This window comes from Numida meleagris, chromosome 5 (assembly GCF_002078875.1).
Source record: "Numida meleagris isolate 19003 breed g44 Domestic line chromosome 5, NumMel1.0, whole genome shotgun sequence".
NCBI lineage: Eukaryota > Metazoa > Chordata > Aves > Galliformes > Numididae > Numida > Numida meleagris.
The window spans coordinates 34,261,220-34,401,277 of NC_034413.1; the positions used below are offsets into that span (position 1 = coordinate 34,261,220).

The 140,058-nt window shown below is 52.6% G+C and overlaps 5 protein-coding genes across 34 annotated transcripts in view; 1 reads left to right on the forward strand and 4 right to left on the reverse strand.

The window, feature by feature from the left end:
- On the reverse strand, positions 9,298-30,546 carry COL6A1 (collagen type VI alpha 1 chain). Its single transcript, XM_021400300.1, has 34 exons — positions 30,339-30,546; positions 29,511-29,640; positions 28,190-28,390; positions 27,791-27,950; positions 27,428-27,550; positions 27,315-27,335; positions 27,140-27,160; positions 27,004-27,048; positions 26,710-26,763; positions 25,628-25,672; positions 25,504-25,530; positions 25,333-25,359; positions 25,186-25,230; positions 24,919-24,972; positions 24,453-24,515; positions 23,854-23,916; positions 23,621-23,710; positions 23,447-23,509; positions 22,085-22,147; positions 18,892-18,954; positions 18,334-18,396; positions 17,608-17,658; positions 17,488-17,523; positions 16,978-17,040; positions 16,541-16,606; positions 16,361-16,396; positions 15,676-15,712; positions 15,237-15,245; positions 14,559-14,692; positions 13,466-13,575; positions 12,972-13,155; positions 12,595-12,769; positions 12,071-12,100; positions 9,298-11,339 (listed from the first exon to the last, which is right to left on the reverse strand). Exons 1-34 carry the CDS (start codon positions 30,433-30,435, stop codon positions 10,729-10,731), a joined length of 3,060 nt encoding a protein of 1,019 aa, XP_021255975.1. The 5' UTR covers positions 30,436-30,546; the 3' UTR covers positions 9,298-10,728.
- PCBP3 (poly(rC) binding protein 3) lies at positions 35,076-84,254 on the reverse strand. 24 transcript variants are annotated; one of them, XM_021400313.1, is made up of 17 exons: positions 82,977-83,128; positions 75,184-75,361; positions 74,075-74,173; positions 70,215-70,304; positions 58,364-58,509; positions 58,233-58,256; positions 57,283-57,315; positions 56,500-56,616; positions 56,046-56,177; positions 55,640-55,768; positions 53,125-53,199; positions 50,994-51,035; positions 48,527-48,605; positions 47,835-47,894; positions 45,377-45,429; positions 42,593-42,762; positions 35,139-35,268 (listed from the first exon to the last, which is right to left on the reverse strand). In XM_021400313.1, exons 5-17 carry the CDS (start codon positions 58,430-58,432, stop codon positions 35,226-35,228), a joined length of 1,026 nt encoding a protein of 341 aa, XP_021255988.1. In that variant the 5' UTR covers positions 58,433-58,509; positions 70,215-70,304; positions 74,075-74,173; positions 75,184-75,361; positions 82,977-83,128; the 3' UTR covers positions 35,139-35,225. The 24 variants fall into 24 exon arrangements, with proteins under 24 accessions (XP_021255996.1, XP_021255988.1, XP_021256004.1 ...); XM_021400316.1 differs by lacking the exon at positions 35,139-35,268 and adding an exon at positions 39,831-41,235 and having other exon boundaries at positions 48,527-48,602; XM_021400314.1 differs by lacking the exon at positions 35,139-35,268 and adding an exon at positions 39,831-41,235.
- On the forward strand, positions 84,437-89,683 carry SLC19A1 (solute carrier family 19 member 1). Of its 2 annotated transcripts, XM_021400301.1 has the most exons (6): positions 84,437-84,585; positions 86,831-87,123; positions 87,542-88,307; positions 88,470-88,662; positions 88,757-88,898; positions 88,978-89,683. In XM_021400301.1, exons 2-6 carry the CDS (start codon positions 86,902-86,904, stop codon positions 89,140-89,142), a joined length of 1,488 nt encoding a protein of 495 aa, XP_021255976.1. In that variant the 5' UTR covers positions 84,437-84,585; positions 86,831-86,901; the 3' UTR covers positions 89,143-89,683. The 2 variants fall into 2 exon arrangements, with proteins under 2 accessions (XP_021255976.1, XP_021255977.1); XM_021400302.1 differs by lacking the exon at positions 84,437-84,585 and having other exon boundaries at positions 85,823-87,123.
- COL18A1 (collagen type XVIII alpha 1 chain) lies at positions 89,483-120,860 on the reverse strand. 6 transcript variants are annotated; one of them, XM_021400298.1, is made up of 42 exons: positions 120,775-120,860; positions 120,622-120,692; positions 101,158-101,702; positions 98,959-99,042; positions 98,817-98,876; positions 98,601-98,739; positions 98,388-98,491; positions 98,269-98,295; positions 97,963-98,142; positions 97,861-97,887; positions 97,709-97,771; positions 97,511-97,597; positions 97,341-97,394; positions 97,120-97,269; positions 96,948-97,010; positions 96,749-96,793; positions 95,801-95,932; positions 95,642-95,713; positions 95,470-95,541; positions 95,319-95,381; positions 95,103-95,138; positions 94,934-95,023; positions 94,694-94,723; positions 94,581-94,607; positions 94,438-94,500; positions 94,279-94,353; positions 94,157-94,192; positions 94,011-94,064; positions 93,705-93,779; positions 93,503-93,574; positions 93,353-93,386; positions 93,165-93,227; positions 93,047-93,090; positions 92,831-92,944; positions 92,557-92,701; positions 92,407-92,480; positions 92,199-92,327; positions 92,049-92,084; positions 91,708-91,959; positions 91,428-91,625; positions 91,118-91,233; positions 89,483-90,894 (listed from the first exon to the last, which is right to left on the reverse strand). In XM_021400298.1, the coding sequence occupies exons 1-42, from the start codon at positions 120,783-120,785 to the stop codon at positions 90,681-90,683; spliced, it is 4,026 nt and encodes a 1,341-aa protein (XP_021255973.1). In that variant the 5' UTR covers positions 120,786-120,860; the 3' UTR covers positions 89,483-90,680. The 6 variants fall into 6 exon arrangements, with proteins under 6 accessions (XP_021255973.1, XP_021255972.1, XP_021255974.1 ...); XM_021400297.1 differs by lacking the exons at positions 120,622-120,692; positions 120,775-120,860 and adding an exon at positions 105,826-108,159 and having other exon boundaries at positions 91,708-91,812; positions 91,951-91,959; XM_021400299.1 differs by lacking the exons at positions 120,622-120,692; positions 120,775-120,860 and adding an exon at positions 120,135-120,279.
- LOC110399670 (aryl hydrocarbon receptor-like) overlaps positions 132,854-140,058 on the reverse strand; it is a 47,768-nt gene continuing 40,563 nt past the window's right edge. Inside the window, 1 exon segment of the mRNA XM_021398762.1 lies at positions 132,854-133,018. Within this exon segment, the coding sequence (XP_021254437.1) occupies positions 132,854-133,018 (165 nt within the window).

Here is a 140,058-nt window from a genome sequence, read left to right on the forward strand (position 1 = left end):
GTCGTTTTGTTCTGTAAAGTCATATTTAGTGTTCTTGGGCTGTGCAGCATTAATAGGGCAGAGGGAAAGAGGTGGATGTAGGCCACATGCCACGCTGAGCACAAAGCATTTGGTGAAGCACACAGACTCTGCAGAGTGATGTTGTCAGCAGGAGCTGGGGACAATGCTGGGCTGCCCTATCAAGCTGCACTGGGTCTCAGTGCAGCTATCCACCACATGCTCTCATTTCTCTGTGCCAGAGCCCTTTTGACACACTTTTCAAAGGAGCTGCGGAGAGCCAGATGGGAGGCGGCCAGGGTTGCGCCTGGGTAAGTGCGTGCCCAGAAAAGCTGCAGCGTGCTGCTGATGGCCTCATCCATATCCAGGCCTGCATGCCCTGGAGAATCGGTAGAGCAACGTGCTGCTTTTACAAGTTGCCTTTGAAAAATCTCAAGTGCTTCAGATCCCATGGAAAATATCATATGCAATTGTGTTTAGCTCTTACGCATGCTGAACAAGACATGATTCTATGTGCATAATTCTATTACCAGAGGTACTATCACAAACCCCAAATCTTCAGAAACACTCTGGGCTTAATTTCCTATTTATGCAGAAATATGTGTGACTCAGAGGCAGCAGCTAGCACTTGGAGGCTGCTGAGAGCTTGGACTCTTTAGAGAAAGAGAGGGATTTGTGGGGATTTCAGAAGCTATAGACAAGCACTTAAAGTTAATATCCATGTTTATGAAGGTCTGAACTACCAACAAGAACTGAGCCAGGAGACAAACACCAGCCAGGACCTGAAAAAGACACCACTTCTCCAAGCTTTTGGAGCAGTGAGGAACTGGGTTCTAGGTGCTCACATTGCATGCTTTTTTTTTTTTATTTTTATTTTTTGCTTTCTCCTAAGCCATGAAAAATGCCAGTTGGACAGTACTGGATTTGACTGTTGCAGAGGAAACCCTTAGGAGCAAACTTCGGGTCTGTCACAACAGCTCTGTGCCATGAAGAAAGCCCTCCTTGCAGAAAAGGTGTGCTCCATACCCACCCTGTCTTCAGTCTGTCCCTTTGCTATCCCAGCACTGGGGCAGTAGCAGCACAGGCAAAGAGTGGTGAAGTCTCCTCTCTTGCCTGCAACATCTGGTGTAAGGTGGATCTTGAAATTGCTGGCTAACCTCCCCACACAGTGCAGAACAGAGCATCCGAGTTCTGATTTAAGGGAGGTTTGGTTCATTCTGGATGAAACAGATGTGTACGTGCCATTGCAGAAAGCACTTTCTGCTTTATATCAACATCTGGGGTTTGAGGTCCCAGTAGGATTTAATCCCCCGGCCATATCACAGGCAAAGCTTTTTTCTGGAAAGCTGAAAAAACACCAAAGAGCCATTACTCCCATGTATAGGACAAGAGGGATTAACAACAAGATTATCAGCTTCCAGAGGCTGTCAACCTAGCAACCAACAGCGAACAACCTCAGGCAAAGGGAGAACAGTAGCAGCAGCAGGGATGACCCTGAGATCACCCCAAGAAAGAACGCACATCTGTGTCACCGTGCACATTTGTGTGATGCAGGCGCATTCCTGTGCATACAACTGTGTGGTCTGGCAGAACATCCTTCCTCTTCAACTCAGTTCTTTGGAAAGACAATTTATTTGCTCTTGTGAAGGATCTGCTGGCCTTACCCCTGTGAGTGGGAACACTCCCTGTATTTTCCAGGTTGCCAGCTCGATTTTCAGCTTTCAGCTTAGAAAATGATTTGATGCTGGCTGTGAAAAACTTGTTACTGAAGATGGATAACTCTGAACATAGTCTACTGATCCACATGTAAACCAAGGACTGCCTCCCATGGCTTGTTTGGCCCAGTTAATTATTTAAAAGCTGCCTGTATAAAGACATCTTGTGCCTCAGTCCCACTGTAGTGTCTAGGACAATGATGCAAAACAAATGTCTCAAGGCTCTCACTTTTCCTTGCCAGAAGTCTGGTTTGGGTTACTGAGCCACTACAGAGGTGCTTGAAAAGGCTTTGTCTGTCCCCTGACGAGACTGAAGAAGTAGCCAGGACGTGATGGAACTGACTGACAGGAAGTCCTGGGCTAACTTTTCTCAATAGATTTGTCAAAATTAAATAATAGAATCATAGAATCATAGAATCCTAGAATCATTAGAGTTGGAAGGGACATTTAAAGGTAATTTAGTCTGACTCCCCTGCAATGAACAGGGACATGCACAGCTAGATCAGGTTGCCCAGAGCTTGATCAAGCCTGGCTTTGAAAGTCTCCAGGGATGAGGCATACACCACATCTCTGGGCAGCCCATGCTGATGTCCCATCACTCTCACTGTGGAAGACTTTTTCCTAAATCTACTCTCTTTGAGCTCGAAACTTTTTCCCTTTGTTCTATCATCACAGACCCTGCTAAAGAGTCTGTCCCCTTCTTTCCTGTAGCTCTCCTTTAGATACTGGTAGGCTGCTATCAGGTCACTCTGCAGCCTTCTCTTCTCTGTGCTGAACAGCCCCAGCCTGTCCTTGTAGGGGAGGTGCTCCATCCCTTGGAGCATTTTTGTGGCCCTTCTCTGGATGCACGCTAACAGGTCCATATCTCTCCTGTACTGAGGACTCCACATCCGGATGCAGTACTCTAGGTGAGGTCTCGCAGCACAGAGCAGAGGGGCAGATCCCCTCCCTTGCCCTGCTGGCCACACTGCTTTTGATGCAGCCCAGGATACAGTTGGCTTTCTGGGCTGCGAAGGCACACTGCTGGCTCACATCCAGCTGCCATCCACCAGTACCCTCACGTTTTTTTCAGCAGGGCTATGCTCAATCCTTTCATCCCCCAGTTTGTATTGGTAGTGGATGTTGCCTTGACCCAGGTGCAAGATCTTGCATTTGAATTTGTTGAACCTCATGAGGTACACCTGGGCCCACTGCTCAAGCCTATCTAGGTCCCTCTGGATGACATCCCATCCCTCAGGCATGTCATCTGCACCCCACAGCTTGGTGTCATCAGCAGGAGTGCACTTGACCCCACTGTCAGTGTCACTGATGAAGATAATAAAGAGTACCATTTGCAGCACTGACCCTGAGGTACACCACTTATTACCGATCTCCATCTGGACATTGAGCCATTGACCACCACTCTCTGAGTACAAATATGAAACCAGTTCCTCAACCATCAAACACTCCAGATGTCAAATCCACATCTTTCCAATTTGGAGAGAAGGATGTTGTGGGGTTCTGCCACATCACTTCTCTGTCTTTTATGTGCCATAGCATAGCTTCCAAGGGGATCTGTTCCATGATCTTTCCCAGCACAGAGGTGAGACTGGCATATAATTAACCCATGGGACAACTTCAAAAGAGAAATTGGCCATGCAGACTCTCAATAACACATGGAAACAGCCCCAGGCAGCCCCAGCAGCAATGAGGAAGGAAACCCTACCACCACCAGTCTTCTTATCAGCTCAGAGAAATTTTTCATTGAGTCACAAGCAGTTATTTGGCCATTCAGCTGAAAATAATAAAGTTTTCAGGCAAATTCATAAGCCCATGTCTCTTCTAGGGCTGATACAGTGGATGCTCTGAGAGATCAAGTTGTATGATGGTGTAGGAAAGATGGTCTTATAAATTTCCTATTTTTCTTTACTAGAAAACTTCCTTTGTTTTCTTTTGCAAATATTGGGAGGTTTCTTCATTGTGTGCATCCACTGTGTCTGGAAAGATGAAGGACCTCCATTTTCTGCTCTTTCCAAATAGTCAGTTCAAACTGTCATCACCACCTGCACCACCTCATCTTATACTAGCTAAAGTTTGTGTCATTCGCACTCTTAGAGAATCTGTTGCTGGGGAATCTGAAAACACATTGCAGGAGATGCCTCTTAACAATGAAAGGACTTGAAGTAGAATCTTTGATTTTGTTTTTTTTTTGGGCAACTTCATTGTGTAGGACTAATTCAGGACTATGACTCTTTGTGCCAGCCCAAGACAAAAGAATGAATGTCAATATGTCGGAATTTCCTGTGGGTTGGAAAGTCTGTTTCTTTTCTTCCTCATCTCTTCCTGGCATCACCTCACCAGCCTGACTATCACAGCATCCTATCAACAGGACAGACAGAAAATGTTTGGCTGAGCAGGAAGAGGTCTCTAGGGCTGGTGTCTGGCATAAGGAGACACCTTCATGTGAGTGCTTGTGTCACATTTCAGAGGATGGAGAAGCTGTAGGCTTGCAGGAGTCGATTTCAGGTGAATTCCAGAGCAGAGTACACAGAATTGACCCAGAAGTCCTGCTCCATCAGAGAGAGGGGCCATAAAACTGTACAGCAGCTAGACATCTGCACAGGACTTCTGCTGTATCAAAAAAAAAAAAAAGAGACTCAGCTGCATTTCAGTTTTGATGCTAATCCAAAGGAGTGTCCAAAGCAGGTTTCTTGGCTCCAGCACATGGTTGGAGGGCAGAACAGTCTGTGCCTGTATTACAGATGAAGAACTGTAATGTGAAGGACTCCTCTTCCCTGAATATGCATTAACTCATCTTACTTCAAGAAATAGTTTGTCTTCCAAAACTTTTGGACTCACTCAGGAAAAGTGCTGTAATGAAAAATTGTCTTTGTCCAGAAAAGAATAAAAAATCTCTCCAGACGCATAACAGGGGTAGAATGTGTCTGCATTGCCTTCAGCTTCTGCTATTTCCTTCTTTTTCCCTTTTAATATATTACTATCAAGAAGAGATTCCCCAGCTGTGTTTTACATTTGATTCAATGGCTTGCATGTTAAACACCAGCATTTCCAGAGGGATGAAGGACAAAGACGAACAGTGTTTCCTGTGTGTTTCTGATGTGATGGATGGGATGAGCAATGCTCTGATGAGATGATGGGCCAGTGGACATTTCACGTGGATGAGTTGAGCTGTGTATTTCATTCTACACTGGAAAGACCGTGTTGTCGTTCTCAGGGTGCTTTAAAGGAGGTTTGAAGGCTCTTAGGTCTCCGGGAGTCTCTCTCAGCAGCTCCCATGTGGGGGGTAGACTGATGGCACTGGCTGTCCCCTTGACCTGACCTCTGTGTCCAAATTCAGCTGCAAGTCTGAAGGTCAGTGTGCACAGATCTCCTCTGTGAGCAGCTCTCTAGTTTCCATATGGTCCTGGCTGTCCCTGTGATGAGGATGGCCCTCTGGTTGGTTGTGTCATGCTTCATTTCCAGGAGCTGGACTGGCTTGGAGTCAAAATTTTAAAAACTTGTCCCTGTGACACCTCAGATTCATAGCATCTCTTAGCAGAACTGAAGACTTTCGTGGAATCATGGAATCATAGAATCACAGAATGTCTTGAGTTGGAAGGAACCTTAAATACCATCCATTTCCAATGGCCCTACTGTGGGCTGATTGCCCCCTCCCAGATCAGGGTTAACAGGTAGGTGAAAATGTGCAGTTGTATACCAAGTTGCAAGCAAGAACAGCTGTCACTAAGCAAACTGAGAAGTCTACTAACAGTGGCTTGAGTTTCTCCATAATTGTTTTGACTGTCTTAATGACTCCTTCTGCCAGCCTTCAATTTGTGAACTGATTTTCCTCATACCCAAAGAGTCACTTGGGTAAGAAAGTGTTTAAATGAAGAAGAAAGACAATGAAATAGAAAATGAAAAGCAGCAATTACTCTCTTCAGAGGTATATCGACAGTCCTCAGAGTCCTCTCTTAGCTTCTTGAAGAGGCAACTGCTGGGCCACTTGGCTGCAGCTTCCCTCCTGCCATATGCCCTCCAGAGCTTTCCACTGCCACAGGCTCCAAGAGATTTGCCCCAGCCTGCTGGGAGTGACACAGGAATTAGACAACATATTCCTTCTACAGGAAAGTATGGAAAGCATACACTGTGGACCCAGCTCTCCTGGCAGACAGTGATGTCATATTTTGAGAGGAAACACAATGGCAGAGCATGCTAGCTGCCTGTAAGCTTGGCTACAGGATACTGTGTAAGACACTATGAAGTGCGTGACTAAGAATGTACTGTTTATCTTATTGATGCCTTTCAGCCTAACCAGAATGCAACAAGCAACTAATTCTGTCCAGTTACAGATACTTACAATCCAAATGAGTTATTTCTCAATGGCAGTAAGTAGAACTGTGATATGCACATCTCCCAGAGCTGTACCATGAGATATTCCTGTGTCCTATGCATTGTTACGGGGGGCCACCAGCTTCTGAGGTCTTTTACGTGAAGATGTACAGTGATGACAGCATGCGTGTGGCGGGGTTATATTCCTGCACAGTCTTGAATTCACTCAGAAATTGTTTCGTGTGTAACCCGTATTTCATAATGTGTTACAGTCTTTCCACTGCTGTTTGCGTACAAGCTTATAAGGCAAAGAACTGTGCAACTGGACAAAAACAAAGTAAAACTTAAGCTAAAACACATTTAGGAATAATATAGTTAAAACAAACCCCAAACCACAGGATAAGAAAGAGGCATTTGAGCATTAACTTGTTTTGCTAGAGGCTAGCTCCCCTGCTCCCTACACACATAGCAGGCACAGGAAAAAGTAACATTGAATGCACTATTCAAAACTATCCTAGACCAGATATTCATTGTGATACAGCTTGATGTTTTGCACCAACATCATCAACAACAATGTGTCTGAGCTTCAGGGTTTGAAGGTGTGGGATGAGTTACCCTGACAGGCCTGTGATACCAAATCACCAACAGCAAGGAAAGAGTTGAGCCCAGGTAGAAGAGGGATCTTTCAAGCACTTTCAGCAACAGCAATAAAACTCATGTGCAGATAGCTGCACAGACTTCAAGTCCTCTTTGTAAAGCAAGGGGGTCCTTTAGTCATTACCAGAAGTAACACATTTCCAATCTCTCCCTGCTTACTCCTTCCTCACATCACGGCTTGGGCTCTGATCCCACCAGGGCTACATCACTCCTCTGCTCTCTCACCTCCACGTTGTAGCCCCAGCCTTGGAACCCACTCCATCCCCCGGGGCTCCATGTCGGTCAAGGTTTCCTACAGACCAGGGAAGCTGCTGCGTCTGTGTGGTACATCACCACCATGGTCCTATGGCCTCCACAGGGAGGATGGGAACCTGGATGGTTCTCACACCATCCAGAACAGTGCCTCTGAGGAAAGGAGCTGCCTCACTCTGTTGTGCTGCTGTTTTTTTTTTATTTGTTGCTTGCAGGGTATGTATTCTAGGAGTCCCAACAGACAGAAAAAGCAGCTTCAGTGATGTCCCCCTCCCATGATCTTCCCATGAAGGGCTGTGAATCAGCTTTGTTTCAAATGAGGAGCATTTACTCAGTGGAAAACACAGAAATATGGCCCAAATTCTGTCATAGTTACATAAACCCCTTGTTGAACATCTGGAGAACATCAAAGTTTAACAAAGCAGGCCTGGAGGCAGAGGCATTTTTGACCTTCCCTGCAATGGAAGCATAAAAATTGAGACTGAAAGAATGGGAGTAAATAGAACCAGAAATGGAAGACAAAAAGGGGCTAGCACTTGGGGCCCAACTTAGTCTCAAATGCTTGACAAGGACTTCTGTGATCCCATCTGGACAGCACACAAGCTTGGGAAGAGACAAGGCGATGCACATCAATACTGCATGTTGATACTGCTGAGAAGTTGCTGCTGGTCCTCACTTTCTGGGGAAGTCAGCTTCCCATCAGGGCCTTTTTAAAATGGTGCTTCTTCTGGGCAAATGGCAGCTTACAGAGAGTGTTCAGTTTTTCCCATGGGAAAATGGACAAATGCTTCAAAACCGAGGCCTGGAAACGGAAACTGCCAGTGTTTACTGGTTTGGGATTTTCATCCTCTTAATAAAAGGGGAGAAGGCCATGGTCGAGGAGGGAGAAAAAGCTCATGGAAGCAGGAAAAATCCTTCCTGCCACCCTTTATTTTTCAGCTGAAAGCAATCAAATTGTTGTCAACCAGCCCAAGAAAAGAGAGCATTTCTCCCAAGTTTTCCTAGGTGTCTTTTACATTCCTGTCTTTCACATGTCCCAAGGGGCAGAAGGGGCACAAAGTCTCCCTGAGCCCCCAGGAGGAAGTTGAGCATCCCTCAGAACAGCAGTAGCCCTGTCCCTTTCCCCATTGCCTGCAGCCTGCTGCCTGCTGCTCTGGCTGGAGGCATGGGGCATGTGTTTTCCATTAATGCAGGGAGGGAGTCCGGGGGGGTAAGGCCTTTCCCAGCTTCCAGCTCCACTCCTGCTCCTTGTTGCCCAGCAGGAATGGTGGAGCTGGCTCCTGCCCATCCCTCTGCTCTGGCCATCTCACCATGGCAAGCTCAATGCTGGAGGCGGTTGGGTAATCCTGTAGTTTGTGCCCTGCTCCCCTCCTTCACCAATGAATCATGCAGGTCCTTAAGAAATACTTCTTGGCTGTAACAATAGTGGCCTTTATTAGGCACAGACATTAAGGTTTTTTTCCTAGGGTTCTGTGGAGAGGACAGAAGGACATCTGATAGAAACATCCCTGGAAGGAGGACACCATGTGAAATGAAACAACTTCTGGAGCTTCTTCAGAGGCACTCCTCAGAGTTTCCAGCCATGAGTGAGGTATCCCCAGTGCTGCCAGCCTGCCCTCTCGCCTCAGTTGAGATGCTTGTCCAAAACAGAGCACAGCTACAAGGAGAATGTGAGATGAGGGAGGCAGTGAGGCGGTGCCTCTCCTCCATAGAAACATGATATAAATGGGAAACAGCACCTGGGGATTGAATGACGTTGGGTGCATGCAGAGTGAAAGGTCACAGCAAGCCCCCAGGACATGCAGCCACCCCCAAAGACAGGCATCTTTTAGAGCTGTCTTAGGCTGTAAAATAAATGCCTAGGGAGCAGCCAGCCTGGTAAAGCTTGCTGAGTTATTGGCTACCTCCACCACAAGCCCTGCCAGTAGAACGGAATCCCCATCTGCCCACAAAGTGACACACTGAGGGTCGACACTGGATACAAGGAGAAAGCAAACACGACTCACTTCTTTGCCTGATGTTCTCCATCTCTCTGTACCAGTGAGGACTAGTCTTCTGGAAACAACAGCACCTAGCTGTGCAGTTTAGGAGCAAGTTGGGAGACTTTGGAAAACATTGCAACCAGAAGCTTGTTTATACCAGTTTAAAACACACTAATTCATACATTAAAATAATCCATAGGATTTCTCAAATCCATTGCATTCGGTAATAGCCATATATGTGAAGTAAATGCAGTACATCTCTTTTGTTTCAACCTGTATAGCTTTATGTGAGAAGTCCTGCCAAAGTCCTCCCAAGATCCTAATATCCCATATTTCACTGAGTGGATTTTAAGCCACTCAAGAGAGACAAGCTTCCAACGAGATTGTGGAAAACAATTTATTTGACAAATTTCTGAAGTGGACAATTTTAGTAAAACACAGGCATAAAATAAAAGTAACTTGTACAATGGATTTCTGGATACAAAATAGTTTGGGATGACGGTGATACCTGGAAATCACTGTTGCTTTCTCAGAAGCACATGAATTCATAGCAAGAGCACCAACAGAAGCACTGAACAAAATCTCACCCAGCCAAACCACATCTTCAGCATGGTCCTGGAAACAAATGTGTAAACACCAAGGGCCCACATCATCCATGTAATGATAGCACCTTTGATATCTGCAGGGTGTGATTCAAAGCCCCTGGCAGATAATGGCAGCCTTTCTGTTGACATGGTTGGGCTGTGGAATAGGCCCTAATTCAATATATAGTAGAGCTAATAGGCCTAGGTGTCTAACTCCTAGATAGTCTGGTAGAAACAATACTCCCAGAGAGCTCACTGGGAAATAGACAGCTTGACACTTTTGAAAAAACAAAAAACAAAACAAACAAAAAACACTAGCTGGGCTCAGAGGGATTTTCCAGCATGGCATTTGGACCACAAGGCAAGCCATCAGGTTACTTATGAGGTTCCTGGTTTTACTGTAGGACCACAAAATCGGTTAGTGAAGGAGTGCAGTTATGTAGCTTCTTCTCACGTTCCCCCCTCCCTGGTGGCCACTGGCCACCTTTCCTTGGTTGATACCCAGCCCCCTGCTCTGGATGGGAATGTCAGCACTGAGGTGTACTCTACCACCCACCTCCAACCCAGCCCTGGGAAGTCAGAGGCACTGCACAGGTGGTCAGAGATGCTTCCAGCTCTGCCTAATGCACAGGTGGTTCAGATAATAAGTCCATCTGTTCCCACCAGCATAGGAGACACGAACCAAACTTGCCAGCCATGACAATGATCCCCTCTCAAAACTTACTGAAATGCTGAAGCACAGCACTGGGTTAGGACCATTGTCAGCTGGGAAAGTGCTCAACTGACATATGAATAAAAGAGGAAAATGAAGAAAAAAGTATGTATCTAAAAATGGTATAATCAATCTTGTGGGACTGAGTTAAGTCCTTAGTGGCATAACATTCCTCATCCTGGTTCTTTCTTGGCAAAAACCAGAGAGATGAGGTTGCTTTTGGTGTTCAGGAGGGTTACTGCTAGGTGTAATTATGCTTGCCTGCTGTGGGGAGTTAGGAAGAGACAGTCACAGGGCAGAAGTGGGAGGCTTAAGGCTAGGAGTGCAGAGATGCGGATGGAGAAGAAAGTGGAGAAGGAAGGAGACTGCGCACAGACAGGCTGTGGCACTATGGCTTTCTGTATAGATGCAAGTTCCTCAGGTTGGTCAAGAATACTGTTAATTTTTTTGTCTTGTTGTTTTTCATTTTTAGGTGAGAGAGAAGCAGGCATGGCCCTGGTAGAAACCCACTTGGGTGCTCAGTCAACAGCTATCTTCCTGGAGACAGTTTGGTAGAAGACGCCACGCAGCAGGGAGGTATAGTCAGGCACACGGAACAGGTGACGCTCCCCATAGACAACATCATAGTTTGCACTCTTCCCAGTTACCAGGACACGGACGTTGGGCTCATTGACTTGGCTGCCCACTGCCAACACGTAGACCTCAATACCAGCCTGTTGAACTTCCTGCACAGTCCTCTCAATGGCCCTAGTGGTGATCCCCTGAGAGTTGCCATCAGAAAACACCAGCACCTTCTTCTTTGCCCCAGCACGAGAGGACCGCTGGTACAGCCCCATGATGTACTGCAGAGCGGCATTGACATCTGTGGCTTCATTCATGAACTCCATGTTGTCAACAGCTTTGGCGATGACTGTGTAGTTACGCTGAAATGGGACTTCGACTTTCTGCTGATTTCTGCCACTGTACTGGACCACCGAGACACGCACATAGTCCTCAGCAGGCTTGCTGGCCTGAAGGAACCGCTCTGCAAGCCGCTTCACAAAATTCTTGGTGGTGTCAAAGTTCTTGCTCCCCACGCTAGTGGAGCTGTCCACCAACAGCATGATGTCTGCCGGATTGGCAAAAGTGACTGCAAGAGGATAGAACCAGGGCTTTTTACGCTGCTTTTTTTCTCCTGCTTTCCATGGAAAGCTGGTGAAGTCACCAGCTGTCTCACATGCTTCCTGCTTTGTTAGACTTAGGAAATCCCCATTCTTTGCAGGTTTGCTGCTTTGGTTTTCCGTACTCCAGTGCTATCCTATACGTATCCTTTTACCCTTTCATTCTTTCTTTTACTTAGTTTATGAGTCCAGTTACTTAATGTAGCGGGTGTTTTCTTTGACTTACACTGTCCCTTCTTGTCTGGGGAATCACTACATCTTCCCAGGCTGGCCTGTTTCTATGAGTCTAAGGATTGTATACTCTTCTGACATCAAAATGGATCTGCTTAAATTCCTTGCTTTTCAACCAGCTTTCTCAAATATCCTGCCACAGTGCTGATTTTTGTATGTGCTCAGCACTCCCCTCACATCACAATCAATCTCATTTGTCTCATCTAAAGCCTACAAGGACTAAATCAAGCACAAACTCCTGAGGTATTACAGAAGCCAGTGTCCAACCTGTCCCCCAAGTGCTATAAGCAGGGATGTGTATGAGAGATCCCAGGTTTGCTCCTTCTCCAGCCCAGCAGCAGAGCCCAGGAGCCTCCCTCCTGTGGAATATCTCTATCTCTATGTCTCTACACACACCAGCTACCACTTCCCTCACCACAGCATCCGCAGCCCCTTCATGTGCATTATGGCAAAAGGAGCAGGTACTCACTTGGGCAGGTATAGTCCGGACATTTCTTCTCTGTTAAGAAAATTAAAAAGAGTAACATCACTAACTCACCCAGGAAAATTGCTTCTCCTGTAGCACAGCTTCCCACAGAGCCACACTGGGGACAAATGCTCACTTTGGTTGTAGCTACTTCACACAAGTTGCCATGCAACAATTAAGCATGCTGTCTCACTACGGAGATATCCTGTAGTGGGTTAGAACCTGGGTATTGCTGCAGAGTGTTCTGAGTCATGAGGCACCCTCGTTGCTCATTGACTGAACTGTGAATATTGCTCTACCCTCAATACCTGAGTACAACTTAAAAGCATGACCAGGGCTATGTGTGGAGGGCAGCTTGCATCCCTCACCCTTTGGCTGCTACAATCCTTACTATGTTCCTTATTGCCACCAGCCAAAGCTATGCTGCTCCTGCAACTTTCCGGGGGTGAGGAGCAAGACCTGGGTTAACAGCCTGGGGCCAGCTCATTGCACTAACCCAGGTGACCCCATAGAAGGTTTTCACCCACCTCGGCAGACGTACGAGGTGATGTTCTGTAAGAAGGAGTCATCTAGGAGCTCAGCATAGTTGTCTCTCTGAATGGACAGTCCTTGTCTCCTTGGCATGCCTAAGCAAGCGATGTCATTCAGTTGGTCTGGGTTTGGGTTGTTCCGGAAAATGTCACCTATTCCAAGGGAAACCACCTGTAGAGAAGTTAATGTGTCATTGGTGCCTAATTCATTCATAAGTTTGACTGCCTGACACTGCATGAGAGAGCTTCCAGTGCTAGGGTCCCTGGTGTCAGACAGCAAAACCATGGAGACCCCTGGGGATCCTGCGCTACTCCAACTGACGGCCATTCCAAAGATGTACCCTGCCAGCCTCCTTGCACCTCCATGCCCTTACCGGGGTGACCTCGCACAGAGAGGTCAGTGGGGTACGGTCCCGCAGTGTGTCAGAGCGTCCGTCTGTGATGACAATGGCCACGTTATTGTTGGAGGTGAACCTCCGCAGCAGGTTTTCCTTGCTGAACTGCAGGGCTTCTCCTGTGTGGGTGCCGCCAGCTATCCATTTCAGATTCTTGACAGCCCTGCAAGCAGACACCAGAGAGCCTGAAAGTCCTGCAAGCAAGCCCTGATTCTCAGGAACAGCTGGGAATACATATTTCACTGATACATGGGTATGATTGCAAGGCAGGGCAAAATCCTGCCTGCACAGGGTTTTAGGCAAATTCCTTGGCCTCAGCACCCACCTACAAAGCCACCAAGCAGCTTTTCACTACAGAGCATTTAGCATCTTTGCATTTGCAGGAGCTGCTGGTTTAGAGATGGAGGAGAGGATGCGAGTAGGGTGCGCTGGGTCAGTTCTTTGCACTGTGTGCTGAGACCCTGCAGACTCACTGTTTGAGGGCCCCAATGTTGTCTATGTTGGCATCCCCCATAGCCACCAGCTCCTGCGTGTTGTTGTGGCTGTACTGCACAACGCCCACTCGGGACTCCCCAGGCTCAAACTGTTGGAGAAGAAAAGAAGCCAGTTAGGGACAAGTACCCCCAGGGGTCCTGAAGAGCTTGGGAAACCTTCTCGTGGTTTCATTATGAACATCCTCATGATAGGCAACACAGCTGCTCCTTGGTGGTGGTATTTATTCCAGCAGGAGCATATGCAGGTGAGCTCAGTGAAACCCAAGCTCAGGTTTCCCATCTCAGCGGTCTCAACACAAACCATTGGGTGGTTAGGAATAAATGTTTTAAATAAAATATGCTTTTCTTCCTAAAAAGTAATTTTGCTGCCCAACTCTAGTCTTTCAGGCTTTTTACTGGCACTTTGCCAGCCAGAGACCTGTGCGTGTCCACAGTCATGCCCAACAGCAGGTCCTCATGTCTTTACAGCCCATGTTGAGTTACAACTTACAGAAAGTCTGAGTTCCAAACACCTCTTCTATAGCAGAGAGACAAGTAGAATTTCCCATGCCAAGCATGTTACCAGGGAAGAGTTCAGAGAGTAAATATTTTTATTGCTCTTCAAATGGAAGGACTTGAATAACATTGCTCTTTTGTGCTGCAAATATCTCTTTCAGCAGTGTACTTAATTGGTAACCTTAATTGAAGGTTGGGGGCAGGCAAGGCTCCCTGGGGGCTGGCTGTCAGGAATCCTGGGAAGTCACACGTCATGCGTGACATACTCCAGTCACCTGAAGTGCTCATTGGAACAAGGGAGAGACCAAGAAACTGACTGACCAGGCAAACAATGAGTTGTCTGGTTTGTGACATGGAGAAAGAGTTCACAGCCACGGCAGAGTCTTGTTGCCCATAGAGAGTAACACACACAACAAATTCTGCAAACTCTCCCTATGAAACTAGGGGGAATTGAGACTCATCAGGTTACATGCTTGAAGCCGAGCTTTGTAGAGGCTCTTGTGGAGTGGAGGCATCTCCCTGTTTTTCCACTTGCAGTGGAAAATAAATTAATCCCGGCACTTGAAGGAAATCTGACCTTCACACGCTCATCTTTGCTTAGGCGATCAATGACTTTAATGATGAAATCCTTGGCAATCTGGAAGTTCTGCAGGCCAATACTCTCCGAGCTGTCCAACACGAAGAGGAGGTCGACAGGACCACAAGTGCACTCTGCAGCAAAGCACATGTGTGGAGAGGCTTGCATTTCCTATCAGAGCTACTCTCAGAGCAACATGTTTTGTAGGGAGGCATACCACAGCAATCAGCTGGTGTTTGCTGTTAGTCCTGGTGGAAGGACTGCTAAGTACAATGCAAAATTAAGTGGCAAAATAGCCACATAGGAGCTTCAAGAACCAGCTTAATAATTTTCCCCTTTACATTTCTCTCAGCACCCCTTGTAAGTCACATAACATTGCCAAGCTGTGAGTACCCATGAAATACTCAGTAACTATTTCCAAAATCTGTTTCCTCAGAAGCCTCCTCACTTCTTCCATTTGCCCAGCCCAGGAGGACAGAGGTGACACTGGTGGGCTGGAGGAGGCTGACTCAGTTTGCTCCCCTTTTGCCCATGGCTGAAGGACATCATGTACCCTTGCTTAAGGCTTTTGGACTGCAAACCAAGTGCAAGGCAAGGAGCAGGGAGAGGGAGGGGGGTGGGAAGCAAGGAGAAGCATTAGCAAACACTTGCAGAATGATTTTGCCAAGTAACACTCACCACAGCATGCTAGAGGAGAAGAGAGAGAAAGAGAGACCATTAAAATGCTGCAGATGAAGGTTTTCATACACCACAGACTGCAGGTCTATGTTTCTGCAAATGCAAAGACACCTAACCTGGGTGATTCAAGCTCCTGCTCATTTGCAGAGGTTTCCCTCTTATTTGACATATCCAAATCTCTCTCTTTCAGACCACGATGCTCTGAACTGAAACACTGCATGTAGCAGAGCTCTATTTCCAAGCACACTATGGTACTCTTATTTAAAAAAAAAGTGCTAATCCTGGAGGGATTAAGTAAATTGCTAATTGTGAAGCTCACATTCAGACCCCTAAGCACCCTGTGCTGTTGCAGCACTTCATTACCAGGGGTGCTAAGGTGCAGCCACCCCACTCAGCCGGGAGCCAAGCAGGACGGGAGGAGAAATTCCAGGATACTCACAGCACATCTTCATGATGATGTCCAAGATTTCACACTCCTGAAACCAGAAATGAAGAAACTCTGTGGATATCAGCAGTGGCATCTACCTGGCTCTGAAGTGGTGCTACCCACCACCCCTGCTGCTGCTTTTGTGCCTTCAAAGCAGATTTTGATCTGGAAATGAGTGATGTACAGTTGGGGCTGCTCCCCTTGGAGCAGGCCAGGGCTAGGCTTTGCCAGCAGTGAAGAGTACCCATTACACTGACTGTGCAAAACAGACTGCATGGAAAGCCCCATGTCACCACCACCCAGCTTACAGGACCTTTCCCCGCTTTGTGGGGGCTGCTTTTATTACGAGCTTACCACAAAATGGGGAGACCTGAGTCTTTGTGACACCATGGTCAGAGCATGTCCAGCTCCCTTGCTTGGTGGGCAAATTCATCAAAAAGCCAGCAAAGCAAAGAGGAGGGGCCAGGCTGTGAATATTTTCAAAGTCTTCCCACTTATGTGAGAGCTGAAGTTTTCACATTGCAGAGAAGGCTTGCTGGTAATGGCCTGACACAATCGAAGGAAACCTGGCCAGTGAGACTCAGTGTGGCAGTAACGGGGCAGGCACCACCCAGCCCATGAGCGTGAGCCTCCCAGCAGTGACCCCCAGAAGCAAAGACCAAGCAAGCAAGCAGTGCCCCAATCCTGTCGTACTCACATCTGGTCCTGGAGGCCCCACAGGTCCGGGTGGTCCCTGTCAAACAGAAGTATTGAGAGAGCATTTACAAGAGCAGCAAGAACTCAGAATGTCTTTCTATGCAATGCAGAGGCTGGAAACTTTACTCGGCTTTCCATCTCCCAGCTGGTTAGTGCAAATGCTTCTGGAGCCCATACTTACCGGGCGGCCTTCAGGACCCCTGTGGCCCTTCGCTCCTTTGATGCCACTGGGACCAGCAGTTGGGTTCTGGAGATGAAACATAAAGAAAATTCACAAAGTTTGTTCTCTCCTGTGGAGAGATATTCCCAGTGTCCCTTAGGGCAAACTTTGGTGCTATCAGGAAGCATACAACACCAAATAGTGATGATACCCACCTCAGTTTAACAGAGCTGGAGGTTTGCTAACCATAAGCTGTAGAATCTCAAGTGAACATCTAGATAGAGCTCTTCTTGCCACCAGATACTGCACAGCAGCAAAGGGTGCTTGCAGGCTTACAAAATCTGACGGCCTCTGACCCAAGGGCAGCACAGTACCAACCACAGTACCACAGATCTAGCCCCAAACTCCTATACCATGCTCAAAGAGAAAAGTCATGCAGCTTAATAGAGATTACTCACATCGTTGCCAGGGTCTCCAGCTTCTCCTTCATCACCTTTAGGACCAACATATCCTCTTGTTCCCTGAAAAATAACAGAGGGGATGTTGGTAGCGTGGTGAGGTTGATGCAGAGACCTTGTGACAGTTGGCCTGGAGAGGAGGCAGAGAGCTATCTCTAAGATTCCTAGCACTAAATGTCAATGCTATTGAGGGAGAGATCTCCTTTGTTGGTTTTCCCTGTCATAGTCACTGCCCAGCTCCCCCCAGCTGGTTCTTCCAATCCCAAATGCTGGCTTTGGGGCTACATTTGAGAGCACTCTGTCATCCTTGGGTGTTGCACGAAGGCAGGACACTTCTATAAGAAGTAGAGGAGGGAGGGAGATACATGCAGAAGATAAAGGGGGTTCTGGGTGTTTCAGGGAGCCCATTTTAACATACAACAGACAGAGAGGCTCTACAAGCCAAAGTACCACCAGAAGACACCAGCCAGGAAGTTCTCTATTGGGTATAGAAGGAAGCAACACACTTACATTAATGCCAGGGTCCCCTCTGTCTCCTTGCTGCCCCTGGGAATGAAGGAAAGGAAGTGTGTTAGGTCAGACAAGCATAAATAATGGTCTTATGATTTCAAAGCAGCACACTAAACTTACAGGGGCACCTGGGAATCCAATCGTGCCATTACCAGGAGGACCGTCCTCCCCCTGGAAAGGAAGGGAGAAGTAGATGAGACGATGACAAGCTGAATCCTCAGATAGCACGGCAGAAGGATCTTGCCTTCCTTCAGCAGCCACCAAGAGGAGGCAACAGCCCTCCTTGCTCTTCTTACAGAGCTGTGTTTAGAACAGTTATAGTATTCTTTTAAGCTAAATCCAGCTACATACTGTTCTTACTACTTCTTCCCTGGGGCAGAAACCAATTGTGCTGTGTCCCCCAACTTCCCATGTCCACTCCCCCCAGCTGAACACCCAGAGGGCGGTGCTCCTTTGTAGTGCTCTACAAAGTGTGGTGGGCACTGGGACATGAGTTGCCTGGACCTCTCTTGAAGACTAACTCTCGCTCTTCATTTTAAGATGAGATGGGACAAGCCCCAGAAATACTGATGGTGACACTGTGCTTCTCAGAGACCAGGGATATGAGTACAGGCTGGGAACGCTGGGCAATATTATCTCCATTGCTGAAAGTACATTCCAAGATACGGCTCTCTGAGCCTGCAAAGTTGGTGCATGCTCAAAGAAAGCTGCTTGCAAGTTTTCCCAACATATTTCAGCTGTTTATGAGAGCCATTTCTTTTCACCCTGACCTGGACCATGCTGCGTGGAACCAGCCCTCTGTAGATCTTTCCCACATTGCTTGCAGTCTCCACAAACACCACTCACCCTTTCTCCCATTAGACCAGGATCTCCAGGCAACCCAGGTGCTCCAGGTGATCCCTTGGGGCCCTGGAAGGATCAAAACAAGGAGTCAAGCACTGTGCACCATCCACTGAGCTGCGAAGGTGCCTTCTGAGGCTACCTTCAGTGCTCTGGTCCATTGCTTCCTAATTGAGGCCAGCAACATAACTGGAAGCTGAGAAGAAGCCCCTTTCATTCAGGAGCAGCAGGCAAGGGTTGCTCAAGCCTGCCACAGGAGACGTTTTACTTCCCTAGCTTCTGCCAAAGGAGGGACAAACTGCAAAGTGAAGCCACATCACTTGTGGTGCAGCAATACTCTCTACCTGAAATGGCCTCTGGGAGATGGGGAAAAAGGTAGTCACAGCCTTAGGGATCCACCAAAAATGCCTTGAGATGTCTGCCAGGAAGCTGACACCTCACTTTGTACCCAAAAAAGGGTTTCCAAGACCTATGGAATTTGTGGACAATCTTAATGGGCAGCATCTCTTGGTATTCCCTCAATTCCCTACTCCTGAGAAGATATGATGATGAAGCAGCACTGACCTCATTGCCACGGGGGCCATCATCTCCTCTGTAGCCCTTTGGTCCTGGGGGTCCAGGCTCACCCTAGGAGAACACAAAGAGCTGTCACAAGAGCCCCTCCTTGGAGGGGCTGGTCCCTTCATTTCATAATGTGGTGGGTGGGAGCCAGCACCTCATGCCTTGCACTCATCAGTGAGTCTCTTCCACTGAGGAGAAAGGCTCTATTCATGGGGATCAACTCAGGTGAGGAGGTACTTGGGTGAGGGGGTACTCCAGGAGGAGGGCCCAGAGGGGAAGAGGCTGTGGGGGGGCAAGATGACACTTTCCAGCTGTGAAGCACAGCTGGGCTGCATAGTGGCATTGCACTGATGTCCCTCCTTGATGGATAATATCACCCTGAAACTGTCACAGTTCTCTCTCCATGGGGGCTCTCCCCATGCCTTGGATGTGTCTCATGGCAGCCAGGCTGATGGAGGCCCTTCCATGGCTGCAGGGAGTTTCTGTCCTCAGGAGGCTGCAGGGTCCTGGCAGCATCTGCTGGAACAGACCAAAGCTGTCACTCTGCCATGTCCATTTGGGCAGTGGACACTTGGTCTGTCAGCTGCAGGGCTGGCCAGAGATGTTCAGAGACAAGAGGCATGAGGAAAGAAGGCAGGAAGACGTTTGTTGTTGTTTTTTGTCTGTATGAGCTCCAAAAATGACCAAGGAAGCCTGAGACAACAAAGATAGTCTGTACTGACAAGATTTTGGGGAATGGGAGCTGTCTTCATGTGTTGCTCAGCCTAGCCCAGCTTTGCAGCTGCTGTCTCTCACCACCCACAAGCTGAGGAAGCTTTAGTTCCCTCCCGCTGTTCTTGCTGCTCCTCTTCACGCACACTTCTTCCAAGGAAAGGCACACAGATGGTGGCAGAGAACTTCAAAACTGTGTAGTATGAGAAAAGCATGAGCCTGCTTAGAGGCATGTGACCCTTACTTCTGCACAAGAGCCCAAAAGAGAGAAAGCTGGGAAGGAGGGCTCTTATGACCATTCACATCAGCCAAAGTTGAATTCCAGGCACGCTTGGCTCTCACTGGCCATAGGTGGCTTCACTATAGCAAACAAGTTAAAACCTTTTGCAGCCCTGATGGGGTTTGTGAAGATGTAGGATCTTGAGTTGTGAAGTCCTTAGCTGTTTCCTGTCCTCTTTCCTTCTGGGTGCAACAAGAACTGCGGGAGGGATGGACACCAGAGCCATGTGGAGATGGACCATCAAAGCTGCCCAGAAGATCAGGGAATGAGCTCACTGACCTTTAGCTTCTCTCTCAGACAGAAGGGAGGGTGAAACAGAGTCACAGGTTAGCAGGAACTCTTTCTCTGTGCCAAGATAAATGTGCTCTAAGAGCCAGAGCTTGCAGATAACATGGCTTGAAAAGCACTTGTGTTTGCCTAAGTTCTTTCCTTGCCCGAGCCCAATTACACATTTATTTTTAATTTGGCCACACAAAAACTTTTTCCCTCAGTTTATGGAAAAAAACATCTTTGCTTTACAACTGCTTTTTAAGTCTCCCTAGTGTGACTGGGATGCTAGGGCAGCCACTGCTCTGGGGAAGCATCAGATGTGCTGCAGTAGCACTTCCCTCTCTGACAGGGAATGAAGTTCAGTGCTCCTGGGAAGGGAATATGGATACCCCATAGTCTTGGTGACAGCCTCCTCTCCTTTCCCTTGGTTAAGGCAGGCCAGAGGAAGGATCTTGCCCAGCCTGGTGGCCCATCATGCTTACACAGCTTTAGCTCCCATGCTTTCAGCTCCCCTTGAACTCTACCTTTTCCTGCCTAGTCCTCCTGCCTCAAAACTGGAATGAGACTGTGTGCAAAGAAAGCAGCTCTGGTCCTTCTTCCTTCGCTGGTGTCAACCCATAGCACCAGCCCATTACATGCACACATCCAAATAAACACGCTCTGACCAGTGGCACCTCCCACTGTGGTCATGTCCAACAAGCTGGATGCTGTCAGGTACTCTTTGGCTGTGGCCAGAGCAGCTTAGCTCAGCTAAGGACAGGAGGATCTGGACAATTCAACAAGAATTAGGCACTCTTCACTAGCACAAGGCAGGCTTGAGGGCAGACTGACTCTGGGCAAGCCCAACCTTGGCATGGGAGTGTTTCTCCCTGGGTTGTGGTGTGGGGCAGGCCTGCTGTAGTGGTGGCCTGTGCTGGGGTAGGCAGGAACACAGCAGTGGCCTCTCTGTGGCTGTCCCACACTCCAAATCTCCTACAGGGCTCTTCAACAGTTGGTTGACCATGAAGGAGTTCAAAAGCTCACACACTGATCTTCATTCCTCACCTCTCAGGGAAGTCTTGTTTCAAAGGTGTGGGGACATTTATCTCAGTACTTTCCTATATCTTGAGCTCTATTGAAATGCTGATGATTACAGGAGTAGGAGAGGAGTTGTACCAGAGAGCTTCATCCAAGGGTGATATCAAAGCATGCTTGCTCAGGTGGGAAGGCCATGGTGGTTATTGCCAACAGTGCAGTCTCCATCAAGAATTAACTCAGCAACTCCAGAGGAGCTGAGTGGGAGCTGGGTACGACTTTGAGAGGAAAGAACATTTAACAGTGCAAGGGATAGAAGCCTTCCTTCAGCTGGAGGAATCCAGCTCTGTTCTCCAGAAAGCCGGCAGGGTCTCAGATTAATTTCTTGAAGTGCACATGAACAAGTGGGCCCCACAGTGGAAGGGCCGGGCCTCACAGTGAGCAGACTTGAGAAGCAACTGGCTTTGGGACAGACCGTCTGCAGATGCCAAGGGTGTCAGGCCACTGCCGAGGCCTTGTCAGGTTGTCCTTGCTCTCACAACACATCTAATTAACTCCCATGATCAAGGCGAGCAGTGTCTGGCCCGAGGCCTGAACATTCTGTGCACTGCTGCAGCTCATACTTGCCAGTTTCCAGATCTGTCTGTGAGACGTGTTGACAACTGTTTCCACAGGACTGGGAAATGACATGGAGGTCTTTCTGTCCCCAGCCCAGTAGCCAAATCTCCATTTTCTAGCCCTGCTCAAGTTCTGAGTTCTCCTAGAAATCACTGCCCCTCTGCACTGGCTTTGCTGCCTGGTGTGGAACATGCTAATACTTTGCTCCAAGATGCTGTGGTATCAGTTGGGCCCTTGACCACAGCTTCCCTGCCACCCCAGGCACTTCCACATGCAATTCAGAAGGTTAATCCAAAGTCTTACCTGGTCTCCAGGTGGTCCAAGAGGTCCTTCCCGCCCTTGGTCACCAGGTGGTCCAGGCTCTCCCTGAAAATATTCAGAGGACATGAGAAACAGGGGCATGCATGGGATGGGAAGGGTCCTGCATGCGATGGGGGGAGCAGAGGCACAGCGCTAGTAGTGCATGCTGGGTAGAAACAGTCATCCTAACAGAAACTTCAGGTTTCAAGTGGGAATCCAGCACAGCGAGGCTGCCCAGGGGAGCTTGGAAAACCTGAGGCAAGGTACTTTCACTGCACACACTGCAACGCTCTTTGTGCAAGGTGCTACTCTGCCTGCAGCCCTGCTGAGATGGGACTTATTCAGAGACTTTCTGACGGTCACACCTGGCTTAAAACTTTTGGGAAAGTAGTTGAAAGCTTGGTGATCCAAAGCTCTTGCTTTCAGGCTAGAAGCTCCCAGATGTCTAAGCCAAAGAGTAAACATAAAATAACTTTCAAAGAGCCCTGAACACTGGCAGAGGTGTTTCTGTCAAGGTTAGCAAGCCTTATGCTTGATCTTGGAAGGAAGCAGCCCACTGTCTGCAGAACAGGTTGATGGCAGGACACTGGCATGCATCCACCTCCCACACACATTTGCCAAACACATCACATGTGGTGGTGCTGCTGTGCTTCCCCAGCAGAAAACAGGAGTGGGAGGCTGCCCGCTCTGGCTTCTTTTGCTTCGTGTAGCCCATCCCAGCATTATCCATCTCCTGCTTCCCCATCATCGAGGTGAGTGGCACTTCAGCCCTGGACGTACAACAGCAAACACCTGGCAGTGCTGGAACCACTGCGGTGCTGCTTCTGGATACCGTCCCACACAGCAGAAGCATGCAGGCATCTCTGCCACTGGCCACGTGTTTGTCCATTTGTCCTGGCTTCATTCATCCCATGCTTGCAGCAGGTGACTCACCCCTGATAGGTCCAACAAATAATTTCCTGTTGACTCCCACTCACTCCAGAAAGGGGAGGGTGCTCCCTTCCTCACCCAGGTGCTTGCCTACCACTGTGCCCTCCTTACTGAGCTCTGCCTGCCTGCAGAGCCCCACCACTAGCCAAGGAGGACACTCTGCTGATTTGCTCTCATCAACTGGTTTATTAGCCACAGACTGCTCTCTGCCTGCTCTCTGGGCATGCTGTTCTCTGGGGTTTGTCTGCTGATAAACTGTCAGTGTGAAGGTGTGATTGCCAGGGGATGGTGCCAGGGCGGGACGTTACAGGCACCCACCAGGCAGGCGGGTGCATGAGCCAAGCTTGCCCACTGGCTACCCATTTCCAACCCCAATTGCCCAGTGTGCCACCATTTGCAAGCAGACGCCAATGATCTCCCCATGGAAGTAGTTACCAGATCTCCTCGTGGCCCACGGTCACCTGGTGAGCCTGGGGGTCCTCTTTCTCCATTGCTGCCCTGCAAGGAGATGGTGGGAACACAGATTTAGGACCCTTCCCATCACTGCATGACCCTCCCTCATTGCCCGCCCATGGACACCAGCCCCTGCTGCAGCCTGCCCACGCTCACCCGCTCTCCTGGAGGACCGTCTGCACCTGGGGAGCCTTCGTCCCCTGTCTCCCCTAAGGGTCCGGGCTCTCCCCTGTTGCCAGGAGCACCCTGTAATAGCAAAGACAAATCAGTGGGTTTCAGAGCAAAACCCTGCATGCTAATTGGAGCCTTGGGCAATCTCTGCTTTGAGGCAAAGGCTGGAGAAGAAACCTCTCCTCCTTGCAGAGGACTTGTGTGAGCTCTTCACTGACCTTCTCTCCTGGGCTCCCAGGAATGCCCTGCCGGCCAGGTTTTCCATCTTCTCCAGGCTCCCCCTTCACAAGGACATAAGAATACGCATCAGTACCAAGGGGTGGATTTTGGGCCCCATGCTGAGGTGGATGGCAGGAGCTTCAGCTTGCCCTGATCTCCCCTTTCCTCCACAGTCCCCTGGAGGTCCCCAGCCCCAGTGGGTCCCTCCACCACCCCACCAATGTGAGCCACCATTTCTCAGGAACCTCTCAGTGTTTTGGGAATATCTTGGAGCTGGGGCAAGCAGTGCACAGCTCATTTCTCACCAACCAGACCTCACTGAGGGCAAGAGGCAGCATACTCCAGTAGGGGCTTGCTGCCAAGCAGCATAGGGAGGTCAGCAATGAATCAATCACCATCCCTCCTGACAGTGCCCCTTAAGCCTGGGTGTCTGCCTTTCCTGAACAACTCCATCTCCAAAGTGGGTGAAGGACACTTGTCCTTCATGCATGTTGGAACCTGCCAAGCACACCTCCTCCTGTGCCTGTGGCTAGGCACAGCAAGGGCAGCTCCACGGTCCACCAAGCTGGGGAGGATGAGGTGGGCACAATGGGCTCACCTTTCCTCCCTTTGGTCCATAAGCACCAGGATCACCCTTTGGTCCAGGTAGGCCCTGAGTTCCCTGTTGAAAAAAAAAGCCCAGCACCATTACCTGCGGAAAATGGTATGAGGGGAACATCCTGGCAACCTGGCCCACAGCATCACAGCATGAAGAGCAAGAAGGAAGAGTGACATGGGATGACACAGAACTCTTGTACTGTGGGGCTGTGTGAGTCTGATTATGGCAGCTTTGTCATCCAAACCTCCAATATGTTCAATATGTTCTGGCTGTCTGGGCACAGCAGCCTGAAGCTGCTTGCTGCTTTGCACTGAGCTCTTCCTCTCACTGAGCAGCCTCCAGCCAAACATGGCATTGTCACACAGCACAATGCAACAGGGGCAGCTTCCAGGAGAGGAGAGGGACAGCTGACCAGGAACCCATAGGACACCATGCACATTTCCAAGTATTCCCAAGCAATACATACATCAAATCCAGGTGAGCCTTTGCAGCCAGGTAGCCCGGGGTATCCAGCTTCTCCCTGTGGGACAGACAGAGCAAGTGCTGCTGTGAGCAGTACCTGTGGGATGCCCCTGTCACTCTACCCAGTGCCAGGGCAGAGATACCCCTGCACATGGGGATCCCAGGTGGGACATGGGCTTCTGTTCTGGGCTTCAACATAGTTTTGGGGGTGTCTGGGCAGCATCCAGAGTCCTCAGGCTGAGTAGAGCACCTGGAGTGGGGGAAGGTTTACCTTCATGCCATCAATGCCGTCAATCCCACGCTTTCCCTTCTCACCCTGAAATGCAAACAAGGGACCATGAGGAAGTGACTCCCAAAAACCCTTCCTCCCTCCCAGCCCAAGCATCAGTGGGGAAGAATAAGTAGTGCAAAATCTAACCTTGGCTCCTTTGGCTCCTCTTGAGCCCTGCAAAGGGAAAGAGACATCAGGACTCTCGGACCCACTGTTCTTGTTGGATGCTAATGCTGGCAGGAGGGTTGGGTGCATAGGCAGTGGGCTTCCAGCCAAGCAGAGGGCACCAAGACCCCCTCAAGTCCTTTCTACCCTCACCTTTTCTCCTCGACTTCCTTTGTCGCCCTAATAATGAGAGGAAAGAAGGAAAATGGAGAATGAGGATACCAGCAGCTTGTATCCCATCTAGAAACTGTGCCTGCCACCCTCCAGCCCCACGTACCTTCATTCCTTGGTAGCCAACAGGCCCCATGTCCCCTGGCCTGCCCTGGAAGACAGAAACACAGTGTTATGTAGGCAGATACTGGCACCAGTCAGTACCAAGGGGGGGGGGTCCCTATTCGGGTCCATACAGGGCTGACTTTACATTGTCACACACACACTCACCAGCATTTAAAACATGATACTGTAATGTTTCTTGACACATTTTTTTGGGGATGTGCTTCTTGTCCCCACTACCACAACCCTCTCCCCTTGCCCTGCTTCTCCTTTGCCTGCTCTGGTGGCACAGGATGCCATGGGGTGGCAGACCACTAGCATCCCCAGCCATCCACAGGGGCAAGGGAAATGCGGTGCTTGGGGACACATCATTAGGGGTGAAATGAAAGGGCAGAAAACCCTCAGGAAGCAAAAACATGAACATGCCATGGGGTTTCAAACTGGGCACACAAAGGCTGAGTAACTGCATACTTATGTGTGTGGGAGAAATGTTTCTCCCAAAATAAACATACCTAGTAAAAAAGGGAAGAGGAGGAGGGAACCGGTTTCTTTATACAATTAGCTTATTATTTACTGAAGGTTTCCTCATAACACTGCTGTGCTTGGGGTGTCGGGAGGGAGTTCGGGGTACACCCCATGAGTCAGACAGGCATCCCACAGGAGGGGCAGCTGCTTGAGGCAAGGAACAAAGCAGGCTTGTGGGACCCTGTTCTGGGTGGCCAGATGCAAGAGGGATGTCTCTGTGTCAACATTTCTTTCCAGGGATAGCTGGTTGGGACATCACCATGGAAATGGGATGGCACAGGGGTACGGGATGGTGACCGACAAGGGATGGTACAGGGATGGGAAGTGCTGACACCAAGTGCAGGTCCCCATCACCCTGCCAATGAGGATGTGCCTGAATGCTCTGGCAGAGCCACCACGCCTAGTCCCCCAGAAACATAGAATTGTAGAATCATTAAGGTTGGAAAGACCACTAAGATCATCTAGTCCAACAAACAGTCCATCACCACCATGCCCACCAAACCACATCCCTCAGTGCCACATCTCCATGCTTCTTGAAAACATCCAGAATTTTCTACTTACAGGGTCTCCAGCATCTCCCTTCTGACCAGGAAGTCCTGGCTTTCCTCTTTCTCCCTGAAATACAGGACAGAAATAAAGTTATCTCACCTTCCCCAGGAATAAAATGAGGCTGCAAGATGAGCAGGGAGGTAATCAGGGCAATGCTCCGTGGATATGGGGAGCAGAGGACAGAGGTCACTTGGGACAACTGCTCCCACCACCTCCTTCAAGTGGCCACGGGGTGGCATAAGTCCCACTGGATCCCGAGGACCCCTGTGGAACTCATCCCTCAGTGGCCAGGGACTGATTCCTCACCTCATGGCCTGGGTCACCAGGAGGTCCTGGGGCTCCTCGGGGAGGCTGCAGGAGAGAGGTGGGGATTAAATGGAGCCACCAAGGCACAGGCTGGGGGCACAAGGAAGGGAATAGAGGCCTCGAGGGCCTGACTTACATGGCACTCAAAGGAGCAGCACTGGCCAGAGAAAAGGAAAAAACAACATCAGAAGAAGTGGTAGCACCATGCCCTGCTCAGGGGCATCCTCGAGGCTGGACAGAGTGGTGCCACCAAGTCCTTCAGGGTAGGGATGAGCACAGGGGATGGGCTTGGTGTGCCAGGGAACACTCACCGATTGTTCCATGTTGTCTTTCTGCAAGGCAAAAAAGCAATGAGAGGTGGATTGTGAGAGCGGAGTGAGCCCAGGGCAGGGGTGGGCTGAGCAGGGGGACGGGCAGCACTCACAATCATCTCAATGATGTTGTTGATGGTCTCTTCCACATCAAGATCCCGGGTTGGCTTCAGGCTGGTGGCAGTGAAGTTGCGGCGGTAGGCATGGTCTGTGGCAATGATGCTGAGACGCTGGTCCTAGGGTTGGGAGTCAGAGTAAGACCTGCAGGCACTCATGTAGGATGTGCCCAGGGGACACACTGGGGACCCACATCCTCCCTCCAGCTGGTGTGTCCCCAGCCCTTGGTGTTTCCCACACACTGGCTCTGTTGGGTGACCACTTGTCTCCAGACAGGGCAGTGGAGCCCCTTTACACCAAGTGCTGCTATGCTGGGGCAGCACGAAACCCCTGCCCAGGAACTGCTTCTTGGTCCCTACCAGATGATGGGGTGAGATGGCGACAGAGAACACTTTGATCCCCAAATGTTTGGCTTCATTAGCAGCATCATCCAGGCCTCCACAGGGCTCCTTGTACCCCTCCAAAGGGTGTCCATCAGTCACCACGATCAGGTATTTATTCTCCTTCAGATGGGAGCCACTGCAAGGATTTAAAAACTGCATTTAGTGCTGCAAGCATTTAACAGGTTTGGCTGGAGGCCCCAGTGCCCCAGCCTACAGCCAGGCTTGCCTCCTCCCAGCACAGGTGGATCAACAGCAACCTGCCACCCCATGGTTATGTGACCTTCACACCGGGAACAAACCTGCACAGGGACATCCAGCTACCACCCACCTCAGTGCAGCACCACCCAGTCTTTCAGCCCATCCCCACTGCCGTACCCGACAAGCAGCCGCTCAATGCCCTGCTTGATGGCGCAGTCAGTGTAGGTGCCCTTCCCAATGTAGCTGATGGCTGACACGCTGTTCTTCAGCTCAGCCCTGCCTCTGGGCATGGCAGTGAGGTCCTTGATGATGACGACAGAGTCACTGTAGTGCAGAGCCCCAGCATTCCATGCCAGGAAGCGGTCACAGCGGAAATACCTGCACGGACACACCAGGACGTGTGCCATCAGTGTGGCCCCACAACCCTGTTACCTCCTCCCTGCCATGTTCACTGTCTGCGATGTGAAATGGAGCTCCTCTGCCAAGGCTTTGCAAGGGCTCCCTGTTTTCCCTGTGCTTCAAGGAACAGACGGATGTCACTGGCTGAAGGATGCCTGCATCCAGAGAGAGGTGGGAGCTGAAGCCCTCTCCCATGTGCCAACATAGGTTTGTTCGCCAGCGCTTGGGACTGCCTGGGAGAGAGATGTCACAGCACATCGTGCTTGGATCTGAAGTCATAACCAATGCCCCCCAAAGTGACACATTCAGGATGCTGGAGCCAATCCAAAACAGATGTGTGGTTGCACACTTCCCAAGTTTGTCTTCTCCCTTCCCATGAAGACCTTTCCTAAAGCCCCCTGAGCATCACTGTCCATCCACCTGTCCCTGATGCACCCCAAGCCCACTGCACTACATGTGGCACTGCAGACAGGGCAGTAGCACGCAAGGCAATGACCCCACAGTGCGTGGGGAGTACAAGGGTAGTCAGTAGATACTGGGGGTGGGCTCAGGGAGTCTATCTGTCTGTCTGCGTATAGCAGGGGCTCAGGACAAAGCCTGGATCCTTGTTCTGGAGCCTGGCAGGTTGTCCCCAAACACGTGGTGATGCAGAGCAGATCTGAGGTGGCCCTTGCCAGCATCCTGCCCTTCCAGCTCTGGGGAACTTAGGTGGCCCTGGGCACACCCAGTTGCCCTTCACCTGGAAAAATGAGGGTTAGATTGGGCTGGTGGCTGTGGGGGGGCATCTAGGAACAGCCCACTGGGTAAAGAAGCTGTGATGTCCCACAGGACCCCCAAATCTGGGTTCAGTGCCCCAGGGAAACATTTTTAAGGGGCTCTGTGTGTACTTTTTATTGTCACCATTAACACTGAGGTGCCCCATGGACACCTAAGCACATACGTTGGCAATGGCTGGAGTGGGATCAGGGTGGCCATGGGCATGCAGAAGAGAGATATGGCCTGGTGTTCTGGTACCCCCCACATCCTTGCTCTCCTACAACATCCCACCCAGCTCTGGCACAGCCCCAGAGACTCCTGAGAGCAGTGATTGACACAGTACCTTTCTGTCAACTTATCGATGAAGCGGTTGGTGAAGTCTTTCACTTGTGCTACAAGATCCCCGAAGGGCTTCACCCTCAGAGCGACACTTTCAGAGGTGTCCAGCACAAAGAACAGGTCCACAGGGCAGTCTGGGGGCAAGCAGAGCAGCGTGGCATGGTACTGCTTTCCGCTGAGCCCCTGGCACAGCCATGGGACAAGCACCGGGAGCACAGTACCGAGTTGCTAATTGCACATGAGATACGCAAGCAGTCACGTAGGGCTGAGATTGTTCTTCCTTACCATTTCTGCTTTGGCATTTACAGTATGCTGGACCGTGTCTGAGCACATAGCCAGAAAATGTCAGTTTGTGCATTCTTTCATTCTTTCCCATTTGCATTCACATTTGCAAGACCACTGTTAGTATTTAAAAAAACGTGCAGCTGCAGCAACCACTTAAAACAAAACAAAACAAAACCAAAACACAGCAGCTACTACCACAAAGAGAAATTCATGATCTTCCAACACATCCTGGTACAAATACCACTGCACAGGAGAGTGGAACTAAAAATGCCCCTCAACAGCCTGTGCCCAGGTTGCTGTCCTTTGCAAAGACAAACCCCTGCCATCCCCTCCCTGCACCCCAGCTCTGCCAAAGACACCTGGCTGGAGGAGAGCCAGCACAGAACAAGCAGATCCACTTAATCATAGAGCCCGTAGAATCATAGAACCATAGAACCACAGAATCACTACAGTTGGAAAAGACGTCTAAGACCAGTGCCCACACCGCTAGCAAGACTCCTTCCAAAGCTTCGCAGCCCCGCGCTCCTCCAGGCTGTCCCGCGCTTACCCTGAGCCCTGGAGACACGGGCGTTGATTTCAGCCTGCTGAGCCCAGGCACCCCCCAAAAGGAGCAGCAGCGCCAAGAAGGAGTCGTACAGCCCCATGTCGCTGGGCTCAGATTCCCATCGAGCTGCAGCAGAGGGAGGAAAGAGGGAGAGGCCGAGCCCGGGGGTGGTTTCAGCGCTCGGGACCCGGGGAAGGAAGAGCGGGCGGGGGGGAGAGGGTGAGGAGGAGACTCCGCAGCCGGAATGGAGGGTGGGACCAGGGCTGTCCGTGCTGACTCAGAAGCCAGCGTGCACTTCTTCTCGCCGTCTTTCTGTGCTCATTGTATCTGTGAGCAACCCCCTTGCGCTGCTGCCGTGGGGCTCCAGTGTCCCCCAGCTGCACCCTGGGGGCTTGGATCCCTGAGCTGAGCCCACCAGGGGATGGAGGAAGGCAGCCCACTGCATCCCAAGTAGCCAGGAGCCGTGCTGTGCTCCTTGCTAAGCAGGGTACCCACTGCAGGGTGCACCTGGGCAGGAGGCATGGCAGGGGCACCAGGTTCATCTTGGGAAGCACCTTCTTCCTCTGCTCTCGGGGCTTTCTGCCCTTTCTCCCAGAGGGTCGAGGTGAGACGCCTCACACACAGAGAGTGACCTCCAGCCGCACCCTGCCGATAGAGGATGAAACTGGTACCTCAGCCATTAGGGGTATCTGCAGTCCTCCTCTGGATGCTGGCCTTGGGTGCCTGGTGGGAGTCCTGTGGATTCATAGCAGCCCTGGGACCCATAGACCTCGCAGACAGCCTGAACTTCATGTCTGGCTCAGGGGGTGAGCCCCACACTGCTCAGCCTGGCCCTGCCTTGTGCTGAGGTGGGGGCTTTCATCTGCCGGAGCAGATGCTGCCCAACCCTCATCACAGGGCAGCATTCACTGCCACCAGGGAGAGAAGGGAAACACTGGGGCTGTTCCTGCTACAGACATAGCCTTCTCCCAAGGACACTTGCACCCTTTCATGGTATGGGAGGGGGCAAATGGATGTGTTATCCAGGCCAAGGGGTATTTTGCTGGAAAGAAACCCAGAGAGGAGTAATCTGGGCCAGAGCACCCTATGGAAGCACATGGCAGCAGGATGGCACCACTAAGGAATTGACAGCATGAACCCAGCCAGTACCAATGATCTGTGCACAAATAAATTGCAGAAGGCGTCTTTTACTCTTCTGCTTGCACAGTGTTACGCTTCTGCACTTGCACAGCCATTCCAGAGGAGCTCCTGCACTTGCTGGAGATGACTTCTCAGCTTCCTTGCCAGTTTGCTCAGGACAGTCGTACTCCTTGTCCTCCAGCACGTGGAGATGTGCTTTGGGATCCTGGCCTTTCCCTGGGAGTAATCATACCCAGACCCAGAGACTCCTCCTCAAGCATTACCCAGCCCATTCCCCCTCCTCTCCCATTTCCTATCCCACCACTGTGCCTCTCCACATCTCCACACAACAGTTCTGGCAACATCATTGTTCAAGTGATCTGGGGAAAATGTGGTGGGAAGAAGCCTCAAGCTGAGATCTTCAGAATCAGCTGAGAACATTCAGAAAGACAAAAGCTATAGCCCCACTGAGTAGGTGTTCCATCAGTGGAGGAGCCTGTCTGCAAGCTGCTGAGGAAGATGCACTCAGTAATGACTCTTTGGATGAGCATCATCAGAAGTCAGAGAGGTTTCTTCTTTATTTGGCTGCTTTGCTCCTTGTGCTTTGCTGGGAGCAGCAGAGGAGCTGAGCTCTCTGCCCTGCAGTAGAGGGCAGAGGGACATCTCAGCCATCTCAAATCTGGCCCGGCTGTGCCATTGAATCTCAGTGGTGATGTCACAGCTCATGCATGGTATGGATGGACCGTGCACGGCTCTGCACAGCTGCAGCCCATCAAGGCATCCTAAACATGTCCCCTCTGCTGTCTGACCCAGCCATGGGCTTGGATTGGCACCCAGCTTCAAAAGCCTTTGAGCTTATTGCCTTTTCCAGGTCTACTAAAGCAGGTCTAGTGGCCAGTGAGGTTCCCAGGATACTAAACAATGGTTTCCTTGGAGAAGTCCAAGCTGGTTTTGCATGAGCTCAGCCAATGGCCAGGCTAGCAGCCTGCAGGCTGACCCAAGGGGTTTGGTAATTGCTGAGCCAAAGAATATGCTGCCATGTCCCTGCTACATAGCCACAGGAGGCAGCGTGCATGGGGCAGTGCATGCCCATGTCTCACCTCCAGGCTCAGCTGCAGTATGAGACACCTGTGGTCTGTGATGATTCCACATATGGTGATTCCTCTGCCCACAGAGGTGTCTGCATGAGGACCAGCCCTCAGAGCCGGATAGCAGTGGTTCTGGTGGCACAGAGCCCTGGGAGTGCAAAGCCACCCTGCCAGCATTGCCCAGTGGGCATGGAGCCACACGAGGACATCAGGAAGAGTCTCACATTCCTTCACCTCCCTGCAGAAGTGACTGGGGTAAAAACTAGCCCCATCCATGCAGCACCTCCCAAGTACCTTGGCACCAGTATTGCGAGCAGCAGTATTACAGCTTTCCCTTGCTGCCAGAGGGGAGAACCTGCACCGCTGCCTCTGCTGACCTGAGGCGAACTCCTCCACACGCTGTGTGCCAGCACTTGCAGGTTGGGTTTCTGTTCCTTCCTGCCGGCATTCTTCCCTTCCAGCAAGGGTAGCCACATCTCGGCACACAGCTCTGAGAGCTCTTCCTCCTTCCCTAGGTGCTGGGGGGTCCCAGCAGCCCATGCTCATGCCCATTGGTGAGCATCCCCATCCATGGCTCCCTAAGCTGCCCCACAGGGCTGCAACAGGGCTGGGGACTGGCGGTGCGAGTGTTCCATCCATCCCACCCAAGGTATCTCCACCACCATTCTGCAGACCCCTTGCATGTCAGCACGGCCCCATAGGCAGAGAAGCAGCCCCATGCCCAGGCTGGCTTGGGGCGGGTTAAAATTTTCCCTGTTACCTCACACTGGCCTCTGGTCCTATGGAAAAACAAACCATCTGGTAATCATATTTCTCTCCTAGCTGTCTGAGCCTGCAGGAATGCTTGGCTGGCTTTCTTCAGAGAGAAGAGCAAAAGGGAAGACGTTGGATGCAGCGTGGGAGTTGGAAGAGAGGGCATGACTCACTTGGACACCCTGCCACCCATGTGCCACCAGGCACAGCCACACACTGTCACCACTGTGATGGTACCCTGCAGGGCAACTTCTCCAGGGCTGGATCCATTGTCAGGCCATACCCTCATCCCCAGCCCTGGTCCCTTCACCCACCAAGACCCAGAGCAGAGCAAGTTACAGAGGAGGCAAAAAGGCCACCAGAACATGCTGCAGCTGGGGAAATTCCAGTGGGTCATAATGATAAGCAAAGATAAGCATCTTTGCTGTCTTTTTCTTTTCTAATTTTTAAGAGGAAAAGTTAAGCTTGCTGTTTCAAATCCCGAAATACTCTCACTCCTGGCAGCCCTCCTGGAGCAGCAGTATGCAGCTGGGGGTGCCTATTGTCCCCATGGATCGTGGCTGCCTTGCAGCTGCCCATGGGAGCCCAGAAACCTGCTGATGGTGCCAAGCCTGGAGCATGGAGGCAAGGAGCTGATCCTGGCACAACATCACCAGTCCTGGCAAGCATTAGCTTTGCCATGCCATTTTTGGGTAGTGTTATGTGGAGACAGGAGTGGCACTTGGTAATCCTTATGGGTGCCTCTCAGCTCAGGATATTCTATGGTTCTATGTCGCCTCATTCAAAATAAAGAGGGCTATGAAGGAGAGCAGGTGTGAAGTGATGTTTTTCTTGGCAAATTCCAAATCACGCATTTTGAGTTAGGGCTGGTGGTGGGCAGCCGGAGCATGGGGATGCTGTTGGATTTGAATGCCAGGAGGGATGGGAATGGGCACCCTGTGATGCTGGTGGAGTGACCGAGCAGTTTGGGTTGTGCTGCGGGTTGGCAGCTCCATATGGGGCAGGCACTGTGTGCCATGGGGCTGGCCCACATCAAATGGGGTGAATGCAGCCTGGGCTGGCATGGAAGATGGGAGAATGCTTCCCATCACCCAGAGGCACAAGAAAATGTTGAAAAGGGTATTTTGTCTTCACTTTCCAATTGGAACAAGGTCGAGATGGGCTGTCATGGCTCTCCTGCCTGTGTGTCAGGGACCAGTTGGGCACAGAGCCCCTTTTCTGCTCCCCATGGGGTAGTATTCCCCTCTCCAAGGGGCACTGGGCTGGCAGCCAGCACAGTGGGGAGTGACAGCGCGCTGGCAGTGCTTCTCCAATGAGAAACAAAATGGTCTGGGGAAAAGGCATGCCCCAAAATAACACTGGGGCTGCTCCAAGCACCAAAGCTGGCGCGTGGGATGGGGCAGCCGGTCTGAGAGCTGCCATTGTGCAGGGCCGGATGGGCAGCATGCACCCATCCCAACAGTCCGTCCCTGGTGGTGACTCACATTTGCTATAAACACGTCTCCTGGTGGGTAATGAATGCTGGCCTTTGCTGCCTTTGGGGAGGGCTCTGGGTTTGCTTCAGGGTACTCCCCCCGTCCCGCTCCCCTCCGCCTCCTGGAAGCCTGGCTGCTGCGTGTGATTGTTTCCTGATGCTGAGCGCAGCCAGCACACTGAGCCACTTTTTCCAGCTGATGCGTGGGCTGTGAGGGATGAGCTTCACCTTAACCCTTCCAGGGGCTGCAGGGGCTTCTGCTGCCCCACAGCATTCCTGTTCCGAAGCAACCATCAGGGACCACAATCAACGAGAGCTTTATTGCATTTGCACAGAAAAGCCACAAAATACATTATAAAGCAGCAGGAGGCCAAAGGGTGGAGAAGTGAGGCTGATGGCAAAAACAGATAGCGCTGGGGCATCGTGGGCACCGTGGGTGCGAGCTGCTGCAGTTGGTCACGCAGAGAAGGTCCTCCCGTGAAGCTCTGGATCTGGAAAGCTGGAGGCCAATCAAAGGAGATGGTCAGGCTCCAGGCTGGCATCTCCTCCTCCTCCTCCCAGAGACACCCCAGCAGTGCTGCATAGCCACAGGGCCCCGCAGGACGTCCCAACATCCCCAGCACCGTGCTGACATCACCCACCTGTACTCAGCACAAAAGAGTGTGGCACTAGCACACACCTCTCTGCACTGGTATGCCCACCGGGGCTGTTCTCCCCTGGGTACAGGACCTACCATCTAGGAACCCTGCCCACCCCTACCAATGGCAGTGTGGCACCATCCCCATGTAGAGCATCTCCCTGCTCTCCACAGCCCAACTGCATCTTTTGCATCATTTGTCACATGTTGTTTGGGCTGGCAAATGGTGAGCAGAGACACACAGGTACAGGTTTTGTGTTTGGTGTGGCACAGCCTGCCCTGCTTGGGTTGTGTTTGGAGATGTGCTGTGCCATCCCGCACACCTTGACATCATAGTGTTTCACACCAAAATAGAAATCTACTCAAGGCAAGAGAAGAAGCAGCATTTGTGTCCAACTGGAAACCGGTTTTAAGCAGAGTTTTCAGTTTGTCAGGGCTGTAAGTGTTGCCTTTTTAACTGCCTTTTTGCAGCATGGCACTCGCATGTGGGAGGCAGGAGCAGGGCTGTGTACTGAGCTGCACACACAGACATACCCAGAAGGACACAGCCCTGCCTACAGCAGGAACCAGCATCTAGCTGGTTGCTCCTTCTCCACACAGAAGGACCCCTCCAAACAACTCAGTGCAGGAAAAATTTGGGGCAAACTCCTCTTGAAGCTGCCCCACTTCCCTTTGCCTGGGAAAATCCTGTTGGATTGCCATCCTAGATTGACCCCAGCAGCGGGTGCAACCCTAGATTCAGGATGATGCTGCTCCACCCTCCCAGCCCAGCTCTCTGTATTGTGGTGGCTGCACTACCCCAGGGTACCCCAGGGCTCATTGAGAGGGGCAGAATGCAACCAGGCTCCAGAGCCAGGCAGCATAGATCTCCTCTCCTGGTGCTGGCTTGCTCTCTGCTGCAGACACAAATGCATTCAGACAAAGGATCTCTTCCAGGAGCAAACTGCCACAGAGACGCTGCTTTCAGGGAGGCAGAATGCAGTGCTCTGGGAGCATTTCAAGAATGCATAGCCCAGCATTCCTTTTCGGAATCAAAGCAGCTCCTTATAGACGCAGCATGTGCCTTGTACATCACTAGCAGGCTGAGGCTGGGCACAGGGCATGGCTTGCCCCACATTGCCCAGCTGGGTCTGCTCCCTGCATGTGGAGCAGGCGCCAGTGTGTGTTCTGGGAAGGGACGTCCCTTCACTGAGCCACATGAACATGGCTGTGGGAATCCAGATCCGCTCAGGTTTCACACTTGGCGAGGTTTAGTCTGCGGGATGCTTTCAGGCTGATTCGGCATCGCTTGTTCCTCTGCACAGGGCTGGGGCGGGGGAGGTGCACATCTGGCGCTGGAGGAGCTACACATCTGGTACATTCAGTACTTCCTCAAAGTCACTGCCACGTTACCCTTTGGATAGAGGCCTCGGGCTCCATGCATAGCACAGTGGATTAAGATCCACAGCTGCATCTTTGTTTCTTTTTCTTTTTCTTTTTCTTTTTCTTTTTCTTTTTCTTTTTCTTTTTCTTTTTCTTTTTCTTTTTCTTTTTCTTTTTCTTTTTCTTTTTCTTTTTGGAGCAAAAATAACCCTCTCAGCAGATCTCTGCAATAGAACATGGGAGCAAGGAAATTGGACTCAGACCCTGACCTTCCTGCACGTCCTCCCATTCGAGCTCTGTGCTGGCAGCAACTGCCACTGGAAGGGTCTGGGTCTGGGTGACCTTCTCTGGAAAACGTCCTTCTGTTGCGAAATGCCAGGCCAGCAAGATCAAATCTGCTTTGTCAGGCCAGCTGCATCCTGGGGCTGTGTGCTGGGAGCCTCCTCCCTTGGTGCAAGTGGTGTAAGAAGAGCTTGTGGTGAGACCTGAGGCCAGCGGTCCCAGAGTTGGTGCCAGCCTGGTCACACATGTGTGCCCCAACAGGCCAGGGGGTCTTCATGAAGGACCCAGTGTTGGTGGGAACAATCCTGCACTGGGACATGGTGCTGGTCTCCTGCTGGGCAGCTGCACTGATTGTCACTGTAGGAAATACAGCTGGCCACCAACACACGCTACTTGCATGTCCTTCCCCATTGCATGGCATGAGCAGCCAACATCCCCAGGTGGGAAGGGGCGGGGGCTGGGAGCATGCACACAGAATCACAGAACCACAGAATCATAGAATCACATACTGGGTTGGGTTGGAGAGAACACTGAACCCCATTCAGCCCCAACCTCTGCCATGGGCAGGGACACCTCCCAGACCTGACTGCCTGAAGTCTTGTCCAGCCTGGTCTAAAGCACTGTGAAGGATGGGGCATCCACAGCTTCTCCAGGCGGCCTGTGCCAAGGCCTCACCAACCTCATAGGGAGCATTTTCTAATATCTAATATAATCCTATCTGTTTTTAGTTTGACATCATTATCCTTTGAAACATCTAAATACTGCCCATATCTCAGTTTTTTACAAACTTTGAGCTATTCCATTAGGGTACAAAAAGCTTCACAGTCCATGGATAACAGTCCATGGAATGGATGGATGGATAGATGGATGAATTGATGGATTGATGGATGGATGAGTGGATGGATGAGTGGATGGATGGATGGATGGATGGCCAGTCAGGTGCTCAGACGGACGGATGTGTGCTTGGGTGCAGAGAGAGTCAGATGATGCGTTCAGAGGGAGCCCAGGTCAAGCCGCGCGGCTGGAGCAGCACGAGCGGGGTCCGCGGGACGAGGGGGACATCTAGTGACCGCGGTGGGAGCAAAGCAAGAGCAAGGGCTCGTCCTTTCCACTGGCAACCTTGCCTCTGCGGGGGAAATTACCCTTTCTAATGGGCCATAAGTTTGAAATTAGCGTAATTAAAAGTGACTAGCATTAATACATGAAAAAAGAAAAAAACACCCTGAATTGCAACTAAATGAGAATAATTTCAATTTAAAGAGCCTCTCTAGTGAAAGTTACTTTCCCTAGGGGGAAACAATCTATTTTTTCAACTCCGTTTATGTACTGTTTTTGCTAAAAAACCTTTTGCAAGTGAAATCTAGAAAAATGCACACAGCAATACTCCCAGCATTCAATTTTGGGAGCATGACTTGGGACGGATGTGAGCCATCCAAGGGGCCGAGTCTGATCTGCAGCCCCACCGCATTCCAGAGTCTGGAGCAGGATGAGGCATTGCACCAATTCTTTCCTGCCAAAATCCCAGTTTCCCACAAAATAACACATTCCCCAAGAGTTTTACAGAGCCAGTTACTTCCAAAAATGTTGAATCACTCTGTCTGGATAAAGTGTGCTGCTTTCAGAGAGACACACAATCCATTAAAGCCCTTCTGTTAATTAACTGTGACATTCACATTGTCCCGAATATTCACTTCATTATTAAAGATGTGCATGTATTTCTCCCACTGACATGGCTGAGGATGCAACACTGCAGCACTGAGTTTCTATTAAATGTAAAACTACAACATCTCACAAGGAAAAGCGAAACACTGTGACTTCTTCCAAAGAAGACAGACAAACTTCATGCCATCTTCTTTTCAGTTGTATCAAGGAAGTGAAAGAGTTTAATGCATTCCTTATGATTTTGTTGCTATCATTGCTGTCATCAACATGTTCCCAGCGGATACTGCAATTGTTGTTTAATCATCTTTTTCTCCAGGCCTTGCTCAGGCCCAGATAACAATGGACAAGCAGCTAGATTCCCACATAAAACTAGGTTTTTTGATTTTGTTGTTGTTGTTTTTCTTTGCAAAATAACCTAGGGAGGGCTCAGCTCTGTTGCCATACTCGCTGAAGCCTGAATGTGTAGGAGAAAAGTGCCCCTCTCCCTCAAGGATGGGTCCCTGAGCAGTGGAACAAGCTTTGAAGGACCCCAGCCTGGATTTGTTAATTTCAGTACTCCCAGTTTGAGAAATCCCCAGCTTCATTAGCAGGAGCACAGCATTTCCCAGCCAGACCTGCTCAGACAGCTTTCTCCATTGTAGGTTGTCTCTGGATAGCTAAAACAGAACAGCAGCCTGTATCAAAGTAAAAAGCAGAATTCTGATGGAACTGGCAGGTGAGGACTTCTGGTGGGGATGGTCCAGGCAGAGGATGTCACCCACAGGTTCATGTGGGGTTGAGTGCAGATCCAGAACATCCTCAATCTGCAGGAACCACTGGTCCCTGGGCAAAGCGTCTGTCCTCAAGGACACCACCTTACTGACCACACTGATGCAGCTCTGACATCTGCACAGACACAGAGGCTCCATCTGATCCCATTAGCTGTGCTCAAAGTGCCCTCATCCTCAGGGTCAGGAGAATCTGCCTGTGCCCCCCAGCCCTGTCCAGGGGAGGCTCTGCAGGATGGGGAGAGGGACAAGGCTTCCAGCTCTGGGGCTTGCCAGGAGAAGCAATATATTTCCCATGTGTCACAGTGCAGAAATGTATTGCAATGGTTGCAGTATGGGGAAAATGGGTGCCACATGTTTTGTACAGGAGGAGATTGACTGATGGAAAATACATTCGTTTCCACTTTTGAGTGCCAATAGAGAGATGTAAAGCCTGGAAGCAGAAGGCAGGGGAAGGACTTGGGGCACAGACATAGTGAATCTGTCCAGACAAGAGGGTGGTGAGATGTTTGCTGTCCTACCATTAGCATAAGCATAATCATAGCCATGAACATAATCATAAGGATAAGCATAACTTGGTTTGGAAAACCAAACACTGTGCAAGCCAGCTACCCTCCCTGGTGAAAAAGAAAGCCTAGAATCACTCAGGAAGTGCATCACCCACTGAGACTTTTCACAAATAAAACAATCATAATGGAAAGGTTTTGTACACACCTCCCACCTTCTCTCCGAGCTGCTGGATGGAGAAGGATGCAGAGGGAAAGATGGCACTGGGGACAGTGGGGTGGCCCAGGAGAAGAACAGTCAAAGCCCATTGGTAGCAGAGCTGCACAGACATTTATTGAACACAAACACTGACAAACACAGCTGGCTCACAGATCTGCCTGAGCTATTGTCCAAAGGTTGCTTGTGGGGATTGTCAAAGAGTGCTTTCATGGGCCCCTGAGGGTGTGAATGCTGTACAGCTGAATTCTTCCTGCATCCAGTTGCTTGTTAGTTATAAAAAGGAAATTTTGTGTGTGTGTGTTTGTGTGTGAGAGAGAGTGAGATTCCCTTCCTTGAGTATTAAAAATGGCTTGTCTGGACCCTGCCATGTTGCAAAGAGAGACATCTGTGTGTGAACCCATGCATGCACGTAGGCTTGGCTCCCACACATTCTGCTTCCAGAACAACACAGGAGTGAAAAACTATGCCTTATCCTTGGGGTAGGGGCATGAGGCAGCAAGGGAAGGCCAGGGCATGAAGCGAACGGAGGGGAAGCACTGGGGGGACCACGGGGAGGGCAGTGAGCACAGCTCTGGGTGGTGTCATGGGGCCATAGGCTACAGCAAGAACAGCCAATGTCAACGCAAACGTTTAAGTAGCTACACTATACTGACACTGGAGACCCGGCATCTTCTCAAGTCACACCAGTGAAACCCCTCTCCCTGATCCCCCCTGAAAAGAAGATGAAGTAATTACACCATATGCTGAAAACAAGGACCATAGCCAAAGAGTTCAGGAATGATCTCAGGAGCACAGTAAGGAGGTCATAAAGAAACATTCCAGTGGGTGCATTTGCGTGTGTATTTATATATATATATATATATCTGTTAATAAAGAAAAGAGTATCTGTGGAGGTAAGGGGAAGACGGTAAATGTATAGGTTGTACAGGCTGGGTGGAGTGCCCTTGGCTGGAGAGGGTCGGGTGGTGCGGAGTGGAGGATGGTGGGTGGAAATTAGAGTGCGCCCATTCCAGTGACCTCAGACGTCAGCCTAGAATAGACAGGGGCAGAGAGAGGGGCGGGGGAGACAAAAACAAGCGCTTAATCAATGGAGTAGAAAAGAAAACACAGATCCTGTGAGGCAGCACTGTCTCTCCTTCTTACAGCCCATGGGGTGCCTGATGAGGGGCCCATGGGCTCAGTGTTGTGCAGACAAATCCACTCTCTCCAATCATCTTGTCCCTGTCCAGAATTACGGGGTAAGCGTTAATTCTTTCCCAGTGCTTGATGTCTCAATAGGTTCCTCAGGTGGTGCTCCGGAGGTTCGTGGTTTGTGGCAATGTCACAGCTTATGGCATAAGGTCACCAGCCTGACATCTAGTGGCCGGAGCACATGGAGCACCACGGACAGATCAGGATGCTCAAGCGCAGATGCTGAAGACTCTCAATGAATGCCCCTAGCAGAGGTGCCATGCACTAAGGGTGCTGGTAGGAGATGTCCCAGCACATGGCTTCTACCAAAATACTTCCTACCAGGCACAAGGATCAGTCCCAGCATCCTCGTCCCATTGGTCTGTCACCTACAGTTCCCCCAGTTCCTTCATTTGCTCTGCCTTTACAAACTGAGGGAGTGTCCCATCCTTCCCCTCAACCAGGTCACCCTCCATATCTGCTTTTGCCATGGCATGAGCCACAGCTTGGACAGCCCTTTCCAATGACAGAGCCGCTTGGTTTTCTTTTCTCTCCTTCTTCAGGAGGTGGTGGGGAGGTGCCGTGGGGCTGGGCAGCGGGGAGAAGGGGGTGACGGAGCCTGCTGCAGGTCAGGGCAGAGGTGGGATGGGTACAAGGTGGGGGACAGCCTGCATTATACTTTGCCAGCACTCTCCTGCCCTCACTCCTTCTTCTTGCCAGCAACAGCATGGACAGATGGACAGATGGATGGATGGCCTTGAGAGAGCACGAAGCCAGCCAGATGCCCCCCCTGCTCATTGGCCGCCTGCCCACTTCACCCACCCAGCTGTCCCGATGGCTCCATGGCCGGCAGCCCCGCACGCAGCCCGGCCTGCAGCATCCCCAGCCCTGCCATGCTGCACTGCCGGGAGATGGAAAGGAAGCGATCAGGCCATTCCCATGTCTGCTGTTTATTGGACTGCTTGGTTGACTTCATTCGATGGAGGAAAGCATTGGTGGAGGCTTGGAAGCACGTGGGAGAGGCTCCGAGGAGGTAGCAAGAGAGGGCTGGTTTCACAACAAGGTCCCAAATAACGCCTTCCCGCCACCAGACCAGATCCATCTCCGTGCCCTGCCCCAGCGCTACCTCCTCAGTGGGGGAAGACGGCGATTTTGCCCTGCTACGAGCAAAACCCTCCTGGAGTGAGGGTGGCAGCCGTCCCGCCACCGGGTCTCACCTGGCGTTGATGAGGTACTGAGCGAGGCTGATGTTGGCGGGGGTTCCTGTGATGGTGATTTGGCGCTCTGATGACCCTTCCGTAGCATTGGCGATTTTGATCTGTGCTCCAGACATCTGCCGAATTTCATTGATTTTGGTCCCTTGGCGTCCAATTATGCAGCCTATTAGCTAGAAAGAAAGCGCGGGGGGACGGCGTGAAGCAGTGCGGCTTGAGGATATAAGTACAACTGCACGGCCAGAGCCTACCTTGCCCTGCCCTGGAGACACCGTGACCTCAGTGCTCACGAAACTAGGAGACCCAACTCAAACGTGGGCACAGGGCCCCTGGGATCAGCCCAGCCACAGGTGTCCCCCAGACACTCACTGCTAGCATTACTCACTCATCCTGACCTCTGCACTCTTGGCATCTCCCTCACTTCCCTGCAAGAAGGTTCAGTGATCCTGCAGGACAGAAGAATTCTACTGGAAAATGTCTTCCGCACTCTTTCAAAAAAAAATTAGTTTTCCTTAGAGCCATATAGAAGTGTGAATTTTCCCAGTGGTCCCTGAGGGAGTCTTCATCCTCACTCTCAAGTATTTGTGCACCAAACTACAGGTCCCTCAGGCACCACCATAGCTGGGTAAGGCACGTGAAAGTGTGCAGTTTTTCCAACACAGGCACAAGGTGTTCCTGACTGTCACAGAATCACAGAACATCCTGAGTCGGAATGGGACTGACAAGGATCATTGAGTCCAACTCCTGGCTCCACACAGCACCACCCAAAAATCAGACCATACATCTGAGAGCATTCTCCAGATGCTTCTTGAACTCCTGCAAGTTCAGTACCATGACCACTTCCATGGGGAGCCTGTTCCAGTGCCTGATTACCCTCTGGTGAAGAGTCTTTTCCTGATATCCAATCTGTCCCGTCTGTCCATCAGCATTTTAATGCCCTTCCACAGTTACTCCCAGGAAATCTGTACGTGGGACATTCATTCATCTCATCAGCTGCCACACTTCTGTCGCTGGCTGTACAAAGGGAGACAGTCACTGCTGCAAATGCTTGCTGGTCCTGCTGTCAGATGGCTTGTCCCTTGTGGCACTTGGATTTTAACAAGAGATGGCCACGTGTTTCTGGGTGGACTCCTTCATAGCAGATCTCCCAGCAAGGACACCAGAGCTCCCAACAAAGAAGAGGGTTAGGTAGTGCAGAGAAATAATCTGCAGTTTTCCTGACTAATGATACTGCTGTGCACCATGCTGTTCCAAAAGATTTCCTTCTGTAAGTCCTAAAGAAAGCCTCACTGTCAGCCCATGTGATGGGTTCTTAGCTTCACAAAGCAAGAGCTATCCCCAGCCATGTCCACCTCATCACTGCCTGGAGTGAAGGCTAAGGGATCTGAACATACACCCATCACAGTACTGGAAAGATCTGCTGTCTCCAGGGTCGCTGTGTGATATTCAGCCCAAGAGCTGCCCATCCAGGTCTTCAGAAATAGCCTGGAGGTGCTTCAGCAAACAAACATACATACAGCTGGGAACCCGCTGGGGGGCCACAAAGAGCCAGAGCTATTCAAAGAGACTTCCAGCAGAATCTAAGCTTCCCTTGCACAGCATTCAAGTTTCTGACAGTCATGGTAGTGTCAAGCTGGATTTCATCCCAAGATTCCCTCAAACTCTCTTTTCTCTGCAGTGCGACTGTGGTCTGCTCTGCACTGCCCAAACCTGCCATTGGGTGCTTCACTCTGAGACAGCCAAGACTGTCCTCTGTTTCCAGGGAAGGTGACAGGAATTTCAGAGTCTTCAAAGCAACAGGGGGCATTTTCAGCAGATGGGAAGAAGATGTAGGTAGTTACAGCCAACACCACACAGTTCTGATGTTAGCCAGGCTTTTAGCAAGTGCTCCAAGTGGTCCTGTGTCCCACGGCAGGTCTCTCCACATGCTAACTGGTAGGAAAGGCCCCTTTTCAGGGGTCACCCAACACTACCAAAGTTGCCCTTGTTGTTGCCAGTGCTGTGGTCCCCCAGGCTTCCTCACTGGGATGATAAAAGCCTGTTAAACAGGAAGAAGAAAAGCAAACAGCCTCCAGACCCCATCCAGAAACCTCTGAGAATGATGGGCTGGGAGGTGACGGCGGTGGGGACCAAGCTGTGACATCGTTTCTCTACTTTCCACTGAGCACCAGCTGGTTATCATCCCATGGCAACTAGTCCAGAAGCAACTGAGACCTTGGGTCCAGGTGCTGTCCACCTGGGCTCTCCATCTCACCTCCTCCCATCTGAGCATCCCGAGCAGCCTCTGCATCTCTCTGGGACCACCACAACTCCAGCCTCCTTCTGAACAACATCTGAGTACAATATCCACATCACCACAGTGCCTCCACCTGTAAGACTGCTGCCAGTACCCAAACACAATGCACTGTCTTTCAGAAGGACAGGCCTGAAAATTCTCAGATCTCCCAGTGGTATATTAAGAATCACACCAAGGCTTGAGAGCTCCCTGGCCTTCCCTCTGCTGTCAGCTGGGCTTTTTTCGTGAGCACTAAGTTCACTTGGGAAGGAAAAATGGAGCATGGAGGAGGATCCTCCCTAGGAGAGTTACCAACACAGGAGAGCCCAGGAGGTGCTCCATGACCCCAGACAACCAGACTGCGGAGCTGTACACAAGGTATGAGTGAAGACAGTGAAGGGGCATCTCTAAACTCACGTAACAAGGCTGTACATCTGCAAGTTACATATATATGTATATATATGTATGTGGACATACACACACACAGGTGGAGGAAGCGCCATGGTACTTACATCATTGGGAATGGTGAGTTCATGAGTACTGGCCGGGGGACTGGCATCCAGACCTGGGCATATGCAAGGGAAAATGGTTACAGCTCGCATCAGCAGCTCAGCGGGTCGCCAGTACTTCCCTGCAGCAGTTGACACTGCAAAGGCTGCGTCTTGCTCGGGGACTGGGAGAGGAAGGGGAACACACACTCTGGTACAAGGAGGAGGAAGACAGTTCTACCTGCCTCACCTGAGTGGGGTGCCACCTTCTCCTGTGCCACTTGACCCTTTGTCCCCCAGTAGGGCTGGCTCCAAGAAGGTGTGCATAGCACAGGGCTGCAGTATAATTGCAGAGGAGCCCTCAGAGGTGGGATAAGCCCCTTCCCAAGAAGTTCTCCTCTGCACAGCAGCGGGAAAACCCAGCCCTGGAAGAGGGCTGTCCATGTGCCCTCCAGCCCTCCCTGGGCACAGCTCGCTTAGGAAAGCAGCTCAGCAGACAAAGTGCTGAAATGAAGATGTGCACACTGGCTGGAGTCAAGGCCAACAGACCCTCTTAGGGCAAGGCAAAAAGCACACAGATGGAGAGCCTGCTTCCCTGCAGAACTACATGGAAACATGCTGCCTGCAGCAAGGAGTGAGCACAGCACAGTGCTCCCTCCCAGCTTCTCTTGAGACAGGATGGATGCACACCTTTGCAGTGGCAAAGGCTGGAGCCAGCAGAGCAACCCGTATGTGCAGCTGCATGGGTGCTTGCAGCCAGGTGGCAGCCTGCATTTCTCACAGGTTTCCATATTAAATACTCTCATTGCTGGTGTAGGGACATCCTAATCCGTGGGACACGAAGCTGGCTGGTAGCTAGGAGTTGCAGTAATCTATACAACAAATAAACAACCAGGGAAGGCTTTTAACAGCAGAGAGCACAAGAATTCAAAAGGCTGCAAGGTCTGCATCACAGCAAAGAGCAGAAAAAAAAGCAGAAGACTGGTGCTGCCACACTGCAGTGACACAATGCAGCAGCAGCACTGAAGCCCTGGTGACAAAAACCAGGGGGGTATCCCCATGGCAATGTGCCATTGCCTTGAAAGCACTGAGCACCTACTGAGAGCCATGACTGCACCTTGCTGGTCTGCACTTCCCTCTGTGCCACAGAAGAAGGACTCCCATCCGTCTGGCTGGCAGCAGCAGCCTCGGTATTGAACCGACACCTGTCTGGGCATGGCACCATCACAGCAAGGTGTCCATGAAGAGTCACGGCCATGTCCCTCAGACCACTGACAGCAGGAGCAGGGCGAACGGGTCCACAGATGCTAAATGCCCTTCATGCATGTGCTTCTCCTCCCACATATCACCCCAGCCCTTCACAGCCTCTCCCGGATGGGTTTTGGGGCATTGCATCACCCTCCGTGTCATCACAGCTGTTCTTACAGCCTGGAGACTGCTTATTTTGGCATACCAGGTCTTTCCCTTCTGACATACACATGCAGTCCCCACGGATGCAACACGAGGAGACACAAAATCAAAGAATCGCAGACTGTGTTGGAAGGGACCTTAAAGCCCACCCGGTTCCAACCCCTTGCCATGGTCAGGGACAGTTTATTTCACAGAATCATAAAACCACAGAATATCACAAGTTGGAAGAGACCTAAAGGATAATTGAGCCCAACTCCTGGCTCCTGGTTGAGGAGTCCAACAACCTCCCATACAGCAGGTTGCCAAAAGCCCCATTCAGACTGGTCCTGAGCATCTCCAGGGATGGGCTACCCCTATGCTTGGCTAGGGTAGGATCAGTGCCACAGGCAATGGCAAAGGGCAAAGAAGGGTGTGTGGAAAACAAGGATTTGTGGAGCAATATTATGACATTTATTTTTGCTACCACCTGGTTGGGTCTCTTTCCATGGTCTGTGATTGGGTGATGTTCCCAGATGCTTTCAAGGCAGGCAGGAAGCACGCCCCAGCATGTCCAGGGGGTCTTGGGGTGATTTCCCTGAGCAGCAGCAGGGTATGAAAGCACATTCAACACATGTCTTTGCAACTGCCAGGGACATTTGAAACGGAATTTTCTCCACTATGGCTGTGATTTGGCTCTTCAGGGTCTTGTTCCACTAAAAATGCAGGTATCCTTGAATGACTTGGGAGACAGCTAAAATTTTCTGTTATTGCTATTCCCACAAGTATTTTCCTATGCTTTCTAGATGAAGTTTGTGCAAAATTAAACAGAAGTGTAATGGTGGCGATGCTGACGCCTTTCCATTGGATAGATGGCCATTACATACAAACACCAAAAAGAGGTAACAAACTGCAGGTACTTCCCTTCGGACATGCTGCACAGAGGGGATGGCGGGCACGATACTGCCCGCCAGGAAACACGCTCTCTTCTCCACAGACAAGACAATTTATCCAGGATCACAACAGTGGCACAGTCCTACTTCAGAAATACATTTCAGCAGCCGCCTACTGATTTCCCTGTAGCTTTGTGTTTTACCTGATGATTGGCCCATCAGATTTTGAGCTTCTTCGGAGGAATGTAAGGGCAGCTTTTCTCCTGAAGAGCAAAGAAGAAACAGATTTAATGCTTTTGCCTTCGAGGAGATAAGCAATGTCACTTCATCTAGGAAGCTCAAAATATGATGAACATACGGTCAGAAAAGGCATTTCCATCCAGCACCTTGACCACTGAGCTTTCAGCATTGCCATCCCCTGCGCTCTATATCTGCTTCCTAACTCACTGTGAAGCTGTTAGCAGCGTTTTTGCAGCCCAGGCTGGTGAGCCACACCAACACCTGGCACCGCAGTGCCTTCCCATTGCTCTCCCCGCTGCTGTCCCAGACACATCCCACAAGGCAGCATCTCTCGCTGGTGCCAAAGGATGCAGGGACATCCTGCCCAGTCCATTGGGCGCATGGCGGGGTATGCTGGCTGGGAAGGGTAGTGATGGCACTCATCCTTCTGCTCAAAAATCCAGCAAGGCTGGGAGTAGAGCGGACATGCATGGTTATCTGCTGCCACATCCCCCAGATTTCTACCTAACCTCCCTGCTAGCCTCTCCCCATGGACACTGCAACCTCAGCTTCACTTCTCCTATTTGTTTCTGTTAGATACAATGATTTTTGAAAGAGAGAGAAACTCTACAGGTAAGAAGAGAAGGATATCTAGAAAGGGCATGTGGGTACGTACCAGGGAAAGCGGGGGTGGTCTGTCCAAGGGGAGTAAAGGGGGTTTGCTGCATAGCCAACTGGTGGAGCTTGGTCAACTGCTGAGGGGTAGGAGGGACATTAGAGCTAAGAAGGTTATTGTCATAGAGTACAAGTCACACCAAAAAGCAAAAACGAAATTACAATGGAGAAAGAAAAGAAACCAAAAGAAACCTAAACAAACAAACAAAAAAACTAACAAAAAACTGGAAGCCATGTTGAGACACGGTGAAACCAGCATTAATAGAAGGACTTGGCCTGGGTAAGATGCAATAAAGCCCAAATCTTTTGCAGTTCTTGGCCAGGGTCTGAAGTACAATACCAGCTAGAAGCCAATTCTCAGCCCACCAGATGTCCTGGCTTTTTGTTGTGAGCATGCAGTCCCTGTGTGTGGTGAGCTGCTAAGGTGGCAGCAGGGATTTGTGCAAAGCAGCTCCAGCCCCTTCCAGGTCTGCAGCATGCTGCTCCTGCTGGCTTAGAGCAGAGGGACACCTGCCTATGTGCGTCCCCTCTGGTTGTGACCACCTCCCCGGCACCGGGTGGTGCTGCCTTCAGGTGGGACACGTCTCCAAGAGATGGACTGCCTGTGTGGCTCTTAGCGCCATCTGGAACATGGGTGCTGTGAGCATGACCCCATGTTAGCACAGGGAAAGGTGGGCTTCAGCCATGGTCAGCAGTAGTTCAGATCCTCACATCCCTTGTCGTAATGGGCACCCTTTGGAGCCCCGTCAGGAAGCGAGAATTTTGTTGGGAATACATTCTGTGCTCTGTGTCACTGTTCCAAATTAAAACCAAACAAAATGAAGGGGGCTGGAGGTGGACAGGTCGGTTTTAGTAGGGAGCAGGAGGGTATCTCCATCACTGCTCATGCAGTGGTTTCACATCACACTCACTGCTGCTTAACTGAAGAACTACAGTGTTCTCCACACAATCAGCAATAGTTCTGATGCTGGTTCTTAGCAACCCCAGGCAATACTGAAGCCCTTCAGGAGACAAAGCTCCCATGGATCTGCGTAGGTTTTGCCAGAGGGAGAAAAACCAGGGCAGGAGCTCACATTGCAGCTTTGGTGTTTGAAATGCTGTCATGGGTCTTCAAAAGGGGTCTGCTAAACACAGCGACCTGCAAAAGCGAGGGCAATGCCCCCAAACTATTTTCAAGATGGGTTTCTTTACAGAGCAGTATTTAAAATGACATATCCTACAGGAGGGCTACAGGAGGGGGTATGGCAAACGTGGCCCTCGCACGCACAGCTTTTTCCAGGTCTCAGCAAATCTGCTGGGAGCTGGGCAGAGCATAGCAGCAAGGATCAGATGTTGCTTTGCCAGTGCTGATGAAAGCTTAAATACTTCCAAAGCATTATGTGTGCTATGCTGCATTTTATTCCCGTCAAACAGAGGGGAATAGTAACAAGGAAAACACAAGTTGTTTCCATGGTTTGCAAAGGAAAACTGGGACAAGAACATGGTGATCTACCCACTGCAATACACAGCCATGCTTCTCTTCTGCTTTGGGGAGCTGAAGTGAAACACACACGATTCAGAATGTTTCTGATCAGCAATTACAGTGAGCTCTTCAAAGTACGTGCATTCTGGCATCATGTAGACAACCAAACCATCAAAACTGAGTGATATCCATGCTCCTCTGCTACAAGCAGGGGAAGTCACTGCTCCTACAGACACAGCCCAGCTGCAGACCAAGCACAGCACCAGGTCATCCCCAGTAGGGCTGTGGGCAGCGTGCACTCACAGTGTCTGCTAGGCTGGAGAAGGAGTATGGCAATGACTCAATGCTCAACTGGTGGCAGGAGAAGCTCTGAGCCACATCAAACCAACAGAGCTGCACCCTAAGAGCAGCATCTTATAAAACCATCCCTTCCCTATGTGTCCCCCAGCAAATGCACTGCGGGTCCCACACCCATCCCTGGTTGTGTACCAGAGCAAGCCATGAGCAGGGGGATTTCAACACGAGTGAAACCTGTCCCCATTCCTCATCACCTGGATGAGGATCTCACAGAAGAGACATGGCCCTGCTTCAAATAGCAAACCATGCACTGACAAAGCCCTTGTTTCTCCCATTCCACCCAGACATCTCAGCAAGCCATCGGATGACCGATGCTCTAGGACAAGAGGGAAACAGAAGATAAGTTCCATTTTTTTCCTTTCTTTGCTCATTTTGATCATTTTGAGGCACAAAATGCGTAATCTAGTTGGTCTCATAACGAAGGGATAGCACTGGACAATGCGAACAATTTAGCATCAGGCCAAGTCCTCAGAATTAATAGTGTGTGTTCACAGGTTAAAAGGCTACTCAAGGTATTACAGAGACTACACATGGCCAGTTACTTTGAGAATACGCTATTAATATTATTGTCTAATATTAATATTTTGTCGTCTAACAGTAGCATGCAGGTGACATAACAGGGTATAAGAAAAATGAGAGTAAAACTCACATCTGGGTGTGGAATGGCATATTGTCCCTGAATTGTGTAGGCCTGCAAAGGAAAAAGAGAGGCTGTTAGAGGAGGCAGGAGGTGGCAAAGCCCTGCCAGCCCTGGTCTTTGCTGGGCTTGGGGCTGCAGGGAGCCCCTACCAGCCCAGAGAAAGAGCTTTGGCTCTCCCAAAGAAGAACACAGCTCTTCAAATGTCCCAGGGCTGTATGGAATGGGGGGGAGGCAAGGCTGAAATAGGCTTCATTGTGCAAAGGTGCTCAGCAGCCAGAGCTCTGTGCAAGGGGTGCATGATGGCATCGCCACCGCCTTCTGCACCTAAACATGCATCCTAGTGCAGGGAGCACAGGGAGCTGAGCGATCCCTTAGGGTGTGGAGCTCCTAGCAGGTTCCAAACCTCCCATCCATTCCAGCACTCTGCTGCGGTGGCACGCAGCCATGCAGCGATGCTGCTGCCACATCCCGTGGCTTACAACAGGCAAATCCACACAGATGTTGACTAGGCAGTATGCTGTTATTACCACCACCTGTAGTAATCCCTCCTCTTTTGTGAATAAACACCATGGGGTGAGAGCCACCAGAACGACCAATGTTTTGGATTTAAGCAGCTAGCAAGATGTAGCTCGCTAGTTGCAATATTACTGAGATGATTCCAAAAGAATCTGTGTAAGAGACGGATAGGACTTGATTAAGGGAGAGTAAAGATGGCCAGGAAAAAAGCAAAAAATGAAACTATCAACACCTCCGGAACATGTGCTGCATCTTTCACAACAATGGGGCATTTTGTGCCAGGGAGAACCTGGAGAACGCAGAGTGCTGAGGATTTCAGCATTTCCTGGCAGCTAGATTTGGCTTTGGCTTTTGATTAGAGATGTTGATTAGAAGCAGCAAAATGAAAGGTGGGGAGGTGAACTGGAGGGATGCAGATGGAGCCTCTCACTCCAGCATGGCCCATGAGGAGCTGCCAGGGCTGAGAGGGGCTCACTGGGGCAGATGGGGATGAGCTCTGCTGCCCACGATGCCCAATGCATCCTGCAGCATCCCTGCAGCAGGAGGGTGCTGCCCCTTACTCTCCCTTTTGAGAAGTACTGCTCACCAGGCAGCTGAACCCAAAGCTCCTTTCCAGGATCGTTGCTCAGGTTGCACAAGACCCTTGCCCTGGTGCTGGCAATGACAAGGATATGCTAACTCAGCACGCTGCCTAACAGCCTGTGCTTTGGGCTTGCCATTCTGCTATTTTATTATGGAGTGGGAGAGCATCAGACAGCTTGTGTGGTGTAGGAGGTAGCACCAGGTGACTCATGTCAGGTTGTGGGCTAACTTGATGGTGCTCTCCAGGCCTTACACTCATTCCTGCCATGCTTTACAGGAATCAATTGCTTATTAGTTTCACTGAGAGGGACAACTGGGAACACATGCTTCATGTAGACTTAAGGCACATGTTGCATACACGGCTATTCTGCACACAGAAGTCTGCTGTCACCTCTAAGAGCTGCCAGAAACCACTCCAAGCCTTGATTTAGCCTGGTTTACCATGGCAAGAAATGACATAGGCTGTCCCATGGATACAGGTGAGGCTCATTCCTGCAGCAGGAGTTCCCTCCTGGTGGCAGGGATTGACCATCCCATGAAGCAGAGGAACAGCCCAGTCCTGATCAGGCTAGAAGGAGCCTGGCCCACCTGATAGCAATTTGTAACATGCAAAGTTCCTTTTAATTAGATTGGTAATGCCAGGATATAGAAAACATTCACACGTGCACAGCCTCTCGCTCAGCTATCAGCAAATGCTGATAAAAAATCAAGCTGATTTCTTAGCCAGGTCTCCTAGAGGTATGACTATGAGTAAAATCAGCATTTTAGGTAGATAGACACATCCAATACAGAACAGCCTCTGTGCTGTCCCCAGCTATGTCCTAAGGGCATGCGGGCACCATGCTCTCTGCTGGCCCATCCCCTCCCCTGTCCCCAGCGGCTCTGAAAGGAGCTTTTGGTCTGGCTGCTCTGGCACAACACGGATGGGATGACACCATGCAAGTCAGAAGGCAAGAAACCTGAGTGCACTAACGGGCAGCGGCTGGTGCTGCAGTAAAAGGCTGAGGTTGGCAGTGGAGGCTGCAAGCGGGTCGGCTCTTACCTGACCACCTGCAAAAATGACAGGGGTGGAGGCGGGCTTTGGGCGGTAGGGAATGGTGGCACCTTTTGGTGGGGACTAGGAAAAGGGACAAGGAAAGGGAGAGAGAACATTAGAACAGCTTCCCTGAAACAGCAGCAAAAAGAGCATTAGAAAGCACCCGACGGAGCATGGGCTTCCAACCCATGCTGTGCCATGGGGTGAGCGCAGCCTCCGGGGCCATGGCCAGCAGCACCCACACTGGGCAGACAGCGTCTCTGGACAGGAAGACATGGGGGAAATGGGCATTTAGTGGACAAGGAGGACACCCTCAGGAGTTCCCCTGCCAATGCACAGCACCTTGGAACAACTGCCAAGTTTCCCCACCTCTGCTCTGCTCTACAGACATTCTGTCCCCCAGACTGGGCTGATGCTGGGCTGCGAAACCCTTCTCAGAACACCCCATAGAGGCCTTCAAGGTGCAGGGAGGTGGGGAAGAATGTGGTGTGTCACTGCATTGCTAAGTCCACGCGAGCATCCTCATGCAGCAGCTCTCCTTGCATCATATCTTCGCCATGGGCACAGTGGCACCTCTGGGGCTTGGCTTGGTTTCTCACCACCCAGGCACTGCAAAGTGCTGTCACTGCCACCGAGGCCTCCCATGCCTCATCCACTGCTTTGGCCATGGTGCTGGGCATTGGAGGCAGCTCCATCTGCACGAGGCTTGGAAAGCCCTCTCAGCCAGTAACGTGAGCATTTCTGGAGATCTCATTCCCAAGCTGCATGGTGGAAGATGTCTGCTGGAGCAACCAGGCAGGTGCCAGCAGCAGAGGACCTGAGATCTGGGAGATTCCTAGGGATCGTGAGAGATTTCAGATAAAAGCCTTGAGTCCACCAGAGGTGAAATGGATCAGTTGCTACTGATATGTAAGGATAGGTAATATAAATTACATTATCTTGTAGAAAATTCCACCATTTTTTATCTACATTCTTCTACATGTCTGCCTGTAGCCACGTGGCATATTCAAATCTCCATGCTTAGTACTAGTCTGTAGGAAAGCTGTGCGATCAAAGCACCGTGCGAATAACCACAAACCTGCTTTTTCTTTCATCACATTACAGATCTTGAAGGGAGGAGTGAGAATTTCTGTGGTAAGATAACTAAAGACATAAAAGCTACAAGGAGCAGCTCTGTAAACTGTTAAAGCTAGGGGACTTTCCAGATCTAAGAGTGGAAGAAAATTAATGTTGTTTCTTTTTCTCTTTCTCATTGCTGAGCCATACAGAGGAATATCAACCCTTGTTTTGGTCAGTGAGAACAGCAAGCATCCAAGATGTTCACACAGTGAACTTCACCTTGAGCCCATCTCTGCCACAGTACAGAGCATGACCTGGAGCCACTGCATGGCTAAATCCATGCTCCTTTACCAGCACAGCACATCCATGTGAGCACCAGCAGTGGTTGGCATCAAGGTTCACGGCCGTTCCTCTCTAGCCATTCTGCTGGTGAACCGAGGTTGCTTATGGCTGGTGTTACTTCATCTCAATCATGTCTCAGTGTCCTCTTCTGGAGCTCTTGAAACAGCAAACATCCCAGTGCCAAAACAAGAGGCACTGGGCACAAACTGGAGCACAGGAAGCTCCTTCTGACTATCAGGTAGCACTTCTGTGCTGTGTAAGTGACTCTGACCCCTGGCACAGGTACCCATAGGCTGTGGGTATTCCTTGGAGAATTCCAAAAGCTGCCTGGACATGGTGCTGGGCACCCTCCTCTGCCTGTCCCTGCTGGAGCACAGGGTGGGCCAGATGGACCAAGAGATCCTGTCAACCTCAACCATTATGCGATTCTGTGAAACATGTTCCTCCCTGCCATAAAGAAACAGTGGCATTAAGGCCACCCAGCAAAGCAGAGTGTCCATGCCTTTGGCTCTGGGAGGCACCAGGAGCAAGGAATTCACTGTGTCAACGCAGCAATGGGTTCCTTCTTGAACTTCTCCAAGGCAGTAGGCATGGAGGTGGGGCACGTGGCTGCAGTCAGCTCCAGCAATGAGCTGTTGGCATGGCAGCATTGCTCCACAGCAGAGGACTTTGTGAAGAATTTCTCCCAGAAAACTGCACCCTGGCCACACATTCATACACGCCATGGCTCCTGCTCTGCACCCGCCTTCCTCACCACCTCTCCTCCTCTGCCCCACTGGAGGTTGGGCTTGGGTTCATGCCCACCACTCCCTTCCCTCAGCACCCTCTCAGCTGTTCCAGTACAGCAAATGCACCCCTCTCCTGAAACCTCCTGGTGCTGTGACACAAACCTTCTCCTTCCAGGCACCCAACTGGTTTCCAGTTTGGCAAATTAGAAATAACACAAACACAGTGGGGAAAACACACTTGGGTGGGTTTCAAACGAAGGTAACAGGAAATGAGAGAGGTCCGCTAACACACGGTGAACAGTGGCAAGGACATGATCCACAGCTCTCAGTGCTGTTGTGATGCCGGGCAGGTTTTGTCCTATATACTTTACCCCCTTTGTTACAGACTGTACCTCCAGCATCACCACACAGATCTGTTTGACACACTGGATAATTGCGTCGGGTGTCCCCGAGATTGTCACCGCCCGCTCTGTGGAGTTGGGCAGCATGTCTCCTGCCACTTGAACCTGAGCACCTGTGGACTGGAGACAGAAAGAGAGAGGAGGAATCTCAATGCAGAAGCCCCCTCCCTTCATCCAGCTCCAGCTGCGATGCCACATGCCCCCAGAGAGCTGCAAGCCCCATGCTAGTGAGGACATGGCAAGTCCCATGGGACAAAACTCATGACATCATTCCTGCATCAGCAGGAACCATCCTGGAACTGCCCTGACGCATGATGCCAGCACATGAGGATCCCCCTTTCCAAGGATGCTGATCAGCTCTTAGTTACCCGCAGTAACTAAGGTAGGTGTGGTTTACCTCCCGGATTTCCTTGATCTTGGAGCCTCCCTTGCCAATCAGTGAGCCACACTGGCTAGCTGGTACTACGAGTCGCAGTGTCACAGGAGGTTTACTGGTAGCAGTGCTGTTGCTCATTGAGTTGGTTATGTCCTGGGAAAGGAAGAGGACAATGCATCAGCCCTTCTTCCCCAACCCAGATGTCTGCCACACAGCCCAACCCAAATGCCCTGAGCCAGTAAGGAGGGATCATATCTTCCAGACCAAGGCTGGGCTCAGTTCTTGCCCATAGAGAGATGTCTGGAACAACCGGGAAGGCTTTGCGCCAAGGTCGTGTACCAGGTGAGCGGGTCCAATCAGGCACACATGGGTTGAAGGCATCCAGATGTACTGCTGGACCCAACAGTGGGCCACGAGGGCTGCAAGCAAACCCTTGTACTTTGCCCTCCTGGGGGAAAGGGGTCACCTTTCTCACCTCCTCAAATTTGTAGGCGATCATGGCGAAAGCCTTGAAGATGGCATCGGTGGGGCCAGTGATGGTCACAATCCGCTCAGGACAGTTTCCCTCCGAGATGTTGATTCTTGCCCCACTCTGGAAAGAGAAGGCAAGTTACAGAGTCACAGAGGAGCCACAGCCAGTAAAGCACCCGAGAACAGAAACTCAGAGAGCTCCGGGAGCACACTGCACACTTGTTCCCTGGTCACCACACAAAGACATTCCATCTAACCTTAAAAATTCCCACCTTTGCCACACGGTACTTTCAGCCCTGCCTCACCCTGAACCTCCAGAAAGGGTTTCCAAGGCCTGCCCTGGATATTTTACTGCAATGTGAACCCATGCTGTCAAGCCAAGAGTGGTCTGTGGCATCACTGCATGTGAAGAGCTCTCCTTAGTGATCTGGTAACTCTCTGACGGCTAAAGGTACAAAGACCATGGGCAAACTCTCCCATTTCATGAGCAACTTTATTTCACTGTTTCAGAAGTAGAAAGCTCTTGTCTCTGGAAGATTCCCAGTAAACACAATAGGAGTTTGAGTGGGATCAAGAAAACTGGACAAAATTGTTCTGGGGACAGCTGGCTTGGGTGACTTTGGATGAAGACTGGAGGTGGGAGTCATGACTGCACATATCTCACATGGCAGCAAGCCATTAGGACAGCTCTGGTCACTGCTCTGTATGCTGTCGGGAGGAGAGATGCAAGCCCTTCCCACTCCTCATCCCTCTCTTCCAAATCACTTAAGGGATCAGAGTTGCTCACCTCTTCACGCATCTTCTTCACAGTCTCTCCTTTCTGAAATAAGAAGTGAAAACACAGGCCATTGTAAAAACTCAAGACTTCCACCTTCAAAACAGCCTTTCCAAACATGCATCTCTCTAACACCATGCGGAGTGTGGCCAAAAATTTGGGGAGCTCTGTGACACCTGGCCCTCAATCCCTAAGTGATGGGTGAGCTGAAGAGCGGATGATCCAAGCTCACCCCTTCTCCCATGTCTGTAAGGCATGATACAGACAAAATAGCACAACTGCACCTTACACCTTCCTTTCTAGACTTCCTGTTTGGAGGAAAATCTCATGGAAGAGCTCACAAACTGTCTAGATGATCAAAAAAGATGGCCCTTTAGAGTGTTTGAAAAGGACGGTTTCTGCTCTAGTATCTGCGGAGAGCTCTAATATCACGAGATACAAAACAGGCGCAATTGTGATTCCTTCCAGGCCTGAAAAGTTGATGGATAAATAAGGTGCAATCATAAAGAATAGTATTCGTGTTGCAAATCTTTCCCTACCACAAATAGCCAGGACTTCATGAACCATGGAGCAGAGGCACCTCGTGAAGTTTTCTGCTTAAGCTAAATGGTGCCCTGTGGCCTCTGAAGCAAGAATTTAAGCTGGTTTGCATCACATTTCTTAACCTTTTTTAGTGAATCTATTTAATTTACATTTCCAAGCCATATGATGACAAACATCTATTTGTCACCACAGCGAAGCAGCCAGAAGTTGTCCTAGATAGGCTCTCTCTTTGTGGGGGAGCAGTCTCTGACCTCTCTGTGAGTCTGTCACCACTTCTGTCACACAAACGCACTTCACAGAGACCAAACATCTAAGAGATATTTGTGGGAAGAGATAACTGGTGTCTACCCCAGCACAGACAGTAAAAGCTGCAGGCAATTCTGGAAGTACCTAAACACACATCTAAAAAATGTGCTTACCTTTCCAATGATGCTTCCGACTTCCTACCAAAAAAAAAAAAGAAAACACCACACAATAAATGGCGTTGGGAGACGTGAAGATATCCCAAGTAGGAGAGGGAGAGGGGTACAGCCCTGCTGGGAGCCATTACCTTGCCATGCATCAGCAGCCGGATGGTGAGGGTGACGTTCAGGCCGCCTTCGGAGACCTTTGACTCCATTTCCTACTGGGGACGGGAGACAGCGTCGGCAGGAGAGAGCCCCGGCACAAGAGGAGGCAGTGGCACAGCCGTATCACCTGGGGACAGAGGGGCAAGGATGGGTATCCCTGGGGTGAGTTCACCTTCCTGATCCCTCCTCATGGATTCACCACCCCTACCTCCGCCATCCCACCATCAGCCCATGGACATCTATGTATCTGTAGATGTTCCTGTTCGTTGCAGGGGAGCTGGACTAGATGACCTTCAAAGGTCCCTTCCAATTCAAATGATGCTATGATTCTATTAATCTGTGACAAGGGAGAGGGAGCTGGTGGAACCCTCTGGCTAAAGTCTGACTGCAGAGCTTGGACTTTAAAAGACTCAGGGCACACATCTGGCAAACCGAAATTCACCATTCCAAGCATGAATGGACACTCAGAAAATCTGGAGCAGTGGGTTTTGGAAAAGCCAGCTCATCTGTAAGTGGAAATACCCATCAGACCCCAAGAGCAAGGAGCAGGAAGGGCTGAGCTGGTGTATTGATTACTGCATTTCTGGATTTTAATCCAGATCTGTAAGCTGGGCGCTGTGTCTGAGGAATGCATGTTATTTCCAGCTGTACATATCTCATGAAACCTCTACTCATTTTCCAGGCGCTGACATGTTGTTCCCCTCCCTTCCTATACTCTCTTCCTCTGCCCTCGAGAGGGAAAAATGCTACTGGTATTTTGGAGGCAGGGGAAGATAAATCACAGTACAGAAATAAATCCTCCTTTGTCTTTCCCAATGCTGCCTTAATAGCATCTCTGTGAAAGGAGAGGGCACACTGAATGTCTCTGCAGCCTACTCCATGGGGAGACCAGTCCTGTCTCGAGGACAGTGCCAGCATTCTCCTGTATGCAATGTCATGAGATCTGTAGCAATTCTCCTCCATGTTACTTAATCCCTCAGAACATGTCAGATGGGAGATTTTTCTGTCCCAAGTATCTGCTATTTTCCTGTCCTCATACAGGAGCATCTGTGGCCAAAAAAGGGAGGCAAACCAGTGCTCAAGTATTACTTTGAAGCGAAGAGGCAGTTGGGATGCATAAATATGTAGCAGTGCAAAAATGGCCATGAGATGGGTTTGAGAGCAAGCATCCTCTTCCAGTAGGCTCTTACAAAGCCATATGGTGAGCAGGGAGATGATGCTTTCCCAGAAGAGAACAGCTGAATGGAGACAGCACTGTCACAAACCCAGCAGTACCAGGAGAGCCAACACATTGGCTGTGCTGCTCCATGCGGGGGCTGGCAGCCCCAGGGAGGTGGGCGATGGCTTTCCCACCAAGGACACATCAAATCCACCACTCTGCTTTCTCCAAATGCCCTGTATTGCCGCCACCTATCACCGCCCCATGCTCCCTATCCCTCTCATGAGAGACCCTGAAGCTGGCCGTTATGTAAATGTTTCCAATTGATTGAAAAAGTGGGTCATGTGTTAGCCAAATGCTCCTGGCTTTAAGATCTATCAGCATTATTAAATTAAACACGCTTCATGCTCCAGCAAGCAGGAAAGCTACATTGGCCTTTTCTTAATCATACTAGTGAAAGGTAAGTCTTTTATATGGGAGTTCATAAATGCAGTGGAAACTACAAGAACAATAGATCAGAGGCATTTACTCTGTCCATATATCCCCCCCAACATTGCTCATTCTTCATAGACAAAGCGTTAACCAAAAATCTCACCCCGAACACCATTTTGAGCATTTCAGTGTTCTCAGCCCATAGAGAGACCCATCTACAAGGATCCATCTCCTCACAGGGCCAACGAGCTCTGCCTAGTTCACAGCATCTTCAGAATTGCTTCTTTGTCCTTCCCCTCAAAAGCCCGAGGACACCATTACATCCAGCCCAACAGATAAAGTAGACAAAGTGCCCAGTTCCAACCCAGAACAGAGCTGGAGCAGCCCTGCAGAAGTCAAAGATGCAGCACCACAAGATGGAAGGGCCGAGTTTGGACCCAAAATGGAAGGTACACTGAAACCCAAGTGAGGACCATGATGCCTGGGACACTGCATGCGAAGGAGCAGAGCAGCACTCCAATCTGCAGGATTGGGAACATGGTGCCCAATGGTGATCTGTCCCAAAACATTTTTCTAAAGGATGACCTGATGACCTGAGAAATCACAGAACATTTAAATCCATCTGCCTTTTGGAAGCGTGCTTGGAGAAGGCATCACTGATACACAGAACAACCTAGCTCTTCCCCTCTCCTTTGGTTTTGAAAATAAATCTATTCAATTCCAGAAAATGTTCTTAATCCATCAGGAATACCCACTGACTGCAAAACAGCTCATGCACCAGTGACCAAGCAGAGAAAAGGAAGGGACATTTAAACCCAAAACAGTGGGAGGACATCCACACTGGTTTGTTGGAGGTTGGACAGATTGCCTAAGTTGGTGCTCTCGCCTTTGTGCCAGCCAATTCACACTGCAAACATTGAGATGCACTTAAGATTGAATGAAATCTAATTATTAGGAGAATTCTGAACACTGTGTATTAATTTAATTAAATTTAGTTCATTTAAGATTGTGATCATTTTCATGATGTTTCATGCTCTGCCCCCCTTGAAGAGATACCACATGAAGAAAAACATGTGGAGGGAGGCTGAGCACTGAGCTGGACTTCATTCTCTAGCCTGGTTCCTAAGCCTCCATTCAGCAGAGGGTTCCACTGAGGTGGTGTCCCCACGAGGGAACATGGCTGGCTCCTGCCACCACAGACACCCAGCTCATGGCATCTTCACCCTGGAAATGTCTTCCCAAAGGGCACCCAAATGCCACCACAGCCAGGCAGTGGCTCAGAGCACTTTAGAGCACTTTGCTTTTCACCAAAACGCCATTTCACACATCTGCAACTATCACCAAGATATTAAAAAAAAAAAAAAAAAAAAAAAAAGCTTCAAACAGCTCAATTTTCCCTCATAGTGCTTTGTTTCTTCCCTATGCATCCACTGGTGCTCACCATGCACGATAGCCACACATGAGTGGGTCCCACAGCGCAGCTCCAGCCAGAGCTGCCTGCAGCCCCCTGCAAGCACTGGGTGGAGAACCAGGGCTTCTGCTACCAGAGAGGTCCATTGCTAGCATCACTTCTGCCTGCAGACCTCACATCTCACCCTCAGAGGCAGAGGAGTCCCTGCTCCTGTTAGGGCACACAGTCCCAAGTGCCCTACTCCTCCTCATGTCTGGGGTTTTGTTGGTGTTTTCCTTCCCATGCTCCCTCTTTGCAGTGGTACAGTGGTTCTCAGTTATTTCCCAGATATCTGTGGAAGCCGCAGTTGAGTAAGAGCAACCTTGCCCTAATCAGACACCATTTTCAAATCTGTTCTCAAATCTGTCTTCCAAGCCAGACAAGAAAGGTACAGAGAAGGCAGAAAATATGCTTGGGTTATCTGTGCTGAAGTCACCCTGGTGCCTCTGGGATCATGCACTGCCAGAAGTCAGATGCATAAGGTAAAGTTTCTTCTCCAGATTCCCTCATGGAATACTCCCAGCAGTGTTACAGAGATCAAGTTTCACAGCGTTGACTAGGTATTTATTTTGGGGGACAGCAATGTTTTCTTCAAGCTGTCTGAAAACAATCAGAGAGAACAACTCGGTGCAAAAACATCCCAGAGGCACAACCCTCCCCCTCCAAGAAGGGTTTGGATGGAAAGTTCACAGGCACTGCCAAGTAAAACTCAAAGAAAGTCTCCATCACCCTCGTCACCCACTGCATAGCCTTCAGAAAACCACTCCTTCTTGGTAGGTTTGTTCAGTCCAGGTTGCCACCCCAACTCCAAAGCCTTGGAGCCCTGTTAAGGAAGAGCTCTTGCAGGTCCATATAGGCAAAGCACTGGGACCAACCAGAGGTCCGCACAAGGAGTGTGTGCCACCCACCTGGGGACCACCCAAAGGTCCTGCTCTGGTGGTTGCTCAAAGGCAATGTTGATCTGAAAAGCATTTAACACATATCACAGGCTCTTTGGTGCTTCAGGAGACCAACCAGCAGGATTCCAACTGCAAATGAGTACATTTTTAAGCACGAGGGAAGAAATGTTTAAGTGCCTCTGAGCTCTTGATATCCACTTCCTAAAACCTGGACCAGTATTTCTCAAACCTTGTAAACTGAAAGCCATGTCCTAAATGAAGAGAAAAGATGGCAGAAGGGAGCCTAGGAAAGAAGCCATTTTTCTGATGTTATACACTTTCCCAAGATCTGCCTGCCCATTTGCTTAAGCTTTCTCCCCTCTCATCTCCTTGTGGCTTGATCCTGCCATTAAGACCTAATCCAGCAATTTTCAGCATCACATTTCAGTGGCTGGGGGCAGCACACCACAGTGAGCTCAGGATTATGACGATAATGCAGTCTGCCCAGATCAGGCTGGAGATGGAAGGAGCAAGGATAAAAACTGCTGTGGCAGAAAACCAAAGTCTGCTACTCACTGAAAGCCAGGCTCCAAAAGGAAATGCATCAACTACTGGCAGGCTTCTGAGGCCAGAAGATGAAGCCATGAGAGAACAGTAGCACAGAAGTCCAAATGTGTGATGTCTAACACTGTTTTGTAACAAAGCTGCATTTGCAGCTGCTGCTGGCTTCCACAAACAGAGGTGTCATTTTGATTAATGAATCCTCCACTCACCCTCCAGCTCCACCGAAAACACATTAGAAAACTCAAATAGGAAAAAAAAAGAGATACCTCCACTCCAGTTTGGTACATCAGCCATGGTATCCCCACTTCTCACCAGCCCTTGGTCTTTCCAATCATCACAGGAGATATATCTCCCTGTTCTTGCCTCCTGGATGTTTCATTCTTGGTCACCTGCTCCCATTGCCCTGCTCTCCACCAGTCGATATGTCTCTGCTCATGGCCCACGATGTCGCCCATTGGCTGCTGATGAGCAATTGTAACCTGCGTTCCCCCATCTGCTCATGTGCACCATGGGGTTCTTCCAGCCTCCCTCACTTTTATGCCACAACCCCATTTACTATTGTGGAGATGCAAATGTTCCTTCTTTGGACCCTCTGCTCCATCCCTTCTTCTGGCTCTTGTGACAACAAATTCAGTGCTAGGGCCATCATTGCGATCAGCCTCTGCTGCAGCCTCAGTACCTCTGGCTATCTTCTACATCCAGATCCTGCCCCCAACCTCTCTGCTAGCTGGAACTCTTGAAAGCTTTTCTCCATTTCCTAAATAATCGCTTCTTACCCCCTTCAAGCCAGCATGGATTGCTCCCCAGGTCCTTCACCCTCCAGAGAGCAGGGCTGGTTGTTCACATTGGGTGGCCTTCCAGAGAGAAATACTGGCTCTAGGTGTTGGTATCAGTCAACACCTCTGCTCTCAGACCAGCCCAAAGCCTTGCTAAACCTGCTCTCCCCTTCAGGAAATTTCCTGAATCCCCATTGTTTTCTTGGGATTCTCCTTTATCCAGCATATCCAGCAGCAACCACCCACATTTGTTTCAGGCTAGTATCAGGCTCTGCATCCTGCTTTTGGGCTCCCTTCTGTTGAACACACATTAAAGTTGAGTGTATTCAGTGGTGCTGCTGAGTTAGTCCCTGTGGCAGCACTTGGATCTTAAACACCATCTCTTCCGTTTTTTTGAGAAGAAAATAGGAGCTCTACACAACGTGCAAACCTTCCCTAGGCAGTTTCACCTCTATTTTGTAGTGAGTCTTACTTTAAATTTCAGGCATTTCAGCCAGATTTCTGACCTGACTGGTAAACCAAGAGGAACAGAAATGCAGCATCACAGCAGAGGCCTGTCCCAGATGGAGAAAGCTGGTGAGTCCATATCACAAAAAAAGCACAAACCATTGGATCCTGCCAGCAGGCACTGGAAACTCAAGGGGTGTTGTCCTGGAATCCCTGCTTATCTGCTGGGTGCCACTGTGTCCATCTCACCCTACTGCACCTCAGCAGTTAATGATGAGCAGCCTCCCACAGAAGCATCACCCTAGCATGGGTGGTGCATGGATGGGAAGTCAGATGTGAAAACAAAATTGGGCCCCCTGATGTCAGACAGCATTAATATCCACAGTCTCTAAAGCAAGCCCAATCCAAAGAGAAGAACTGGATCTGTCATGATGGCTGGGCCATTATAGCCATCTTTTGCGTGATGGCAGCAAACGAAGCTGCAGCTTTTCCCTGTTGATCGCACCAGGATGAAGGTCTTGCATGCAATGAGGAAACAATAATTTGCACCTGTGAAACTTCCATCTCAACAAGGTGAAGGAACCCTGCATGGGATGGATCTGCACTGAATTTGTTTTGTTTCACACTGAATGAAAGCCACTTCTGGAAGGCTGGCGTGAGTGGTGTGGGGACAACACACTTGAGTTTAGACACTTCCAGTTCACCCTGTTAGTTGCTTTTGGAATGACTTGCCAATAAGAACATACTTTCAGTGAAGGCTGAACTGTTTAAGTACACTGGATATTTCAGGCCATGAGGAAATGAGCGCTGATACTCTCTGCACTACTCTGTTGGGCTTACTGCTGCTCAGTCACCAAGAGCAGCTGCACATCTGCAGATGTCTGCAAGCCTTCAGCAAATGCTGGGTGGACGTAAAACACCTTTGTCAATGGTTTACGGGCGTTCGGCCCGGTTCAGTGATGAATGGGGTGGGGGACCCACAGACCCACGCCCTGGGAAAGGGAGAAGGGAAAAGAGGGTAGGGAGATGGGCCTGAGAACAAAACAGTGGCAACGATCTGAGGAGAAACAAACTAATTTACTAAATAAGATATTGGAATGCAAAATAACACACTATAATACAATATAATTACAATTTAAGCTGATACATCAACCAGTAACCTGACTCTTGGGCACATGAGCATCTACACGATGCACCTCTACAACCATATTCTTTATTTGGGCAGCAACGTCTTTCCACAGTTCATCAGCCCAAATAGGTTCATCATAAAACCATGATAACCTTGTGCTGAGAAAATACTATCTCCTTGGATAAGGAAGGTGGCTGTCTCTTCAGCCACAGATTTCCCTCTGCCAGCAAATTAAATAATAGATTAAAGCAACATATAGATGATTTTTTCTGAAATACCAGCTGTCCCTCCATGCTCAAGCCAAGTCTTCGGAGATTCTGGGAAGCAAGAAGAGGAGATGCTGATGAGGAGCTGGGGAGGGCTAAGCATTTGCTCATTCTCCACTCAGCACAGGTGCCCAAGTCACCTTGAAAGGCATTGCTGCCATTAACACGTTGCACCACTGGCTTTAATTAATTAGCTGAAACAGCGCTGCCTTGCACTGCTGAGACCTAGAAGCCAAGTGCTGTGCTCCATATCCATGTCTTGGAGGTGTCATGAGGCGCAAGAAAATGCTGCTGCCAGTGCTGCAGAGGGTGGCTGGACCGAGCCACTGGAGAACAGAGAACCTCACATGGCACAAAGGGAGCCATGCATTTCTGCAGGCATTTCTGCAGCCCCAAGGTGAGCTTGTGCAGAGAGGGGAAAGCCCTAACCGGTGGTAAAGTGGTAGTAGGAACATGGCTGCTAATATCTTCCTATGTGGCATTTTCCTGAAAGAGCCAGGGAAGCCTGGGGTAAAGGAAACTGTTGAGAGATGGATGGGAAACCCTCTCAGCACTCTAAAAGCATGTATCAGAGGCTCTCCTGTTAAAGCGCCAGGTGAAAAGCCAGGCTGGGGGAGCCAGTGAAGCTAAGAGCAGGGCAAGAAGCCAAAGAGAGCTTGGCAATGGGGAGAAAAAAAGATATGATTCAGCAAAGGAAAGTACTGAGCTTGGCTGTGTGTAGTTAAGGCATGGAGGAAGGGCTCCTCATCCACCTAAAAAGGGCTGGGAGCAACAACTCAACCTGCAAGCTCAGGATCTGCAAAAGACAGCCAAGAATAACAAGATGGGTCTTCATGGGAGATCCAGCCAGCAGAGCAACCCTGGACCTGCAGGGACAGGAGGAAGGGCCAGAGTAACCAGGGCTGGGGGAGACAAGGGCATTATGCAGGGGCTTAAATGCAGCAAGGGAGATCTGGGTTCAGTGCTGGAACAGAGCTTCCTCGTGGCAGGACTGTCATGCGCTGTGCCCAGGGTCAGTCATGCTGCAGGGATGCACTCAATTTAGCCTTGTTTTGCCCCAGATAAAGAAACAGAGATGTCGTGACTAGGCTGCCTGGTGGTCCACCCACCTCACCCATCCCGGAGGATCCTTCCACCACACACATCCCACAGGGACCTTGTACTACTTTGGTCCTGGCACCAGATCACACTGCCCTGTAGATTATATAATCAACATATAATCATCACCAATGGAAAAGAGATCATCCTGTGCCTATGCTCCATCAAGCAGAAATCAGCCCTGAACAGCATTTTTAATGGTGATGTTCAGTGCAATGCTTGTAAGCATACACGCCTGGCAGTGCTATTGGGACAGATCTCTTACATGCCATTTTTCAGGGGCAGGCCAAAAGACACCCAAAAGAGGACACTTGTGGCCGGAGGTCCATGACGAGTGCTCACCAAGGAGGAGAGGCCATGCAGGGCTTCGCAGCCCTCGGAGGACACACAGCTTGTCCTCCAGCAGACGGAAAAACAGAGGGCACAGCTCTATGAAGAGCTCCAAGCACGCTCCCGGCATCCTTCTGCTTGCAGAGATGGCTGAGAGGAGAGTACCTCCAAAGTTCCCAGCAGAACACAAGGGGCACTTTCGTCCTGCTGGACAGGGAGCCACCAGGGGGGTGGCCTCCCATTCCCATCCCCTTCTCTCCACCTCAGTTCACCACACTGCACATGATTCCAGGCATCCCAGAATGCTGAGGAGGGGGTGCACCACTTCCAGTGGGTCTTCTGCAGCAGATGAAAATGCTTGCAGAGCAGCAGGCACCCTGCAGCCTCAACTGCAAACCCCCTCTGAAGGAGCCCGCCTCTGGCCAGACTGGCTTTAATCCCAGACAGCAGCATCCTAATATTTTTCCTCCATTTTCAATCTCCTGATCTGGGGTCATCCCACAAATCCCTTCATCCTGCGAGTGCAGCAATCTCCTTCCTCATCTCCTGCCAGCCCCATTTCTCTCTCTAATCCCTGAAAATAGGGATGAGGCTTGAAGCATGAGGGCTGCCCTGGAGGGGTCTGTCCAGGCACTAGTGGACAGACAGACTGACCTGGAGCACACAAGAGCAGACAGGACACAGCAAGTCAAGACAGGCAACACGCATGTTATTTTGACTGCAGAGCTGGACCTAGAGCTCTGCGTATGTTGTTCTTCTGTGGCACTGGCTCTCAGCAAACCCAAAGCCACATCAGTCACCTTGGGCAGAGATACTCTGGCCTCTGGGAATGCAGGCAGGCGTGGCATGTGACAATGTCAGTGGCTGTGCCACCAACCCCAGGCATGAGATGTGCCATGGATGGAGCCAGGCAGCGTGACCCTGTCCCATGCTCACCAGTGAGGAGGAGGAGGAGGAAGAGGAGGAGGAAGAGGAGGAGGGTGGCCTTGGGCGGCTGAGGGTGGATTGCCGCTGCGCCATGCTCAGACCCTGACAGCAGGCTCCAAAACTGTCACTCCTGATCTGTTTTCACTTCAGCTAAACCTCAGCCTCAATTATGATCAAGGAGAGCCATGCTTTCCTCTCTCCTTCTCCCTGTGGTAGGTCCTCTATAACCTCAGGACCAAACACTCAGTCAAGCATACCAAGGAGGAAACCGGTATGTGTGCTGGGCTTGGGACCAGGGCTCTGGGGAGGGGACCATGACTGCCCCTGCCCCCAAATCTGGCCTCAGAGGAGCAGGTTTGGTGCCCTGACACCATTTACTGACATAGCAAAGCCTGAATAAAATAAATGAAGACAGATGGGTGTGCGTGCACAGCCACAGCACCAGGATGGGTGCAGTGAGCGAGAAGCAGAAGAGCATGTTGCAGGGATGGGAGGACAGCTCCCATCCGCAGAGGAGTGTCCCCCCAGGGCTGGGGGTGGGCTGGGGCTCATTCTCATGCACTGGGAGACCCATGGACATGGTGCCTACCCCCCTTTCCTGCAGCAAACCCCAATCCCCAAGCAGGCATCTGACTACGAGGAAAAATTAACTCTGTGGTTGCTGTACAGATGCGGTGCTGCATCTGTGATGGGACACCCCCAGGATGTGGAGCACTGCTGATCAGTAGCCAGTGGAGTGCCCTGCAAAGCACTGCTGCTGCCTTTCCATGTGGGCACCCAGGAACTCTCCAATTCCACCCCACCTCTCTGCAGGCGGCAGAGGATGCAGTCTGCTGGTTCTGCTCTGCACAAAGTATGCGGCGATTATGGCAGCGTTCACATTTTCTGGTTCCCTGCCCTAACGTCCCACACCTTCCTTCACACACTCTGAAGGTAGAATTTGCACCTATTGCAAATAGGACATCAAAATAATCTTAAAACCACTTTTTTTTTCCTCCCTCATCCGGATTGGTATTTGTTTTCCCCCAAATGGTCTGCTTTCATCAAAAAGAAATGTCCTTAAATTCAACTAGATTAAAAGAGCATCTCTGATATTTATTACTCTAGAGGAAAGATGTCAAAATTTGCCTTTATATCTGGAAATACTAAAAATGTTTGTACAAATTAATCCTTATGAGAGAGGAAAAGAACTGAGATTAAGACCTTCAAAAATATGACCAAATTATTTTGGAAATAAAGATGATAGCCCGAATATTATGCAAAACCGTGACTGTTCAGGGGTTGGTTTCTGTATCAAAATGCAGGCTAGCATCTGCCTTTGCATCTGCCAAAACAAAGGTCAATCATTTTATGGAGAACTAAACACAATGCCCTTCATCCACTGTTTTTGGTTTATTTAGAGTCAGACGTGACATCCCAGTAATAAAAGGGATTTTTCTAATATGAGTTGCATTAAAACTACATTATCCCAGAAAACTCAAACTACAAGACAAATATATCTGAAAATATTTCCCCTTTATAATAAGGATGTGATATTTCGGGATTGATTTCGACAGCATTTCAGCCATCCCTAACCTTTGAAACTAATAACTCACTTTAATATTACACAGAAATGTTTCAACCAAATAAAATGCCACTAGAAAATAAAAAGCAACAGTATCAGAAAACTTTCACAGGGAAAAAGGATACCCGAAAAATAACAACAAGCCTCAGGATAAAAGGCATTCCTCTTCCCAAATCAAATTTCTGTCCATTTCCTCAGTGCAGGAGCAACAATTAATGGAAATGCAACCAAAATGCAAGAATTAAATCAAATAGGCTTGGCGTTTCTCTTGCACTGTCAGATGCAGGTGTGATGAACATCTATGTTATTCTATCCCCCATTTCCTTAGGTTGATTTGATTTTGACTATCCCCAGCCCGCACACATTCACTAGCAGCACAGTCCGCAGCTCACACTGCACCTCACACAAAAACAGAATGGCTGGATATCCCAACTAATACAGACATGGGTACTTCCCAACCCGGTGATTATAGCACTAGCTGCAAGATGAGGGTCAAGTTGAATTTTATGAAAAGAAAGAGCACGCTACAACAAAAAATGGCAATTTTGCAAGACCAGATAGTTGGAGGAACAGCTGTTCACTGAAGCTAACTACCTATTGCTCCCACAATCCCACCTCTGCCCAACACAGACTTACATTTTCTCTACTCAAGACATGCATTTAGGAAGGTTCTTAAGTGTTCAAAGCTCTTTTAGCCCCTACCAGAGCCCTGTATTCCACTCATTTCCCAACTCCTCGCTAATTTTCATCTGTAGGAAAAGTTGCACATGGCAGGTGGTCTTCCACCAACACAATCTTTTAAATCTTCTTACCTTCCCCAAAGAGCCGTGTTAACGCAGATTTCACGTGACGGGGTCTGCGCAGATGGCCACTCTTTTCACGTTTGGAAAGGATGAAAAATGCTAAGGGGAAAAAAATCCCAGTGATCTTTTGCTGTACAGCACAGAGGGCTCCAAACCTCATTGGCCCTGGGATGGCAACCACGTGGCATGGGACAGAGAGCATGTGACCTATTTTCTCCCAAATCCCTTGGTTTGCTGTAAAGGGGGATGCACCCACCACTGATGTTTTTGTCATTTCAGTGGGCTTTGATTTTTTTTTCCATCATTTTTTTAAAGGCCACTGAGCACATCGGGTTGCCTCGAGGCGATGAGAACAAACCAGCCAATGCTATCAACATGAAGGGGAAAGAGCTCTGCTATGAAATGAGTGCTGGAGTTCTGTACATGGGGAAATTTAGAACCATTTGGCCAGGGTATCAACCAGGAAAAGAGCCTGTGGGAGGGAGGAGCGTGTTCCGCAGCACACATTTGGCTGCTGGCGTTGGCTGAATTAAAACAGCCAGTGTGCAGCAGGCAGCGGTGATGGAGGACCCGGCTGCAACCCTGACTGCAGACCCCAGATCTCAACTGGAATGTCCTCTCCATGAGCCTCTGAGGAGGAGAATGCTCTGTAAGCACTGCATGGTCAAACAAAGAGCATCTCATGTCCCCGCACTGCTTTGGACCCCTCCATATCTGTTCACATCCTCCAGTGCCCTCCTACCAACCAACCACTCTAAGAGCCAGTAGATCTCCTGCCTTGGATGCAGAGGAGCAGCTGAAACAACTGTCTCTGAAGAAGGACCAAGATGTCTGGTGTCCTGTAGTTGGAGTGCATCATGCTCCAAGTTGGGCACCATCTGTTCCCAAAACTGCATGGCTATGCCAGGCTCAAAGGACATTTCAAAGTCACCTCCATAAACACCTGTTCAACCCAAAAAACCATCCCAATCACATCCAAGCCAGCTGTGGTCCATGGGCTAAGCATCTTCTGGCTTTTCCCCAATAATTCCAGTCCTCGTGGCCTTGCATGTGCAGGCTCCAAAGGGAATGTGAGCCCTGAAGTAGCTGACAGAGCTTGCTCCTTAATTCTGGGTGACTGGAGAAAAGTTCACTTCGCTTCTATGTTTTGGATTCCCTGCATTTAAGATAAATACAGTTCTTCTGTACCAGCCCAATGGACTCAGGACACTCCTTTTGAGGAGGAGAAAAGGAATTTCTGGAGCTCAAGACATTATTAGAAGACTGTTCTTCCTATGGGCTCAAGCCATAGTTTGTACCAGTCAACAGTTGCATCTGCTGGCAACACCAGCCCCTCCTGGCAAATCCCTCAGCTATGCCATCCTATGCTGATGATACATTTTTTCATCATCCCTGCAAATGGAAACCCTTGGGCAAACCCTCTTCTGGCATCAGCCCTTCAATTTTAGTTATGTTGCTTCTCCAAGGCAGTTGTCCCAAACCACCCCATACCCATGGGCTCCAGACTTTGTTATCTTCAGTTAATGTCTAAGGCTCCTTGGACAACAGGCTGAGATCCACACCGAGGCTGTCCCCCACCCAACGCTCTACACTGGGATGTCAGGCAGTTCTGCAAAGGCAGCACTGTCCATATGTCCCATTCCTTCCCAAGACGTGGATAACATCACAGTGAGATCAGAGAGAGAAATACAGCCATAAAATACCCCACAGAAGTGCAGTGAGATCCTCCCTGAGCTGGAGGTCACACTTCTCCAACCAGACTACGAGGCATTTTCCTCCAACAAAGATGAGCCAAGGGATAATCTTGCTAGCCGTTGCATGCTGGAATGCAAAGGACTCAGCCCAATGCAGTTGGCCCAACGTTTCCCCTCCCTCCCAGCCCTGCAGTGCTCCTCCCCAGCCCCTCACCCTTCATAGCAGTGCCCAGCCACAGCTGCCCCCTGAATAATCTGCTGAATAATTATATAATAGGGGGCAGGCAGAGAAATAATTTTAGGCTGCTCCGCTGATAGAAAGCAAGCTGGATTAAAAGATCAGAACAAGCAATACATAAATTAAAATGGTTTGTTGTTTTCAGCTGCAGGAAATCCACGGCTAAAGCAAGGAAGATGCTGAGGGAAGATGCAAAAAGGAGGTTTCTATGCATTAGCAACGGCACGTTCAAGGTTTCCAAGCCATGCTCAGGTTTTATTTTATTTCCTAATGGGGCAGGATGTGGGCATTGCCCCTCTTTGCCTCAGGCACCCCATAGCCCTGGGCCCAGTGATGTGGGCAGAGAAGGCGCTCGCATGCTGCCCCTCTGGCCCCCAGCAAGGTCAGTGGCACGGTGCCATACCACCCTGCTCTGATGAATGGCTTTTGAAAGGCGTGAAGGGGAGGCAGGGAAAAAGCAGTGAGAGAGGGGCACGGTGCTGATCAGCTGCAGACAGGATTGATGCCATTAGCTCCTCCTGTTCACTTTCAAGTTCAGATTAAGCAGAAGGGTCAAACCGGGAAATCATCAGCTGCTGGTCAGCCTCGTGCCAGCATGGACATGCAGAGCAAGCACCTCACCTGCCCCAGAGCTGGTGGGTACGAGACGGAACAGCAGCCATTTCCCAGGGCCAACTGATCCCCCAGAAAAGTCCCTTTTCAGGTTTCCCCTGTACACACAGTTTTTCTATAACATAGGCATCCAAAGAATCACCACTGAATGTAAAGGAAGGAGGAAGGGCATTGCAGGCATGCTCAAGGTTGCAGGGAAAAACCATCCCCAAGCTCTAAACATGGTGTTCCTATGGGTGCGATGGGGCAAGAGGTCCAAAATGCAGACATGAGGAAGGCTCCGTGTTTAAAAGAAAGCACACCCTGCCTTGCCTTTGGGGCCAGGAGCTGTAAATGCAGAGCTGGGCACCAGGCTCCTGTCCTGCCTGGGGACACAGCAGAGGGCAGGAACACAGCCCTGGGAGAGGGGAAGGCACTTCTGTCAGGGAGCATGGGAAGGCAGAGGAACCAGGCTGGAGACCTGCCCAAAGGAGGTGGGAGCTGTGAGATGTCATGATGCTCATCCAAATGGTGCTTTAATAACTACTTATTGCAGAAAAACGTCTTCACATAAGCCAGGGGATAAATTGCACATGCCAGACAGAGTGGGGTCATGAGAGCTTGTGGGAGGACAGTCTGGGGCTATAGTCCCATGTTGGACACACAGTCCTCCAGCAAGGACATGCCCTGGTTTTCCTCGGAGATGGCCATGGGGAGACCTTCCCTGAGACCCACTGGGTTTGGGGGCTGTTGGCAGAGCCTTCCTCGCTGCTCCCCAAAGCACATCCTTCCTTGAGCATATGGCCTCTGAAGCCTCCCCTCCCCAAACCCACTACAGATGGATGCACTTGCAAGAGGCTGCACGCAGCACACACAGCTGCAGACCATGACAGCAGACACCCCAGGAGATGTGAGTGCACCAGTACCAACCGTGGCACCATGACCTTGGTCCAGCCTCGCAGAACCATAGAATCGCTTCAGTGGGAAGGGAAAGAGGTGGGTTTGTCAGTCACTACAACACTCCTGCTTTACGGGGCCATCTTCTCACCAAGAGTTGCACATCCTCCTTGCTAATGGAAAATGTTGCCCTGCCTTCCATTTGTGATAGTCAATGTCTGGGACAGCATGACAGCCTCAGGCCACAGCAGATCTATTTTAGTAACAAAAGCAGAGTGGCTGATGAACATGACCCCATCTCTGCACTTCTCAGCTTCTCTCTTTTGCTGGTTTTATAGGACCCCTGCGACCAGCATGGCAGAAAGTGAGTGACCAAGTGTGACAGGGCAGAGGCAGTGGGATGGGAAACCACAGCCTCAGGAGCTGGAGAGGGGCCAAGCTTGCCTTACCTCTCCCTGCAGGCTGGCCTCGAGCTCCAGAGCGATTCCTCAGAGGGCAGGGGTCCGCCAGGGAGGGGCATGCTGAGCGCAGAGCAGGAGCCTGCAGAGCTGGGTACAGGGCTGAAGGTTGATTCCTGGTCTTCCCCAATGCTCCTCAGCCCCAGTTCCCTTGCTGGAGGTGGAAGGGCCCCTGCAAGCCCCATATTCCCCCTCATGCTGGGGGTCCCTGCTGGCAGAGCCGGGCCTTTGCTGGAGAGATGCTCTGCTGTGGTTGCTTTGAAACACTGGGGAAAGCCAACTTCATTGAGAAATAAAGTATGGTTTGGGTCATTCCCCCCTCTTTTTCTTCACAGGGCTCAGCTAAGGGTTGTACCACAACGCCTGGGAGCACAGCCATCAGGTTGTTTATGGGGCATACTTTCCTCCAGTCCCAGGTTTGTGGAGGTCCTGCCCCAGCAGCCACCAACCAGAGCCATCAGAAGGACAGGACGGAGGGGCAGGGCCTCAGCCAGAGCACAGTGGTGCAGCTATGATCTGCTCCATGGGGGCCGTGACCCTGCTTTGGCAATGGCAGCAGTCCTACACATTTTGGTGACATGGGCACAGGGTTATTTATGTTGCTTTATTTTTGTTGCTGCTCCCAATAAGTTAACTGGGGCATGCATTACTCGTCAATACAATCAATCAAGCAGCCGGAGCAGTTAATAAGCTGAGTGCCAGAGGGCAGGAAAACCTCTCCATTGCCCAAAATACTCTTTGAGCAGTGGGACGGGTTAGCTGTGGTCCCTGTTGATTGCTTGGGCATGAAGCTGCTCCGAACACACTGCGGCAGCTCCTGCTTTGCAAGTGGAGACTGCACCTGTGCCGGACCGTTCCCACAATAAATGTGGGTTTTCCACCCCAATATCCAGATTGGTCTCTGGACAGCATCCCTGCCCTCCAAGGCCAACTGGAAGCACAATCATTTTTAAATCCCACTGTCAAAAGATGGTAGCATCCTTTCCCCATGGCTCCCAGAAGACAGGGGAAAAAAAGATTTAAATAAATCAACAAACCAAAGGAAAGGATGGAAAATACCAGCAAAGCCCCGCAAGCAGCACTAGGGGTATGCAACTCACCTTTGAGGGCCAGGGCAGAGGGCTAGGGTCAGCAGCACAGGCAGCCAGGGGAGACCTGGAAGAGAGCGTGACACTTTGGCACTCTGGGCACCCACGGGAGCATCCTCCTGGCACCAGGAATAAAACAGCCTTGAGTAGGGAGGGGGTCCTTGGAAGGTTTTAGTTTTGTTGGTCACCACTGAGGAAAAAAAAAAAAGAGAATAAAAACCCAATGAAGCCCAGATGCTGTTGTATGTCAAACTCCCATGTAGGTCAAATCCCCAGTTCCCAGACATTCATTCTTGGTTAAAGGTCCATACCCTTTACAAACCCCACACCACGGCTGTTTTTCTGAAAGATGTCTGCTCCTGACCAGCTGACGTCTTGGTGCAGAAAGGTGAAATTCTGAGGTTTGCCTCAGGGCAGAGCCAGCAGGGCCTGGCCGTGAGCAGCATACTGATGCTCAGGGCTTCCTGACTGCCCAACATCATCCCCAAGCACAGCACCAAAATGCATGTGAACTGAGGAGCTCAGACCCTGGAAGAAAAAAGGGCAGCAAGGAACACTTTGCAATACAGATGTGTGGAGAGGAGCTTGTTTCTAAGAATACTGCTACTTGGCTCTTAAATGTTTCCCCAGTAAGCAATAATGGCACATGTTTGAAGGCTATTTTGGGGAGAAAGTCTGTTGAGAATTCACAAAGAAGGAAAGCTTTATTTGTCCTCCAGATCCCAGTTTTGAGCTTATCCCAAGTCTGAACATCCAGGAAATGCATCATTAATGACCTTGTCAGCAGATTTCTTAATCAAATATTAGTCCATCTTCCAGAAGCTCTGCTACTTATTACATGCATCACAACCCTTCTGCCCATACGCTAAAAGACTGCCAAGCACAACAAGCTCCCAGCCACGACAGGATCTAGCTCATCTGTGGACAATGCAAGTCAGTGGATGTATTAAAAGGCCACTTACAGACAAGTGACATTTTGTTCTGCTTGTGGACTATCATCTTCACCATCATCTCCCAGATCCCCTCTCCAGCTTGGCTAAAGCCCCCACACTTTGTGCCTGCTCTGGCAACACAAGCAAATAAGTCATTTTTCCATTTCCTGGTTGATTCTCTCCAGTGAAAAACTCAATGGTGCAATGAGAAAGACATGAGGAAACTTGTTATGTCTTCTTGCCAGATCCAGCAAAGCACACCTATTGCTCCCAGATGAAAGCATCTCGAGGATGCAATCAATACCAGCTAGGCAGCACCATTTCCTTGCTTGATGCCACTTAGGTGTGCTGAAGACCTTGGGCATTCCTGAGTGCCACCACTCCCCAGAAGCCTCATGGCATACAGAACACACAGGCTCACACACTGCACTGCCGCTCTACTCAGCCATGAGTGGGCTACTTCTGGCCCACCCATGAGCACACATAGGGAACCTTTTACAGAGGGATGCCAAAAGGAAGCTTGCTCAGGCAAAAAAGGATTTTCAGGGACCCAGCCTAGAGTCTCCCTATTTCTGCACCTAATCAGGGCTGGAGATGCAGAAACAGCTCCTCTGCATGTTGCCCTAAGGCACAGCCCCAAATACCAGCAGGTGTAACCATGACCCCCTCCCTGCTCCAGCACCCAGCCTGTCTCTTCTGCCAACTGCAAGCTCACAAGAGCAAGCACCACTATTTAAAGACTAACACAAGCTGCCCGCACAGGTGCCCTGAGCAAAATCAGCCAGTCAAGCTTGATATTAGCTTCTCCTCACCTGTGAGAACTTTGTACTTCTAATGCTGCTTGCTTAGTTTGTGTTTGGACCATGGGGTCAGAAGAGGTTCATGCTTTGCTGCAGATCCCAGGGAAACTGAAGCCCTTGGGGAAAAGGCAGTATGTAGCTGGCAGGGAGTGCTCTACTGGGGTTGCAGTGCTCTCCCCAACACCAGAGCTGCAATGCATCCTCACAGAGGGCTAGTCCTACTGTGTGTTGGTGGGGACCTGCATTGGGTGGGATGCAGCAGCGTTGGTGGGATCTGCTGGGTTCTGCTGCTTCACTTCCCAGTGGCACTGCTGATCGCAAAGGGGAGAGAATGATCCTCCCCTGACCTGTGTTCCCATCATCTGACTCTCTGTGTGTTTTACACAGACAGAGGCAATGATTTTAATGTCCCAGTGAACAAGCTGTCGGGACGCATTAGCCTCAGCTGGCAGGCTGCAGAGATGGCTTCTCCTCCCAGGCACTGCCCAGCGAGGAACGAAGACATGAGCGCATGTGTGCCAATGATGCCCATTACTCTCCAGCCCCTTAATGAAGCCTCCCTGGAGGCCCTGCTTCTTGGGGAGGGGAGGCGGGAGGGGAGGCAGGGGTGCAGGAAGAAGGTGAGCGTCTTGGCTGCGGGGCAGGCAGGGTGGGCAGGGAGGCAGCCGCCAACTGACGTGATGGGAACTGAGTGCTCCAGAGCCATCAGAGCCACTGCAGCGATGAGCTGAGAAAAGCCATGAGCTACATGAGCTGAGCTGACATCTGCCCCCTGGGCAGGTGCCTAATGAGCAGAGACATTGTCCATTTGGGAAGATGAGGGGAAGGTAGAAAACTTCCCAGCTGACACCTGGTGGCCTCCATCCGTGCTCCTGGTGGAAGGGCGGGAGACAGGAGGCAATGGCAGGAGCTGGGAAATGGGATGGGGATGGCACATCTCATCACCTGGAGCTCCCTTCTTTGAAATCTTCTGCTTCTTTACCGAGTGGGAAGTGAAACTGCTGCTTCCCAGGCACAGCCCTGCTGGGAGCATCCTCACAACCTGATATAGCCCTGCACTTGCTGAAATGCACTGGCATGGGGAGAGGTGCCTGGAGCAGCGGTGTGCCAGCTTGCTTCTGGGCTCCCGTGTCCTGCATCTCCCTGCAGTGCATTGGTGCTGCAGCACGTGGGAGCAGTGCAGCCCTGGTAGCACCCGACACCCCCCCCGGACGCTTCCACAAACCCAGTTCAGTCAGTCCCTATAAATCCAGCGAGCCCACTTGTCACAAGCTCTCCTCCAGTTTACCTCCAGCCTCTGTGCTACCCATCACCTTCACCAGTGCTTGGTAACGAGATGGGAGTGATGGAGCGGGAGAGGGGAGAGCCTTCACCTCCAGAAATAAACAGCTCTAAAAGCACTTATGAGCCAGACAACTCCCGATTTATCCCCAAAGCCTCGGCAGGCACTGTGGGTCCACCTACAAAACCCATTTCTTGCCCTCATGTAGAGGATGCTTTCCTCTCCACTGCCCATTGCTTTCTCCAAGGCCAAGCGGGTTTTATCAGGCAGCTACCTCCCTGAGACTCCTCAGCAGCCACAAGCATCCTCAGGGCTAACAAAAAAGTAAAATGCAGAGATCTACTGGAAATCCTGGGGAAAAAAAATAAAAAATAAAAGCCACAAGGTGCAGGAAATCATCCTGCAAGGCTACACATGTGGTCAGGCTGGGAGCAGTGTCCCAGGAGCCACACTGTCAAAGAATCACAGAGACTGGAAGAGACCGCTGGAGATCCCCCAGTCCAATGCCCTGCTAAAGTAGGTTCTTTACAGCAGGTCACACAGGAAGCGTCCATGAGTTTAGATATCTCCAGAGAAGACTCCACGGCCTCTCAGGGCAGTTTCTCCAGGCAGGATGGCAGGAGCCATCTCATTGCTCATTGGCCTTCCTGCCCACAAGGGCACACTGATGGCTCATGGCCAACCTGTTGTCCACCAAGACACCCAGGGCCTTCTCCGCAGAGCTCCTCTCGAGCAGGTCAGCCCCTAACCTGTACTGATGAGTGCGGTTATTCCTTCCCCAGGTGCAAGACTCTACACTTGCTCTTGTTGAACCTCATCAGATTTCTCTCCATCCAACTCTCAGCCTGTACAGGTCTCACTGAATGACAGCACACCCTTCAGGCGTGTCAGCCACTCCTCCCAGATTCCTATCATCAGCAAACTTGCTGAGGGTGGACTCAGTCCCTTCATCCAGGCCATCAGTGAAGAAGCTGAACAAGACTGAACAAGTCCTGTCCCTAGGACCTGGCACATCCCACATCCTGCACCACTGTTGGGGTTGCAACAGTAAGGTTCCTGCTTGCAGCCAGTGGGTGCTGCAAAGCCACAGGGCAAACCGTGGTGTGGGGACAGCCATCAGGCCCCTCCCCAGCACTGATGGCCCCACTGGGCTGGAGCAGATGGAGCAGCCACAAATCCCTATAAGCCAGGGAAGGGAACTAATCTATTAGAGGACAACGTAGTTGGCAAGGGGGATGCTCAATGTTTTGCCTCCTCCTGCCTCCTCAGGACAGTGGTGTTTTCAGAGCACTGTGAACCAAAAGCAAATTCAGTGCCCTCCTTAGTGCTTCTGTTTTTGTTTTGCCTTCCATCCTTCCCATCACTGCTGTTGCTTGTTTGGGAGCCAGACTCCTAGTGCTGAGCCCACACGTGGTGAAATATCATGGGAGAGGGATGGGGCAGGGGATGAACGATGGGTCACCCTGTGGGGACCACTGCCACCAAATGTGTGATTCATATCCCTCACTCGGCTATGTTGCCCTGGCTCAGAGCACAGGGATGATCCCAGCATCAAGTATGGGAGAAGGCATCACCTCCATCATAGCTTGGCTGGGAAATTTGTCACACTTCTCCTCCTGCCCTGCCTCGGAGGTGCAGCCTGCCTCCAGAGCCACAAAGCATCCAAAACAGCCGTATCTTCCCCAAAGCTGACAGTTGTCAGAAATGTCAGCAGCATGCCTGCTTGGTGTTGGCACTGCGGCTTCCCAAGCTGTCTGCCTGCCTCAAGGCGCGCTTGCATGCAGCAGTCACAGAACACTGCGGCCCAGTGGAATAGCACCTTCCCAGGGGATGGCTTTGTTCCAGTCATGCTCTGGGCTCTTCTCCCTACAGCTCCCGAAAATGTTGCCTTCATGCCTTTGACCAGTGAACTGTTCCTGCGTTTGGACAAAAGACAGAGTCACAGGGTGATTCGGGCTGTGAGCACCTCTGGAGATCTCTGAATCCTGCTCTGAGCTGGGGGATGCCAGGCTGCTTGAGGCTGTGTCCAGCTGGAATTATTTCACACTGAAAACTCAAAGATTTGTGGCAATTCATGGAATCATTGAATCATTTAGGTTGGAAAAGACCTCTAAAGTCACAAAGTCCAACCAGCTCCTGAGCACAAGGATGTTGGCATGAAGATGAGTGAAAGCTATTGTCCCAGAAACACATAAAAAAAGAGGCAAGTTTCTGTTTAGGACACGTCTCTTCCAGGCTGCAGACATGCAGGCAACGTGGGCAGCTCCCATGTTATCTCAGCCCATCATCGAGCCAGATGTAAGCCCTGATGCGGCCAGCGGCAGCACTAGATGGCAATCCCGCACTGCCGAGCAGACTCTCTGCGCCTGAGCCGAAGCTTATCCGTCCCCTTCTGGTAATTAGGGAGAGGGCAGCACTTCGGTCCTTCCCTCCTTCCTGAAATTTCAGTCTCTTATCTCCTTCAGCAGAGGCAGGCCTTTGTGCTCCGGCTGCCAGGGATATGCTCCGTGCCACCACGGGCATTCTTCAAATTCTTCTACAAATGCTTCTGGAAATTCTTCACATTCATTCTTCTTCCATTTCATTCTTCCTCCAGTACTTCTTCTTCAAATGCATTCTTCAAATTCATCTTCAAACTCTTCTACAAATTCTTCAATTTCATTCTTCTTCATGTTCATTCTTCTTCAAATGTATGTGGGAAGGTAGGAGTCTGGGCATGCAGGTATGTATAGGAAACAAAACACAGATGCCCTCCCACACTGCTACTTCCCAAAGTCCTCACCTTGGCCATTTTGGGAGCACAGTGGGCTGGGTTGGCTCTGCAACACATTCATGCTGTCCAGGCTCAACCTCAGCAGTTCAGCAGTGGAGACCTTGCCCAATGACTTGCCAATCCGCTTCACATTGAAACATCACCAGTGTCACCAGGACAGGCACAGTGCAGCTCCCCAGCTGCCCCACTGGCCTCCCCTGTGCTCCCTGCTTACCCCCAGCAATGGGCCCCAGCACGGCACGGTGCGGCGGCACATCTGGCAGCATGGGGAGGTCTGTGGCACAGCTGGTAGCAGCTGATGCGCTGCGGATAGATGGGAAGATAGTCAGAGCTTTGCCTCCAGATCCCTGCAGGGATCCCAGCAGGACGAAAGCCACCGTCATTCCTGAGGGAGGGATGCTGGGCAGAACCCATCTGCAGGAGGGATGGGCATTGCACCCTGAAATGCAGCAGGGGCCCTGCAGGTGTGTATATTTCCAGGAAGCCATCACCTTGTGCTGGCGGAAGTCAGCACCACAGGTTTGCTTCTTGGTGACTGGGGAGTGTGAGTCATCCTCCAGCGTCTGCCCTTGAAACCCAGCCAAGGCGTAAAAGCTTTTACCGCACCCAGACACAAAACAGGAATCAGCAGAACACCAGAGCCCAGCTCTGGGCTTAACCTCTTCCAGGGAGGTGCCAACTCCAGGACGCTGTCACCACCAGCTCTACTGGCCACCGGGGCTGCCTGCATCCTGGCCATGTGGCCATGGGGGTAGTGGGGACAGGGGCAAGGACACTCTGCCACTCTGGGGAGATGACACACACACCTGGCTCCTTGGGGACACTTAAAGGAGAGGTTTTCCACGATAAAAGAGAGGGATGAGAGCATCCATTTGTGGCCACATAGGTGGTTGTGGGAATCTCTATGAGGGGATGGAAGGGAGGACAAAGCACCACTGTTTCCCACCCATAGCTCCCTGCAGGGTCAGCACGGGGATCCACACACACAGTGGTGCTGCAGCGCAGCCACTGGGTTGGGTGGAGCATGCTTCAGCTCCAAAATGTGCCCGTGGTCTCTCACGTCATTTACACAGCCCAGAGACAGAAGCTGGGGTCCCATGCAGAGCCATCAGCCAGATCTGGGCTGGAGATCCCCAGCACAGCCCTGAGAGCCGAGCATCTTCCAATCCACCCCAGTGGCACAGGTTTTGGCACCTGCCAGGGACTGCTCTGCATCATGCAGCAGAGCTGCACCTTCACAATATAAAAACAAGTTGGGCAGGGGTTTTCCCATCACATCCCCCCAAATGCTGCAATGGAAACAATCCTAGAAAGCATGGATGAGATTTTGGGCACATTCCTCACCTCCTATCCCAGGGCTATGGCCAAGCACAGCCCTGCATGGAGTGCTGCTGCCCACCCCCTAGGGGACCCCTGCCCAATCCAGGGCCAGAGAGGATGCACCGCATGCACCGCAACACAGCGCTCTGCACCATTCCTGGGGGGCCATGCAGCATCCACACCAGGGTGGGGATGCTCCGCAGTGCAGCGGCCACAGGAAGAAGCAGGATGCCCGAGTGCCAGGGGTGAGTGTTTGGAGACATGGGCTCCAAAGTACCAGGGCCTCCTTCGCCTGTGGGCACTGAGGCTGGGGGCACATTCACCTGGCTGTGGGTGCAGCCATGAGTTTGCTTGGTGGGTGCTTGGAGGGCCAGAGATAGGGGCTCAGACGCCACCAGTAACCCGGGACATGGTGCATGCAGGACCCCACAGGGGTTCACACCCAAAACACATTGCCCAGGGCTCACCCACCCATGCCACATCCCTGACATCGCTCATCTCAGGGCCTGAGCTGCTCCCATGCGTGCGGCTTGGGGACAGGGACACCATCCAAGCAGGGATGGGATCCCATCCCGGAATGGGAACATGGTCACCAAATTCCTAGCAGTGCAGGAGGTGGCACTGCCCCGAGAGAGGCACAGCAGGGAGGGAGCAACCCCTCCCAGAGAGAACAAAGTCCCGGGAAAGAAAAATCCTACCTGCCCCTGACGGACGGACGGATGGACGGGCGGTCTCTGGAGAGGCGCGGAAGGACGACGCAGGGGAAGGGGGTCGGGGAGGGAGGAGAGGGGCAGAGAGGGGAGGGGAGGCCGGGGGCGGAGGGTGAGGCGGCAGGGCGCGGCGGGGCTCGCTCCGAGGCAGCGGCAGCCAGAGCTGTGCGCCCTGCCCGGCCCCGCAGGCCCTGCCCACCCCGCCGAGCAGAGCCCACCCCATCCTCATCCTCACACTCGTGCTCCCGCTGCCTCCGCAGCACCTGGGGACCGCCACCGGCAGCACCGCGAGGTGACAGCCCTTGGGTTTTGAGGAGGGGCTGACACCTGCCAGAGCCCGGCGGTGCGATTTGGGGTGCGCTGTCCCAAGCGGGAAGGTCCGGCCGGCGGCTGGGGCGGACGGTTGCACCGCGGTGGCATCGAGACACAACTGCTGGGGTGTGGGGACAGGGGGTGCTTCTGGGGGTCCCAGCGGGTGCAGGCAGCGCCCGGCATCGCCCCGAGATGCTGCAGGACATAAGGGAGGGTCCTGACACCTATAAATAAGCAACGACCCCACCGGGCATCTCTCATCTCTTTAAAAGCAATGGGGACAAAACAAACATCCCCTGGCCAAGCCTGTGCGCACCCCGTCTCTCCCAGGCTGCATTCACCCGCGGTGTCCTGCACCCGAACAACACCTCTGGGCTCCGATTGTTTGTCTGAGATAAGGAGGAAAAATATAGAAGCAACATAAATGCTGGCTTGTGGCGATTGCTGGGACGCCCTACAGCGGGGGAAATCGAGGTCTGCCCGCCGGGGCTGCGTGCTTTACAGCGCTGGGGTGCAGAAAGCCCCGGACTGGGACCCCCCCCAAGGCGGACGCGGGTCTATGAATATTTCATTGGAGCATCCGAGGGCTGTCGGGTCGCATTGCTTCTGGTAGAGTGACTGCTGGGGGCGGAAGCGGACACGCGCAGCCCGGCCCGCGCTGCGGCCAGGGGGAGGGGTGGAGCATTCGGAGTTAATGCCCATTTCTGGCTTTCTGCGCTATTTATAGGGCTATGGATAATCCCGCCCGGACATCGAAAGTGCCCCCATCACCCCTGGGGTGCATCATGGGGGCCGGGACAGCAGCGAGGACATACGTCTGTCTCCACGCGGCGAGACACGGCGCTGCTGCGGCTCGGCAGCACAGAGCGGGGAACCACCGCCACCTGCGGACGGGCCCCGAGGAGCCCGGAGAGGGGCGGCAACCAGCTGCCCAGAGGCCGCCGCATGGACGCCGGGAGGGGACACACGGAGCCCCGCGGCGGGAGGATCCGCAGGCAGAGCTGTAGGGGGCGACACGCTAACGGGGAGACGAGACTGGCGCTGGTACTGCCCAGCAGCGCCTCCCTCCTCTTCCTTCCCTTGCTCTCTCTCCTCCTCTTCCTTCCGCCCGCAGCACTGTGGGGGCTGTAGTCTCCTTGCCCCCGCGCACATGGGATGCGACTACATTTCCCGGGTCTCCCCGGCTCTTCCACCCCATCCCCCCCTCTTTTCGTCATCCTCCTCTTCTTCATCCCGCTTCGGCGGCAGCGGGGCCTCCGGCGTCTCCATGCCCGCTCCCTCGCAGGTACGGCCGGCACTGGGCACCGGGGGGGCACTGGGATGCAGGGTACCTCGGTACCTCGGATGCGAGGGATGAGGCGTGCAAGGGCCCTGGCACCCCGCACCCCACTCCTCTTACACGTGCATCCCAAACCTGGCGCTGAAGGTGCACCTGTCCCTTGGGTTCGGGGATGGGAGGCAGAGAGGCAGAGATGCCCCCCCGGCGGTGTATTTTTAGGGGTGCTCTGTGGGGGAGTTACTCCAGTCGGTTGTGCATACCCCCTCCCTGCCCGCTGGACCCCTTCCCACCGCAGCCCACGAAGCGTGTCCCCCTAGAACCGCGTGCCTCTGCCGTGGGACAGCATTCCCGCAGGCGAGCCGGGCTCTGCGGGTTGCTGTGCCACCTCTTGGCCACCTGCGGCCCTTCCTCAAGGTCACGCCGCGAGAACCCAGCCGCCGCGCTGCCCTCCTCGCGCGTGCCTGCGTCTCGCACGGAGCCCTGTACAAAAGCCTTGTGCATCTTGTAGGGCTTTCCATAGGGCAACTGTGTGACATCTCCATGGTGGGACCCCTCCATGGGGACGAGCACGCGCGGGATGGCGCTGGCCATGAACTTGCGGTTATTTGGGGATAGGGCTTTGGAAGGCGCCGAGGAGCCGTGTGCCGAGCGGGTCACGGGGTTTGTAGACCTTGGTCCCGGTGGCACAGATTCGTGCGCACACATGGAGCTTGGCGAGCACTGCCGGGTAGGGAGGACTGCTGGGAGGACAGCGGGGCATGAGGAGTTCGCTGCGAGGATGAGGAAGGGAGGGAGCTCCATTCCTCCGGAGAGCTGCAGCCCCCTCTTTTCTGTTTTGCACATGCCCTCCCTTGAATGGCTTTGAAATGCCAGCAGGAAGGGGAACCACATCCAAAAGCCTGCCATCTGGGGAGACAGATGCAGGCAGGGACAGGGAACTTTGCAAATGTGGACATTGGCAGTGTGGGGTTACATGGGATGAGAGTAAAGGGATTTCTGCGTGGTGGATGCAGTCATAAAATCACAGAATCTTTAAGGTTGGGAAAGACCACTAAGATCATCTAGTTTAACCACCAACCCATTCCACCATGTCCCTCAGTGCCACATCTCCGTGTTTCTTGAATGCATCCAGGGACCATGACTCCCTGAGCAGCCTGTTCCAATTCCTCACCACTCTTTCTGAAAAGAAATGTTTCCTACTATCCAGCCTGAACCTCTCATGGCCCAACTTAAGGCCATTCCCTCTTGCTCTGTCGCTGTTACCTGGGAGAAGATGCCAACCCCCACTGTGCCACAGCCTCCTTTCAGGGAGTTCTAGAGAGTGATAAGGTCTCCTCTGAGCCTCTTCTTCTCCAGACTGAACAACCCCAATTTCTTTAGCTCCTCCTCGTTAAGACTTGTGCTCCAGATCCTTCTCCTGTAGCAATGCATGGGATTGCTGTGACCAAAGTGCAGGACCCGACACTTGGTCTTGTTGAAGCTCATTTGATTGTCCTCAGTCCAGTGATACAGCCTGTCCAGATCCTCTGCAGTGCCTTTCTACCCTCAGGTAGATCGACACTTCCTAACAACTTGATGTCATCTGCAAACTTACTGAAGGTGCACTCAATCTCCTCGTCCAGACAGTCAATAAAGATACTAAACAGGACGAACCCCAATATAGGACAGCATAGGCAGAGAAGCAGCTCCTGGAGGTGCTTTCTGAAAGCCTGAGCGCTCACCGGGGGTCTCTGCCTTCCCCATCCCATCCCATGACTGCTAATCAGGCTTCCTGGTGCCAAATTCAGGGATTTGGACATTAATCCTCCAGCAGACCATGAACCTCGTGACAGCTCAGGGCACTTCTCTCCCCTCCCTGGCTGCTGCTGATTGAGCATAACACTCTGGCACAGCTTTGAGTGATGCCATTATCTTTGGGTCCTCTAAAATCCCAATGGCCGAGTCCCTGGGAAAATGCGCCCAAAAGTCAGCTTTGCTTTGGGGGGGGGGCAAAATTCCCCTGCCTTTAAAACAGGCGGCAGTGTGGTGGGTGGGGGGATGGACAGCCCCACCGCAGTGCATCCATAGGATCTTGAGGCATGCTTTGAAAACACTGCCCAAAACGGAGGGCCCCCTTTGGCAAAATAAAGCTCTTTTTGATCTCCATGGGCTTACATTGTTGCAAGAACACCTCCTGGGGAGAGAAGTTAGTTTATTTGTGTTGCTATTACGGAGGAGTTTGATGCTGTGCCAAACGCTGCTCTCTCCCCAGAAGCTGCAGCGATGCACTGGGGAGTGCCGGCAGCCGGAGCACAGCAGCCTGGCGCAGCAGCGCCCGCGTAGATGATGGTACCCAGGCGCGAGCCCCTGTCCCACCACAGTGCTGCCACCATGCCCCAGCAGGACGAGAGCAAGAAGCCACCTGTGGAGACGGCGCCAGAGCAGCGCTGGAAGCTGCAGGTCTTCTACCTGTGCTTCTATGGCTTCATGACGCAGATCCGGCCTGGGGAGAGCTTCATCACACCCTACCTGCTGGGACCCGACAAGAACTTCACGCAGGTGGAGGTGAGATGTGTGTACCTCTGCCCCGGTGCCACCTCTTTCAGCCACTGGCACTGGGTCTTGAGCTGTGCACCTCCCAGCATGGGTGCCAGCACCTGGCAGCTTGGGGTCAGGTGGCTGCTGTTCCTCATATGCCTGGAAGCCACTGTTGGGGTGAAGGCGTTTCTTGGCGGGATGGAAGGCTGAGCTCACTTTGTGCTACTGGGGATGGGGCAGCTGGGGTGCATGGCTGGGGCTGCTGGCAGCGAGGGGGTTAAGCAATCCTCCTCTGCTAAGCAATGCTGACCCTGCTTCCAGCCTCCATGGGAACGCCATGTTCCCAGCACAGGAGGGGGCCAGGGCTCAGCTGGGCCGAGCATGTGGGGCCGAATTCCTCCCCGGGAGGGTCACACAGCACTTGGCCTTCCCCCACACATGGCAGGTGACTAACGTGATCACACCGGTGCTGACGTACTCCTACATGGCGGTGCTGGTGCCCATCTTCCTGCTGACAGACTACCTGCGCTACAAGCCGGTGCTGGTGCTGCAGAGCCTGAGCCACATCTCCATCTGGCTACTGCTGGTGCTGGGCACCTCCATTTTGGCCATGCAGCTGATGGAATTTTTCTACGGTGTCACCATGGCCGCACGCATCGCCTACTCCTCCTACATCTTCTCCCTTGTTGCACCGTCCCGCTACCAGCGCATGGCCAGCTACTCCCGCTCCTCCGTCCTCCTGGGCGTCTTCACCAGCTCAGTGCTGGGGCAGCTCTGCGTTACGCTTGGCAGTGTTTCCTTCCTCACCCTCAACTACGTCTCGTTGGGCTTCGTCACCTTTGGCCTGCTCCTCACCCTCTTCCTGGAACGGCCCAAGCGCAGCCTCTTCTTCAACAGGGCCAAGGCGGCCTGCAATGGTGCTGTGCCCACTGAGCTGGATAAGATGGACAGTAGGGATAAGACAGACAGTGGGGACGGTGGCACGGTGATGGGGGGCTGGCGCCAGGCTGTGCTGTGCCGCATGCTGCGGGAGGTGTGTGTGGTGGCCAAGCAGTCCCGGCTCCAGCTCTGGTCCTTCTGGTGGATCTTCAACTCAGCTGGCTATTACCTGGTGCTGTACTACGTGCAGATCCTCTGGAACGACATCTACCCAGCCAGGGACAACCGGCGGTTGTACAACGGTGGGGTGGATGCTGCCTCCACGCTGCTGGGTATGTGGGGTGGGACAACCTCATCCCGTTGCATGTCCTGGGGACAGGGTCTTCACAGTGCTTTATGTGGGGTGGGGTGGTGTCAGTAGACTTGAGGATGTGGTGGAGCAGCATGTTCTGATGGTGAAGTGTTGATGGTGTCCCCCGTATCCCCCTGCCCAGGAGCCATCGCCTCCTTTGCGGCCGGCTACTTGAAGATCCACTGGGCACTGCGGTCAGCACTGGTGATTGGGGTGGTGACAGCCATCCAGGCAGGGCTGCTGCTACTCATGAACACCACCGGAAACATCTGGCTTTGCTACGCAGCCTATGTCCTCTTCCGTGGCTCCTACCAGTTTCTGGTTCCCATCGCCATGTGCGTGGTACTCTGACCCCTCATTGGGAGGGCTTTGGGGTGTGTGTGTGGGGTGGTGGCAGGGCTGCTGCTCACCACCCTCCTCATCTCTCAGTTTCCAGATAGCTACCTCCTTATCCAAAGAGCTCTGCGCCCTTGTCTTTGGAGTCAACACATTCTTTGGCACCATGCTGAAGACTGTCATCACCATCATTGTGGCTGACAAGAGGGGCTTGGGCCTTTCTGTGCACCCCCAGGTAGGATGGGGCTGGGAGCATCAAGGAGGGCGGGTTCCCATAGTGGTGTGGGGCTGGCTGCAGAACCACTCTCTTGCAGTTCTATGTCTACTTTGGCTACTTTTCACTGCTGGCACTGGTCTACCTGCTGGTGGCCATGGTGGTGGTCATCCGGCACAGCGGCCACCCACAGCCACCAGAGCTGATCCCCACTGAGGGGCAACTGCAGGAGAAGAGCCCTGAGGCAGCGGCCATGCAAGCCTGAGTGCCAGCACCCAGTGAGGCAGGATGGACAGATGGACAGGCTCCTTTGGCATGGCTCAGTCAACCTTGGTCATGGCTCAACCAACGAGTGTCACCACCAGCATATGCTTCACCTCCCATCCTTCTGACGGTGCTGAGCTTTCTGCCCCAGCTGCCCCATGACCTGGGTGCAAAGCAAGATGCTGGCAGTACACAGCTAGCACCCAGCCCCGAGGGTTGTCCTTCCAACCCTTACTTGGGGCCCAAACATACCCCGACAGAGGCAGGATGCCCATCACAGCAACAAAGGGCACCACGCAAGGGGTACCCCCATCATCCTGCAGAGCTGCATGGAGCCAGGCTACAAGAGGATAACGTTTCTTTATTCAGTGCCTTTAGAAAATGGTTTATGGGACACAACTGACAAAAAATATAAAGATCCACAGGCTTTAAATTCCATTAATTACACAAAATACAGTAGACTGTAAGAAATACACGCCGTGTGACTTGCACAGCTTTTATGGTAATTTCTATAAAATAATAAAAAGCTAGTTACAGATTTATTTTTTTTTTCCTTTTTTTTTTTTTAGCACCTTGGATATGCCCACACCAATGCAAACTGTCTTTGCTCCGCTGTGGCCCCCAGGGCACAATAGCAGTGGCCCAGCAGGTGCTGGCAGTGTCTGGCCTAGGTACCACAAGTGGTCAACATGCGCACACACGCAAATGCATGTAAACACATGCCAAGGGCATGCCAGGCCACCCCACTCCTGCCCTAGCAGTGAGGCTGTCCCATTGCCCTGTGCACCCCCTCAGTCCCCACTGAGCTGTGCTGAAAGCACCTGGGGCGGGGAGCACACAGAGGGTTCAGAGCCTGACCCTATACAGGGGTAGGGAGAAATGGATGGGGGCTTTGGGGCGGATATGGGGACCAGACACCAGGGCTCACCTTGTGCCCCGCGAGGGATGGATGATAGAGAGGAGGTGCAGGGCCGGATAGGATGGGTCTTACCTGGGGAGGATGGAGACTGCAGAGGAACGAGGCACCAGGGAGCCCCACCACCACCATGGGTCGGTCCTCACCTGGGAGGGGATAGCTGGGGTCCTCCTTGGGTGGACTGGAGATGCCGCACCCCTTGCAATGTGGATTTGGGGCTGGCCCCGAGCTCCTGGCCAGGACAGAGCAGGGCTTTCCAGCAGGTGACACTGCACAGCATCTTCAAAACCTGCCTGCAGAGCATCCTTCCCTACCCAGCCTCCCTGGTGAGCATCTGAGCAGGGAGGAGGAGCACGTGGCTGACACAAGGGTACAGCTGAAGTGGTTAAACACAAGGGGTTAGAAAAGAAGTGGAACCAGAGGTACAGGAGGAAGAAGGCAGCCAGCCCACGGCTGCCCTTATGCTCAGGGGTGGGGGTGAGCCCCCTCCAGGACAGAGCAGTGACAATGGCGATACTCTTTGGCTTTAGGTCTGGGGGAGAAGAAACCCAGTGGGGTAAAGGTAGGAGTGTGGCAGGGAGCAGAGCCTCCCCAAGGAGGTGTGCAGCACTCAGAGAGCAGGGTCATTTTTTGGTGGCAGTCATGAAGCTGTTCTCAATGCAGAGGACAGCAAAGGCATGCTGACAGCTGCTGGCTGACTGCTCCAGGAGCTTGCCTGAGCTCAGTGAGGAAGCCTGACCGCTGGTGCCACGCTCCTCCGTCCTCCAAGCCTCACAGTAGCTCTCGGGCAGGCGACGGCCCTTGGCATCTGAGCCATGCCAGATGCTCTTCTGTGGCCTGAAAGGCAGAGGGATGTGAGGCTGCTGTGATGGGATCCAGTCCCCAGCCGCCCTCCCTGCAGGGATGACCAGGGCAGGATGCAGCATGCAATACCCAGTACTCAGGGATTGTCAGCACAGGATGCAGTGCACAGTACCCAGTGTCCACTCCAACCCTGTCCCCTCTCTGCCTGCAGCAGCCACATACTGCACCCTGGCAGGAACAGTGGCCCTATGCTCACCACGCTGAGTCCCGCAGGATGTCTCGGCCATCAAAGGAGAGGATGCGGGCTCCAGCCCTCAGCGGTGCCTCGCTGCCGGTGAAGAGGGCCTCCCAGTTACTGAAGAGCACCTCATCCTGGGGGCAGAAAAAGGGGTCAGCCCATCCCAAGAGTTCTGCAGCTCCAGAGCTCCAACCTGTGGCTCCCAGCAGCCCCAAGCAGGGGATGCTCTTCAGTCACCATTCCTGCCAGGCAGCCTGATGGCAGCTCTGGGTGCCACGTGGAGGGACACAGCACAGTGAAGGGCTTTGGGAAGGGGCTGGGGCCATACCCGGAGGTTGACGATGGGCACAGCAGTGCGGTCAGCCCTGCGCACGATGCTGTACAGGTCCTGCAGGCGGGAAGAGAGGAAGGCACGGAAGGTGCCGACCAGCCCGACCTGCCGGGCTTGCTGGAAGCACTGGAAGTCAGCACCACGAATGCCACGCATGCCACCGCTCAGTGGGGTGTTCAAGGCCACCAGGTGCAGCTGCAAAGGAGATGAGCAGTGTTAGGGACATGTCATACCCCATGCCATCTCCCTGCCCAGGGCAGGGACCAGAGGCACTCACAGCAGGCTGGAAGTCCTGGTGCACATGAGCGGCCACGGGGGCCGGATCTGGCCAGCGGTGGATGTAGTAGCTGTTGAGGAGCTCGTGCTGCTGCAGCAGGGGCGGCTGGGGCAGGCGGTGCTGGTTAGCCACCACCTCATCCCCACGCCAGGGCCGGGCAGTGGGCGGGGGGCTGTGGTTGCGCAGGGGGTGCATGGGTTGCTGGGCCCCCCCGTAGTGGATGCTGGGCAGCTTGTCGTATACCTCATTGTCCTGGGGCAAAAGGGAGAGAGCACTCAGGGCTGCACGGATCTGTGCAGGGGACATGGAAGGGACATGGAAGGGACAGGGATGGGACTCACCAGCGCTGAGCTGGGGACCAGGGTGTGCTCCTCCAGCTGCAAGGACACAGCATGTGAGAGCAGAGCTGCTTTCCCCGCCCCAAGAGCATTCCCAGAAGGATGGTGCCAAACCCCAGCTGGAGCAGCCTAGTGCCACCTGTCCCCACTCACCAGCACCCTGCGGAAGCCCCCGCGCAGGCGGACGTAGAGCTCCTGCCGGTCAGCCAGGAAGATGAGCCCCCCCTCAGGCAGCTCATGTGCAGTGCTCAGCATGGCCTGGTATGTGGGCATGGTGCGCAGCTGCAGGCACAGAGTGATGGGGCTCAGCCTCAGCATGGGGACATGGTGACACCTCCAACCCATCCCAGCCCTAACTCACCCCCAGGGATGTCCCACTGGTGCCTGGTGGCCCGGGGGGGCCTGGCGGTCCAGGGGGACCAGGGATGCTGATCGCTGAGTGGAAGGAGGGTGAGATGGTGAGTGATGTCCCACGCTGGGGAAAAGGCAGAGACACAGGGCAGGTACTCACCTTGTCTGTGGGGGCCTGGGAAAGAGGGTGGGCCGGGGGGGCCAGGAGGGCCAGGGGGGCCTTGCCGCCCTTCGTAGCCAATGCCAGGGGGGCCCTGTGGTCCAGGAGGCCCTGGTGGCCCAACAATGCTCTCCCCTTTTGGACCCTGAATAGTGTGAAAGAGCATCACTGAAACAAAGGCACAGCCCCAGCACCCAGACTTGCTGGCCCCTGTGCCATGGGGGTACTCACCATCAGGGTGGGGGATACTCATGGCAGGGTGGGGGGTACTCACCGGTGGACCAGGATAGCCTTGGGGCCCTGGTGGCCCGCTGACACTGGGGCCATAGAGTGTGGAGCCACCTGGCTCGCCTTTCTCTCCTTTGGGACCTGCCTCTCCCTTGTCACCCTGTGGGAAGGTGTGGCCTTAGGAGAAGCAGCTGGGTGCACCCCACAGCCCCAGATGGCACCAGACCAGGTGCTGAGGACATGCCCATGAGGCAAAGCTTACCCGCAGGTTGGCACTGAACCGGCTCAGGTCATAGGGGAACTGGCCTGGGGAGAGAGAGACAGTGTGGGCACAGGGCACCCACCACTCGTCTCTCTGTCCGTGGGGATGTGCCACTCACCTGGGGGCCCCGGGGCACCCACATCTCCTTTCTCTCCCTTTTGACCTGGAAACTGGTAGAAACCTGTGGGGAGCACATGGGTGATGCCGTCTCAGAGGTGCAGCCCCACGGCCACCACTCCAACAGAGGCACCCTTGGTTGGGATCCCCAGACTGCCAGGAGGTGCCAGGGTACAGAACTCCCCTTACCCGGGAAGGAAGGACGGCTGGCATCACTGAAGCCCTGCAGGGACACAGAGAGCAGCTGCTGGTACCAGCCTACAAGCCAACTCTGGCAGATGGCACCAGGGTGCCCTCTCTAACCCTACCAAGCACCGAGAGGACCGCAGCACTACTCACGTTGTTGCTGTCATAGACCACGCTGCCAGGCGGCCCAGGAGGGCCTGGGGGGCCTGGGGGGCCAGGGGGACCCTGGAGGAGGAGAGAAGATGCATCAGGGTCCTGGACAGCGCAACAGGTTCCTGCAGGGGACTGTGCCCTGTGCCAAAGGGATGCAGGATCCCTTGGTCCCCTGTCCCCCTTTCCATGCAGCTGCACTCACCTGCAAGCCCAACACACCACTGATGTCCACTGGGTCACCCTTCTCACCCTTCAGCCCATTCATGCCAGGACGTCCCTGTTGATGGCACAACATCAGCCTCACTCCTGTCCCCATGTCATGGTGCAGAGGCCAGAGCTGGTGTCCCTGCCCTTGTGTTCCATCCCCAGCATTGCCTCCATCCCCACCATCCCATGTGGACACAATGTTTTGGGGTCAGGCAGGCATGCTGGGAGAGCACCAAGGTGGAGGAGCCAAAAGCCGAGAGGCAGAGGCAGGGATGGAAAACAAACCAGGAATGGGTCTTACAGGTCTGCCCGGAAAGCCAATTTCTCCCTTCATCCCTGCTCGTCCATGGGGGCCCTGGAGGGAAAAGAGAGAGGAGAGGTATGTTCAGAGCGCTGGAGAAGCCCCATCCCTCAATAGGCGCAAGGAGAGTAGCAATGCTGACTTACAGATGGGCCCATTGGTCCCTGCTGCCCAGGCTCCCCCTGTGGAAATGTCAAACAGGGAAATGTTATCAGCACCAGGATGGCAGCACCACCAGCAGCACTGTGCTCCGGCATGGTGCACTTACCTTCTGTCCTTTCACGTTGGCAGTGATGACGGTCCCATCTGGGCTGATGATGATGCCGGGCTCTCCCTTCTCTCCCTGCAAGGGGCATACAAATGGAGCACAAACCCAGTGTCGTAGGGCTGGCACCAGCCAGAAGAAAGAGGGACCAAGAGCTGTTACCTTCATCCCCGGTGCACCTTGGATGCCGGGTGATCCCCGATCCCCCTTCAGTCCCACTGGGCCCTGTGCAGAGGAGCAGAGCCCACATCAGCTACCCAACTGGTACCTAGGGGCTGCCCTGCTGCTGGCACCCTGACACTCACTGGGAAACCGGCGTGTCCTGGTCTGCCCTGCAGGAGGAGCACACAGTGAGCAAAGAGGCGGCTGTCCGGGTGCACTGCCCAGGTAAGGATGGGGGCAGTGGGGTGGTACCTACCTCTGGGCCTGGCAGAGCTGCCAAAGGCCTCTAGAAGAACAGTCAAAACATTTTTTTTTAATGGGATCTTTGCTCTGGAGGCCAGCCTGCAGCACAGGCAGAGCTACCACAGAGGTCCCCTGTTTTTTCCACACGATAGGGGCTGGACAGGTGCTTTTCCCCCCAGATTTAGCTCCCCCCAGCATGGGAATGGCACAGCACTTGGGCATCAAACTGAGGGTGCCAGAAGCCATTACTTACATCCTCACTTGAGATGTAGATGACCTGTCCGGGCGGACCAGGTGGGCCAGGGGGGCCTGGTAGCCCCACACCGTCTTGGCCTCGCTCACCCTGCAGGACACAGGTTGTCAGACCCAGCTGCCACCAATCAGCCCCACTCGCATCCCAGCAGTGCCCAGCCCACACCTACCTTCTCACCAGGGCTCCCACGGTTGCCTTTTGGACCCTGTGAAGGGATGGAAGCATGAGTGAGCACAAGGAAGGCACTGGCCCTATGAGGTGTTTGGTGTGATGTTGGAGGGATGGAGGTGTCTGCGAGCAGATGGGGTCTAGGACAAGAGCAGCATGCATCCTTGTCTGGAGCAAGGAGCAGAGTTTGGGGCAGGGATGGGGCTGTGGCTCCTACCTGCGGTCCAGGGAAGCCCTCCAGGCCAGGGCGGCCGTCCACACCAGGCACACCAGCATCCCCCTATAAGAGCATCAGAACAGTGTGAGGCACAGGCACAGCATCCTGACACGTCTCACCCACCTCATCCCTCCCAACATCCCACTCCTACCTTAGGGCCTGGCGGGCCGGGCTGTCCGAGGCTGCCCACCTCGCCCTTGATCCCTGGTAGTCCTGGCACACCCTGCAGAAGCCACAAGGATGAGGGGTCGTGAGCGCACAGCAGCCACACGGTATGCACCAGGAGGGGGTAGGTGGGAGGGATGGGGCACAACAGCAGCTACCTGTGGTCCACTGGGGCCGCGTGGTCCGGGGGAGCCGGTGGTGAGTGGCAGCCCAGAGCCCTCCATGTCACCCTGGGACATGAGAAGGGGATGAGCTGTGCCTGTCCCCTTCATCCCACAAGCACTGCCACTATCCCCATGAAAGCTCCCAGCACTTACAAATCCAGTCTCATACCCTGGCCCTGGTGGACCTGGGGGCCCTGGCGGCCCTCGGGGTCCAACTGGCCCGGGGAGGCCAGCCAAGCCAGTCTCTCCTGGGGGACCGGCTGGTCCTGCTTCTCCCTTGCTGCCCTGCAAAGGGAAAAGAACAAAGGAGTGGATGGGATGTGCAGAGCCATCCCCACATAGCACAGTACCCCAGGTCACTGTGCAATGTGCACGGTGGCCACCATAGGTTCTTCTACAACCATAAATACTTCTCTTTCTTTTTTTTTCTTTTTTTTTTTTTTCTTTTTCATGCTGCCCTGACACTGGGGTGAATTTTGCACCAAAGGGGGACACTCACATGCATCCCACATTTTGTTATGAGCGTCTAAGTGGTGCAGTCTCCATCCCCACCCCACCTATGCTCTCAGTGCTCATGGCACCTCAGAATGTCAATTCACAAAGCTCTGGCCCCCAGCTCGAACCTCCACAGCTGAGCTGGGGGCTGTAGTGGGCAAGGGGCAGCCTCGCCACACAGGGACGGAAAGGACAAGTATGCAGTTCCAGACATGCCACCTGCATGCTGTTACCTCTTGTCTCTCCCAGAGGCAGGGAAAGAAAGAAGCTGGAGCAGACAAGAGGGGAGAGGAGGTGGTTTGCTCTGGTTAGAGGAGGAGTGGAGACAGAGAGAAGAAAGATATGCAGCAGTGTGTTTCCAAGCAGATACATGTGCCCACTGGCTCCTTTAAGAGCTATTCTCATGTTTAAAGGCAGAAAAACATTCCCCTTGTGGGCAGTTTACCCTTCCCTTTGTGCTCCAGGCTTGAGGACATCCCACTGACCCATGGCATCGCGTGGGCAGCAGCCCCATGCACCCTTGAGCCAGGGCACCAAGAGTTCCAGTAGTCTCCTCTCCATGTGGCACAAGATTTACCCCCAGTGCAGCACCCCAGAGAACCCTACCTTGGGTCCTGGCGCTCCAGGAAGGCCAAGGTCGCCCATGTCACCCTGGAGAGGAGGAGGAAGGAGAAGAGGTTGTTAAGAGGAGTGAGCTGGGGGCCACATGGAGCTGGGGCCTCCAGAGATACTCCAGGGGACCAAGCAGCAGCTGCCCCAGGAGAAAGCAGAGACATTTTGGGTGCATGAAAAGAGGGATGCTCACCCGCTCTCCTTTGGGTCCTGGTGGTCCAGGCATCCCATCTTTTCCTGGAGGACCTAGAGGACCCTGCAAGATGCCCAGGAGGCGCCTTCAGTGCAGGTGGCTTCAGTGGGCACAGAGCTGCCACCACCATGGGACAGCCCTGGGATGCTCCCGCTGGTCACTCAGCACCTACCTCTGGCCCTGGAGGCCCAGGTGTTCCATCTCTGCCGGGCAGCCCTGGTGGTCCTGGCAGGTCTGTGCTGTTCATCCCAAACCTTCCCGGCTCCCCCGGCAAGCCAGGCACACCTGGGGGACCTGGGGGACCAGGTGGCCCTCGTGGGCCCTGCAAAAGAAGAAGGGGAGAATGGCCAAGTGCATCCCTCACTCCTTGCAGAGAAGGGGTCCTGCACTCACCCGCAGGGTCTCCAAGTCACCACCAAACCCCGAGCCCTCCATGTCGATGAATGTCTAGGGAAGAAGCATAGAGAAAACATCAGGGCTGAGGTGTCCAACAGTACAGGGATGCTGTCCCACGGTGTCTCCATGCTATGCTCTACAGCCTCCCAGGTGCCAGGGGTACCTACCAGCCTGTCCTGCTTGAAGGATGGTCCTGGCGGTCCGGGGGGACCTGGTGGTCCCGGGGGGCCCCTTGGCCCCATACCGGGGTCACCCTGTGGGATGGAGAGGAGAGCATGGTTCACAAGCACAGGCTGGTTGCCTGCTCCACCGTGGCCACTGTCACTGGTATGGCCACCAGCACAGCCATCAGCACACTTGCTCACCTTCTCCCCTTTCTGCCCAGACTCTCCTGGTGTCCCTGGAAACCCTTGGGGCCCCATCTCACCCTGCAAAGGGGAGCAGGGGATAGGCATCAGTGGGTGGTGGGGCACAGAGCAGCTGTTCTGTGCAATATCCCGCAACCCTTCCCACTTACAGGTTTGCCATCCTCGCCAGGATCACCCTAGGGATGGCAAAGGAAAGAGATGAGCAGAGTGCAGAGGAGAAAGGAGAAACAGGAGAGGGGGGCTAGACTCACAGGCTCGCCATCCCTGCCAGGGGCCCCATCCTTCCCTGGGGCGCCAGTGGGGCCAGGGGGGCCAATGACTTTCTCCAGCGACAAGCTGTCAGTGTGCCGTGAAAGAGGGCCGGGGGGGCCAGGCTCTCCTGGCTCGCCTTTCTGGCCCTTGGAGCCAGGGTAGCCAAATCCAGCACTGCCCTGGGAAGAAGACAGAAAAGTGTCCAACCGTGCCCAGTGGTGTGACCCCTTTGCACTCCAGGGTTTGTGGCCAGCATGGGCACAGCTTGGCCCTGCAGCCCAGCCCAGCTCCCCAGCAGTGCTCACCTTGATGCCCAATTCACCTTTCTCCCCCTGGGGAACAGAAATAGAGACAGATGAGTGTCAAACAGAGACACATCTCTCAAGTCTGGTGGGAGAGGCAGCCCCAACACCCCCTCATTTACCTTCTCGCCCTTGGCAGTACCTGTCCCCAAGATGCCACTGGTTCCCGAGTCCCCCTTCAGGCCACGTTCACCTTTCTCCCCCTTTTCACCCTTGGGGCCAGTGCCTGCAGGCATGGCAGATGGACCCCGTTGTGCCAGGGACCAGCACCACTGGGATGGTGGCACAATGGAATGGTGGTGGCTTGGATGGAAATGGATGGTGGCTGCTGTTACCTCCTGTAGAGACCTGCAGCCTCTCCTCCACTCTGGTCCTCTCCGCCTGCTGGGGGGAGCCCGCACTGCTCCTTGTCTCGCTGCCTGCCGCCACGGGCGGGGAGGTGACAGGGATGGCATCCAGCAGCCCTGGGATGTCCTGTGCCAGTGACAAGGGGACACTGACTTTGAGTTCCCCCAGTCTGTGTATCACCACTGAGCGCAATGCCAACTCACCTTATCCTTTCCCGAGGGATGGTGCCTGTCCTCTGCCCCACTGCCAAAATCTCCGGATGCCTGCGCTCGGCCAGGGAGAGACAGAGCGGCTCAGCCCAGGAGCCAAGGAGGAGCCCTGAGGCTGCAGCCACTCTGCACTCACCTCGGTGTCATCCTCCTCCTCCTCCTCGCACTGGTGTTCAGCTGCCCGCGGGTCCCCTCGCAGCCTCAGGTCAGCAATCACACCCTGCAAGACATCATGCCATTGGGGATGGATGTATATCGGGTCCCTCCTGCCTGGGCACCACATCCCCAGAACAGAGGTGGATCACAGCAGCCCTGTGCTGCTGGATGCTGATCCATAGCAAAAAGCCGTCTGCCTGCGCTGGCACTGAGAGGCCGCAGGCGGACTTTGGGCAGCCAGACAGCAAGGCTTTTACAGCAAATGTTCAGGATGTGCTCTTCATTTCCCCCTTGCCAGAGCATTCCTCACCCCAACTGGCCTCTCTTCTTCACCGCTCCCCAGCAAGGGACACCTGCCAGCTCCAGCCTGCTACTGGAAAGCTCCAGTTTTGTATTTCTTAGGCTAATCCCCACATCCTTACCATTTATTTGGGTTTTGCAAGCGCTGTGCACATCCAGAATGCTTATTTATACAACAAACCTCCACAAATTCTTTCCTAAGTAGGCCACCTCAAGAACAGCCCCTCAGCAGAGCTACCTGCTAGGAGGGCACTGGTTGGAGGACAGAGCACCACCCGACAAAGCCCAGCTCCTTGCTGCCAGGACAGGACATGACCATGCTCTGATCCCAGCAGGGACAAGGGCTGGGAGAGGAAAGATGCCTTGTTGCTGGGCAGGACACCTAAAACAACATTTCAGCTTGCTTGAAGGCACAGCGTGCTCAGGAAACACAAGGGGTTTGAGAAAACAAGAACGAGAGGCAGCTGCAGTGCAGCCAGGCTGGCTGTTAGCTGTTTATCTGTACATAAAAACATATGGAACTATAACCACTCCTCCAAGGAAATGCCACCCATATGGGCTCTGAGCTCCTCCAGCCCATCTCCTGGGGGATGCTCAGCTCTGTACCACCAACATGCAGCACACTTCAGGAGTTGGATGCTGAACCTTATGGGTCCCTTCCAATGCAGGATATTCTATGGTAAATGCTGCCTGCCAGTGGCTGCCTCCGCTGCTTGTCTGGGGGCCAGGATTTAATCAGCCTTGTCGGCCGCAAATAGTATGGGCTGGGTCATGAGGCAGTCAGATGCCGGGCAGATGCAGAGCCTGCTGGGCAGAGCCTGGGGAGCAGCAAGGACTCAGCCTCCCCTTCCTCAGTGCCTGCTTATTCCCTGCAGGAGAACTGGGGGCGGACAGCAAGAGGGCCATTCTGCAAGCGCTTACTCACAGCCTCCTCCCCAGGGCACAAACATCACCTGCTAGAAAGGCACAAGCATCTATGCTCTGCTCCGGGCTTTTTTCCTGCATCTGCCTCCCAAATCTCCACCAAAATTCTTGGGGAGGATTTCATCCATAGATGTGGCTTGCTGTCCCAGAAGGTTCAAAGGAAGAAGTTGCTCTTGAGACCCCTTGGAGCCTCCTCAACCACTGGTCCCCAGTGCATCAATCATTAACACCTTCCCGGTGAGCTTTTCGCAGCCTCCTGCCCCATTTGGTTTAATGGCTCTGTTCATGAGCCAAGGCAATGTTTAATTTCACAAACGCACTTTGCAAAGCTCCTTCGTAGAAGCACCATCACATTGTTGGGCAGAGCACACTCAGCCCAAGTGAAACCTCACAGAGCAGCTTTCCTCCAACACACACTGTCAGGGATTTCCACGTCAGCTGAATTTTCCCACACTTTCAGTAAATCTTATCTAACATGTGAATCATTCTCAATCCACAGACTGAGCTATCACCTTCCCTCCCAGCTCTCATCTGTCTTCCTGCAGATATGACCAAATGTCGTCCAACAAATATATGCTCCAGCCTGAACATTTTTTCCAGCTAAGAGAGACATTTCACCAGCCCAGTTAGTAGGCACCAAAGGAGATGGGTATTTTTAGTAAGCAAAGGCTCAAAGGGAGCATTTGCTGAAAAAGTTGGGGGCCATGGTGGATGCTGCAGTGTTAACCATATCATCTCCTGCCTTGAGAGCTTTGCCTTGGGGTTGCCCATGAACATAACATGATGGCACCTTAAGCCAATTCTTCTTGCCTAGGTGATGCACACAGAGCATGTCCTCTGGTTTGTCTTGTGGACAAAGAGGTCAGTTCTATCTCCTTGAATCAATGGGCTGGTGACACATCCCTCCAGCTTCTCTCCTCCTCGGAGGTGCTGGTTGGGGTGACCAAGGCATTACCTGGTATTTATCTGGGTCAGCCCCTCCAGCCTGAGCAACAAAGAGCCCGGAGCCTTCTTCCAGCTCCATCTCATCTGGGGAGCGCTCAAAGTGGACCCGCTCATGCTCCTCGCAGTCCAGGTAGAGGATGACTTCGTCCTCCTCCACGCTAATGGCAAAGCGTGTCCACTGGTTGAGCAGGGTGGGCACAGTGAAGGTGGCAGCTGCATAGGAATTCTGCGAGCCTGGCTCAGTGTAGTAGAAGATGATCTGCTGCTTGCCCATCTGCAGGTCTGAGAGCTTAACACCCACATAGATGATGCTCTGAGAGGAGTCTGTGATGGCAAAGAGCACGCCGGCCTGTGGGGTGGTGGGCTGGATGTGAAAGAGGAGAGAAAAGTCTCGGTAGAAGGGGCTGGGCAGGTGGTACCGGGCCACCTGGCCTGTGTTGGCATTGGGTCCAAAGACATAGCCAGGGTTGTTTTCAGGGCCGTAGATTTTGATGATCTCCTCTGGTGGTGGGTCTCCGATCAGCTCCAGGAGGCTGACCTCAGTGCTCAGGTTCTCTGCAAAGAGGAGGGAGATGGGATGGTGACAAACAGCACAGCAAGGATGTGCAAACTCAGCAGGTCCCTCCACTCCACTGCCTTTGGGGACACTGCCCAGGGCCACCCACTGCTCTCCCAGTGATGCTGCTCCACAGCCTGGGGACATGAGGCAGCCATGGGCTCTGCTTCACATTGCAGCTGCTGAACCTAAGAGACCCATCCAGCCACGAGGGAACCCAACAGTGAACTTTCCGGCTATTTTGAGCCTGTGCCAATTAATAGCTACTTCATTTTCTCATCTTGTGGATGTGACCCCAACACTCATCGTCCCCAGAGGAACATTTCAATGCTTTTCTCTGCAGCTAACTCTGCTCCCGACCCCATTGCCTGGACAGATGTAGCTTCCCAAAGTCAGTAGGGACCTTTACTCCAGAAAACGAGAGGAATTTTTATACATGGCAAGAGAAGTCTTAAGTCTTCAATGGGCTGCCACCCTGCTGGATCTGGACAATCTTAATCCTGGACAAAAGGTGCCAGGGCACAGGTAGCACACCCACATAATGGAACGGTACCGTACCCAAGGACCAGGATGTGCACTGGAACAGAGCAGGGAGTGCTGGGGAGTAGACCGCAAGTCAGATGAGGCAGCAGCATTCCTCAAGCTGCAGAATGAGGATGCAGCTCCCAAAAGAGATTCCAATACCTGCTGCTGGCTCTCCAATTAGGGTGGCATGGCATTCCAGAGCTCCAATAAAATGAGATATCTCGCAGGTGCAGCCATGGGTTGTGTCCTTGCACACCCATGCCTGCTCCAAAGTTGTGACCAGCCTCGCATCACCCTGTCCCCATAGGGTCACCACAGCTGGGAACCATCCCAGCCCTTTCCTTGCACTGCCTGGGAAAGTGGCTGGGACTGACATGCACCCTGCCGGCTTCCCAGATGATCTCAATTTCGAGCTCGTCTCCTGCCCCAGCTCATTTTCTCAAGGCACTTTGGGGAATTCTGGTCAGGACAGTCTCTCCTACCAGGCACAGCTGAACATCTGGCCGTGTGAGCCAGCCCTCTGGATGCAAACTCCTGTTGTTTTGGCAGCACACACATCCTCATCGCCCACACAATGGGTGCTGGATTCCTCGTCTCCTATGTCAACCTCTCGGGCCGGTGCCAACTTGATGTGAACGAGTAAGCGAGCATGCTGTGCGTCGGTGATTTTTAACTCCAGATTTACCAGGAGCAAGAAGATATCCAACAGATGCTCCCAGGTGCAAGTCCCCATTTTGGAGTCCCCAAAACATCCAAGGACTGCGGCATGGGATCAGGCTCCATGCTGCCAGCCAGGATGGCACAAAGGGAGGAGCTGAGGCTATTCAGTGCCCCCCTCCTTCCCTGCTGCTGAACACAAGCCAGGGATATTGGGGTGTGCACAGGAGCCTAGGAACCCCCACCCTGCTCCGAAGCAAGGCATTTTCCTCCAGAGTGTTTTAAAAAATAAAACCAAACATATATATTAAAAAAAAAAAAAGGGAAAGAAATCAGCCCAGCCCAGCCTGGGAGGGCAACAGGTCCTTTCGGATGGTAAGAAGAAATGAATACCTGGGTTTCTGTTCCAAAGCATGGGGGCATCTGTGCACACAGAGCATCTCCAGCTCCTGCGGCTGCCAAGCCAGGACAACAGGGCTGGCCTCGATGGAGGGATGTCAGAAATGCCTCATTTTAGAGGCAGGGGGACATTTTCTCTCTGGCAATCTCAGTTCTGTGGATGGCAGCCAACCATGAGTTGCCCCACACATGACGGCACATGAAGGCACAGGGTAAAGCTGCTCCCATCGTGCTGAGCCATGCCATGTGGTGCTGTGCCAGCTGCCCCTCTGTGCACAGAAAGCAGCCCTGACCCCAAGAGACACTACTGGGAAGCATGGATGGTGCTTACCTTGGCTTAGAGGAAGCCAAATTCAGAAAAGCTTTAAGCTAAGAGGAAATCAGAGCTTCCTCCCAGGGGTCCATGCAGGCAGGGGTGTAGGAGCCATCTCTGCAATTCTTCATGCAGACAGCCCATCCTCTGCCTTGAGGCTTGAGGTGGGGGGGAAAGGCTGAAAGAGGCTTTTGTTAGCAATGCAATTCACAGTCCTGCTTTCCTTGGTATTTCAACCATCTCTGGGTTTCCCCTTCCTCTCCAAATACACCACTTGTGCCCTGGCTCAGAGCAGGAGTTGGGCAATGATACAAGGAAGCTTCCCAAAGAAAACAGACTTGCACCATGCAACACATGAGCAAGCCCATGATAGCCAGGGACACATCCCGATTCCATCTGCCAGCAGCACAGCACTCACATCCCAGCATCGTCAACTACAATGCGACATTGTGCACTCGCTCCCGCAGCAGGACTCCCGCCTTGCCGATATTCCTGATCATGTGCAGTGGGAAGCAGGGGAATCTCTCAGCCATGGCTTCATCCCAACACTGAACCAAGGGGACTCCTGGGCGCCCCACGGATTACAGTGGAGGACTGCCAGCACTCCCATAGCTAGCCACACAGTTCTCCCATGGACACCACTGCAGTTCCAGGTGGCGCTAGCATGGAATCACACAGGGATGCCAGGGGCCACGATGACAGAGCTTTGGCTCCCGCTGCCCTTGGAAGGGTCCCAGATGCTCCAGGCTGCTCTCCATCCTCGCCTCTCCTCCTTCCCATCACATCCCACAGAGAGCTGCTTTGACAGCCCAGGGGGCCACCAAGGCCATGTGTGCCTTCCTTGTCCCTCAGACTTGTCTGCTCCACGTCACCTGAGGGCACAGAGTCCAGCACAAGAACACAGCCCCATTCAGTGTAGCTGCAGGGGGTGGAGTGGGAGTCCCCAGTCTGGCTTTCATCCCCTGCTCTGGGGGCTGTTCCTGGCCCCCAAGCTGCCACTCTTGGCTCCTCACCCTGCTGAGGAGGCCTTAGCTGCTGGCCAAGTCACACAGGGCTCAAAAGCACTTCATGGCAATAGTAGGGCACCAAGCACCTCTTCTGAGCACAGGGATCAAACATTAGCCGTGGGTAAATCATTAACCACAAGGCAGGGCAGTGGTCACGTGAGTGTGCGTATGCGAGGTCACACTCTGGCCCCATGCTGGGGAGCGATGCTCTGTGGCTCCCTCCAGATCCAGCCTGGGGTCACCTTGAAGCCCCCATGGAGAGCTCCAAATCCCATTCCAGTGGGGACAGCCTGAGGATGGGACAAGGATGTTCCTCCTTGCAAAAGCAGCCAAAACCCCAAAACTGAGGCAGGGCAAAGAGGCTTTTGGCCAGGGGTCTCCCGCAGAGACGAGGCAGTAGCATCCCTTGGAGTGCTGCAAGGCTTTGGCTGGTGAGACATGCAGAGGGAAGACACGGACAAGGGTCACCAGCCACATTACCTGTGGACACATTAACAAAGACACAAGAATACCCTCCATCCTCCTCGGGGAGAGAGTCACAGGGCAGAGGCAGGCGCCCACCAGCCGAGTGCATCCAGCACAGGTCTCTGACGGCCTCACAGAAGCCCTGGCATGGTGGGGGAGTTACAGGGACTGAGGCACTACACCCAGGGACCAGGAGCAAGCAGAGGAACCACTCCAAGTAGCGGTGGCACTGAGACTCAAGCAGCCCCTCCCACTCATGCAAAGAAGCCCAAATTTCCGCCTCGCTGCTGTGGCTGAGATAATTCGGCAATCTGACATGGTTGGTGCCCAGAACAGAGCAGAAGGGCAGGCGGGCTGGGAGGGGCAGGCACTGCCCGCCCGCCGGCAGCAGTCTGGGGAAGGAGGGAGCAAGCCCCGCGCCAGTGACTCGCAAGGTGGAGGTTAGTAAATCAAACTCAGGAGGACCAGCAGGAGGAGAATCCGCACCGCTCACTGCCCTCAGTTCAGGCGCAGAAGGGCTCTGGTTCCCACTGACAGCAACCAGTGCCAGCCCCTTGCCGTTGGTGCTGTGCTTCGTGTCCCCATCACCCAGTGTTGCAGCACTGGGAGCAGTGGGGGACAGTCGGGGGGCAGCCAAGGGTCCCCAGCCCCGTGTCCCAGCATGGTCTGCAGCATGTGGTGTGGGTGATGCTCCGCATCGCTGTGCCATGGGGTGGTGGGCACTGTCACCTGATGGGAAAGGGAAAGGAGCTCTACCTGGATGGGTGGCTGCTGGCCTCTGCAGGGGACCCCCTGTCCCCTCCTGCTGCCAGGGCAGCTCCGTCGTATTGGGATTCCCCATTCCCAGGAGCCACGGAGTCTCGGTGGGGCTGCGGGTGGGTGCTGTACTGCGAGGGGGAGCGGCAGTCCATGTGGTGCTGGTCGGCACCGTGATCCCCACGGTGCTCCTGTCCCCCTGCTTGGTGCCATCGGTGCTCTCAGTGCTCTCCTGTCCTGTGGGTGCTGCCATGCTAGGCTCCGGCTCCCAGTGCCGTTGTGTGGTGGCCACGTCCCCTGCTGCTGCTGAGCTCAGAGGTGTGCTCAGGGTGGGCGACGTCTCTGCAATGCTGGATGCCATGGGGGTCCCTGTGGTTTTCGGGCTGCCCCAAATCCAGTCAAGGAGCTGCGCGTCAGAGGAAGAGAAGCAGCAGGAAGCCAGCAGCAGCCAAAGCCCCAGGTGGTGCAGAGCCATGGGGAGGGGAAAGCAAGCCCCCTTGCTTCGCAAACAGAGGCACTCAGGGGCAGAGGCAGGAGCTTGGCCCCAGTGAAGCGCCTGCAGCGCTCGCATCGCTCTCTCCTCCCCAGCGCCCAGCCTTCAAACTGGAGCGTTGGGAGGAGTGGCCCCGCTGCTGGTTGCGAGCCCTCCTCTCCCAGCTCCAGCCTCCTCGCAGCAGGCATGGCCCCCATGGGGCACAAAGCTGGGCCACAACTCACCCGAGCCCCCTCAATGCCCAGGAGCAGAGCCAGCAGTGCAAGCTCCCTGGGCTCCTGGCCCGCACTAGCCAGCTGCTGCTGCTCCTTCATTAACTCCTTCTCCTCCAAAGGAAGGAAAGGGAAAATGACCCAGAAAACACTTCCTGGCTGGGGAAAGCAACCAGTCCACAAAGCAGCAAGTGCTTTCAAGATGCCTTGCTCAGTTTCATGGTCAGAACCCCCAGGTGCTGCGGCAGGATGGTGAGCGAGTGGAGCCGGCAGACAGTGAGCCGGGGCAGCGCAGATGGGGCCCCCCAGCAACACACGCAAGCATGCCTCCAAGCCAGGGTGTGTGAGTAACAGCAGCCTGGAGCTTGGTTTTTGCTGGAACTGGTTGCGAAAGACTGCAGCAAGCAGCACAGTGCTGGAGCCACACAGGGACACAGTCCAGGTCCTCCATGTCATGATGCCCCCTCAGCTGACCAGGAGAACCATAGAACATCCCAAGTTGGAAGGGACCCACAAGGATCACTGAGTCCAACCCCAGGCCCCACACAGCAACTCCCAAACCAACCCCTGTGGCTGAGAGCGGTGTCCCAACGCTCCCTAAGCTCTGGCAGCTTGGGGCCATGCCCACTGCCCTGGGGAGCTGCTCCATGCCCACCGCCCTCTGGGGCAAAGCCTTTTTCTCACCCCCACCTGACCCTCCCCAGACGCAGCTCCATGCCATTCCCTCAGGCTCTGTCATTGTCATCAGAGAGCAGAGTTCAGTGCTGCCCCTCCACTCCCCGTGAGGAAATGCAGGCCACCATGAGGACCTGTAGGCTGCCATGTGGAGCTGTAGGCTGCCATGTGGAGCTGTAGGACACCATGAGGAGCTGCAAGCTGCCACAAGGTGCTGTAGGCTGCCATGATTCCTCCCCTCCACCTCCTCTTCTCTGAGCTAAACAAACAAACCAAGTGACCTCAGCTGCTCCTCACATATCTTGCCCTCAGACCCTTCACCATCTCCAAAGCCCTACAGAGTCCGCTTGGTTCTCCTGCTGTTTGAATTTGAAAAGAAATTAAACAGGAACAAAACAACGTCAATGAGGCTTGCTATCGTTTTAAAACAGTCTTTTGGCAAAGCTCTAGTAGTCAGGAAAAGTGTGAAATTAATGCTCAGATGTCTATTAGCTCCATGCATTGCTTCCCACGCTACTTTTTGGTGTGATTTGTGCAAGTTTTCCCACTAAAATGGTGGCTGGCACAGGAATAATGCCATGCTAATATGCTTGTCCAAAGCTGATGTTGTTACACAAGTGCTTTGTGGAACAGCTTTCCCCTGCCACAGAGCAGCCTACACCCAATGTCACGCATTTTTTGCCTTTATGGTTGGGTTTCCACGTGCACCCCCTGCTCAGCAGCTCCTTGCAGCTACTGTCAGCCTGCCCCATCATGTCCCAACAGGGCTCTGTGCTGCCTCTCAAGGCCGCTCCACCCCAAATCAGCATTCAGAGGACAAGTCCTGGGTGATCACAGAACCATAAAATCACAGCATGGCTTGGGTAGGAAATGGATGATCTTTGTGATCCCTTCCAACCCATCTGCCATGGGCTGGTTGCCCCCCACCAGCTCAGTCTGCCCAGGGCCCCATCCAATCCAGCCCTGAGCACCACCAGGGATGGGGCACCCACAGCTCTGGGCAGCAGTGCCAGCACCTCACCGCCCTCTGAGTAAAGAATTTCTTCCTAACATCTAAACCCCCCTCTTTTAGTTGAAAGCCATTCCCCCTTGTCCTGTCACTAATTAGACATGCTTCCCTCAGCAAATGCATCACTTCGTCAGAAGTGATACAAAGAGGACTTATTTTTTTGCACCAGAAGTGACCAAACTCATGACACAGGGATGCCCTGACCACAGGTCCTGTCACTGTCCAACAGGTCTGAGAGCAGGGGACAATCTTGACAGGCTCATTCCTGGCTGCTCAGATGGATGGGCAGACACTCAGCAAAGCTGTTCCTGGACAGAGCCCAAAACCCTTTCTCATGCTGGTGAGTCAGGGCTGGGGGCTGCCAGTCCTGCTGCCCACGGGAAGGATGGGTGGAAACCCAGGCTCAGCGGTTCTTGCAGGGCCCCAGCGCAGCGGGGGGGCCACAGAGGAAAAGCCCTGGTATCCACGCCGAGTGATGCAGAGAAATGGCCCTTTTAGGCACCCTGACAATGGAGAGATTCATTTTTGCCACAAAGGGGCTGTTGATAGGGTGCAGGCAGGGGAGAAGAATGTACCCTGAACAGGGGGACACAGGCACCATTTCCCACAGTTTCTCCCCCAGAGCGGAGATGCAGAACACTGGGTGGGAGCACCACAAGCCCCAGCAAGCCATCTTGTCTCCACCAGGAGCATTCCAAGGAGCAGGGCATGCCAGCACGCAGACGCAGTGCGAGCAGGGATCATGGGTGCACCATGCATGGGGTGTAAGGAAAAGGAAAACCGGAGAGCCCTGGTTTCAGACCTATATTCCACACTCGTGGTTAACAAATAACCACGTTAGAGCAGGACATCAAGTCAAAGGGTTTCCAGCAAGCCGGCTGCACGCTCCCAGGGCAGTGGGAAGAGCGCAGGGTTGTGACAGGTGACAGGGGACCTGGCCAGGGAAATATTTGCTTGTGCTGCGCTGGCGTTGCACACGGGGCTCATGGTGCCTCCCAGTGTGGTGCTTTGAGCTTTCAGCAGAGAGAGTTTGAGGGACAGGATGGTGGGCCCAAAGGGACAAGCTCTGTTCAGCAAAGCCCATCCCACAGACCTTGCTGGCTGCTGGGGATAACCAGCCGGTCCCTGTGGGGTCACACTGCTCTTTCCCCAGGTCTCCCCACCTAGAGCTCAGTAAGTCGCATGGATGGACAGACAGACAGACAGACAGACAGCAGAGGGAGCTCCAGGCCCAAGCACAGCGCAGAGTAGATGTCACAGAGGGGCCCTGAAGGACACAACTGTGCCCAAGGGCACTGCACTGGAATGTGGCATCCAGCACAGCTCCAGCTGCAGGACCTGACTGCTCAGCTGGGGCAGGATAAGACCCCAACAGCCCTGTCCCTTTCCTCTAGATGTCACTGGCCCACCAAGGACCTCTCCTCTCCAGGCCAGGAGCCTTTAACATACTTAGCCGAGCAAGCCCCGACAGGGCAAGCAACCTGATCCCTCCATCACCTGCAATTCCCTGCCTCCTCTCTTTCTTTTGGCTCTGGCTCAAGATATCCTGAGCCCCTTCAGCGCAGCCAATTCCACCCTCCATGCCCCTGCCCCTCCCATCCCCATGCAGGAAGCCCCACAGATTGTCCCATAGCAGCATAATCCACTGGACTACCAGAAGGATATCTCAGATTGCACCTAGGGGAGGATGAGGAGTCACTTTCCTCCCTGCTGCATACACCAAGTTTGTGTTAGAAATGCCTCAGCAGAGGGGCTCAGGTAACAGCCCCCCAGGCCTCTTTTCTCAATGGCAGAAGGGTTTGGTGTGTTAAGGAAGTGTGTTCTGCTGCCAGGGCATCCCTGTACCTCCTCCACCCCCTGCACGGCTCAGCCTAGGGATGCAAAAGGCACCCCATGAGAACACACCAGTCTTTCCAAGCACAGCTCCATCATTTGCTGGCAGAAAGCTCAGCCCTGTAACATCAGAAGGCTTCTACTGCAATGCATGAGAAAGCACCCAGCTCAAAAAGGCACAAAACGCGGTAGGGCAAACATCTGAAAGGGCTGCTGCCCACCAGCAGGCCAAGCTCCCTGATACATCCCTGGGAGAAAGACTCTCATCCCATGCCCACAGCCCAGCAAGCCCCCAGCAGCATGGGCATCAGGACCTCAGAGCCTCCCAAGCATGGAGCAAAGTGATACTGCAGCAAGCTGTGGGAGTTTTCTGTTGCTAAAAATCACCACTGCCAAACAGTAGGGCCAGCTGCGCACTGATAAAGCACCGCACACCGCAAATCTGGATATGCAGCTCCCTGGTGTGAAATAGTGGCATACAGCGGTGCTGCCCTGTCTGTGCACGCTGTCCGGCATGAGTGCTGCTGGGGAAGTGACAAAACCTCAGCACTAGACCAGCAGAGAGGCTGCAGGCAGAGCATTCAAACACTGAGCAGAAAAAAATCTAGCAACTGTCAGAGGCAGATGGTATTTTTAAAACCTATCGATGTTTGGGATTTTAATCTCTTCCTATCCAAAAGCACAAACAAAGTTAAAAGGCACTCATCAGGATGCACGCGTAAGAGGCCTAAGGATATTGCTACATCCCGCTGACCTCCCATGCAGCCAGTGGGACAGAGAGCGGGACAGGCGCCTGGCAGTGGCAGGCAGCAGCAGAGAGGTGGCTGAGCTGCTGCACCCAGGATGGGGATACAGATCTCCCCAGCACTGCATGCTGTCCCTAGCCCAGGGACCCTGCACCGTCTTTGGAACACCACCAAACACAAAGTAAATTCAGCCCACAAATGCAGCACACGTGAGTCCAGCCTTCCAAATCCTGGCAAAGGGCAGTGCTTTATGCAGGGGAAAAGGACACTGCATGGTTGTAGGGGAGTGTGTGTGCCAGCAGCCGCTGGAGCTGGTGACGCAGGTGGTGGCTCGGGGAGGATGCAACCCGCTTCCCGCAGCCACACAGCACCAGCAAGCCCCTGGGGCCACAGCAGCGTTCCTAAACATTTACTCATGGAGAGACAGAAACTTCCTCCCAGCAAATTCCTCGATAAGATAAACCATTAAAATGTCACGACTGCCTGGGGGAACGATCAAATCATCCAGGGGATAATGAACAGCCTGGACTCACCACGGCACTGGGATACACCCAACCCAGGGCTCCCACACCCCTTCAATGAGCATTGGAAACAAAGTGCTCCAAGCCTGCCCCATGTGTCCCCACTGCGACCCTGGCCACAAGGCCATTGATGCCCACCAGAGCATCAGGGCTACTCATCAAGGAAGCATCTTTAATTTGTCAGTCCTCATGGGAAATATGCAGACTATGGCAGCAGGCACATTGGACCCGACACCAAGCAAACAATCTCCCCTTCATCCTCCCTGGCGAGAATAAAAATACCACTGAGCCGCTTCCCTCAGGAGCAGCACAGGACGGGTCAGGTTCCAGCAAAAGGCACCATGCATTGACCTGGCAACTCTTTACCCGGCCTGATGGGAGGGCAGCGATGTGCCGGCAGCTCCCTTTTTCTCAGCACATCCTGCAGAGCTGACTTTGTCCACAGGCAGGAGGCAAGACAGGGGGCAACAGCTCTGCTTCCCATCACTGTGGGGCCGCCCGACAGCCAGGAGATAAGGCAGCAAGAGATGAGGGAAGGAATGTGCCCCCTTCTTGCCCCTGTGGCAATGCATCACCCTGAAGAGTGGGTGCTCCCTGGAGGGGGGAAAGGTGCAGAGCCTCATTAAGCCACCTTCATCCTGGTACTGGTGTCCCCCACTTCACCACCACTGCCACTTCCTCCTCTGAGTGGGAGTACACAGCATTGGGCACTCTTCTACCCAACCCCCCAGGAATTCCCAAACCACAATTGCATTCCTGGAATTCCTGCAGCCCCCGGGAGGTGCCGGGGGCATAGGGGTGATGGGAGAGTGTTGGTTCCCAGCTCTGCTGTAGACACAGCAGCCAGGTGCTTGGTGCTGTTTCCAGACACCTCTTTACTTGCAAATACAGGGCACGGGAGCTCTGCAGAGAGCAGGGACTTGGGAGCCAACTTTGATATTGTTCAAGCAAAGAGCAATGCTGAGATGGATGCTGAGGAAGATCTGCTCAGGTGGGGGCTGGCTGGGGCTCAGATAAAGCCTTCTAGCATCATGAGGAGAAGGAAACAGCCTGAGTCTCCTGTGTGTTCATCTCCAGCACACAGCATCTAAAGGGCACCGTGCCCACCCTGCCTGGGATATCTGCTCCCAGGTCACCACCTGCAGCAAGGAACCCTGAGCATCCCCTTGCAGCCAGGTGGTGGGGAACACCACTCTGCCAGGCAATGGGAGGAAAAACAAACCATAGGGAGGGCTTTTCCTAACCCCAGCGACCACATTCCAATCGCCCTCAGTGTCTGTACTGATTCCCTGACACTCGGGGCTTTGTGTGCCTTGAGCCTCATGGCACTCCTAATGAGGCTTCGAGCCTGCTCCACGTTCATTCCACCTCTCTGCACTCCCTGTATAATACCCAGTCCACACTGTTGGCATCTTTTTCACAGTCTTTCACAAGTTTCTGCCAAGCTCTGACATCCCGCCTCAGTGGCGCATCCCCATCCCATCCGGGCTGCCAGCCCAGAGCAGGGTCACCACACTCCACACCACGCCATAGCATGGCTCTGGTACCGTGGCGAGATGCTGGGAGCAGCCTTCAGCAGCATCACCCTGCCCTTGAACCTGCCCTGCCACACACATTGCAGGGCTCAGTGCCTTGAAATCCATCTGTCTGGTGGCAGTGTGATGCCAGTCAAGGCTGTGCAAGAGGGTCTTAATTGAAATTGTTGAGGAAGTCAACCAATATTTTCAGAGATTAGGATGAATGGCATCCAATGGGTCTAATTTGGTGGTGATTGCTCCAGCCTGGCATTCCTGCAAGCCTGGTCACTTTCCAGCATGGAAAGGGTTAAAAACACAAAAAACCCCACACCACAAACCAGCAGGCATGCCTGGAGTGGGGGATTAGAGAGAATAGGGCCATTTCTCAGCATTGACTATGGCAACATAAATAGAAAAGTAACATTACACTGGAGCGGAGGCCCTTTTGCCCCACACTGTCCCTACAATGCCACCATTGTCCAGCTGACAACTGGCAATTTTCCCTGTGCGGGGCTGACATCCTGCAGGCAGGGCATGGCACTGAGGGACTGCCTTCCACTCACCTCAAAATGTGCCCTAGCATGGCCAGATCTATCCCAGGGGTGTCCGTGGCACCATCACCATGCACCCCCAGCGCAGGACAGATGCCCCTTTGCATCCCATGCCATCCTGCTTTAAAAGTGTATTTGAAGGGTTTGACTTTACAGGGAGCAAGCAGGGGAGAGCAGCAATAAGGCAAGCAGAGGGATTTGGCATTTTCCCGCTGTGCACTCCAGCACGGAGCAAGCAGAGGGCAAACGCAGGAGGCGGCTGCGTGCCCCAAGCACCACAAGCAGCTGCTCCAGGATTCTTTATTCTGCATTTTAATTATACAACCACTCAAGTTTCTTCCTAATGGGAATGCCGAAAACCAGTTTTTCCTGCAGCAAGGCCAACTCCACAACGCTAGCAGTGACCTGTGAAAAAAGCCCCATAAATCAGCACAGCAACTTTTTTTTTCCCTCCCTTGCAGCATCACTACATTTCACTGGGTTTTTTTTCCACTGTTTTAGGTTTCCTTGTTGTTATATTTTCTGAGTTTTATGAGGTTTGTTTTTTTTTTTTAAAGAAAGCATCCATAAGTAAAGAAACCACCCTAAAGACCCCACCAAACCCACCTTCAGCACCACAGCATCCCTCATGCCCACAGCCACTTGGCTGCTCCCAGCAGGGCAGGATGAGGTACCTCACATGGAGCAAACAAATGCCAAACTTCCAAGCAAATCTGAAACCTCTGAGCAAATCCCAAACCCATCCCCCCCAGCAAATCCCGAGCCTCCCCTCCTCTCTGCAGTTGGGCAGCAGACAAAGGGCACTGAATTAGCAATTCCCCAGCAAGAGCTCAGCACTGCTAGAGCTGAAAAGAGAAAGGGGAGGGAAAAAAAGAAGGAAGAAAAAAAAAAAAAAAAGCAGAAAAGTTGACATATGCAGGAGCTGGCTGTGGGACTCCATGCAAGATGCAGCGTGCCCGCTAATCACAAGCCTGGCAGTGGGGAGCACCCAGCGCTGCCAGCACAGAGCCCCACACACCATAGCGGTGCTGGGACATGGTGCAAACAATGGGAACAGCCAGCAGGACAAAGGCTGGGGGAGCACAGGGCAAGACAAAGCCTGGAAGGGGGCCACAGGGAAGGAAAGGGAGCACACAGCAGATCGCAAGGGGACATTGTTATTGGCCAATAATCGATGTGGCAGAGGGTCCTGAGCATAACGCTGCATCTTAGCCTGTTCAGCCGCCCGGAGATGGGCATTCCCCAAAGGTGAAGGCCACACTTGGCCAGCCTTGAGGCTCAGGTGTCAGTCTGTCCCTAGCTGTAGGGCACTTGGACACACCCTGCTAGCCACCCCACCATGCAGCAAACATCCTCCATCTGCCGCCACCAAGCCCTGTTGCTAGGACACTTGAGGCAGCAGAAATACAGTGCGGGGCGGATTAGTGCCTAGACTGGCTGACCTCTCCCTCTAGGTAGCACCAGGGCAAGAATTGGGCCCCGGGCACTTTCCTCAGAGGAAAGGCAAAAGGGGGTGGAGGAATGCTGCTGTGCCAAGCAAGCTACCTGGAGCCCACTGCTAGGTGCGGGCCTGCCCAGAAACTGGTGACAAAAGGGCCTTTCATGGAGGGGACATGTCAGCACCACAATTAGCAGGGGAAAGGGGAAAAAAAAAAAAAAAAAGAAAAAAGAGAGCTGAAAGAAGATTATTACCTCCAGCGCTGCCTTTGGGGGCCAGAGGCCGCGGGGCCCCTTGCAAACACATACATTAACTCTTTAGATTGAGCCCAGGCAGGGAATAGGGGATGGAGTGCTGCTTCCCATGGCTGGCTGCCATAGAAGCCAGTAGCCACTGAGTCCTGTGGAGTGGTCGCCAGGTCCTGCAGGGTGGCCAGCAGGTCCCCAGGAACATGGTTCTGGTCCTGGAGCAGAGGGACACAAGGCTCCCTGCTGCCAGCCAGCTGCTGCAGGTGCAGAGCACAGAGTCACAGACTCATCATTCATGTTAAAAAAGACCTCTAAGATCATCTACTCCAACCATCCCCACTATGCCCACTCCCAACGAGGTCTCCCTGCCAGGACAGCCCCAAGAATGAGAGAAGAACATTTACTTTTGCAGAGAAACCAGCTCAGAAACATCCCTCCACCACCCAAGAAAGGGCATTTGGGAGGGATACGTTTCCACTCTGATATAGAAGCATAAAATCATAGAAACATGGGAACAACCCCAGTTCCCTCAGCCGTTCCCCATCAGACTTGTGCTCTGGACCCTTCGCAGCATCAGTGCCCTTCTCTGGACATGCTCCAGGGCCTCAGTGTTCTTGTAATGAGGGACCCAACATTGAACACAGCACTGAGGTGCGGCCTCACCAGAGCTGTGGACCATCACCTCCTGCTCCTGCTGGCTGCACTAGTGCTGGTACAAGCCAGGATGCCATTGGTCTTCTAGGGCACCCGGGCACACTGCTGTTCAGCAAATGAGTCTTCACCAAAGCCCAAGAAGTCAGTGCCAGATCCTGAGCGGCATCCTGCTGCAGGGGATGCCACAGAGACCTGCCCTCTGGGCACTGTTGGGGCACTTTAGCCCCAGCACTGGACCAGAACCACTGAGCTGTGGTAAGCCAGCAGGGAGTAGGGCCATTTTCCTCCTGGTGACACCAGGGACTGGCTAGGCATCTGAAAGGGAAACAACTCATTCTCTCTGGGAAAGCAGAGAGCTGCAGAGAACAGTACCTTGGCTCATTTCTGTCATCTCCATAGCCAGACATCGCCCCCCACAAAGAGATGCAGGAATTTGCTACAAAATATCATCTTATCGCATGGTGCCCTGCTTGGAAACCTCCTCTGAGAGCCTGTGCAGATCCCATCCTCCACTTGCAGCCTCTGGTTACACTGTCATGCTGGGGTGACAATGGCACTTTTGAGCTTATCTCATGCGGGTGGCAGCACTGTAGCCCACAGCTGATACCCCTCCATGGGCTTGAGATGGCACACAGTGGGGCTTTTCTCCTCCAAATGCCCAGGGTGAAATCCAAAACCAGCAGTGCATTTTCCCTTCTGCTGCTGTGCTCAAGGAGGGAGCAGGTGATCTCCCCTGGTGAGACGTGGGGTCTGTCAGAGCACCCATTCCTCCCTGCTCCCTCCCAGTAGGTCTCCAGAGCCACTGCACCCTGTGCCAAGGGTGCTTGCCAGCTGCTTATCTGGGGTTATCAGAAAGGTGCCCCTTATCCAGAAGTCAACAATCCCCAGCTCAATTATGTTACAACCTAATGAGGGAGGTGGAAAAAAAAATAATAATCTATTTAACTGCAGTGTCTACTGGAGGGGAGGCAGGTGGCTCACTTATGGATTGTAAAATTGGAGACAGCTTCAAGGGCATCTGCGCTGGCAGGCAGAATGATGATGGGGGATTGATGCGGCTGCCTTCAGGTGCTCTGCTGCTTTCGCCCCTCCCACGGCCTACCAACAGGGCCAGGGGAGCAGCCCCGTCCTCCAGTCCCAGGGCCTGGGAGGAAGAGACCAGCAGACTGAGCTTGGGAATATAACAAAAATACAATAAAAGTTATTAATGACAAATTTCCATCTAACAGGGGCCAGGATGTGATGCCAAAAAAAAGCAATAAAAATTCCACCAGAGCAACCTTTTTAAGTGCAAACAGGATGTCACAGACCAGATGTTGCTCACTGAGAGCCCCCAGCGCTGGGGGGGCTGCTGCCGAGCGGCCGCCCCAGACTGCGGCAGGACCCACTGCTGCCCTCAGTCCTCTCCCAGACTCCCTTGCCCTGATATTTCCCCCCGTGCTCCCAGCCCACGCGGACACAGCTCCGAAAGCTCCCAATAACCACGTAAATGTCCAAACCAGTTCCTAATCCCACTTAGCTCCTTGATTCAATTACACTCCTGGCAAGAAACACTGTGGGTCAATCAAGCCCTACACTGAAAGCCAAAAAAAATGCACTGTTACCACACACCTTCCTACATCTGGCTGAACACCTAGAGCCAGCACCTCACAGACCAAAGTGGTGTGGGGCAGAGCTGCCCAAGGGGCTGCCCACTGCCAAGGGACACTCTTGGAAAGGCTTGTTCCCAGCACTTCCTCAAATGCCACCAGATACTCTGGAAGATCATTAAAATGCTTTATTAATCCCATACCTCTGGGCTGTTGATTCGCATCCCAGATGTCTCCTTCAGCACTTTGAACTCAGCAGTTTACGCCGGAACTCATTCACTTATTCTGTTCTGTGGAAGCTCTCAGCTTTTGGACAAGACACGATGCACTTGCTTGGACTGCTGTGTCGAGGCTCAGAGCATCATCCCAAGCATACCACAGAAGAGGACTGTTTCTCAGCACTAGGTGCCTACTTTTGGTTTCTGTTTGTTGTTTCAGTGCCTGGCAATAGACCTGCAGGGCTGCTCCCCTGAGTGCCTGTCCTCTCCAAGTGTTCAGACTCACTATTTCAGCAGCGCTCAAATCAAAACGAAATAAACAGTGTAAGGAGAGGTTCTTGCAGCTGCATACCAAAATAAATAACAGGAGTTGCCAAAGAGGGGCTGCTCTCCATGGCACAAACAGCACTGCCCCAGGGCTCAGTAGCGCTCATGCCAGCAGCCATGGTGCCATGGGCATGTGCCATGGCCCCGCGCATCCAGGAGTACTCAGCTCCCGTTCCTCCGCAGACATCTGAGATTCAGCAGGGCTGTAGGATGCTGCAGATGGATTAAGTCCAGCCCAGAGCCGCAAGACCACAGAGAAAGTCAGGATCAGGTCACTTGCTGAAAGGGAAGAGAAGACAAGCACCGCCTAGGAGTGCAGCACTACTCATCTCTTTTCACACTGAGTTCCCAGCTACAAAGCAGAGCACACTGCAGGCCATGAAGGCTGGCAGCCGCTCCACAGAGCTCTGCCAGCAGCCTGAGCAGAGGCTGGCGGTGACACGAGGGACATATGGTCTCTGTATTCAGCCAGCCAGCAGCTGGGCAACTCCGAGGCACCTCTGCCCACGGGCAGCACTTGGGATGCTCGATGTGGAGCTCTTCCTAACCTAAAGCAGCGCCTCCTGGTGACTCCTGTGGCACACTCCCCACCCAGCCCTTCTCCTCATCTGGAGAAATTCCTAAAATAATGTTTGCAAAAGCTCAGATCCACCTGTCAGAAATCCCCACAAGCCTACGCCGAAGCAGTTATGTCACAGGCCATAAATCTCTTCACACGGCACCTGCTCCATCTCTGAAGGCTCATGCTTGCAAGGCACCCAAGCCATGGAGGCCAACGAGCCAGCAAGGATGGAAATACACAGAACATAAGCTGCCAGCAGCATGCCACTCTGGCACCTGCTGCACTCAGTAGCACAAGAGACAGCACAGCTGCCCAGGTGTTGTCTGCTTCCTACCACCACCAGCTTGACCTCAGTGTCCTGGCCCATCATAAAATCACAGAATGGTTAGGCTGGAATGGACCTAAAGTCCGCCCAGTTCCAATCCCCTACTGTGGGCTGGTTGCCCTCCACCAGATCAGGCTGCCAGGGCCCCATCCACCCTTGCCTTAGGCACCTCCAGGGATGGGAGCTCCAAAAATGGGATGGAAGCTTCTCCATCCTAGCTCCAACAATAATGCAGAGAAAGCCAACATACTGCAGCCCGCAGCACTGCCCCAATTTCCCCGTGTTCTCAGGATGGGACAGACAATGGCATCCCAGCAGCATTCCTGCCCTGAGCCCCTGCTCCATGCCACGCTGAGGGATCTCCAGAAAGAAAAGCCAAGCTCCAGGCAGCTTAGCTCCCAAATTTGCAAGAAAGGCAAATAAACAGAAAGGTTATCTCCACGCCAGGACAGCCTTCAGAGCAAACATTCCCAAGGAGTCCATCACAAAGAAGGGCTGGCAGAACAGGCCCTGCAGTCCTTGGACATTGAACCAAGGGGAACAAAAAAGAAAAAAAAAAAAAGCCACACTGAGACGTGTTCAAATTCTTTAAAACCCGATTCGTAGCCTGCCACTGGGAGCCGGCCAAGTCAGTGGGGCAAGACGGGCACTTCCCTGCCAGCATCGTGGCTGTGCCCACCATGTCTGGACAAAGTGGGGGGACCCTGAGGGCAGTGGGGACATGGCCCTGGGTCATGTACAGCTTCATTCCCTGGAGCCAGAGTGGAAGGACACAAGGAGCCATTTCTGCTGCAAATAACCACCCTTAGAGCACTGCCCGGCCCTGCAGCTCGACTGCGCTGGACATTCTCCAGGGACCTAAAATAGTCAATTCAGGATTTTGCATGGGAATAATTTTCTCCCTCTGGAGACGTTGTCATTGCTGAGGTCCCTGGGGACCCATAGCCCAGACAGCAGTGTCACGAACCCAGTCTGGGGCGCCTGGAAAACTTCTCCCAATGCTCCTGGATGGGCTCCAGCAGTGCCAGGCATCTCTGCTGCTGGCTGCACCCAGTGCTTGCATTTGTCCTGCAGCACAGCCTGAGCCGAAAGCTGTTCCTAGATGGCATAAAGCCTCACTCCAGTAAATAATCCACAGATTTCACAGCCCAGCACCTGCAGACTCCCAGCTCACCCATATCTGAGCAGCCTCCACAAACATCCCAGCTGGCTGTGGGATGATGGAGGGGCAGCAGCCGTACCTCCTGACCTGTGGAGAAGTGAGAGTGTTCTGTATGGGACACAGAGAGCCACCCTCCTCCGTTCTGGGTCAGCGCTCACAGCGCTTGGCCTCTCAGCAAACATGCTGTGGGCAAGCGAAGCCTCCCTGAGCACATTGTACCGGCTCGTACCTCGTGCGGAGGGAAGGCTTGGAAAACTGAGCCTCATTCTGCGTCTCCGAGGGCGTGCACAGCCCACGGGGCAGAGCAGCGGGTCCAGTGCGTGCGCCCCGAGGGCAAGGGGACCCCTCAGGGCACGTGGGACACGTCGTGTCTCCTACCGCTGCCACAGCGAGGACCTGTGGAAATACGGCATACGGCTGCTCTGGGGCACGGGACCACAGACTCACAGAACTTCCCGAGATGGGCGGGGCCCATACGGATCACTGAATCCTACTCCTGGGCAACGCCAGCCCGCCTGCCCCACGGCCACACGTTGCTTCCTCCGGCTGCTCGACCATCAGACGGAGCAGTGGATGGGGTGCACGGGGACGCTGCTCCTCCTACCCACCCCTCCACCCAAGCGTTTCGCACGGGAGGCCGCGGCCGTGCTCGCAGAGCACCCCACGGGCAGGGCTCCGGGACCCCCATCCCTCCCCTCTCGGCCCGCGCACGTTACCGGGCTCCTGGGAGGCGGCGGGGAGCAGCAGCACAAAGAGCCCGAGCAGCAGCAGCCTCGGCGGGGCACACCTGCGGGTGGAGAAAGAAGCACAGAGAGCGCTGTCAGCCTCAGCCCCGCCGCCGGCCCCGCTCCCCCGGCCCCGCCGCTCACCCCGGGCGCATGGTGCCCGCCGCTGCCGGCTATGCGCAGCTCCCGGCGCCTCGGCTCGGCTCGGCCCGGCCCGGGGGGGGCGGAGCGGGGCGGGGCGGGGCCGTGGAGGGCTCAGCCCGCCTCCAACCTCCGGTACCGGACTTCGAGGGCCGAGCTGGGCGGAGGTGGTGCGGTCTGGCTGTCCCCGAGCATCCTCGACGTGCTCCCGTGCCCCCATTTCTTCTCTCTGCAGCCCCGCAAAAAAAAAAAAAAAAAAAAAAAAAAGTGCCACACCTCGCTTTGTCCTCCGCGGCACTTCGGTGCCCCGCGGCAGCATGCTTCAGAAATGCAAGCCTGGAAGCTTCCACGGGATCCAGGACTGATTCACTGATGGCAGCGGTGGTGTCTGAGCTACACAGAATAACCCACAAGGCACAACCCTAGAACGGGGGCAAGGGTCAGACCCCGGAGCTGCCTTTTGTCTGGGTGATCCCACATGGCCAGGGCTCTTACATTTCCCCTTTCCAGCCTGGATACCTTTTTGCTAGGTAGAGGCTGCACTGTGCTGGACCTGAGTTGTGCAAAAGCAACACGTGGCAGCCCTGAGCCCAGCCCTTGGGCTGCCATTGTACACGGGGCTTTTGGGGCAGCAGCTGGACTGCAGGAGGCTCTGGGCCTGGATGGTGCTTGGAAAACCTTGAAAACAGAAACCGATTCAACGAACTGGGACAGGCTGAAGCCCGCCATCACCCTTTGGCTGCCTTCCTCCTTCACCACGCTGCCAGTAGGTCACAGTCTCCCCCCCGCACAGCCCTCCTTGCACCATCCTGGCTGCCACCAGAGAAGTTTCCCACCATAAAACGTCCTCCCGCTGTGCTTTCAAGTTGGAGAGCCGCGAAGGACAGATAATGAGGCTCATCTTTTCCCAAGCAAACAAGCGCTGCCCATCAGGGGGGTAGCTGCCAGGGAGGCAGCTCTTTCAAAAGCCGACCAAATGGAAACCAGCAGCGCTCCTGACGGCCCTCCTGACCCACAGGCTTCAGGCTCCAGCAGAGTTTTGGCATTTCTTCTCTCCACACTGCTCCTCCAGTGCCCCATTGCCCCCTCACACCCTGTGCTGCTGGGTAGCCTCGACATGGGCACCCCAGTGCCGTCATTTGGATGGAGGGGCTGTCCTCAATCCCGGCACACCACCCTCAGCAGTTCCGCAGCTGGGATAACACAGCAGCCAACAAGTGTCACCCTGGCAACCCTGTGGGATGACGGGGCTGTTTTCTCCTCCTTTCGGTGGAGAAGGGGGGTTTGGAAATGCCGATGTCTCCAGCAGCGCTCCAACACACTTGGCCTGCCTCTGCCTCCCCCGCCTGTGCAGTGGCTGTGAGCAGCAGCGTGTCCCCAGCTGCCAATGTCCCCAGCAGCCATGGCCCATGTGCTGGCACCTGCAGACCCCGTGAACCGTGGCTGCCAGCACTGCTGAGAGCCGGCTGCTTGAGCAGTGCTGCTGTGCAATGCAGCCTGTGTGGTGGGAGCAGGCAGGTATCCTGGTCCTGCTGCCACCAGGCTCCTCCTGGGGGGCTGTGTGTGGAGGCTGGGGAGCAGCAGGGGCTGCTGCGTTGGGGCAGCAGGGCAATGAGGAGCAAGAAGGCAAAGCGCAATATTTGGCAAGCGGCCATGCAGAAAAACAAAGGCTGCAGCAATGAAAAGAGAGCAGAACGCCACAAGTAGCAGGATGTCCTGCCTGTGCCCATCTGCAGCCCTTCCCTGTGCCGTTTGTTGGGATTTAATCCCCTGCACTGGGTTGCAGCCTGAGGGTGAGGTGGCTCAGGAACATCCACCACAGTGAACTCTGCTGGAGGCTTTGCATTCTTCCCATGGGAAGAAGCAGGGGTCATAAACTCCTCCACAGGCACTCTGGGGCCTGTACCTGAGTGGGACATGGGGTGGGTTTCCTAGGCTGTTCTCCATGGGGCAGTCTGAGCATTGAGCAATCAGCAAAGGACAAGGTAGCAGCATCTTGCCCCTGTCTGCAAAAGACATCCCCGCTTCCAGAGCTGAAACATGCAAAGTCACGAAGGTGGGCGTTTGGGTAGGACCTAAGGAGCTAAGACAGGGAGTGGGGATAATTGGAAACCCAGATACTCTACCAAAGAGGTAATCTGGCATGCATGAGAGCTTGGCTGAGCACGAAGCACATTACCTGTCCATGTGCGTGGGGGTGAGCTGATCCTGGGGAGAAGGAGCATCAGGAGCCCACCCACACCCTTCCCATCGGCGCGGAGAGGACAGGACAGTGCTGATAGCTGTGGCTCAGCAGGGCTGTGAACCAGAGCCCTGCAATCAGAATGGCTCACACCGAGCAGGGCTCATGCTGGATAGAAGGAGGTGAGAGACAGGGCAGGGACCCCCATGCAGTGTCAGAAGGGCCCAGCCACACGTGTGCCCCTGCTCCCGGCCGTGGGGTAGTGCCCACTGCGCCCCTTGTGGCTGCCTCCAGGCATGGGCACCCAGTGTGTGTCCCACAGCCTCCCCTCTCCTACCAGCTCCTCCATGAGTCATCCACTCAGCAGGGAAACCAATGCTTGTGCACACATCAGCCAAAGCATAGAGAAAAGCATTTCATGGGAATGGGGCCGAGGCAAATGCTTCTTTCATGCCTCATCCATGCAGCTCACCCTTAGGTCTCTCCGCCTCTCAGCTGGGTGTGGGAAATGGCACTTGTCTGTCTTCCTGCCATGCCTGTGTGATGCTAGGGGGAGCTGGGGAGGGCAGAGTTTCAGGCTGTGTGAGGCCTTTGTTGCAGCCACATCCTAGTATAACATGTGGGTCTGGTCCCTAGTCTTAGAGAGGTGCCGTGGAGCTGGGGGCAGCCTGCAGAGGAGCTCCTACAAGGATTTGAGGCATGAAGTATCTGCTGGATGGGAAAGAGCATGCTGGAGGGGGCTCTGGTTAGGGGCAAGGGGCAGAAAGGGGAATGGTGGAGGGCCACATGCCCCTAGAGTTGGTGAGTGAGGGGATGCAGAGATGTCAGCACCACGTCCTGTGATATCATCATCAGATGAAGGCTGGGAGTAGACCCAAGCAGGCATTTCTGTCCCTGTGGTTCATACCTCGAGCTTGCTGCTGGGATGGGATGTGGAGGTGGATGAGGTGGATAGGACCTGCAGGCCCGGCAAGTGAGAAGGGAAATGCATGGCCAGCCAGATGGTTAGCAGGTCCCTTCTACCCCAGAAACCGCAACCCAGCATCAGAGCTGCTACCCTTTCCCAGCCCTTTCAGAGACCTCTTTAAAAGCAGTTTATTTTTAACACAAGAGCATGTTCCTCTCGCTTCCTACATTGACAGACAGGTGCTTGACTGACCAGGGGGAGAGCCTTGAACGTGGGCCATGCAAGATGAGGTTGGTAGGAGGGAGCAGGCTCTGGCACGGTGACAGCACTGAGCCCATGCTACAGTCTGGGAAATGCCCATGAGCAGCACCACTGGCTTGCTGAACATGATGCTAATAAGCTGCTGTTAGCACAGTGACATGTGGAGGGAGGACATATGGGTCAGAGTACACAGCAGTGCCTGGCAGAGCAACCAGCAGAGAGCTGGAGACAGTGCATGGTGTGCACAGCCCCTTCTCTGGGAGAAGAGCCTCAGCTACATTTTCCCTTTGTGCAGGTAACAGCAAGAGCACACAGCCCCGCAACCTGGGGTCCTGGCAGTGCTGCTTTCTTGGAGCCTCCCAGAATGCATGTGGCACTTCCTCTGGAATGATCAACTCAGCCTCAGCTGAAAAGAGGAAAAAAAAGAAATTGAAATCCTTGCTCCAGCAAGACTCAAAACAGGAGCTGTTTCCTCCCTGGGAAGAGGAAATGCCTCGCTTCCCACGGAGCAGCTCGTGATGGCTGGTGCTGCTGGACCACGCTACCCTGGCCACATGCCTGCTGACCATTGGTGTTTCCCGTCCCTTTCTGGCCCAGCGGATGCTGATGGTGCTCCTCCAGCCTGCCCCTAACCCTCTTGCTTTCCCTCTTATGTGTGACTGGCTTCATTTTTCCAGTTTGCTTTCCCTTTGACGAACCTTCTGCTTTCCAGTACCAACTTTGGCTCTGTGCTTCCTGTTCTTTCCCAGCTCCTGTGTGAGGTCTTTATGGCCCTATTTGCTCTTTGGTACATATTTCACTGCGGTTCTGAGTACAGCATTTTCCTTCAGCCCCTTGGCAGTGTGGAGGCCTCTGGCTTTCTGGACCACACTGTTGGGAAATCTGGGATGGGCCTCTTTCTTTTTTCTTTTTTTGACACATATCCTCATTCTCACGCAGTCTTTCGCCTTGATATTGAATAGCCACATGATGGATTTCTTCTGCCTGGTCTTCCTTACCACAAAATTAAAACCAAATGGTGTCACAGCTGTCCCAGAACCTCCAGAGCTACGTCCCATGCGCTGTGTGGGAGCTCGTCTGGGAGGGCATCTTCCCCTGGCCATTCCCAAACTGCTTCCAGGGGAATGGCACCATTTATTGCATCAAAAGGTTTTATCCTTATGTTCTTTGTTCTATGCATGTCCCTTGCATCCCAAAAGATGCCGAGCAGCCAGGACACAGCCCACAGGTCACCCTTTGTCACTCACTACACCATGGAGTGGTACCATTGACTTCTTTGCTGGGGTCTGAGCATTCCCCTGGCAGCAGATGAGGGCAGTGAGCACTGCAGCCTCCTACTGCAGTTGCTGATGGCATGCAAACAACTGCCACTGGGCACCGCTTCCCCAAAGGGCCTGAACTGCTGCCCACCCCCAGAGAGGAAAAGACAGGCCGTTTTCTCCCAGCACTTGTGAGCTGCCTCTGGCTCGTCTTCACTTGTTCAGCAAACACCCCTGAACAGGTCAGCACTTTCTTTACAGCAAAACTATGTCAGGAATTTCTCCTGAGGCAGCCAGACCCTTTCCAAAGAGAGAGAGCAGCCAAATTCTGCTTTCCCCACCACCCCCCGCAGCCCTCCTTTCCTCAGCAGAGCAACAAGGTACAAACTTGGCCTCTGAAGGCTCACTGTGCCCTTGTGGCCACTGGGGACAGGGAAGAAGGTGCTCCCCTGTCCTCTCTCAAGCTGTGCCTGCCACTGCTGTCTGGTGGGCTGTGAACAGGGGTTCTCTCTGATGTGCAGACTGAATAGGGCTGGGGGATTCCTAGGCACTCGCTATCATGGTCCTGTAATTATTTTTACCTTGAGCTGCTTGAGTTTGAGGAGGCTTCTCAAAACTCCAGCTTCTGGCTTCTCGTGCTCAGGCAAGACGTTATGCTTTCCAATAAAAGCCCATTCCTACCCCTCCCAGCATGGAGAGGCACTTGCAAAAGTGTCCCTACAGGAACACTTTTCACCTGTGGCCTCTCCAGAGTTTTGTAGCCAGGGCATAGACCCCTTTGAAGTATGGTGAACATTGAATGGTGGCCGTGCTATGCCGGTTACCTCCCTCCACCTGCTGACAGCCATCCACTCTGGCTTTACCCTGTGGAGAACAGCCACGTTTGGCAAGCTGCAGGAGGAGCATGCCTTCCAGGCAAGGATAACAAACCACCCCCGGCATGGCAAAACGAGCTGTAGCTGAAACTGCTTTTCCCAGTACCTGCAACTCCCTCCCCTGTAGGAGCATGCTGCTGGCTGCAGGAATAAGGCTGCTTATATGCGTTGCATTGTGGGTTCATGACTTCCCTGTCCCAACAACTCGTCCCTGCTAAACACACAGCCAGCCCTGTCTGGCCCCCACCCCCTGTAGCTGGCTTTTTGGCACATCACCCCAGCAACACAGCTGGACAATCATCTGCATCATTCATGGTAGGAAAGTTGGGTTTCTTCTCCTGCCTATCTACTGTGAGGGCAGAAGATCATCTCAAGGGGATGTAGCCCTCTGAAAGGGGCTCTCTGGCACCCTTGGCCACCCAAGGCTTGGTGACTCAAATGCACTTGGGATTTCACTGAAGCCAAGGTACCAAATGTTGGAGCTGCTCAGGGCTCTGATGAAATGTCTCTGCAAACATGGTACCAGGTCCTTCCTGAACCTGGAGATCAACCATGTCAAACAGCCACAAACTCATGGGACAGTTGTGGCTCATCAGCCATGATCACAAGTGGGAATGGACACCATGACCATGCAGCTCCCTCAAGCCCATCCTGATGAGTAGCTCCATCCAAAGCTGATTACTTCTGGCACAGAGGGTGGCCCAGGACCTCTGCTCAAACTTTGGGCTGCTCGAACTGTTGGACTCCGGAGGACACTAATAGGTCTTGATGGCCATGCACAGCCTTGTTGGGGGACCTCTACCCACATATTCCCCAGTGGTGGGCAATGTGCTTACTTCAGCTCAGCCCAGGTTACATGCTGTGGCCTGATCTCTGATGAAGGTATGCTTACAGATGCAACCCTGCATGCTGGCCATCTGGCCACACATTTATTAGGCAGGAGATCTGATGGACACTATGGCCTCCTCTCAGTGAAGACCTGCTCTCTGTGGTGCCACTTCAGGGAGATGGGGTGGCCTTGGTCACCCTTCAGTAGCATAATTCCTGCAGCCGCAAGCTTGGAGCTGAAGGCCAGGAACCAGGATACATTCTGCAATGAGTTGTGTGTGACAGCAGCTGACAGCCAGTCAGCCCTTCTCCTACCGGGGTTCATCCTCTGATGGAATATCAGACAGTTCCTGTGTTCCAGTTTGTGCCGATTGCCCCTTGTCCTTTTGGTGGGCACCACAGAAAAGAGCCTGATTCCATCCACTTGACTCTCTCCCTGTAGATATTTATAAGTGTTGATAAGATCCCTCCTTAGTCTCCTCGAGGCTGGACAGCCCCAGCTCCCACAGCCTGTCCTCAGCCAGGAGATGCTCCAGGCCACTATCATCTTTGTGGCCCACTGCTGGACCCTCTCCAGCCGTTCCCTGCCTGTCTTGAACTGGGGAGCCCAGAACTGAGCCCAGTGCTCCAGAGGGAGCCTCACCGGGGCAGAGCAGAGGGGGAGGATCACCTCCCTCACCTTGCTGGCCACGCTCTTTGTAAAGCACCCCAGGCTACCATTGGCCTTCCTGCCCACAAGGGCACATTGATGGCTCATGGCCAAACTGTTGTCAGTAAAATAAAGAAGGCATTCAGTAACACAGCACTCTCAGTGTCCTCCTTACCAGAGCACCCACCTCATTCAGCAGCTTAACATCCTTTTTATGTTGTGGAGCCCAGAATGACACACAATGGTCAATATGAGGCTGCACTAGCACTAAATATAGCGGGAGAATCCCTCTTTTGACCATTTGGCTGTGCTGTGTTTAATGCACCCCAAGATGCGGTTCACCTTAGTGGTTACTAGGGCACGCTGCTGGCTCACTCTGAGCCTGCTCTCACTAGCACCCCCAGGTTCCTCCTGCACAGCTGCTCCCCAGCCACTCATCTCCCAGGCTGTGCCTGTCCAGCATTGCTCTGTCCCATGTACAGACCCTGGCATTCCCTCTTGTTGAATTTTTGCAGCCTGACACATGACCCCCTGGGGAAAAGGGAGCACCTGAGGCCATGCCTAACATCTCTGGCATGATGCCTGCCTGGTGAGGGCTCAGCTCCTCCACCTTTCCCAGCACACAGCTCCAGGAAGGACAGAGGGAGAGCCCTGCTCCCCTGCCCAGCGTCGCCTTCTCCTCCCAGCACAGCCTGCTCCAGCCCTGCTGCTGGGGCTGTTCCACAGTCTCGGCTCGCCATCGTGTGGCAGAGGCACACACTGGCTCTTGGCAGGGGAAAGTCCTGCGGAGAGAGTGTCAGCCAGGGACGGGCAGGACGGTGACAGCACGCAGGAAAGGAAGCAGAGGGATAGGTGTTCCTGCGGCGTGGTGCAGAGCTGCTCCCAGCTGGCAAGGTGGGGTAGAGCTGCATCGAGGTTGCTCGGAGGCTGATCTGAGGCTGCGTGTGGGGGCACAGGGCTGGTGTGGGTCTGCTCTGTGGCTGTGGGGACAGCAATGGAGCTGACCTGAGGACACTGAGTGACTTTGGGAGTGCACAGAGAGGGATGGAGCCACAGGAGGGAGTACAAGGGTAATAGGGCTCGGTACTGTCTTGCAGGCACGCACTGGCATTCCGTGTCTGCTGTGTCTCTGCCAGGTTCCTCAGCTGCATCTTTCTCAGGGACTTGGCAGCAACAGTGGATATCACTAGAGTGGCCTGCAGAGCAGCAGGGACTGCAAGCTGCATCCACTGCACAGAGACAAGGCTTGCATCCACCATACCTTGACAAGACTCAGGTCCTTTGCCAGCACATAGTTGGAAGGTGAAGCAGCTGGAAAAAAACAGCTGCCAGTGGATTCAATGCATGGGGCAGAGCTGTGGGGCAAGGACCATATCACATAGCTAGTGCTGCAGCGGCAGCAGGACAGGGGGTCCCCAGAGCTGTAGCCAGGGCTGGGAGATGGCTGAAGCTCTGCAGCCCTCGAGGAACCAGTGCTCGAGGCAGTCAGGGCATCTTCCAAGGAGATCCCAGTGGGACGCTTGGCTCCCTGTCCTGCTCCCAGGGGACCAGGCTCCAGAACCTGCCAGCTTGGATGCAGGTCTAGTCCATTGCCCTGGCCATGGCTCCGTCCCTGTGACATTCCCCCAGGCAAGCCCCAGACCAGAGACCTGCAGGGTCCCTGGGGATAGCGTGGGGGAATCAGGCACTGTCAGTCCTAACCGAAAGCCTGGCACTGCCACAGGTGCAGCTGGGAAGCACGCGGAGCCCCTGGAGCAGAAGTCCATGCAGCCATGCAGTGCTGCAGAACAAGGCTGGAGCAGGCAGGGCAGGCTCTTCATTTTCCTTGCCTATGAGGAACATGGCACCATACTGTGAAGTGCTGGAAGGAGGCACTGGGAAAGACACTCCGCTGCTCCTTGGGGCCCAGAAATCAAAGTCATGTTGGTCTATCTAATTTTATTTCCTCCAAGTGCGCACAGAGCAAGCACTGGGCTACAGTGTTCACAGTGGTGAGTGCTTAAAGGTATCCCTTCTGGCTGTGATCCTAAGGAGCCAGGGGTGGCATATGCAGCCTATTACCCACATGAGGCCTTGGAGGGACCAGAGGTTGTCTGGTCTAACCCCCTGCTTGAGCAGGTCTACCCAAAGCAGGGTGCCCAGGACTATGTTCCAGATACATGCTTTGCAGTGCAATAATAATGTCATTAGGACAAATATTTGCTGTGTTCATTTTACTGATGGGCAGCAGCTCCCTTCTACTACAGATTCGTCTCTGTTTTCCTGGCTGCGTGGCTTTCTCTCCCTTCCCACTGAACTCTGCAAGTCTGGGTTCTACCATCAGCAGGCAGAGGCTGAATCTCATGCTCGCCAGGATCTCTATGAACGTCTCAGACCACAGATGAGCTGGTAATGAGGAAGCTCATTGCTGTTGGCCAGCCTGTCCTCCTGGTTGTGGTGCTTGGGCAGAACTGAGCCAGAGGCATCACACAGAGAGGCATGAAGCCAGCGTAATATGGGCACAAAGAGGAGATTTCCACAACATACCTATGTCCCTGGCCAGATCAGGAGCTTGATAGCTGGAGGCATCCTGCACTAGCCCAGCAGGTTCCCTTCCCAAATTCTCCTCCTTAGAAAGCAATGTTTGTCTTTGCTGCCATCAGCATGCTGTGTGTCAGGACAGACTGCAACAAAATCCAAACAAGCAGAGATACCATCCTGCTAACAAGGTTATTGAGAAAGAGGCCAGGTTTCTAACTGCCGCTGGCAGCTGTTTGCCCAGGGCTTAGTTTTGATAAAAGGGACTTGCCCATGTCACAATTCACTAAGCACTGTGGCTTGCTAAGTGATAGCCAATATGCTTACACAGTGAAAAGGCTGCTGCCCAAGCTGCTGTGCTTTTTGCATTTTGGGACTGAACTGCAGCCTGCAGATTGCTGCTTCTAACCATACAGAGCAAGAAGGCTTTATTGGTGCGATGCTTTGGTAATCACACCACTGATCAGGCACGGGGCTGCTTCGAGCTCTCTGCACAGGAACATCTACTTTTATAAAGACTCTCCTTCTGTCTCTCACCTTCACCAAAGAACAGATGAGAGCTACTTCCTCTTCTTTTTATATTTATTATTTTTATTTTCATAAACACTGGTTTAAAGAAAAATGGCAATCTGTGAAGCTGTCAGCTGTGTGAAATGGTTTCCTGTACAGCTTTTGTCTCCTTTTCTAAGCCTCCTGGCCAGTCTCTGTGGCCTTACCAGGGCAGATGAGAGGGTGAGGATAACCTCCTTTGACGTGCTGGCCGTGCTCTTTTTAATGTGCCCCAGCCCCACTGGCCTTCTGATGGGATAGTATGAGCCCCAGCAGATTGTGTTGCTTTACTTCGTCACCACCACCACCCTTTTTGTTTCACCACTATTGAATGCCTATCAGCAACCAGTGCCTTCTCCATGCTACTCTTGCAAGTGGCAGTTAGTGCCAGATTCATCTATTGCTGATTTTAAACCATCCTGACCACACACAACCAGTAATGGCAGCAGAGCATAGCCTGGAGGTTCCACCTTCTGACAACAGATTGTCAGGCCTGTATATGCCATTAAATTCCAAAATCTGGCCTTTTAACACTCAGACCATAGGTCCAGTTGGACTTCTGACCTAGATTTCCAGTTCTCAGACCATGCTGTTGAAAACTCTAAGCACAGATGTAAAAGTGAGATTAAATAAATAAGAATGACATTTATAATTCTAATAGGTAAGCCACCCAAAAAAGGTCTCCATCAAGGGAAGAAACTTTTTTTTGCTGGTATCCATGTCAGCCTTTCTACTCCAGAAAATTTGCAAAGCTGTATTTAAACAGGAAGATCTCAGCTGTTGCATAATTCTGGGTAGGTACATCTATTATTCTTTTAAATCAATACAGGCAATGATATTAAATACATAAAATACTTAAAATAGCATAAATGTATATATTTACACATAAATGCATTTTCAATGCATTTGGTCAGCTGTAGCGATAAGCAGGACTAACACGATGGAAATAGCGTTACAAAGGTGGAAGGAAAATACAGTGCTCACCCGGATCAGAAGATTTGGGGCTCGCAGGAAAAGGCTCCCACCAAGGAGGGATCTCCAGGAAGAGATCCTTCCTCAGGGGCAGTCAGCCCTTAAATTGCTTTCACCTGTGCTCCCAGGGCTGACTGGGTCTTTCCTCCAGGTGCTCAATCAGTGGTTCAGGCCATGACTCAGCAGTTCCCATACACTCCACCCCTTCATGGCATGAACCAATGAAGGAGTCAGCTGGAGGGTGAGCCTTCCCTGATACAGGGGTCCGACACACCGCGACGATTATACAATTGCCCGTCACAACACAGGTTGACACAATGTGAGACGATTGATGATCAGTTCGTGGTTGAGGTTCATGTTTTCTTATGTGCTCGATGACATTACTGGAGGCATGCAGTTGTTTGGTGCAGGTCCATCTCATGCTCCACCAGGGCACTGGGTCTGCCATCTCTAGGCCTTTCATTCAGGTCCCGCAGGGTTTCATAGTCTCTTTGTCCACCCCTGCAGGGACTGAGAGTCTGTCTTCAAAGCAGCCTTCAGGATGCCATTATAACGTTCAATGAGGCCCGCTCCCATTGGATTATAGGGCAGATGAAATCACCATTCAATGTTGTTCTCCTCTGCCCAGTGCTGTATCATCGCACCCGTGAAGTGTGTACCCTGGTCGCTCTTGATGACCTGTGGAGTCCCATATACCGCCATTAATTTGGTTAAAGCCTTGATGGTGTAGGCCTGGTTTGCTTTTGGTACTGGATAGGCCTGCATCAGTCCACTTGCCATGTCGACACAAGTTAAAGCATATCTGGCCCCCTCAGATCGTGGGAGAGGGCCTATATAATCAATTTGCCACCGCTGGAGAGGGTTATGTCCTCTGGCAAGGTGGGCAGTCATCTCTGGCAAGGCTTTTGGTCTCATTCTCGAGCAAGCTTCACAATTTTGACATGCCTGGATGATATCTGACATAGTTATGGGCAGCCCCCATGCCTTTGCAGCTGCCCACATTGACTTCTGTCCAGCATGTCGCAGCTTCTGGTGTAGCCAGTGGGCGATGTTCTCAGAAGGAGAGTTCTCAATCCAACGTACTCAAGCCAGCATGTTGGCCTCATCATTTCCTGGTGACTGCAGGGGGTGATGTCCAGAAACGTGGTAGACGCGTACGGTTCTATGTTTAATCACAGTCCATATGTCTAACCACATCTCCTTGCCCCAGATCGGTTGGGCGTGGATGGTCCAGTCTTGGATGGCCCACTGTGCAATCCAAAGAGTGAGCCCACGATACACAGCCCAACTATCTGTGCAGATGTTCAGTGCACTGTCACCAGGTTCCTTGGTGATAACCATCCACACGGCTTGCAGCTCTGCCCACTGGCTACTTTGACCATCCCCCTCTTCAAACCAGATTGTGTCAGTGGAGGGATGGTATGCCACTGCTCTCCACTTGCTCGGGTTGCCTTTGCTGGACCCATCCGTATACCAGGCATCTTCAGGAATGGGATATTTCCCCTCCTGAACAGGACTCTTTTCTGGTGGAGCGACCGTTGTTTCTTTCGGTGCATCGCAGTGATACGTCACTGGGCCTAAGATCTTTTGAAGTTCTTCTTTCAACGGTGATGAAGACAAACTGCTCCTCTGGCTGAGATAGGTGACTCATCGTGCCACTGTCTGTGCTTGGGCCACCCCTGTCTTAGGAAGGTGGGTCAGATCTTTCACCCACCCCTGAATCAGCAAGGTGGTCTTAACTGTGACCTCAGATGTTTGGGTTATTGGCTCTACTGCCTGTAATGCAGAGTAGGCAGCCAATAACTGTTTCTCGATCATGCTGTATCTTTCCTCCGCTCTGTGCCAGACCTGAGACCAGAACCGAATCGGGGTCCGAACAGAACTCTGGCCACAGGCCCCAGCCAAAGCCATCCTGAGTGACATGAACGTCCAATTCAGCTGGGAGGGTAGGATCAAATATACCCAGTGCCTGGGCTTGTTTAACAGCCAGTTTTGCCTGTTGGAAAGCCTCGTGTTCTGTCCTCCCCCAGTCCCACAGTTGCCCCTTCTTTGTGAGTCTATATAACGGCCTCAGCAGCTGCGCTAAATGAGGTATAAAGGAACACCAATATCCCAATATACCCAAGAACTCCTGCAGCTGCTTTGGTGTTGTAGGGACTGGGAATGACTGAACCTTATCTATGACAACACTGGGTAGTACTTTGGTCTTGCCTGACCAAACTACCCCCAGGAATTTCACAGATAGGCCTGGACCCTGCACCTTCTGGGGGTTTATAGCCCATCCTTTTTCCTGCAGATAGGTAGTTAATGAATTTGCTGCCTGCCCTACTGCCTCCAGTGAGTCAGATGTCAACATGAGATCATCAATATAATGATACAAGCTAACAGTGTTAGGTTTTTCCCAATTTGCCAGGTCACTCACCACTAGGTTATGGCAGTATGTTGGTGAATGCATGTACCCCTGTGGCAGGACCTGAAAAGTCCACTGCCTGCCTCCCCATGTAAATGCAAACTGGTCTTGTGATTCTTCAGCAATTGGAATACTGAAGAATGCATTTGCCAAGTCTAGGACACAATGGTAGGTTTTTATTTCCCTACTCGATGTGTCCATTAGGGAGGCAATATTGGGTATGGCTGCGTGAACAGGCGGCGTGACCTTATTTAATTCTCTGTAGCCTACCATCATTCTCCTTGTGCCATCTGACTTCCGCACTGGCCATATGGGGGAATTATACGGGCTATGTGCAGGTCTTATGATCCCAGCTTTTTCTAATTCCTGCACAGTCCTTGATATTTCATCTTGCCCCCCCGGGAGTCTATACTGCTGCACATTAGTGATCCGGCGCGGTTCCAGCAGGCAAATAGGCTCATGCTTCGCATGGCCTCTCAATATCGCCTGCACCGCCCGGATACTAATACACCTCTGTCAGAGTCTGAACTCTCCAACAATTGTCTGGAGAGCCAGACCCCATAAAATGTCTATGCCCAAGATGTACTCTGGGACTGGGGCAATAGACACCTTATACTCCCGGGGTGGGAGACGCCCAACCCCCAGTTTCAACCACGTCTGGGTAACTGGAATGGTCTGTCCCCCGAAGCCACCGATCATCGCTCTATCCCCATTAAACTTAGTTGGATCCCCATAAATAATTGACGTTTCTGTGCCTGTGTCAACCAATGCCATAACCCTTTGTATGCTCTTTCGGGACCAAAAAATGGTCGGCTCAACATAGGGCCTCCGGTCCCATCTGGAGGCCCTAGTTACATGGGGACTAATATCCCCTATCAAGCCATGAATTGGGTGAGAGCCAAGTCTTTTTCCTCAGGTGGCTCAGGCATCATAGCCCGAGTCACCTGGGGTGGATTTTTCCTTTTATTAGGGACTATAAAGTCCTCTAGGTTCCAAGTATTTTCTGGTATTCGTTCAATAATTCGTATCCCTGTTCTTTTGGAGGTACTTTGAAATTTTTGATCGTCCCTCAGTTGTTTCCATAATTGAAGCAAAATATGATTAGGTTGGCGCTTGATTTTAGCAAAAGCCACTCCAGCCCTTATGAGGTCATTAAACATCTGTTTATGGGATACCCGTATGGGGCCTGATCGGGGTGTCTGTGGGGCAGCTTTTCCAGTTTTAATTACTGGATATACCTCAGCCCCTTCCACTGTCCTAATATTATGCCTTGCCCTTAAGCGCTCCGTCTCCCCCAGATCAGCCACCAACTGGGCAGCCTGCTGAACAATGGCCTCTGAGGCCACCAAGGGGTTCAATATAGATAACAGCGTTAACAGTGTGCCGTAATGGTGGGAGGGTGCCTGCTGTAAAATTAGGTCCCTCATTCCAGCCGAGAATTTTACTAAGTCAGGACTTTCAAAGGCATCCTCATAAATGGCCTCTTTCATTCCTAGCTCATGAATATATGTTTGGAGATCCTCCATGGAGGACCATAAACCTGCATGCACCGGAATATCGGTCTTATTAGGCCAAGTGATATGGCATGCCACCATCAACCAATCCATTAAGGTATGATTCTCCTCATTATGTTGCACGGTGGCATACAGCCTTTGTCTAAGGGCAGGGTGCGAAGTAATGGATGCGAGCTTGGAAACCTCTGGTCCACTGACCACAACACTCTCTGCCCCCATGTCCCATAATCGGAGTAACCAAGCTGGTACACTTTCCCTTGGTTTCTGCCGAAATCGTTGCACCAAATCCATCAATTCAGATGCAGTATAGGGGCGAGCTGTTACATGGAGATGGGTTTGGGCAGGGGGCCATTGGTCAGGGGGCACCCCTGCTGGTCTGTCCTGTATCTTTTTTGTCTTTTGAGTCACTACAGGTCAGATCTCAAAGGGATCCACCTCAAGTGGGGCTTTGAGATCCGATCTAGAGATTTTCCCTGTTGGATTACCCAGGTCTACTGGTTCAGGGCCCTAAGTATTTTCCAATGCAATATTCTGTATTTTCTTTAAGGGGAAAGTTAGACTTGATTTTTTCCCTGTCAATAGGCCAAGCTCTTGCTCGAGTTTCTCAATGCAATCACGCAGTAGCTGGTTCTCATTTTCTAAAGTATTATTTGAAAGTTCTGCACGACTTAGAACCATTAAGAGGGGCCATGCCTCAGTGGATGCAGCCAGTCGGCATTCCTTCGTAATCAGAATATCTTTATCTAATCCATAAAAATATTTTGCCATGCCAGACGGTGATTGGGAAATATTCCCACTATCCCGTAAGGGACCCCAGTTTTCAATTATGGCTGCCAGTTCATAAAAGGGTGAACCCAGAAATCCTGGGATGTGCCCCGGCAAGGTTTTATCTAGAGGGATGATGTTCTCCCCCTTGGCCCACTTAAAGACATTCAAAAGGAAAACCATTTCAATATTACAGCCTACCTAGCTCGCCAAATGTAGCGATAAGCAGGACTAACGCAATGGAAATAGCGTTACAAAGGTGGAAGGAAAATACAGTGCTCACCCAGATCAGAAGATTTGGGGCTCACAGGAAAAGGCTCCCACCAAGGAGGAATCTCCCAGAAGAGATCCTTCCTCAGGGGCAGTCAGCCCTTAAATGAGGCCTAAGAGGGTTGGAGCCAGGCTCCAGGGGTGAATTGCCTTCACCTGTGCTCCCAGGGCTGACTGGGTCTTTCCTCCAGGTGCTCAATCAGTGGTTCAGGCCATGACTCAGCAGTTCCCATACATCATCAGCTCAAGCTGTCCCTGGCTGAGCAGCAGTTTTCCTTTTGCTCATACATGTAGAGCTCCTAGGCCATTCTAGGTTGCACACCATCCACTGGATAATGAAATGGTTTTCCATCTATTCCAAAAGAGGTTGGTTTCCCAGTTGACACACAGATAATGGTACAACCCAAAGTGTGCTGTTCCCACCTGGAGAGCACGGCCTGGATTAAGCAGCTGACACACAGCAACTACCAAAACACAGCCAGAACTGACCGCAGCCCAGAGAACAAGGATCTCCAAAAGGAAGAGCAGAGCCAAGGGGATGTCCCAGAGATACCCACACCTCAGAGCCAGCAAGTCTCCACGTGCACGCTGGAATGCCACAAACCACAGCCTCCTGGGATCCTGCAGTCTTGTACCTCAACTCCATCTGCCTCAGAGGAGAAGAACAGCCTGGGAGCCGGGCAGGATGCAGCCACCTGCTCTGTGTTTTGCCCTTTTGCAAATTGGGCTGCTTAATTGATCCAATGTCCATCTCCAGCAGAAATAAAATAAAATCAAATTGTTCTCCTGTCTTATTCATAATTTGCTTTGAATAAAATGTGCTTCTGCCTAAGCGAACACCCTTCAGGGATATTTTAAATTGTCACAATGCATAAGGCTTTCCCTGAAATCTGTATTTTTACAGTGCTGAGTCTCCACAATGGCCCCTGGAGCCATGCTTAATGTATTTCAAGGGATGTAAAGACTTGCCTAAGCAACTTGACTAGAAAAGCTAAGATTGCTTTGATCTAATTTCTTTCCACCTTTTCTCTCAGGAAAAGAAAAAAAAAAACCAACAGCTGAGTGTTGTTTGTTTTCATTCAAGAGACAAAGAAGAAAGCCAAATGCCAGCAAGAACTTCCTGACCCAGCTCCAAGAACCGACCAAATCAAAGCATGATCCAGTTGCAATAGGACAACAAGTGTAAGGATCCAAATCCCTGTGGGATCGGAGGGCCGGCAGACATTGCAGTTGATTCAAACTGGTCCTGCTGCTTGAGGAACATACTGAGAAAACAGCAAGGTTGATCCCACCACCAAACCATTTTTCAAGAAAGTAGTCAGGGTGCCCAGGAGATACTATCTACAAACATGAAGTCCCACTACAGGTTTGCAGTTAACTCCAGACCTACTGATGGAACAGAAATACCACTGAAAGAGTAGCCATCACTGCTGATGCATGTGGAAGATCTCAGATCTTAGCACCTTTCCCATGGATTTCCAGGACATAAGCCAAAAGTAAGCAGAAAGTCACTAAGCGCCCTTCACCTGCATTGCTTTAGTGATGCTAGACCCCTCTGGCTGAAATTCGGCTGATCTGAAGGAGCACAAGGCAGTGGAGCTGTCACTTGGCTCAGGTTTGGAGCAATGCTCCTGCATTATCAAAAGAGCACAACAGCACAGCAGCAGAGTGCTTTGCTGCAAGAACAGAGAAGGAACAAGAGCAGGATGGGACATGGCATGCTTCCTGTGAGCCCTTGACACCAACCCGGTGCAGCCCAGCCAGCAGCAGGGTGTGCTGCTATGGGGAGGTCGTGGTCCCACAGCCTGTCCCTGGGTGCTCAGAGGTGGGCAGTGAGGCATGGGAACACAGCTAGCAGCGCAGAGCTGTGCAAAGGCCCTTCACTTCCATTGATGCTGGCAGCTTCTCCCCACATGTCCTGCTTCTCTCAGACCCAGCAAGAGTGTATTTGGTATCAATTGATATCACAAAAGCTGGGATCAGAGCTGCTAAAATAACTACTAGAGAGTCTAAAATAACTACTAGATTACCTCCACAGTTGCACAGCCAGCACATACAATGATTTACCCATTCATTTCCCTGCTGGCCTTGCTTGACTTCCTTTCCCCTTTCTTCAAAGCCACTTTCACTGCAGAATTCTCCAGGGAAAGAGTGCTGAGCTCAGCCCGCTGCCCTCCTCCTCCTCTCCATGGGTGCTGGGTGCTGCTGGAGTACTTGCTGCAGAGCCCCAGTGGCTGCCTGGTTCCACCACACCACCCCAACCACACCAGGCTCCTTTTTCTGCCAGCACTGGGAAGAACAGCATCTAGGTCTGCTGCTGGTGAGCATACAGACTTCTTGGGAGAACAAGTCCCAAATTAACTACAAGTAAATACCTGAAGGGCAGCATTTAATCTACGAGCCCCAAGGTCAGATTTATAAACCCTCTTCTGTCACTGGAGAAGGAGGAAAAGCCTCTTTCTGCAAAGGTTACTATTCAGAGCTAATGTTGATCTGGCAAAGTGCAGCCAATTTCCCTTTGTGGATGAACTGAACCACGTGGGATGGTGGCAACTTGGAGAGTACCTCAGAAGAGTCCAGCCTGAAGCGCCAGTGGTGCTCCACAAATTAGCTCCAATAACTCTACCCCCACTGACCCTGCTGGGAAGCAGCAAGGTCTGAGCAGCACCAAGGACCTTCCAAAGACACGACCTGCTGCACTGCCCTCACTGCTGGGACTTGTTGAGTTCCTCGTCTTTGTGTGCAGATGTTGAACTGCTTGCTGGCTAGATCCTTTACTGTTCGCTTCTGCTTTGGAACACCCCTCTGCTCAGGGAAAAAACATCTGGGTGACATGTCAGCAGCAGTACATCTGTCAGCAAGGGCAGGAGCTAAGAAATATGAAAGGAACACTAACATGCTGTGGGCTGAAAAAAATGCTTCAGTGAGGGTTAAACACAGAATGGTGTTTTGTCTGTAGCTTTATTTCTAAAATCCATTAAAAAATCAAGTACGTTTCAGTCTGAAATAATTATCAGGGGATGTGAAAACATTTCCTTTAGAAACACTTCTTATTAGCTGGCAGATAATCTTTGGTGACACACACAATTACCGTAAAGAGCATGAAAACTTTCAGCCCATCCAAACTGGACTTTCCTATATCCAGAAATAATAAAAAATAATAAAAATAATAGGGCAGAAGGGAGGACATGGGCCAGGAATGATGAATGGTGCATTCCCACACCAGCCTTCATCTCTATTTTTAGTGTGCAAACCATAAAATAGCTTTCTGCTCTACTGCCCACACTCCCATGTATAATGGGTGTGCATGTAGGTGGTGTGGGCAAACA

Bases quoted from the DNA above. Each gene is read 5' to 3' on its own strand.
- COL6A1 (XM_021400300.1), bottom strand. From the start codon at position 30,435: ATGGGGCTGTACGACTCCTTCTTGGCGCTGCTGCTCCTTTTGGGGGGT. The intron at 27,551-27,790 runs GTAGGGACCAAG...TCCCAACCCTAG, and splicing joins CCATCTCACCCCATCATCTG to GACCAGCGTCTCAGCATCAT. The intron at 15,713-16,360 runs GTGAGTACGACA...TTCTGGTTTCAG, and splicing joins TGGGGCCTCCAGGACCAGAT to GAGTGTGAAATCTTGGACAT.
- PCBP3 (XM_021400306.1), bottom strand. From the start codon at position 58,432: ATGGAGTCAAAGGTCTCCGAAGGCGGCCTGAACGTCACCCTCACCATC. The intron at 56,617-57,282 runs GTGAGCAACTCT...TTCTCTTTCCAG, and splicing joins TGAAGAAGATGCGTGAAGAG to AGTGGGGCAAGAATCAACAT. The intron at 47,895-48,526 runs GTACGTACCCAC...TTTGCTCTTCAG, and splicing joins GACCACCCCCGCTTTCCCTG to GAGAAAAGCTGCCCTTACAT.
- SLC19A1 (XM_021400301.1), top strand. From the start codon at position 86,902: ATGATGGTACCCAGGCGCGAGCCCCTGTCCCACCACAGTGCTGCCACC. The intron at 87,124-87,541 runs GTGAGATGTGTG...CACACATGGCAG, and splicing joins AGAACTTCACGCAGGTGGAG to GTGACTAACGTGATCACACC. The intron at 88,663-88,756 runs GTGCGTGGTACT...CTCATCTCTCAG, and splicing joins TTTCTGGTTCCCATCGCCAT to TTTCCAGATAGCTACCTCCT.
- COL18A1 (XM_021400293.1), bottom strand. From the start codon at position 106,396: ATGCGAGCGCTGCAGGCGCTTCACTGGGGCCAAGCTCCTGCCTCTGCC. The intron at 95,714-95,800 runs GTAAGTGCTGGG...CTCATGTCCCAG, and splicing joins CAGGGTATGAGACTGGATTT to GGTGACATGGAGGGCTCTGG. The intron at 94,501-94,580 runs GTGAGTGTCAGG...TCCTCTGCACAG, and splicing joins CAGGACACGCCGGTTTCCCA to GGCCCAGTGGGACTGAAGGG.